The sequence below is a fragment of the Myzus persicae genome, unplaced genomic scaffold, assembly GCF_001856785.1.
Source record: "Myzus persicae strain clone G006 unplaced genomic scaffold, MPER_G0061.0, whole genome shotgun sequence".
NCBI classification, from domain to species: Eukaryota; Metazoa; Arthropoda; class Insecta; order Hemiptera; family Aphididae; genus Myzus; species Myzus persicae.
This window is the reverse complement of record NW_019102182.1, coordinates 249,195-393,373: the sequence shown is the minus strand read 5'-3', so window position 1 is coordinate 393,373 and position 144,179 is coordinate 249,195. Positions and strand designations below refer to the sequence as shown.

The window sequence follows — 144,179 nt, the reverse complement described above, 5'->3', positions numbered from 1 at the left end:
ACGATCGGGATAGGTTATGTAAAGAAGGGTTCGGGACTTTTTGCACTAAAAATGATTGAAAAATGAATATGAATACGAGTTAAAAATTATCGAAAAAAGATCTGAAATAATTATTACAAGAAAAGAAAACCGGTCGAACGGTATAACATATAAAAATATGAACTCATATCATAATATTTTAGGCTACTGTAACAAATGCCTACACATTATTTTGAATACGGCCTCTTTTCTGTAAAATATGCAAAAAAATTATTCAGAAAAAAATTGTATTTTATTTCACTGTTCCGTTACAACTAATTTTGTATCTTGCCTAGAATTATATTCTACGAACATGTCCTAGAGGAAATAAATATATAAACCCCCGTGACAAATGATACCAAAATACATGGAACCACCGTCGTAGGGCGAGTGCTAACAGTACCTGTGTACGATAAATATGCTATTATGGTTATGTGAGATTCTCGAAGAACACGCAGCAGCCGAAAATTGATTTCCCGGGCAGTAGCCCGTGGTCGGGGCGGTGAAACGCAATTAACATTTCCACCACGTAATTATTGTTATCACGCATAGGCACGTAAATGCACGTTACGAAGCATCTATAAATAGCATACACTATACATAATACTATCAACACGAGGGTGCGTCGTGCAAATTTATCTATATCACGCACTGTCATTATTGCTCATTAGACCGCCTGCGCAACTCCAAATTCATCATTTTTCAGTTACACTTGAATTCAGTTAAAACGAGATGAAAAGGTTCAGTGAAAACGTGCCGTAAACGCGTAACACACCACTTTTATAAAATAGTTTTTAATTTGTATGTCGTGTAATTTTCCCAGAAGTAGGACGCTGTTTTGTGAATTAGTGCCTTCGGTGGAATTACCTATGCACATTATTAATTTATTCATTTCATAATATAACAGCAAAAGCCTAAATTCAAGACCACCACATTTCGGTTGATGGCATTGTTCAATTTTATGCAAAATAATGTTAACATATCTAATAATTTGGAGCCATATTTAAAGTCGTGGCGTTTTCGTATTTTAAGTCTAAGTATATTAAAGTAAAATACATTTACGTAAAAGTTCCACATATATATATTATATATATATGGGAGAGAGTATTGCTGCAATCACATATTTCACTTTGACTATATTAATAAGCCTTTTATGAATTTACTAATAAACGGTAAACGTGTTTTTGGAATAATAATTATTATGGAGAGAGGGAGGGCGTATAGTCCCAAAGTGTAAACCTTCTTGAATTCCAGAACAAAGCAGTATACAAAACAATAAACGGCGAATTCTTCCGAAAAACAGCGAACAAAAGTAATATATGGATCTTCTAAGGTATTCGTATCACGATTGGCACGTTGGGACCAAAACTAAATAATTCGTGGTTTGTTTTTTTGTTTTTTTACAAGAATCATAATTGTAATATTGGTACGACTGGACTATGTTACTGCAGTAAACCAGTTGGATATTTGCAATCTGATCTTGGCCACAACCACTGCAGTGGCTGTCAAATTTTAAAGAACAACGTCTCTCCACTTGGTGATAGCAATGAGTAATATGTTATATAATTGGCTAATGTCAACGATCACAAATACCACTCGCCTCGAATGTCATTACTCGACATGACGTACCTACTATACTTTCGCCATTTCCGAAACACAAAAACACACTTTAAATATATACCAACACAATATATCATACATAAACGCATAGTTCAGAATACCGTGTGGAAGGAGCGGCGGCGCGCTGCAAATGCTTGCAGGGTAGACACTAAGTTTTTCTTTCTCGGAAGTCGTTTGTTTTAACTTGAGAAAAAAAAAGTCTAGTTCCATAACTTTATACTTCTCGTCCGGGTCGTGTACGTCAAATTCACTTTCGCGTATTTGTGCACCACACGCCGTTCACATGGTACGTATTAGCTGAGAATTAACTGTCCAGGGAAAACGAATGACGTCTCCGCACTCCAAAGGTTCGTTTTTCCCGTCATTTAGAAAATACCAAAAGGCGGTCGGAGTGGAATTTTTTCTCCTCTTTTTTCGACATTTATTGTCCCGTTAAATACTACAGTAACATAATGTTACTTTTTAGCCACGCTGATAAATTGATAAAGAAGACGTTTCCTGACGTTCGGAACACTATTTTTCACATTCTGCGGTGCCTATCGATAGAATATAAAACTCCGCCATTTTACTATAATACTTCAAGGTTTGAGAGAAAGAGAGAGAAAAGGGCAGCTGTCAGGTCAAACTTGGTAGAATTTATGAACTTATCGAACATATAAAACGTTTAGAATAGGTACCTATATAATAATAACAAACCCTTTTGAAGACATTCTCATTAAAAGTTTCGAAACAAAATATTTTATTTATTAAAATAAATAATTTGTTTTAAATATTATTATTTTTACTGTTGTATTAGCTTTGCCGCTTGGGATTGTTTAAATAGGATCATAAAAGTTTGAATGAATTGTAAAAGTACTTACCTATACAGCGACAATCAAATTAATTGTGAGCATGTATAAATATATCATCAGGCAATCCCGGAATAATATTAAAAATATTGTGATGTCACGGCCTGCTTGTTTAAATAAATATTATAAATATAATACCTATTAAAAAAATTTGTCTAACGATGTAAATATAATATTATGTAGGTAACATTATTACGCATAACTATTTCACTACGAAGTTCCCATCTTGTGATTCTTGTGGTCATTGTATATCTAGTATTATCATCTATTCATCTATAAATTAACCTAATATTACAATGTATAATCCAACGCTTGTAACATATACCTGCCCAAATTAAAAATTATTTTAAAACACATAATATGTATATGTACCTATATGTGGATACAATAACTCAAATCTTTTGTTATGCGCATCATGTATAATTTATGCTTATTCGTTAAAATTTAAATTTAAATCCATACAAATTAATACAAGTCGTGTTTTCTTCATTCCGAATAAATTAAAAGTAAAATATTATACACGACTTGTATTGATTGTTATTTTGGCCAGTAAGTATTATATATGGTAAGTTGAAAGATTAACACTCTTATACAGTGCATGGTATTATTATAATGAGCTTAGTAAATCTAATAAATGTACAGTAAGAGGATTATTTAATGCATATTGATTTTAAACTTTCAATAGCCAGCTATTATACACAATTAATTTTTAATTAACGCCGTCTAATTAAATGTGTAATCAACAATGTATGACTAGACCAAACCTGTATTGGCTAGACAACAACTGACTGACCTTTCAGGCACAGTACTGGCCACAATGGTAGCAAGTGCTACAGTAGTTCTGGAAAGCTAGTAATGGCAGCCAAGTGTTTGCTCAGTCCAGCATAATACAGGCGCCGAATGAATTGTGAGCAAAGGCCTGTCAGTGTGTGTGTCGTAGTCGTGCCAAGCTTTGGTGGGGTACTGACATATTATTATCATGGATATTTTATAAATTGTGAGCCAAAGCTAGTTCTTATCCAAGGACGAGTCGACAAATAACCAGGGCAAACTATTAAAACCAACCGCCCATCCCGAAAACTATTTTAACGTTATGTTTAAACTTTGAACTCTCATGATTCACCAATATCGTTCTTATTATATTCGTGTGCTCCTATACCAAATATCGCAAAAGTTTGACGCAAATAGTATGAATACATTATTTATTTATTTATTATTTTACTGGCGCACACTGCCCTGGTAGAATGTAAAAGGGGTCATGGGTTCGAAAATCATAAGTTCGAAAGCGGTAAGTTGGAACATCGAGTATATTTTTGAAAGATCAACTGTTCGAAAGGTTATACTTTCGAAAGGTCGTAAATGTTCGAAAATTCACCGTTTGCTCTGATATGAAATAATAATACCTATATAGACATTACATTTTATTGTCATTTACCTATTGATGTGTGCAAGTGTACACGTATATGCACGTACGGAGTACATCCCATAAATTCAGATATGAAGTATATATTATTATTATTTTACATTATTGGTTTACCTTCTTATAAGAAACATATAATCATTGTTTATTTTACCTGCTAATATAATTTACACCCGAAGTATTATATTTCCCCTTCTCTTCCTGACATGTAGTACACGCCGTTAAATCCGAGATTAAATCAATCCGAGAGTACACGATTCTGTTTTTATTTGTGTTTTTTTTAATTATTATTTATTTTTATTAATATTTTATCAATGAATCTATTCTTTAATAGTACTAAGAAAATATATGAGGAATCTTATACAATTTAAGTGTTTAGACTTTTTATTAGTACCTATTCATTACATTTTACATATTTTTTCGATTTATTTTTACACACGCAAAATTGATTATAAAAGTTAATAACACATTACATGATTCAATCTTTTGTAATTTAAAATTTTCTTTTACTGCCAAACAAAATAATAAACTCAATCATACTCTTTTCCCCGATTAATTTATTTCGGTTTGAAATATATAAACATTACTTAAACACTTTTAAGAAAAAAATAACCACCTAAATAGAGGCTGGAGTTATTATTCAATGGGTAAGGTAAAAATAATAGCCAAAGACCCAATATTCACTATTTTCATTTCATACAATAATAATGTAGACATAAGATACCATATAGTATCGTAATATATAACTGCATTATACGATTTTATGGTACCGAAAAAAAAACAGTAAAGTCAAACCCAATTAAGAGTGTTGACGATCGCATTTGGCCACGATAAAACGGCATGTCAACTTTGGTAGGAAATCTGAGGAAATCTTCAAGACCGAGGATAATATCGGGAAATCCAACTTTATGAACAATAAAACTATAATTATTTACGACCATGACCGATGGTTGAACGCAAGACTAAAGTAACTACATAATAATAATAACCTACATAACTCACTGATTTCGATCAATGTATCAGATAGCTGTTATTATTTTTCCACAACAAATACGTAGTAACATCTATATAATATAAGCGCGATTTGTGTGAAAATAAGTAAATATTACTATGGTCATACATTTGACTTGTTGAAATTGACTATCAGTTACAGGTTACATGGCGGCTGTCACTTAAAATCTACAATCCACACCATAGACAACTAATATTAATTTAATTTGTAAAATATTATAATAGGTATATAATAATAGGTACATAATAAGTACATAACCGATCGCAATAATATTGTTTTATTATAAATAATAATAATTGAGATATATTGAGGTACACGTTTTGTATTTGGAGGTAGAGGTTAAAATAATATGACTAAAAAAAATTGAAACTGGAGTCATAAGCTTCAGCTAACCAGGTCATTAGTATGTAGTAAGACTGTCGAAACGCACAAGGCAAGTTTATCCTTAACCCGTAGGTAGCTAAAGAACCTATGGTACTTTTGGACAGGGATAGAGGGATGCTTGAACACCCTCTCCCCAGAAACTTTTTAAGCGTCCCACATCGAAAAATTTAACAGTCCAAAAGCATATATCATAGACAGATAAAAAATTCATACCTCACGAGAATACAATATTTCATAATATTAACCCTTAGATATACCTACCTGCGTGTAATAGAGATTTGTTGGTGTCCGATGAATAACTTTGTACGAAGTTTTATTTTATCACCCTAACTACGGTATTCAAGTACGATGAAACATTATCATCGTATAATATGCTAACCGGTGGTTAGGTGCCGTACACAATGATATGATCCACATTCGTGTATCGATTTCCTCAGACGAACGTGTTCGGCATTATGATGATAATCGAATGGTCGGGATGGGGGCATGGTGGCATGAAATAAAGGTTTCCACGCAAACCTTCCACTGAACTCAGCGACCGAACGAATTTCGTGGAAAGCCAATTGTCAGTTACACCGGTCATATGCATAATAGAAACGTAAAATATTATTTGGAAAAAGGTTTTGAAAAAAATTCGGTGCGATGGTAGAAAAAATATGGTTAGGCTAGGACGGCGGGGGAAAGGCTAACCTGTTGATTTTTCTCCAAAAATCGTGTTTGACCGTGAGCACACATATGCACACTTACATGTGAGTCTGTACCCTATGGTCTATATTATAGTATGAAGGTACTATATTATCATATTATAGTGTATGGTCGAAAAATATAAATAACTTTCAATCACTCACCTTTACATGGCGCCTGCGTACGTTTAAGTATTAAATAGCCGGCCGGGTGCCTATAGTTTTCGCTGCCCACCCTGGCGATGAGGGTGTAATTATGTGCTTGCGGCGTGTGGGCTGACAAAGCTGACGATGGCGTGTGCGTGCGACAGACGATAGTGGCGTGTGCGGACTGTTTGTGTCGGAGAGCGACCGACGTGAGTTGTAGCTGTACTCGTCTTCACTGCCGCCGCCGCCGCCGCCTTGATCGACGCGTGCGCGCCGACACTCAAACAGGTGAGACTGCGCCCCCGCGGCCCTTCCACAAACTACGATCGCCCTCTCCAACTGGCGAAGCGGTTATACGAATTTCTGCTAAAATTTATCGCGTTAATTGTGTTGTTATCAATTGCGATTGTTCGTTAAAAAAAAAAAAAATAAAAAAATAGTAAAACTTTATAATATGTTACAATAATAACTGTACAACGGTGGTCTAACTGCTAACCTATCCCGTGTCATAGATAAATATAATAATATAGCGTGCGTGATTAAATTTGTATAATATTATACAACGTGGATCTATTCATAGCTATACAAATTTAACAAAATAAAATAATAATAATAGCTGAGTTGCACTATTGAAGCACACTTGTTTACCCTTAATTGCAATTAAATAATATTATACAATTGGTGTTTGTGGGTAGGTGCCTCGGCTCAGCCTTCAATCACCATTCTACCAGTGAACGCTGATTAAGTATAGTAATATTATTGGTAATATAAACAATTTCGAAAATTGTATATGAGTTACAACAATAGTTTGTTGTACTTATATGTAGATACTTACTTTATATTCTATTTCTCATGCTGGATGTATACGCTCAATGCCAGTATACCTTAATCGGTCATGGACTCATTATACATATTATCTTTTATGGTATATACGTATAATATAAGTCGTAGTCATGGAAAGTTTTGAACCAGTTGTAAGTAAATTCAAACAGTTTTTTTTTTTTAAGAAAATCTATAAGTTTTTGATAAATTAATATTATTGCTATTATTACTATTATTACTTTGTACTGCTCGGTGGTGGTTGGTTTGCTGTAGAGAACACTTACTAAAAGTCACCTGATGTTCGCCCCGACGCTTTTCCGGCTTGAAGGCAAGGTAAACTGTGCCATTGCACAAAGCCCCGCACATTTGTTTATTAAATGCACCTTGGTCTGACGCACAAAATTAGCTAGTAATTTATTAACTATGGTTATCACGTACTTTTGAAGTTAATTATTGATCAGTTAGTTATTAAATATAATAGGTATAACATAATCAGTTTTATTTTATGAATGTATGATATGAATCAGTTAATAATTGGCTCGAACCAATTGCTGTCATGGTTTATCTAGAAATTAAGTACAATTGACCATATATATATATATAGAGAGAGAGAGGGAGAGAGCAAAACATTTTATATAATGTAATATACTACTAATTACTATATACCTGGTGTATCAGAGGTAACTAACAAATGTAATTAACCTAACAATGTAATAATTACTTACATTTTTAATACATTTTTTTTTATATAACTATTTAATTATTTAAAAACTGTAAAATATTGACTACAATAAAATGCTTCAACAAGTAAATGCAATTTTCTGGTCTAATCAATTGCACTCTGTATCCAATGTACATAATACATACGTACAATATATCATGTATGTATTTATAGGTATGTATATAGAGTAGGTGCATACGATGAATTTTGGATTACTTGAATTTTTAAGTAGTCCATGATTTTTAAATACTTGAAAATTATTATAACATTTAATGATTGTCTTTTTCTTAACTTCTGTTTTTCGAATGAACCCGACTTAGCCACCCTTTTTTACTAGGAATTATTGAGTTGATGCTTTTTTTTGTGAATCTATTAATCTATTAACATTTTATATGTATTTTGTGCTCTATGTAGAACCATAGCAGGACGGTCGGACTGGCTGGCTACTATTTCCATAGTGTAGTCCGTTAGTTCAATATATTGGAAACTACTTGTTCAAATTGTAATTAGACATACTTCAGCGTTATCTTCTGAATAACTTTCATTAAAAAAGGGTGGTTCTCATTTGGATAGCTGAAATGTATATCGCCTCGCACTTTAAATGGTACAAAAAAATCAATAGCATTTAAAAAACAAGTAGGTACAGCTAAGAATTCCAAAATTTCAGATTTTAAATATCTGCATTATAATTAAAGAAAATATTGAGGAACATGATTGGTGAATCTCCATGTATAATATGTAATGTATACAGTACCTATAATGAATTATGATTTATAGTTTTATCCTTGCCATTAATGTAGGTACTATTTTACTGAGTCAAAACATTATTTATAACCAGAAATAACCCTACGTAAAGTATAAACATTAATTATATGGGACTTTTAATCAAACGAAAGTTCGATGCAAAGGTTTGGTAAGGTTATTTTACTGGGTTAATGGTAATCAAATCAAATTTAAAACTTCCAAGCTCTTGAGTCGTGGTGTTTGTTAACCTACCCACGTTGACCGTAAAAGTAAAGTAAGTTTTTGAGTGTTTGTCAATAATATAAGGTTCCGCGAACGTGAAAATTATGTAGAACACAATAATATATCAAATCGGTAAGCTATACTTAACTACTCGTGTTTAAAGTATTACGGTCGTTGATGGTATTAGTTTTACCTATACAGGTTATACTATTTGGTCGGAACCAAGTCTTAGACATTGTACACCCCAAGTCTTCAACTCATTAAAGCGCTCAACTCAGCTCAGCGCTTTCGTGTGCTATTAATTATTATTTATTATTATAAGCTGCTAAGAACAATATTTTAGAATAAGGCGATATGATATAAGACTAGTCTTTGTGTAGGATTATTGTTATCTGAATAACAAGAAACGTAACCTGAATTTGTTAATATACCGGGGTGAAATATCCACCGATTTCACGAGTTTTCCTCCGTAGATAAGGAATATATTATATGTATATATATTATGTAATATTATACTATATTCTGCTGCAGCGAACATTGAAAAATTACCTCCATAAAGTAGTAATATTATTGTACTTCACTTTGTAATGTCTTATTTTAAGAAGCAGACAGATATGCACACAGATAATAAAAATAAACTAGTTATAAATCTAATGCATCACACGATCTGCTTAGAAACGTCCAAGACACTTGTAAGTTTTATTACGTGGAATAACATTGGAGAAATATTATAAAGCATCGCTTTGACATTATCTATCATTAACACTTATCGGGAAAGTATAATATTGACTGCGTTAAAGCAAAATAAATTGTAACTCATCCTATAATCGGTTAGGTACCCAACTCTATTTCTATAATAATAGTAGTTTTGCAATTCATAGATATGTTGTAGATCTGGACATCTTCGCACTGTCATATTTTGTAATCCGAAGTAGGTACGGTCCATGTATATATATCTTGGTAAGATATACATTAAAATTGTTAGATATATATTAAAATTGCAAGCCCAGTTGTTAAGACAAATCAGTCATTGAGAGATGATTGCTTACAACGAAATAATATTATATTATAATATGTAAGCATACATTGTTCATGGTTGATAAAAACTGTTTTCATAGACTAAAACCAAATAGTAATATTGAACTATCGAAAATAGATTAATAATCATAAAATATAAAATTTTCAATGTCTAATGACGACAATTGAAACAGTTAAATAAAAATTAATTGAAAAAATTGTTTAGTAAAATGTAACCCTAGCTTATGTAGTAATTAGTAGTTATCATATTGTTATTATTATTTGTTTCTATCCCTAAATTATACTATATATTATATTAAGGAACAGTAGTGTGTGTATCTGCATGTGTGTGTGTGTGTGGTGTTTGTTTTATGGAGGAACTTACCTATTTTATATGTATTTTTAAGTGCAAGTTTTAACTTATTATTGTTCAACCTTATTCTTTTTTGTTAAATGGAAAGACACGAACATACGTATTGATTTATATTTTATTATTGAATAGGTTATAACAATAGTATTATATTGATTTCTAATGAACATCTGAAAGTACCTATTGAATATTTTCACTTTTTTCAGTTTCCCTATATACAGTTATAGTATTCGTGTTTCATATTAAGTACTGCAATTGAATGCGTTCGACTTCAAGCCATTTATAAAAATCTAAAATTATGCCAATTTGGTTGGTGCTATACTTATTTAATTCTCCACTTCTTCTTTGCCTAACAAATGTTTCCTGGATTTTAAGTTCCTGTGTAATAATGCCCTGATTGTTTTCCCCGTGAAATACAACCAATACTTTCAGGATATCTGTGTAATTTGATTCACTACAATACTTTCCTGGAATGAATATATTCATGGTAAATATTTATTATTGAGCAACATTTCTCCAAGTTGTGTGCGACTCTATTAGGGTTTATGTGCTGACTGCTAAAATGTATCGATACAATTGGAACATTCAACAAACAACAGTGGTATATATTATTGTGTTGTATTATGTTATTAATGTATTGTACATAGAACAATTTATTTAAGAATTTATAACAAAAAAGCAAACTAAAGTGCTTGGGTTCTTTTCAATTTATAATATTATTAAGAAAAAAGAAAGTAGGAGAATGTGAGGGATAGTTAGTAGCAAATAAATTATTGGACTTACATACATTATTACGATATTATAGTATGGAATCGGGTCTTTAGTTTTAAATAAAACAAAACATTCTCCTAGCCCATTCCCAAAAATATGATGAATCAGATATTATAATATAAGTATATAACACACTTTTGAAAAAAAAATTTACACAATTTTCTATAATGTGAATATAATAATATAATAAAATTCAATTTATGGTATATTAGGTTTTTATGTATTAACAACATCAATGACGTCTATACATAACATTTTTTTTTTCAAATTTAAAACTGGAGAAGACTTTTTGATGTATAATAGGTATTAGTTTTTGACTTTTAAGTGTATCTCTTCATTGAGAAGATGTTAGATATGTTAAATACCTAAATACCTACTTAACTACGAAGGCATTGTCCATGGATAGTCGTTACACGTTGCATAAAAAAACAATTCTGATGGAGTGTATAATATGTAAGCCACTATTTCTTTTGATATTTTATAATTCATTGATATTTGCCTATATTGGTAATTTCTATTTTTAATAGGAATATAGTATGCAGTAAGTTGAAATTATTTTATTAAAAATCAATGTTTTACTTATTATATTATATTATTAAATAGGTACATGGTGTTATTATAGTGTTATAAGCCAACGATGTGTACCGTAGAACCCAATGACGTGAATAGGATAGTTGGTGGCATAAATAGCTTAAAATAAGTCTAAATAATTTAAAAGTTTAATTGTGTAGGTATCAATATAGATAGAAAATAATAAAAAAAAACGTAATATAACAATAATTTTCAAGTATCTACGATTCACGATTCTTAATTGCAATAAAATAACTTAAATTTTGAGAGGAAAATAGTAATTGTATTTAAATATTCAAATTCATCAAAATTAGAGTTTTGAAAAAATTTTAAATCAAGCATATTATATTTTTTTTATATTTTTAGTATGACATAAAATCAACTTATGAAGTATCGTATACTTAAATTGTTAAGCTTCGCCTATAAAATTGAGAAGTATATAAATGTAATATAGAAAATGATTGAAATATAGGTAGTACCGACATTTTTTTAATTTCTACGATTTATTGACATAATATAATAATAACTGAAATTGTTTTAGGATAAATCGATATTATACGTTGATATATCCAACATTGTCCCAATTTTGACTAAAAATGCTCGTAAATAATTGGTATATATATTTGTGTTTACACTATTTTTTTTTTTAATTCCAATAAAAAAACTAATGAGGTCAACTGAGCACTTATAATAATAGGTATTTAAAAATCCCAATATATGTACCGTACCTATATGCACTTAAAAAAACGAGAAATATAAAATACGTATTCTCTAATATACAAATGTATTAGATTTTCATTTTTGAAATAAAATATTTAAAAATAAGACGAACTAGATAGTATTTATATTTAAAAACAAAATTTTAAAGAAAATTTGTATTTTTAAAAAGTTAATCAAATAAAACCTTGAAAAATTACTTTATTTGTTCGTTATCTACATTATAACGAAAGTATTAACATTTTTCCATAAATTTTGAATCTGAGCATAATACTGAATGTATTGACAAAATGATGTGGATGATTTTTTTTGTGAGTCATCACTTTTTGGAACAATAAATGCTTCAATTCTCATCGTTTAAAATGGTCTCTGATGGCAAATTCAATATAGTTGGTGCTTTTGGAAAGTAAGAAATGCCCAGTAATTTTAAAAATAAACGGAAAAAACAAAATAAAACAATGTCAAACGGGAAAATATGTTTTTATAAATGATATAATATTTTGTTGTGACAAAAAATCTTTTAAGTCCAAACTTACAAAATTAATCAAAATAATAATTAAGTGTAAATTATTTTTTAGTTATTAATAAAGCCTTTTTTTAAACCTAAGGTTTAAAAATATAATAAAAGATTCCTCATATGTTTTTATGTTTTTTGTTGTTAGGATTAAAAAAAATCGAGCTTAAAACCACATACATTTTATATGAGCGTTTGAAGTTGTAGTTTTAACAAAATGGGTATAAAAATGAAAAAGAACATATTGAGTAATTGGATATGTTGTAATTCGAAAAATATTAATCGGAAGGAATTACTTTTTATGGTATTATTGCTACAAAAGCAATTTTTTACTATTATTATATAGTAATAAAGTAGGTTGAATTAATTTTTTCTAAAACGTTGTATTTCCAAATGCTACTGTGTAAGTATATAAAACATAAAAATATTCTTTAAAAGTTTCGGGTATCCATGAATAATATTTTGAAACTACAATAAAATAACTGAAATTATTATTCTAACTTTAAATATCTATTTTTGAACTTAAAATGTACATTTTAAAAAAAAACTGAGTTTTAAATGTTTTGATTACAGTATGAACTACTTATAAAAAAACTTGTACTTATTACGTTTTCAAATCTTAGAAGAAATGAATATATTATAATATATTTAAGTGATATTTTAATAAGTTTCTAACAACAAAAATATTTGAACCAATAGGTCAACATTTAAACTTCAAATTATCATACATTTTTTTTTTTAATTGCTTTTATAACAACTAATAAGGAACTTGACATAATTTTTTAATCTCTTTGCCTAGTGGAAAATATGTTATTAACATTTATAAAAAAAAAAAGCTAAAAAAAATTTTAAAACTGTATCTTGAAGAGAAAATCCAAATATAGACTTGGTAAAAACTCAAATATAAGAGATTTTTCGTTTTCGAATTACAGCAATATACTCATTAGTCCCTATCAAAAATTTATTGAGGAAAAATAGTTCATCAAAAAATGAAACAACTTGAAACGGTCGTACAAAGTTAATTTGACTTTCCGGTTAACTTTTTTTTTAAGTATTTAATTTATTATTTTTAATTTTAAGTATCCTACAGATACTTAAAATCAACAAATAACTACATTATTAGTTTATGATTTACGCACACAAAAAAAAAAACAATAGGTATCGACTTTGCCAAAACTTGTTTTTGCAATTTTTTTTTTTGTTTTTCTGATAATTTTTTTATCTACTGAGAGTTTTATATTTTTGAACCCCCAAAGTAACAACTAGATCCATTTTTTTACGAGAAATAACGTATGAATGAAAACATTTTTACTGCCCCAAAGGCGATGGCAGACTAAAAAATGTTCACGATTCTAAAATGTACCCTAGAAATATAATCTGACAAATCATTTGAACTCAAAATAATTGTTGTATACATTGGTCTACTATAAAGTTCAAGTTTAATACATACGTCATCCACTATAGCCATGTACGAGTGCACATGTAAATTAAATGACGAGGTACACTCAAATACTATACAGCAAAGCAACTTTTATCGTTGTTTTTTTTTTTAATACTAGAAATTTATCTTTTAACCACAAAAAGTACTGACCTAATACCAGAAACAATCTTAAAACTTGAAGTTCGAAGCATTTTTACTGCTCCGAAAGATGACGACAGTCAACAAGAATATACAAACATAATTGTAAAACATATACATTCTTTGCTATTGGCAGAATCTAAATACAAAAATAGAAACAGATAGGAATGTGATTACAATTATTCAACTATCGCCATCATAAAAAGTTGTAAGCAATAACTTACTATTTATTAGTTCTTCGAAAATACAGTATTACCTACGATATTTTAAGAGTACCTATTACACTAAATATGCTAACTGAAATATTTAGCTTCATTAATTTTATATTTTAATTACATACTAAACCAATGAAAAACTTGATGAACACAAATATCTGTCAATTTAATAAGTGTCTGTTGCTAAAATAAGCAATATATTCATAAATATCATATTAAGTATACCTATGTGTATCTATGTAGGTAGAATCACTAGAATATCAGCCAAAAAATTTTTTATTGGGCTCAGGATATTCTGTAAGGTAGTTATGTGAAAAATAGCCAATAGATATTGGATAACAACTAATTGGTTAAATATGTAATAAATAATATATCTATGTAAACACTGCTAACAAAAATGGTTTTAATGAACATATTATTATATACATATATATTATATACATTCACAAATAATAACAATATTGTATTTGAATATTGCATACGTACATTCCCATCATGCTGGTTTTCAAGTGAAATGTTCACTTTGTTCAAATATATGTGATAAACGCGTAATACTGATGTAAACTAATAAACACACACACTTAAGTTTAAATACACGTGTTTATCATCGTTTCACAAACTATTGACTATTCAAAGATAATAGCATACCATCGCTCACTGATATAATATTATTTTGGACGTGAATGTAAGAGTGTACAATTGACGCAAGTACAATGATAATTGTCGTCGACATTTAGAACATTCAAAGGTAATTTATCATCTATTTTCAAATAATTGGCTTAACATTTCATGGACAAATAAAGAATATCGTTATGCTTTCCACGATTGAGGTAAGTTATAAATATATAACAGCCTGCTTGCCTCCCTATCTCTCAATTTCACACCCGCAACCTTAAGCAGTCACCAGGTTATGTGGAGACGCAAAGTCCATATATCTCTGTCTAATTTGTTGGTATCTACGGTACATGTAATATGCATGGTTCAAATTTTAAAAATTAATAAGAAGACAAAAACCATGACAAAAAATCTTAGAAAAAATTAATATTAAATTAACTCACGGCATTTCCCCATTTTTTAATAATATTATTAAAATACATTGAATTTATAATTCTGAGCGAAACTATGAATATACTATAATATAGTGTGGTTTTACAATGATGTGTCTGTCGCCACGTTTCCGAGAAGTAAAAATACTTCAATCTTCAACTTACTTAGAGATTGGTTTCTAGTAACAAATTAGACCTAGTTAGTACTTTTACTAACTTTCATAGGTGACGCTTAAACTACAAACGAATCGTAACATTTGTGCAACGTAATAACATAGGGTCTAAAATAAATTGTAAACCCATAGGCATTAATATCCATTGTAAGGTGGTTACTATTTTACTAACATAACAATAAAATATTATTTATATCTATTATTCTCAAAAATATCAAAAACTTAACCTACTCTAACTTTGTTCGTTCTTAAACAAATTTAATTTTTTTTTTAATTGTAAGAAAAAAAAATTCAAAAATTTCTAATTCAAACATTCAAAAACTGATCAAATAATTAAATAATTTTCATTAAATCGAAAATTATCTGTTCAAAAATCAGTAGGTATTCAAATATATTGATTTCAAGAAGATACTCGTTAATATGAAGCTGGATTTCTATTGAGATATGTTATATATAAATACTATAGGTAATATAGTATGTATAATAATAATTGACTGCCCTCCAGAGTCCTGACTTCTATATTTTCTCCGCTCCCTTGGATAACCTTCACCTAATCATATCCTATTTTTTAAACCTTGCTTTTCTCCCTTCCTCATAACTTTTTTTTTACCTAATATATTTACCATGAAAGATAGCTCCTTAATTTAAATTGTTAATTATTTTTCTGGTTATTATAATTTATATTGTTCTCCACTTCTCTGTTCTCATATTTGTAATTTTTTAATAAAAGCACCGACAAAATCTTTTTTAGTCTATTGTGCTTATTCGACTGTATTCTGGTTCAAGTATTTTGCCATGGTTATTCCTTATGAAAGTTTCCACAACAAGTCGCTCGTTCTTACCAATTTAAAAAAAAAACATTTTTATTTGAACAAATTTGTATTCTTTTTATTATTCTTATAAAATTAAAACGATGCATATCATAGTTCGGAAAACTTATTTTCTTTTCAAATTTCATAGAAGAATACATTTTTTATTTTTGTTTTGTGATAGAAATTAATATATATTACACGTAAAACAAATTAGGCATTGAAGATTAAAAAACATCAGCAGTTGGGTGTTTTGTGTAAGTGCAAAAGTCCTTCATTTCAATGAGTAGTACATTCTTTAATCTTTATTAATTATTTCCAAGAGCTAAATCATAAACTCCGCTTGATGGTAGAGGAATAGTACTCAGGCATAGTCTATTATCATTTACTGCCCTTGTTAATCTTATATTCTGCTTTCTCACTTCGGGCATAATATATAATTCTCTCTAGTTGCACTTAAGCAACAGACAATCATATACCTTGATTAGCACTGTTTGGCGCTGGGTTACTCTCTAAATTAGTCAATTAAGTGACTAAATAGTTTGTAAAAAGTGGGAATTCCAGAATTAAATTCGGAAATTTGATTTCAGAGTGCTGACATATTCGACTGTTGAAATATTAAACAAAACGTCAGGTACAATATAGTTTATAAGTAAAATTGACTATAGATACTGTAGATTAAGTATAGTAACACAATTACACTAGTAAAACTCAATATTATAATGATAACATCATATTGAGACACATCACAATCACAGGCAGGACATAGGTACTACCTTCATCGTATACATATTATAATATCATTTAGTTAGTTCATCAACATACATGCTATTCGCTTAGTTTTTATTATTCTTTATTTTTATTCACTAACCGATTATTATGTTATCACAAATAGTCTTTGGATTACTTTTAACCTCATTTCATTCAATAGGATATAGGGCCGGTACCCAGGCGTTGAGATTTAAGATTGTTTGTGGTAAATAATTTAGAATAAACGGAATGTGTTCGAGTAATAAGTGGGTTTATCGTGAAAATTGAATAAAGAAAATTCTTTGTTTACATGTTATTTTTATGGTGTATACTGTAAATTTATAATGGATATCAAATCTGTAAAAATAAATAAATAGACAGTACACTTTAACAAAAAAACATAAACAAAGAATATTTTTATTACTTTATACGATCAACACACTTATTATACGAACACACTTCATCTATAATATATTAAATTACTTACCACAAACAATCTATAACCTCAATGTCTGTGATTATTTTCCGAATAAAATAATAATTGCAGCGGAAATGTTTGATTGCGCAACAAAAAAATAAAAAAAACCTTCTCTTGTAAATGAAAAACTGAAGATGATGCTAAATAGAGTTATGGAGTTGATTTTTCAATATAGAAAAGAGCAAAGAATAAAGCTACAAAATACGTAGTTAGTTCAATATATAATGAATTGTAACACATAGCTAGAAAAATATGTGATAAGTTGATTAGCGTGTATGAGTAGAATTCTAAGATACAACACAAATGTCATAGTTATGAAATGGACAAAAATTAAAAACGATAGGCATATTTCGAAATTTCAAAAATTTAAGCAAATATAGGCAAAAATATTGATGAATTCACCAGAAAACTACAAACACATCTGGTGTACATAGGATCCGATACCAAATAAAAACAAAAAGTCCTATTTGCCAACTCGGTAGAATAAACAAGGTTATTAAGGACAGAATAATTGGAAAGATTTTGCTAGAAGTATTGCGTTTTTGGGTGAAGAAATCGTTTGGAACAGACGACAAAAATATTCAAAAACTAGCGATTCTGAAAATCAAAGGAATAAAGATAAAAAAAAACCAGGCAAATGTAAACATTTTAAAAACAAGATCACTGGAAAAATGACTGCTATGTTTACAAGAAAGTTTAAGAAAATAAAAATAGAGAATCGTCATACTCAACAAGAGCAAAAGTACTTTTTAGGTTGATTCGGACGCTAGTGACCGTCGGGAGTTGAACTGGATATCTATTTTTACCAAAAACCTATAATTTCCTGAAATTTTAAAAATCTTTAAGTGATAACCGCTTACCATTATTTCGAATGAATTATTATTCCCGTGTGATCGGTTACCGGTTACCATGACGTGTTGTTTGGAATAAATTCAACTTATAAGTAACAAGTTATCAATATTTTGTTACCAACGAAATACGAATCAAATATATGGAACGAGACACTCGTGGCGTTGCAGAAACCCAGATTAAAACTTTATAAGACTAATAAATATATATACTAGTTAACAACCACTTATTACCAATATTTGTATAAATTGTAAATACGGGCTCGACTACCATTACCTATGAATTATCGATTAAATTTATTTTGGCAACGTGAATAATAATAATAATAATAATAATAATAAGCTACAATAGGTACTTAGCATAATAGCTTCTTAAAGCTTCTCTTCGATCTAAATTGTTTTTACTCGGTGCATGTAACAATAATTGATATAGGTATGTACTTCTATAAATATATAAGCGTAATAATATTATCATTGTCACCGCTCGTGTATTATATATAATATAGGTGTATTTCATAATACCTAATTTTGTTTAGAAACCCCTGTTTTTAAGCGGATATCTACCGTCAACTGACAATTTTTGTGAACGGTTATCGCTCAATCGGTTAACTGACTAGTTTTCTCACTTGTATCACATCAAAATATTTTGTAATAATCAAGGCAGCCTCATTCATTATATATAAAATATTATTTTACCAATTTATTATGTACCTGTCTGTAAAAACTATAAAATCGTGTGAAAAGGAATATAAAAATCAAATAATAACCTCGTCGACGATAGCTACTCAGCAACATAGTAGATAGATGATGAGAACTTCCACATATCTGCTAATATTATAAAACCTGAAATACACTACACAATATAAATACATATTTTATCGAGACTAATAAATATGGCGAGAAGAAACCTTGTGTCCGCCATAGTTAGAATCGTTCTGTACTACTGTGTAGACTTCAATCACATTTGACACAGATTTGATTAAATTAATCAGTAACTAGTGGATAACAAAAGTAAACACGTGCAGACTTATACGGATGTAGGAACTTTATACTTAGGTAACCAATCTATTAGTATAATCATATTAATGATCGGCTGCTTCGATTGCTATTAAGAGGTATTGACCAAACCCGCTACCATGGTTCTGTCCCGCCAGATCATTATTATAATTATATATTGTACACAGGTAATTTGTGCTCAAAAGTACAGAAAGAAAAACATGTCTCTAGAGTCTAAATAACAACCCTGGATCGATGACGCAACAAAATCTTGTCCCGGACAACATTCGGTAACCCGTTTTTTTTTGTCCTCGTCTATAAGCATTATGCCTATCCCCTATTATACTAAATTCGACGACAAAAACATGTTGGCTGAGAAACTCATTTTTTTTTTTGTTCATCTCGAGTTAAGGCGACGAGAAGAACGTATAATTATGATACGATCCAAAACGCTATGATGTTCGCTGCCATGAATGGCTCGCATAGGACGGATATTCGTCGAAGGGTAGACGGTGAAGCTGTTCATAATTAATATTATTATTATTATTATTATTATTATTATTATTATTATTATTATTAGGTAAAGTCACCGGGTGGAGTAAAAAGATTTTGGAGGGTAACACCTAAATTGTACCTAAATAATTCGTATTTTAAATTCGAGGTTATGTTTTAAATTAATTTTTTGCACATAGTTATAAAGTCTAGACTATTCATTGGAATTGGAAACCCAGACGAGAAACATTTGAACCTTTGGTTTCTTCTGTACAAAATATTATACTCGATCGACTTATGGTTGTATTTATTTTATATATAAATGTAATATCTAACCTAATAATCATAATACTAAATATAAACGCATACGTAAACTCCAAATACGATAATTGTCTTAACATTAAGCATTTAAAAGATTAACGTTTGTCAACACTCAACATACCAGAATCTATAACACAAGGCCTAATCTTAAGTCTATTATTACACCATCATGTTAAAGAAAAAAATTCTGAATAATATATTTAATATGTTTCACTTAAATCAGAATAATAATTTTTTTTTAACCAACTCACGACCAATATTATACTCGACTACCTACACCAATTAATTTGTATAATCTACATGATTACTATATTATAATATGGTCTGCAGATTTACGGTTTTTTGTTTTTCGTGCATCAACCGATTTTCAATTACCAATTTTAAAATAACACTTTAATAAAATTAAAAATAGGAAATCAAGAACCAATAAATTCGATGACATTTTTACATATTAATATAGTTTTAACCGTATGCTTGGTATAAAAAAAAAATAGATACATTTACTGTGGAATAATAAAAATTTATAACGAATCTTCATCTATAATATTTTATTTATATATTCATCGTGTTTGGGTACTTATTTTTTCATTGTTGCAAAAGTTAAAATCTTTAACATTTAGAGGTCAATATTTTGATGGGGATTTATAACCACAATCATATTTTATGTGGTTCTTATCAAATATGCAGTGTACTCAAATGTACCTGCTAATTTATTAAACGATGAATATATTATTATAATACAAGTTTTAAATTATGTGTGTATTTTCTTATCGTGTCTGAAAATATTTTTTCTAGTTAAAAAGTGCTCCGACTGAAAATATCAAATGTTTACCACCCATTTACCACCCCCGGTACTATTCAAAATAATCATAAACTACAAAGTAATACGATTATTTATTAAAATGTTAATACAGTTATTCAAAAAGTCTGTCAAATACCACTTACTCTTGGTTAGGCCGCTGTAATGGATGTGTTAAATTGGATTCGATGATAAATCAATGTGTACAATTAAAAACAACTGAAGCTGAATCAAGCTTTTCGGTGACCAATAATAATATTAAAATTTTAACAAATAAGTACTTTTATTTTTTTGTACATAATTATTTTGAAAAGCTCTATACATTTTTTTTTACTTTTGACCTCCTCAAAGTACAAACTAGATAAAATTTGCAACCAGAAGCCTTGAAGTTGAAAGTTGAAACATTTACCTACATTTACCTTGAAGCGTTTACCTACCTAACGGCTTTGTTTATAATGTATGTAACTTTATTCAATCATACTGTTGATATTTCTTATTTTACGGGGGAGGAGGGATATCTATAGTTCATATATTGTGTTTATCATTTGTATTTGTTATACTTTTTGTCCATTTTATCTCAAACCGTCGTAAGAACTTCCCCAGGTAATGGAAGGCAAACTATTACTTTTTAGTTCCACGAAATTGCGTCGTCAAATGAGTTTAAAATCGTCGTAATATGCGATAGCTCCAAACACCACGTCACCCTGCAGCTGTCACGTATACACTTTCTTCTTATTAAAAAAAAAAAACTATTTCAAATTAAATAATATTTTATGTTTTTAACTTCGTTCCTACAGTTGTATTAAGTAAGTAGGTATTCACGACAACGCCAAACACCGCTTAACACCGCTTAACACCTCCTACTGACACGTATGCGTGTACATACGTTTTATTCGTATTTACAGCATAATACGAGTATATAGAATGAAAAAATCTAATCAAAAAAAAGCATTACCAAATAAATGAACTGTATATTTTAATGAATGCAATACAGTCAGGTATATAGTCATATTTTAATACAGTATAGACGAAGGGTTAAGCAAGTTATGATTAAACGCACTTTAACCAAAAAAATAAAAAATAACAATACTTTTTTCTCGTGTAAATATAAATATTTATATAGTTTAACGATCTGTATTCACAAATGTATTATATTAAACGGAATTAAATACTTGCAATGCCCTAAATGCTTAATTTATTAACCACCGCCTAGAAAACTCGGAAGCACATAAACAATCTTTTCGCCCATAAAATATTAAAATTTGAAGAAAAAACATAACTCGTTAGTTTTCATGGTAAGTACCTCTACTTGTAAATAAATAAACATAAATAACCTGATATTTTTGGGTAAATAAAAATAGACGATTTCGCCGGGAAACTTTTCGCTTGAAAACTAAGTGCATATAATAATATGTTTAATATGCGCATATATAAGCAAATATTTGATATTTTAGTCATCAGTTTTCTCCGTGTTTTTCCTGCCAAGGTACGTATAGTGGCGTGTATTTTGCAGTGTTAGTGCAGTATATAATACATTGCACATAACTATTAGCTATTATGTATAAAATACAATTTTCTACAGGTGCGCTTGTTCTTATATAAACGCACTGAAAGAAAATCCTGCTAACGACTAACCTAACCTGCAATAATTTGTGTTACAATTATTATAATGGTCATAAGTGAAAAAATGTACAGAAAAAAAAAATTGATGACGTCACCTATTCAATTCACTGCAATTCCAGGTGGTAGCACACGATACAGTAGCTATATATTATGTTATAAATAGGGACATTTTTTTATCAAACGATATTCCAATGCATAAACGTCTATACATCAATCCGCATTGATCGATCCGATAGGTTTGGAGAAATGAAAAAAAAACAGTAAATACGAAAAACACGTTGCGTCTGAATTTGTTAAAGTTTTCAAATTAAGATCTTCTCATTCGATATCGTTTTGATACCTAACTAAACAAAGATGGTATTATACTTTAATATATTTATACGTTATACCTAGACATTATTTCTGTACAAAGAAACAACTCTTTTCAAGTGTTCGATAACCTCAAAAACTACAAAACTGATTTTGATAATATAGTTTTCAACACGATTTAAAGAATCTTAGTTTGTACTGGTATAGTCTATATATTTATGACCGATCCGACTCTGGTCCACCGTCCGCGGAAAACTGAGCGGTAGTACAAATATATATCTCTATTTGTTTGAATAAATGAAATTACATTTATTTTATTTCGTATTAGAACTTTTTCATCGAATGGGGGCTAAACTAAAAAGTAAAAACTACTATAAATAAACCACAATAGCTTAAAATGATTTAAAAACCACCGTTTATAGCTTCAAAAACATAATATAGTTAGTCAATATAATATAGGTTTAATTATATTATGTTGTATACTTGTATGGGCGTATAATAGCTTCACGTCCTTGAAGTTGGCACCCAATTATAGTTATCGTTATCATTTCATAATTCATGTACCTACATTTATACGTTTATGCCTTTGTTGTCTGTACTGTACAATATCTTTCTATCACATTTCGTCTTATACATGAACATTAATTGTGTGTATCATGTAGGTGTATTTAAAGATCATTCCGTTTTTAATATATGGTAACTATATGAGTCGCACTCATAATAGAAGCCACGGATCTGTGAAAGTATCTCGGCTCCGAATATCTTATATTATAATAAAACGTTTACTATAATAATATATTAATGTAAAGCCCACTCGATGATGAGGACGACCGCGACGCCCCCACCTCTGCTATATCTCATGAGGAGCAAAATTGCAAAATGTTATAAGATTGTATACGTATATTTAGAGGGTTGCGTAAACAATTACCTGTACAACAATTGCGTTTATGTACGACAGTACACCTACAAAACAAGAGGAAATCGCACATGCTTTTAATTAAGAAAGAGAACTCAGGGTGATGCATATTATGGAAGTCTCGGTGGCAGCTGTGTATACCTATTTAACCGTCCCCATAGAAACGTTATTCGTATTAAAATAATTACTATATTATAATATTATTCGCTGAAGCCCGTCTCGATGGTAACTTTCAGCAACCACCGACGACCGCTGCGCTATAGTGTTTCCTCCGGGATTGGTCGTTGGATGGCAACTCTTCAACCACCGTGGAAATAATTAGCAATCTCCGTAGGTAATCTCGTTATATTAAACTTGTTCTACAATACGTAAAATGTATAAACACTCGAAAAGAAAGATGTGACAAAACGGTTTTAAAAGACATTCTATTAACCCGTTCATTACCCTTTTCAGGGGGTCTTTATAAGAATATTGAATTTTAATATCAAGACATTCGCTAAACAATAATTTTTGTCGACATTTTATTACAATTACTTTATTTTTGCCTGTATAGTATTATATACAGAGTGTAACAGAAAGCAATGACTAATGCAATAACTTTTGTGAACATTTTTTTTTATATATATATATAGACACTTTTGCTACATGTATAATATAAAAAAAATTTTTTTTTAATACTGAATATAACAAATTTAAATTGAACTAAATTTTTTTTGAATAAGTTCAAAACAGCCAATTTGTGAATCTGATTATAAGAATAATTTTGATGGTAAATCTAAGTAAAGTAGATTATTTTTTAGAATATTTTAAAATATCAATATTTTTTTGATTAAATTAATTTGGAACGTAATAACATTTTTCAAAATATAATTTTAGGAAATTGTCTGACATAAGTATATTTCTAAAATTATTTACTACTCGTATAATGTTCAAAAATTTTATTCTACCTTAAGGTAGTATATTTTTTTTTTTTTTTTGTCAGGTCTATCTGTTACACCTTGTAGATATAAATATGACTACATAATACATATTATATATTATATATATTTTATAATAAACGACGGTTGTAGACGGCTAAAACGCTGAGTTTTTACACCATCGTAAAGGTCGAGCGTCATATTATATTTTATACCAAAATATTTATCAGTAGTAGCAAATAACAGATCACTCAAATTTAATCGGTTACATTCATTTACCCACAAAATAATAGCTCAACACATCTCGCGGGTATATTATAATGAAATGGTCCGATCGACTTCTAGTGCGTGATCCAAGTATTTATACATATTATATACAAAACACACACATAATGTCACATATATACGATATGTACGTTACCAATATACGATACAAAATGATGATTGTTTGGCTAACCAAGCACGTATGTATGCAACACTATACGTAACCTACGTGTATAAGTGTCGTGATGCAGTCGACGTTTCATCGTGCACGAAATTTTATCTTTTTTATCGTGCCTATACGTAGGGTAGTTTTCATGTGTCATTTTCCAAGGGAACGGAAATACGAGGCGAACCACATCGTACAGGAATATTACATTTTTTTTTTTTTTTTAATAGAAATATCGCAGTGCATCGGTGGTACTGGATATTGCATTATGTACGTTGCTGCTGCTCGAAGTTCAACAATCGATCGATTATATAATATTATATAGTTTATATAGGTACCAATATATATATATATATATATGCCATGTATGCTAAAATATGTCAGAAAACAAATCGTATTTCAGTCACGTCGAGTTACTCGTCGTACACGAGGGCACCCGTAGAAACCTGCGAATCAACAGATACTTATTACGAAATATTAATAATATTATATTATGTGGAACGATGCGCGGCGAGTCCGTGAGCTGTAGCCTCGTCGTGTGTGCATAATATAACAATACCACGTTTAGTGCAAGTACCTATACGGTTATTGGTTATATATTGTTTGTCCCTTGCAAAATTTGAAAAAAAAAGAATATATAGGTACGTAAAAAAAAAAACACTCCAGAAAAGGATAGGAAATTATTTGTTCGCTCTCCGAGTGAATTTCCGTTTATACTCGTATTATATACAAATACGTATGATATTTCCGAGCATTTTGTACTTGTGAAACGACACTCCAATTCCATTAGTGCAGTGAACAAAAACAAGTCGCCGGTATTATTATGAAACTATGGTTTTGTTCGTGAAGGAAGAGAGGGTTATTATTTTTTCTTCCGATTTTTATACGAAAAATACACAATAATTGCATTACATTCTTCGTCTCTGTACGAGTGTATCATTTAATTGAGTATTTTCGATAATAAGTCTTTCATATTTGCGCTGACGCATACGGCATTGCGAATTTCGAGAAAGTTAACTTTGTACACTTACTTATACTTACCTATACAAATGTGTTACCGATAAAGCTGTATATACAATACACAAAGGTTTCCACTATGTGAATGATATAATATATATTCTTTGGAATTGACGCCATTGAACTCTTATCAGCTATCACTATGTCTACATTTTATAAAAAAATCAAACTTAAATAAAGTCAAAAATGTATTACAACATTAGTAAATTATTCGTGTTTAATTTTAATTTTATTATTAGTTTAAAATTATTAATGTTACAATTTTAGTCAGCTATGTATGTTAACTAATATTTATATGCTCTAATAAAAAAGTCTTAAGATCCAGGAGTGCTCCCATTTTATATATGAAAAAGAAACATTATTAGGTATTCCATCGAGGTTTTCCAACACAAATATTGTACCAAAATGTTTGCCACCGATTAATTATATTTAAGTGGTAAGTCTTATTTCACCTGTATACCGTTATATAAGAGTTCTTTACAAATAACGGTGTCAGTATGCAAAAAAAATATTGTAGTTCGTTTATATATTATGAGCAGCATGCTACTACATATTTTATCCTCTGCAACGAAAATTCAGGAACCATAAATGAATTTTTGGTGCCTACACACAGAGTGTAACAAGAAAACTTGACAAATTAAATAACTATTTTGTTTTAACCAATATTTTTTATTTTTTTTATACATCATTTATTGACACTTGCGTTATGTATAACATAACACTTTTAATTTTATTTTTAAATGTTGAGAACAAAAAATTTAAAATCTGATGTAAATTTATTTTTACAATAAATTTTAGGTTAGAGACCTCCTCCATTAATTAATAAAATACCCAAGTAGGTAGCTCCATTGGGAGCCCTCCTACATCGTGCCATTTCATGTTATGTAATCCTCTTCATCACTATTACTTGTTGTGCTTAATTGTATAGTTGTATATTTTCATATTAAATAAAAAAAAAAAAAAATTATTTTTGAAACATTCAAAATAGTAAATTTGTAAATCTACTTTTTAGAAAAATGTTGATTGAAAAAAACATTTATTTAAGTCAAGTAGTTGGAAGATTTTGTTGAAATCTCATTATTTTTGTTAAATTAGGTTAATCTAGTTGTAAAAAACATTTTTTATCCAAAAAGTATAAACTGGTTTTAACATTTTATACGAATTTTTAAGCAAATTTAATTTTTTAAAGTATTCTTTTAAAGTTATTATTTTTCAAATTAATGAGTTACCTCAAAAGATGTTGACATTATGAAAAATCATAAAAATAAACCACTTGACTTGTATAAATGTTTTTACAATAAAAAGTTTTCTAAAAACTAGATTTATAAATTACAAATTAGCTATTTTGAGTTTTTCAAAAATAATTGAAACACATTTTTAATTTTATATTTTCATTATTAAAATGTTTATACATATACATGTAGCGCAATCGTAAATAAATTATACAAAAAAAAATTGTTTTTCAAAGATAAGAATTAACGTATTTAACTTACTAGGTATTCCTGTTATATCCTACTATAGTGCAATGAAAAATATTTAGTAGCATGAAGTACATTTTGTTAGGAATTTATTTTTTTCAAATTTATTTTTTAATTGAGATATGTAGTGAAAGTTAAAATTAAACACTAATAACTTATATACACAATACACTATACTGTCCTATAAATACATCAAAATTAATAAATTACATAAAAATAACATCTTAATTTTCGTTATACATGTGTATAACTGGTCATGGATTTATGGTTATGAAATTAAATGTTTATGAATCAATAAATTAATAAATGTCTATTGAATGTTATTTGTATGAATAAAATCTTGGTTGCCTTTTAGATAAATTAGTTTTTCAAACATTTTACCAGATAGATTAGACCTACTGAGTGAGAAATTTAAGAGATCCAGAAAGTATTTTTTGTTCCTTTTTAACATCTTGGCATACACAATACTTGTACAACATAATCAGAACCATTTTGTTCGTGCGGCAAAATATTAAATATTTTCCACTTAATGATGGTGGAATTTTAATATTTTGTTCTGTAAAATAATCCATAAAAAAATTAAAACAAATCAATTATGAAGGAATAAAATACGAAAAATAGTGAATGGTATAATTATTTTACTGACAGTTGAATGTTGACACAGTGACACTGACACACAGAAGAAAGAACAAATAAAATGGTATAACAATGCGAATAGTACACTGAAATTGCTTATCTGTACTTTTGATTTTATTTTCTATTTTATGTGGGAAAACCTACACTTATTTATTGATATATCTAGGTAGCAGATTCATATTTACGAGAACGAAAAATTCAGTTTAGTGCTTATCTGTATAACTATGTACAGTCGTACGGATAAGGACACCTTAATTTAATTTTATGTTTTTAAAATTATCTTACTAATTGTAACTTTGTGTGGTAAATTTGTTTGCTATCGTTCATTTCCACAGTAATTGTTACATTATTTTCAGTTTTGATTGACCTGCAAATCGAATTCATATTTCTTGGGACTTTTCAGTAAAATAATTACAATAATAGTATCTTGTATCTTTTGGCAAAATAAGATACAAGATACTAGTATAATATGTATCATGATACACGATACCTGATACTTTAAAATGATGTATACAAGATACAAGATACAGTTGTATCTTTGATACTGCCCAGCACTGTATGTACATGGAAAAACACGACAGAGATTTAGAAAAATTAATGAGGCATACAGATGTCAAGCCGTCCTGGCCATTCGTACAAGGTAGCCACTCCCACTCGGTTCCTCATCAGTCATCAATAAGGATTTACAGTTTCGAAAAATTACTGACAATTTAAAGTTATTTCACATAATAGATACGTGTGATGCCATAAATATATTGAACATTTCGAGGTTATTTTTTTTAACTTAATCTGTTATGGTTTTTCTCGACGCTTTTTTTAAAAACCCTCGGAATTTTCCCTTTTAACCTCTTAAAAGTACCAACTAGATTCACTTTCCTGCCAGAAAAGGTACTGAAAATTGAAGCATTATTTCAACTACTTAACGTGTATACAATGTATACTATACATGCACCATAAAAAACCACATCATTGTAAAATCAATACATTAATCACTCCGCTCAGAATCTAAACTGCGGGTGTCAGGGTCAAGCGACGTTGCCACCCTTGGTATTTAATTTTGATTTAACATACGACGAGGGGAGGGGTACACATTTTGAAAATTTTCAAATTTGTACAAATTGTACAACAATAATATAACCCCAATATGTACAGCCTGTGGTGTCCAAGTCACCATCAACCACATTCTCACTGAATGCCGAATACACCGCAACATCAAAATTAATCACAACCTGCCCGAATCAATAGCCGAAAATATACTCCACAATCACCTTCGATCCATAGCCAACATCATTCAATTCATCACAGCCGCAAATCTTCAACCAAAATTTAAAATTAATATTTAGAATAAATACACATAATAATATCATAATATAATTTGTTATCGTTGTAAGTTATTTGTAAACCCAATAGCCCGTGTAGCATCGAGTATTGTATTAATAAAAAATAAAAAATATATATTACTGGTCTGATTTTTGAGGTGAATTTCAAACATACGGGTGTCGGCGTCACTCAGCAAAAAAAAAACACATTTTTTTTTATTATCGAGTTCCGTGTGCTCGCGTTCTTCGTATATTAATATATCCCCCTGTACATAAAGTACAGGCTTCAGGTGACGACTAGACTACCAGCGTACAAATGTGTATTTATTATTATACACACAAAACCCCTATTACCTCTGTCGTCAGTACGGCGATATAGCTCGTATTAACGTTGGCTACACTAGCATGGTGCTATAGTAACTGCAAGTACGTGTGTATGAGTTGCAGAGAGTTTCATCGCTTTCATCATTTGGTAAGAGATTGACTACAACTTGCCCTAGTTGTGAAAAAAAAATCCATAAAAACAGTTGATTTCTCCGTGGTCGATTAGTCAGACAAAATATTATTTACATGTTATTATGTAAGCTGTACATATTAATTTGACTATATGCTATACATTTTACATGCAATATACGTATAGTATTTACTATAACTGACAGGCCAAAAACAGGTTTAGGTTTATTTCAGATTATTTCGGATTATTATTTGTGAACAATAAAATAATATAAAATAACAATAATGTTATCAATTAAAAAAAAAAAGAACTCCCAGGAAGAATATTTTTTTTTTATGATGCTGGCAACTAAATTGGATTCTGCTGTATATCAAAAGTGGGTTGATGAATATACTATATTTAATTAAACATAATTCACCTGTTATATGTATCCATTTAAATTGACTTGAATCAACAACCAGACGTCCAGACTTCAATCAATTATAATGTAAGCGTTTCGGTAAATATTGAACATTTTTAAGGGAACAAATATTATAATATAGGTATACTTGAAGTTTTTACATTTTTAGCAACTCCATATAATACTACACATATTTTAAGAAGCTCCTATATTTATTTATAAGCTTTATGTACTTTACGTGAACTTATACTAAGTATATTATTATTGATTTTTCTCTTATGAATACTATATTTAATTAAACTATTACACAGTTAAATCACTACAGCAAAATGACTTGCGTGCTTCAACTTATATGTTTCGAAGTTAATAATTTATTAATTTAATCACTGATTATAAATAATAACTTCCCCCCCCCCAAAAAAAAAAAAAATTTGATTTGATAATTTATTTATCAGAATTGTTAATTCATGTATACACCAATTTTAAATTGGATACAGTTAAATATTACGTACAACACCATATTAGTTTTACAAAATTCCTAATCATATTTTTTAATATATTTTAAAAACAAGTGATTATTTAATACATTAGATAAAAAAATAATTAAAACGAATTATAGAATATTACTAAGGAAGTATAATAATATTAAAATAATTAATCATTTCAACCTTATTTGTGATTACTGATTAGTAAATGGGCTAAATTGCATTAGATTGTAATTCAATCTAAACTACATCAATGAAAATGTTTGTACTTCCAAGTTTAATAAAATACCTTCAATTGTTAAGATACAAACATTATAAACACTGATCTTACAATAAGTCAATAACACTCTTCAAATTATAAATAATGTTTATTAAAATTCCAACGTCCTTTTCTTGAAGAGTTTTTTTTAATTAGATACTTTAAACCCACCCCTTCTAAAATTGTTATTTTAAAATGTCAAAAACTTCAAACCCAATTAACGTAATAAGAAGAACGTATTTGATATTAAAAGTAAAACTAATAATTGTTTCAATAAATCCTAATTTTTAAGATTTAATTAAAAAATGTTAGAAGAATTATGTATTCTAGTGACTAAAGAATATATTGACATTATCTTTTGATATTTTTCAATTTAAATAAAGGTTAATAATTATACAACTGAAAATGTGTACTTAATTAATTTAATTTTAATATTGTAATATCAATGTACCTAATATCAAAAACAAAATATACCAGATTTAATATTCATTTGGATTGTATACATTGTTTTTTAAATTGATAGTCAAAATTTAATTTTTGTCGAATTATTTTAAACCTACATTTTTATATCTACTTTGCATTGCGTTATATTATATTATATTATTATAAAGTTCCTTGAGTTCAGTCGGTAAAAATAAAAATAAACGACTTTTAAGACTTTTTGTACATTCATCACAAAGGCTGAACACTCCTCTAGTCGAATTTGTATGGTTTTCATCTTCTGTTATTTTTTCTTTGTGCAATTAAGACGATAAAAACTTTTTATAAGATATGCGCGCTTGAAATTTAAATTCTATCGATTTTGTTTTTTCTTGAACACTGTAGAAAGAAGATTCTCATTTTCAAAAATGATTTGTCATCATTAAATTACAATTTATGTTCAATCGCATAATATACTCCAAATATTTAAATAATTTGAGTTCTCTTATACCATTACCTTAAAAATTAAAATACACTTAAATGTCTATACTGTACACAATTTTTTTTATTTATTCAGAAATTCAAAGTTTCAAAACTTTTAATATGTCATAGTAATATTATACTGATTACGTCTGATCCGGAATGGTTCGTATTCAAAACCAATGTCTTAATCACTCGGTTCCTGTGTATTCCACAATAAAATATCTTTAAAAAATATCTAAAATCTGTACTTTATATCGATTGATTCATACAATGAATATATTATTATGCACTAGTTTATGGTTGGTTGCTATTCCGAACCAAGTACGATTAAAACATCGTATTATTTATAATATTGGATTAAATTATAAAACTATAAAGACGATTTAATATTATAATTGCTAAACATATTGTTTGATTTAAATACAATATTGTTAGGTGCTTGATTTAAATGTCAAATACTTTAATAAACCAAACATAATTTCCAATTTCAAATAAGCGTCTCTATTTACCGTTGTAAATATATTATACTGCGGGAAATCAACAAAATGTCAGTAATCAAGTGTCTGCTGTCACAATACAAGTCTAATCTGCAAACATTAATATATCTCAGCAATATTCACTCTAGCTAAAGTCACTGGATATTAATACAATTATTCTTGACATTTACATTGCTTGGAATTAGTTTGGTTCACTTCAATATCTAGAATTTCGAACACATTTCAACCACAGTATAGAACGTATTATTATAATATTCCCTCCATTCGACATTTGCAAAAAAAAAAAAACAAGTATCTTGATATTAGTTTATCCTTTTTTCATATCATTGATTGGGTATATCATACAAATTAATTTTATAACATATAATTATTTTAATATAAAATCAAAAATAATAAGAACAGAGAATTGAATAATAAATAATAAATATAATAATAATAATAATTGTACTTCCGTTTTTTCGGAAAATATATCAGAATATGTGTAGAGCTGAATGAATTAGCATTGTCAGAAAATCAGCAGAAATCAAACAAAAATTAACGCACAGTAACTAAAAATGAGCACAAAATGACCAGGCATCAGAAAATGAGTTTTCCTAATTTATTAAAATATTTGACTATATGTAAATTGTAATCTATGGCAACTGTTAACATTGACGAATTATAGCTCTGTGTGGATTCTGTGAACATAATTATATCATATATGACAACACTCATTAGGTGAAAAGTATACGTCGTATTTTTATAGTACATTTTTCGGTACAGACAAAAAATGTTATACAACTTTCGAGTTATTAAACTGTTTGTACCAAAGTCCGAGGATAATATAGTGGATGGTCAATGATTTATGGTTTCGTAATATTTAGTTTAACAAATAAGAAAAATAATTTTCTATCGGTTTTTATTCTTAATAATAAGTTTATAATAATAAAAACGTTATGTTTTGAAACAAAATATAGATGTTTTACTGTAACTATAATGTCTTAAGAAAAGGTACAAGTGTAATGTGTATGATAAAATAAGTTTAGGTGGGACGCTCAAGACATTCAAATTCAAAGTCCTAGTTACATCAATGAAAAACGAATAATTTTTTAAAAAGCATTACTTGATTTTTTAAAGTTTGAACAATTTTATTAATCAATTACATATGTCATTTTAGTTTTTAAATATTGTCTATTAAACTATGATGCCAGCGTCTGTGGTAATTGCTAGTGGGCCAGAAACTTTTAAACGGGGTGCTAAGAGGCCCAAAGCTCATCGTATATAGACGGATGCCCTGCATAAAAAACAATTTGGAATTACAATTGCTTATTTTCCGAACACACCTTACGAGTACTATAATAGTTTTAATTATATGAAGCATTGCTTCAGAAGCAATACATCTCACTCAAGAACTATAACAAATCACCAGGCTCTGGTAGAGAACCGCCAGAGATTATCAAAATCAGTATTGCAAAAACACTCAAAAATGATCACAAATATGTCATGCCCATAATAAATGCGTTGAACAACCAAAGTTCGCATCAAAACGAAAAACTTCCAAGCTAGTTCTTATCCGAAAAGACGAAACTCCATTTGAAAATACTTCATAATAAATATCACTTTATATGATAATATAAAAGGAAAATTACCAAAGTCGGTATTAAACCTACTGGCTACAGGTAATATACATAATATAGTTACCAATCGTCCAACTACGCAGTAATTATCCATTCTATGCCCAGTGCCCATATTTTATATTATAACTGAAAAATGTTTTTTTTAATTTTATTTAAAGATACCGCAAAATATATTTTAGTTTTTTTTTTATTCTCTGGATATAAGTAGACAAAATTATTAGACTGATTGGTCTTAAATACAATTTATTGTTTTCTTTCTAATTATTGTTTGATTTTAAAAGCCAAGAAATTAAGTTAACTTTATAGTTAAATTAATTAACTCATAACATGAATTTATTAAGAAGACTAAAGTGCGGGAATATCGTTTAATTTTTACTGACTAATAATGGGCAAACAATAAAATAACTAATAACCTAAATCATTAGTTTATGCCTTGCAGCCTTGATGATAATATAAAATGTTTTCTATACGGAACGTTTATTGCTAAACGAACTTAAAATGTTTTTCATTAAGCTATTAAATTCGAATAAAAAATTATTGTTGCAATAAAATTATGAATGGGCGATTATTTTTGTTTTATTGCTGTTTAAATTATTTTTTATAATTTTAAGAATATTTAGCTGCTTATAAATAAAAAAAAATATGTGAATGTGTAGCAGTTTACAATTTTACATACTTAAAATTTATAACATTCAACATCTAGGCCGGCCGCACACCAAAAGAGCAAAACTGTTTTAGTCATCGTTAGTCATTTTTGTCTTAAGTCAAATAAAACAATTTGTTTTGGTCGGTCGTACACCAAAAGAGCAAAACTGTTTTAGTCATCGTTAGTCATTTTTGTCTTAAGTCAAATAAAACAATTTGTTTTGGTCGGTCGTACACCAAAAGAGCAAAACTGTTTTAGTCATCGTTAGTCATTTTTGTCTTAAGTCAAATAAAACAATTTGTTTTGGTCGGTCGTACACCAAAAGAGCAAAACTGTTTTAGTCATCGTTAGTCATTTTTGTCTTAAGTCAAATAAAACAATTTGTTTTGGTCGGTCGTACACCAAAAGAGCAAAACTGTTTTAGTCATCGTTAGTCATTTTTGTCTTAAGTCAAATAAAACAATTTGTTTTGGTCGGTCGTACACCAAAAGAGCAAAACTGTTTTAGTCATCGTTAGTCATTTTTGTCTTAAGTCAAATAAAACAATTTGTTTTGGTCGGTCGTACACCAAAAGAGCAAAACTGTTTTAGTCATCGTTAGTCATTTTTGTCTTAAGTCAAATAAAACAATTTGTTTTGGTCGGTCGTACACCAAAAGAGCAAAACTGTTTTAGTCATCGTTAGTCATTTTTGTCTTAAGTCAAATAAAACAATTTGTTTTGGTCGGTCGTACACCAAAAGAGCAAAACTGTTTTAGTCATCGTTAGTCATTTTTGTCTTAAGTCAAATAAAACAATTTGTTTTGGTCGGTCGTACACCAAAAGAGCAAAACTGTTTTAGTCATCGTTAGTCATTTTTGTCTTAAGTCAAATAAAACAATTTGTTTTGGTCGGTCGTACACCAAAAGAGCAAAACTGTTTTAGTCATCGTTAGTCATTTTTGTCTTAAGTCAAATAAAACAATTTGTTTTGGTCGGTCGTACACCAAAAGAGCAAAACTGTTTTAGTCATCGTTAGTCATTTTTGTCTTAAGTCAAATAAAACAATTTGTTTTGGTCGGTCGTACACCAAAAGAGCAAAACTGTTTTAGTCATCGTTAGTCATTTTTGTCTTAAGTCAAATAAAACAATTTGTTTTGGTCGGTCGTACACCAAAAGAGCAAAACTGTTTTAGTCATCGTTAGTCATTTTTGTCTTAAGTCAAATAAAACAATTTGTTTTGGTCGGTCGTACACCAAAAGAGCAAAACTGTTTTAGTCATCGTTAGTCATTTTTGTCTTAAGTCAAATAAAACAATTTGTTTTGGTCGGTCGTACACCAAAAGAGCAAAACTGTTTTAGTCATCGTTAGTCATTTTTGTCTTAAGTCAAATAAAACAATTTGTTTTGGTCGGTCGTACACCAAAAGAGCAAAACTGTTTTAGTCATCGTTAGTCATTTTTGTCTTAAGTCAAATAAAACAATTTGTTTTGGTCGGTCGTACACCAAAAGAGCAAAACTGTTTTAGTCATCGTTAGTCATTTTTGTCTTAAGTCAAATAAAACAATTTGTTTTGGTCGGTCGTACACCAAAAGAGCAAAACTGTTTTAGTCATCGTTAGTCATTTTTGTCTTAAGTCAAATAAAACAATTTGTTTTGGTCGGTCGTACACCAAAAGAGCAAAACTGTTTTAGTCATCGTTAGTCATTTTTGTCTTAAGTCAAATAAAACAATTTGTTTTGGTCGGTCGTACACCAAAAGAGCAAAACTGTTTTAGTCATCGTTAGTCATTTTTGTCTTAAGTCAAATAAAACAATTTGTTTTGGTCGGTCGTACACCAAAAGAGCAAAACTGTTTTAGTCATCGTTAGTCATTTTTGTCTTAAGTCAAATAAAACAATTTGTTTTGGTCGGTCGTACACCAAAAGAGCAAAACTGTTTTAGTCATCGTTAGTCATTTTTGTCTTAAGTCAAATAAAACAATTTGTTTTGGTCGGTCGTACACCAAAAGAGCAAAACTGTTTTAGTCATCGTTAGTCATTTTTGTCTTAAGTCAAATAAAACAATTTGTTTTGGTCGGTCGTACACCAAAAGAGCAAAACTGTTTTAGTCATCGTTAGTCATTTTTGTCTTAAGTCAAATAAAACAATTTGTTTTGGTCGGTCGTACACCAAAAGAGCAAAACTGTTTTAGTCATCGTTAGTCATTTTTGTCTTAAGTCAAATAAAACAATTTGTTTTGGTCGGTCGTACACCAAAAGAGCAAAACTGTTTTAGTCATCGTTAGTCATTTTTGTCTTAAGTCAAATAAAACAATTTGTTTTGGTCGGTCGTACACCAAAAGAGCAAAACTGTTTTAGTCATCGTTAGTCATTTTTGTCTTAAGTCAAATAAAACAATTTGTTTTGGTCGGTCGTACACCAAAAGAGCAAAACTGTTTTAGTCATCGTTAGTCATTTTTGTCTTAAGTCAAATAAAACAATTTGTTTTGGTCGGTCGTACACCAAAAGAGCAAAACTGTTTTAGTCATCGTTAGTCATTTTTGTCTTAAGTCAAATAAAACAATTTGTTTTGGTCGGTCGTACACCAAAAGAGCAAAACTGTTTTAGTCATCGTTAGTCATTTTTGTCTTAAGTCAAATAAAACAATTTGTTTTGGTCGGTCGTACACCAAAAGAGCAAAACTGTTTTAGTCATCGTTAGTCATTTTTGTCTTAAGTCAAATAAAACAATTTGTTTTGGTCGGTCGTACACCAAAAGAGCAAAACTGTTTTAGTCATCGTTAGTCATTTTTGTCTTAAGTCAAATAAAACAATTTGTTTTGGTCGGTCGTACACCAAAAGAGCAAAACTGTTTTAGTCATCGTTAGTCATTTTTGTCTTAAGTCAAATAAAACAATTTGTTTTGGTCGGTCGTACACCAAAAGAGCAAAACTGTTTTAGTCATCGTTAGTCATTTTTGTCTTAAGTCAAATAAAACAATTTGTTTTGGTCGGTCGTACACCAAAAGAGCAAAACTGTTTTAGTCATCGTTAGTCATTTTTGTCTTAAGTCAAATAAAACAATTTGTTTTGGTCGGTCGTACACCAAAAGAGCAAAACTGTTTTAGTCATCGTTAGTCATTTTTGTCTTAAGTCAAATAAAACAATTTGTTTTGGTCGGTCGTACACCAAAAGAGCAAAACTGTTTTAGTCATCGTTAGTCATTTTTGTCTTAAGTCAAATAAAACAATTTGTTTTGGTCGGTCGTACACCAAAAGAGCAAAACTGTTTTAGTCATCGTTAGTCATTTTTGTCTTAAGTCAAATAAAACAATTTGTTTTGGTCGGTCGTACACCAAAAGAGCAAAACTGTTTTAGTCATCGTTAGTCATTTTTGTCTTAAGTCAAATAAAACAATTTGTTTTGGTCGGTCGTACACCAAAAGAGCAAAACTGTTTTAGTCATCGTTAGTCATTTTTGTCTTAAGTCAAATAAAACAATTTGTTTTGGTCGGTCGTACACCAAAAGAGCAAAACTGTTTTAGTCATCGTTAGTCATTTTTGTCTTAAGTCAAATAAAACAATTTGTTTTGGTCGGTCGTACACCAAAAGAGCAAAACTGTTTTAGTCATCGTTAGTCATTTTTGTCTTAAGTCAAATAAAACAATTTGTTTTGGTCGGTCGTACACCAAAAGAGCAAAACTGTTTTAGTCATCGTTAGTCATTTTTGTCTTAAGTCAAATAAAACAATTTGTTTTGGTCGGTCGTACACCAAAAGAGCAAAACTGTTTTAGTCATCGTTAGTCATTTTTGTCTTAAGTCAAATAAAACAATTTGTTTTGGTCGGTCGTACACCAAAAGAGCAAAACTGTTTTAGTCATCGTTAGTCATTTTTGTCTTAAGTCAAATAAAACAATTTGTTTTGGTCGGTCGTACACCAAAAGAGCAAAACTGTTTTAGTCATCGTTAGTCATTTTTGTCTTAAGTCAAATAAAACAATTTGTTTTGGTCGGTCGTACACCAAAAGAGCAAAACTGTTTTAGTCATCGTTAGTCATTTTTGTCTTAAGTCAAATAAAACAATTTGTTTTGGTCGGTCGTACACCAAAAGAGCAAAACTGTTTTAGTCATCGTTAGTCATTTTTGTCTTAAGTCAAATAAAACAATTTGTTTTGGTCGGTCGTACACCAAAAGAGCAAAACTGTTTTAGTCATCGTTAGTCATTTTTGTCTTAAGTCAAATAAAACAATTTGTTTTGGTCGGTCGTACACCAAAAGAGCAAAACTGTTTTAGTCATCGTTAGTCATTTTTGTCTTAAGTCAAATAAAACAATTTGTTTTGGTCGGTCGTACACCAAAAGAGCAAAACTGTTTTAGTCATCGTTAGTCATTTTTGTCTTAAGTCAAATAAAACAATTTGTTTTGGTCGGTCGTACACCAAAAGAGCAAAACTGTTTTAGTCATCGTTAGTCATTTTTGTCTTAAGTCAAATAAAACAATTTGTTTTGGTCGGTCGTACACCAAAAGAGCAAAACTGTTTTAGTCATCGTTAGTCATTTTTGTCTTAAGTCAAATAAAACAATTTGTTTTGGTCGGTCGTACACCAAAAGAGCAAAACTGTTTTAGTCATCGTTAGTCATTTTTGTCTTAAGTCAAATAAAACAATTTGTTTTGGTCGGTCGTACACCAAAAGAGCAAAACTGTTTTAGTCATCGTTAGTCATTTTTGTCTTAAGTCAAATAAAACAATTTGTTTTGGTCGGTCGTACACCAAAAGAGCAAAACTGTTTTAGTCATCGTTAGTCATTTTTGTCTTAAGTCAAATAAAACAATTTGTTTTGGTCGGTCGTACACCAAAAGAGCAAAACTGTTTTAGTCATCGTTAGTCATTTTTGTCTTAAGTCAAATAAAACAATTTGTTTTGGTCGGTCGTACACCAAAAGAGCAAAACTGTTTTAGTCATCGTTAGTCATTTTTGTCTTAAGTCAAATAAAACAATTTGTTTTGGTCGGTCGTACACCAAAAGAGCAAAACTGTTTTAGTCATCGTTAGTCATTTTTGTCTTAAGTCAAATAAAACAATTTGTTTTGGTCGGTCGTACACCAAAAGAGCAAAACTGTTTTAGTCATCGTTAGTCATTTTTGTCTTAAGTCAAATAAAACAATTTGTTTTGGTCGGTCGTACACCAAAAGAGCAAAACTGTTTTAGTCATCGTTAGTCATTTTTGTCTTAAGTCAAATAAAACAATTTGTTTTGGTCGGTCGTACACCAAAAGAGCAAAACTGTTTTAGTCATCGTTAGTCATTTTTGTCTTAAGTCAAATAAAACAATTTGTTTTGGTCGGTCGTACACCAAAAGAGCAAAACTGTTTTAGTCATCGTTAGTCATTTTTGTCTTAAGTCAAATAAAACAATTTGTTTTGGTCGGTCGTACACCAAAAGAGCAAAACTGTTTTAGTCATCGTTAGTCATTTTTGTCTTAAGTCAAATAAAACAATTTGTTTTGGTCGGTCGTACACCAAAAGAGCAAAACTGTTTTAGTCATCGTTAGTCATTTTTGTCTTAAGTCAAATAAAACAATTTGTTTTGGTCGGTCGTACACCAAAAGAGCAAAACTGTTTTAGTCATCGTTAGTCATTTTTGTCTTAAGTCAAATAAAACAATTTGTTTTGGTCGGTCGTACACCAAAAGAGCAAAACTGTTTTAGTCATCGTTAGTCATTTTTGTCTTAAGTCAAATAAAACAATTTGTTTTGGTCGGTCGTACACCAAAAGAGCAAAACTGTTTTAGTCATCGTTAGTCATTTTTGTCTTAAGTCAAATAAAACAATTTGTTTTGGTCGGTCGTACACCAAAAGAGCAAAACTGTTTTAGTCATCGTTAGTCATTTTTGTCTTAAGTCAAATAAAACAATTTGTTTTGGTCGGTCGTACACCAAAAGAGCAAAACTGTTTTAGTCATCGTTAGTCATTTTTGTCTTAAGTCAAATAAAACAATTTGTTTTGGTCGGTCGTACACCAAAAGAGCAAAACTGTTTTAGTCATCGTTAGTCATTTTTGTCTTAAGTCAAATAAAACAATTTGTTTTGGTCGGTCGTACACCAAAAGAGCAAAACTGTTTTAGTCATCGTTAGTCATTTTTGTCTTAAGTCAAATAAAACAATTTGTTTTGGTCGGTCGTACACCAAAAGAGCAAAACTGTTTTAGTCATCGTTAGTCATTTTTGTCTTAAGTCAAATAAAACAATTTGTTTTGGTCGGTCGTACACCAAAAGAGCAAAACTGTTTTAGTCATCGTTAGTCATTTTTGTCTTAAGTCAAATAAAACAATTTGTTTTGGTCGGTCGTACACCAAAAGAGCAAAACTGTTTTAGTCATCGTTAGTCATTTTTGTCTTAAGTCAAATAAAACAATTTGTTTTGGTCGGTCGTACACCAAAAGAGCAAAACTGTTTTAGTCATCGTTAGTCATTTTTGTCTTAAGTCAAATAAAACAATTTGTTTTGGTCGGTCGTACACCAAAAGAGCAAAACTGTTTTAGTCATCGTTAGTCATTTTTGTCTTAAGTCAAATAAAACAATTTGTTTTGGTCGGTCGTACACCAAAAGAGCAAAACTGTTTTAGTCATCGTTAGTCATTTTTGTCTTAAGTCAAATAAAACAATTTGTTTTGGTCGGTCGTACACCAAAAGAGCAAAACTGTTTTAGTCATCGTTAGTCATTTTTGTCTTAAGTCAAATAAAACAATTTGTTTTGGTCGGTCGTACACCAAAAGAGCAAAACTGTTTTAGTCATCGTTAGTCATTTTTGTCTTAAGTCAAATAAAACAATTTGTTTTGGTCGGTCGTACACCAAAAGAGCAAAACTGTTTTAGTCATCGTTAGTCATTTTTGTCTTAAGTCAAATAAAACAATTTGTTTTGGTCGGTCGTACACCAAAAGAGCAAAACTGTTTTAGTCATCGTTAGTCATTTTTGTCTTAAGTCAAATAAAACAATTTGTTTTGGTCGGTCGTACACCAAAAGAGCAAAACTGTTTTAGTCATCGTTAGTCATTTTTGTCTTAAGTCAAATAAAACAATTTGTTTTGGTCGGTCGTACACCAAAAGAGCAAAACTGTTTTAGTCATCGTTAGTCATTTTTGTCTTAAGTCAAATAAAACAATTTGTTTTGGTCGGTCGTACACCAAAAGAGCAAAACTGTTTTAGTCATCGTTAGTCATTTTTGTCTTAAGTCAAATAAAACAATTTGTTTTGGTCGGTCGTACACCAAAAGAGCAAAACTGTTTTAGTCATCGTTAGTCATTTTTGTCTTAAGTCAAATAAAACAATTTGTTTTGGTCGGTCGTACACCAAAAGAGCAAAACTGTTTTAGTCATCGTTAGTCATTTTTGTCTTAAGTCAAATAAAACAATTTGTTTTGGTCGGTCGTACACCAAAAGAGCAAAACTGTTTTAGTCATCGTTAGTCATTTTTGTCTTAAGTCAAATAAAACAATTTGTTTTGGTCGGTCGTACACCAAAAGAGCAAAACTGTTTTAGTCATCGTTAGTCATTTTTGTCTTAAGTCAAATAAAACAATTTGTTTTGGTCGGTCGTACACCAAAAGAGCAAAACTGTTTTAGTCATCGTTAGTCATTTTTGTCTTAAGTCAAATAAAACAATTTGTTTTGGTCGGTCGTACACCAAAAGAGCAAAACTGTTTTAGTCATCGTTAGTCATTTTTGTCTTAAGTCAAATAAAACAATTTGTTTTGGTCGGTCGTACACCAAAAGAGCAAAACTGTTTTAGTCATCGTTAGTCATTTTTGTCTTAAGTCAAATAAAACAATTTGTTTTGGTCGGTCGTACACCAAAAGAGCAAAACTGTTTTAGTCATCGTTAGTCATTTTTGTCTTAAGTCAAATAAAACAATTTGTTTTGGTCGGTCGTACACCAAAAGAGCAAAACTGTTTTAGTCATCGTTAGTCATTTTTGTCTTAAGTCAAATAAAACAATTTGTTTTGGTCGGTCGTACACCAAAAGAGCAAAACTGTTTTAGTCATCGTTAGTCATTTTTGTCTTAAGTCAAATAAAACAATTTGTTTTGGTCGGTCGTACACCAAAAGAGCAAAACTGTTTTAGTCATCGTTAGTCATTTTTGTCTTAAGTCAAATAAAACAATTTGTTTTGGTCGGTCGTACACCAAAAGAGCAAAACTGTTTTAGTCATCGTTAGTCATTTTTGTCTTAAGTCAAATAAAACAATTTGTTTTGGTCGGTCGTACACCAAAAGAGCAAAACTGTTTTAGTCATCGTTAGTCATTTTTGTCTTAAGTCAAATAAAACAATTTGTTTTGGTCGGTCGTACACCAAAAGAGCAAAACTGTTTTAGTCATCGTTAGTCATTTTTGTCTTAAGTCAAATAAAACAATTTGTTTTGGTCGGTCGTACACCAAAAGAGCAAAACTGTTTTAGTCATCGTTAGTCATTTTTGTCTTAAGTCAAATAAAACAATTTGTTTTGGTCGGTCGTACACCAAAAGAGCAAAACTGTTTTAGTCATCGTTAGTCATTTTTGTCTTAAGTCAAATAAAACAATTTGTTTTGGTCGGTCGTACACCAAAAGAGCAAAACTGTTTTAGTCATCGTTAGTCATTTTTGTCTTAAGTCAAATAAAACAATTTGTTTTGGTCGGTCGTACACCAAAAGAGCAAAACTGTTTTAGTCATCGTTAGTCATTTTTGTCTTAAGTCAAATAAAACAATTTGTTTTGGTCGGTCGTACACCAAAAGAGCAAAACTGTTTTAGTCATCGTTAGTCATTTTTGTCTTAAGTCAAATAAAACAATTTGTTTTGGTCGGTCGTACACCAAAAGAGCAAAACTGTTTTAGTCATCGTTAGTCATTTTTGTCTTAAGTCAAATAAAACAATTTGTTTTGGTCGGTCGTACACCAAAAGAGCAAAACTGTTTTAGTCATCGTTAGTCATTTTTGTCTTAAGTCAAATAAAACAATTTGTTTTGGTCGGTCGTACACCAAAAGAGCAAAACTGTTTTAGTCATCGTTAGTCATTTTTGTCTTAAGTCAAATAAAACAATTTGTTTTGGTCGGTCGTACACCAAAAGAGCAAAACTGTTTTAGTCATCGTTAGTCATTTTTGTCTTAAGTCAAATAAAACAATTTGTTTTGGTCGGTCGTACACCAAAAGAGCAAAACTGTTTTAGTCATCGTTAGTCATTTTTGTCTTAAGTCAAATAAAACAATTTGTTTTGGTCGGTCGTACACCAAAAGAGCAAAACTGTTTTAGTCATCGTTAGTCATTTTTGTCTTAAGTCAAATAAAACAATTTGTTTTGGTCGGTCGTACACCAAAAGAGCAAAACTGTTTTAGTCATCGTTAGTCATTTTTGTCTTAAGTCAAATAAAACAATTTGTTTTGGTCGGTCGTACACCAAAAGAGCAAAACTGTTTTAGTCATCGTTAGTCATTTTTGTCTTAAGTCAAATAAAACAATTTGTTTTGGTCGGTCGTACACCAAAAGAGCAAAACTGTTTTAGTCATCGTTAGTCATTTTTGTCTTAAGTCAAATAAAACAATTTGTTTTGGTCGGTCGTACACCAAAAGAGCAAAACTGTTTTAGTCATCGTTAGTCATTTTTGTCTTAAGTCAAATAAAACAATTTGTTTTGGTCGGTCGTACACCAAAAGAGCAAAACTGTTTTAGTCATCGTTAGTCATTTTTGTCTTAAGTCAAATAAAACAATTTGTTTTGGTCGGTCGTACACCAAAAGAGCAAAACTGTTTTAGTCATCGTTAGTCATTTTTGTCTTAAGTCAAATAAAACAATTTGTTTTGGTCGGTCGTACACCAAAAGAGCAAAACTGTTTTAGTCATCGTTAGTCATTTTTGTCTTAAGTCAAATAAAACAATTTGTTTTGGTCGGTCGTACACCAAAAGAGCAAAACTGTGTAAGTCATCGTTAGTCGTAAAATTGCAGTATAGTATTTCAGTCACCAACATGTCTTCTGACGAAGAAGAAGTTATTGTTCCTATTTTGTGGTCTTTGTTGTTAAATATCGAAGAGGATGAAAAACAAAATAGAATGTGGGTTCATCCTTTGAATAAAAAACGTACAACAAATAATTTAATCAAATGTTTTTTACGTGAATTACGTAATGATGATTTAAAATTTAAAAATTTTACGAGAGTAAGTCCTGAAACATTTGATTACATTTTGAATATAATTTCTGAAGAAATTCAAAAAGCTGATACTAACTTCAGAAAGAGTATCAAACCGGATGAACAATTATTAGTCACTTTGTGGTAAGTAGAATTTAATTTAATTAGTATCAAATTCAAGCTTTAGAGGAAAAATAATTTTTTTGTAGACTAGTATTATAGGTACATATTACACCTTTATTTTAATGTAATAATCTAAATTATAATTTTATATAATTACTTATGAAATACATTCAACTTATTTATTTTTAAATTATTATATACATCACTTAAAAATTATTTATATGGGAGTTCTTGATATGAGTTTGAACTTTTTGAAGAAGTCAATAATTCTGGACTTTGAGAAAAGAGAAACTGTGTAGTTTGAGGCGTGTTTTGATTTAACTGTTGAGGCTGAATAGTATGCTGTTGATTTGGCTGTACATTGTTTGAATATAATATCGGAAAGTTACTTGGATATATCGGTGTAGCAGCAGATGAAGTTTCTTGTTCATCAAGCAGTTGATCCAATGTACTTAAAACAGCTTTTTTAAATCTACGCTGGTTTTTGTCATTGAGTTTTTTAAAATCTGGTACTAAACTTTTATTTTATTATGGTAAAACGGTTTAATGTATTGGAAAATAAGATGTTAGTTGGCCCCGAGAAAGCTACTAAAATAACTCGGGCGATATGTGTACTTCATAATTTAATTATGACAAGGGAAGTAAACCTTACAGAAATTCATAATGAAATTGAAAATCATCATAATCAAATAGAAATAAGAAACGAAGCGAATATTGTTCACCATAACAGATCGTCTGTAGCAGCTATCGAACAACGTAATAAGTTTATGGATTTTTTCAATTCAGAAAATGGTTCAGTTCCTTGGCAAGACATATATTTAGTTTAAAAAAATAATTTTAGTTCTAACTTTTAAAATATAATGTAATTATGATAATAATATATAATATTGATAGATTTGACAAATTTTTTTTTTTTTAATATAAGGTTAAAAAGTAAGTTGAGATCCATTTTTATTTAGTGCATTTGAAGTGCTTTATTTTATTTTTTCTATACTTTTATTTTATAACTATTCAATATAATTTACTATAATAAAGTAAGATAATTAGTATACTTATTTCTATAAAAATATATTGACTAATGATCAATTTTATTTTGTCCTATTTACTTTACTAAATTATTTGTTTAATTATGTAGTGTGTATCAGACATATTTCATACCATTAAAGTGGAAAATGAAAAAGTGAATTATTAAATGTAAAAAAAAAAAATCTAAAAATACTTGATAATATATTCGGCTCAGCGGCGTATACCTACTATAAAATATAGTACCTATTTGCATAAACATATAGGTACTATATTTTATGTTATAAACAATAAACATATAACATAAAATAGTTCAAAATAACATAAGGTCTTGAGCAGGAAGGTGCTCATCTGCGAAACCTAGAATTATATTATTATAAAATATTATAGGTACCTGGAGCTTTTAGTATTCTGGAGATTTCTGTCCATAATTTTTCCTGAACATCTCGGTTGCTATGTTGTTTGTCTTTATAATTATAGATGGTAGATCTTTGTTGAACAAGTGTTATGAGTGTTTCCAGGTCTATTTTTTCAGTCATAGTTAAGACTGAGTAGAAAATTTAAAATAATACGTCACATGTTTATTATTTGTTAATATATTTTGTAATATGTGGAATATGTTTATAATTACCTTTATATAGGTATACAAAATGTATTACGTATAAACAATTTTTAAAATATATATATTAATATATAAAAACAGTACTCATATATTATTATTAATTATGAATTGTAATCAATTATATTAGTGAACGATCGTTCTGCAACGTCTGTGGACTTTCCAACTAGTTAACCATCTGATACCGGTCAAACTGGCGGTTTGACTAATAAAAATTGTTTTGTTTTGACTGACGGAATAGAGCATGTTCTATTTCGGTAAAACACGATTAGTCATGACTAGAATTGACTGAAGAGCAAAAATGTTTTGTTTTGACTATGACTTATCAGTGTGCGGGTTTCACTGAATTACATGTGTTCTATTTTTAATTAGTCATAATAAAGCTGCCTTAGTCTGCTTTAAGCAGTTTTGCTCTTTTGGTGTGCGGCCGGCCTTTGCATACATCATTATGTCATGTACTCATGTAGGTACTTTAATCGAAACCAAAATAAAGTTTATTCATTCCAATTGGTTAAGGTTTAGTAAGTGTCAAAACTTAAATAGTAAAGAAAAAACACAGAATAAAATAATATAATTTCAATGACTATAAATTATGGTTTTGTATCTTTTATTTGTATTTCAACTACGTTGAGCAAAGGGATTGACATAATAAGACGTGAACAGCAATGTTCAAATTTACTTAAAGTAAAAATCATTGCACTAATTTTATACACAAATGCGGAAAATTATGTTCTCCTGCAGATATAAGTATATTTTGTGCCAAACAGATGGCCAAAAACTTAAAAATGCTCTATTGGTGTCTAATGCAATAATGTAAGCAAGTAAAAAATAGTATTTTTATTTACGTTCTTTCCATGCGAATTTCAGATTTTTAAATACAAGTTTTAATATATTTTAAGCAGTGAGTTACTGCCAATGATGCAATCAATGTAATATGTATTTAATGCAATAACTTCACAGCCCTAGTTTCAAGGATTTTTTTTAAGTTATATGATAAATATAATTCCATGGATAACCCAAATTAAATTACCTATAACATTGTTTACGATTAAAATGTGAGATTTTATCAACACTTTACGTTCATACCGATACTTGGATTTCTGATAATTTCATAAAAATCGAATTGAATTTTATTCAGAGTTTACAAATCAAGATTTTTTTTTAATTCTGAGGAAAATAGATTCATCAAATACCTATTAATTTTAAAGCTTAAATTGCGCTCTTTTGATGAATTGTCCACATATTATGATCGCAGTCAATACTTTAATCGATTGACGGGACTAAAATCCGCTACATTATAATTGTACTGAAACGGTAACACTTCGATGACTGATATAAATAATAATAATAATAATAGTTATAACATAATATATTTCTAAAAAAACACCTTAAATTATACAATTGACATAATATGGTCGTCATAAATTCTAAAATACAATTTTCCATAATATCTTTTAATGTCATAATTGCGATAACATTTAAACAAAAATTTTATTTTATAGTTATTTTTTTTATAAAATACCCAACAATAACATTCTGGTAACGATGGCACAAACTGTATAAGCATATATTTATATTAAAACTAAAAAGTTTAATTTAAATGTTTATCACATATTATGGTAAAAATTTAATCATATCAAATTATTCTTAATTTTTGGTATACAATTCAATGGTTGACTAGTTTGAGAGAGTTTATATACCAATATATTTTTGATACAATAATCATATACAATTCGTAAAAATTTTATACGATGATAATAATAGAACAATAAAATAAACACTTTTCTAAATTTAAGATTAATTTTAAGTTTAAAAAAAAATTGTTTTAATGTAACGTTATACAGTAACATCAGATATATTTGAATTTTTTCGAGCAATAAACGTTTCGCTATTCCTTGGCGTTCTCATTATTTTCCCACTTGTAATCAGTCGCCCAAAGCCTTCTTGATGAGCGAAAGCATACCCTGACCTAATAGAACGTCTTTTGTGCCTCACTGACATCGATCTCGTTCCAGTTCCCGACACTGGCCTCCTATAAAAATATCACATTTATCAATATTTTCACGTCTGATAAAATGTCTTTTCGGTAATATTCATTAATAGTTTGGTATACGTTTGCTTCAGTTGCTTCAAACGGAGTTTATCAGTAAGAACAGGCCTCGTTTCCAGGAAATACAGACGCCAAGCAACCACAGGGCTGACAATTACGACCACAACGAGTAATGTCACCAACCAAAATGTTGGTTGTTTCATCGCCTAATACAGCACATGCATGTAAGCAATTAAACTCTTACGCGATACATTAGAAATATATAATAATGAACGGCAAATCAAATGCAGTCACTAAATGTATATACACTTACCATCGCCAAAGACCCTACGTAGATCCCTCCTATGAGGTAGTTATAAATCCATTCAGCAACGAAGAATAATGCCAAAGATCCCCAGATAACGATATGGTTGATTACAGTCCAGTATGACGTATCAAAAGCTACCTACATAATATTAACTATCGTATGTAATTATACACTACCGACCGTTTTTATTCAAATATTGGTAAAACGATTTACCTGTACGGTCATGACAGTGACCAGAATCATCGCAACGACTTCTGCCATGTACATATGATCTAAGACATTCAATCCGCTCGAGGTCATACCATAAAAATACGCGCCTAAGAATAAAAATATTTTGTTGAAATGAAATCGCAGATAAGATAAGATAAGATAAAGCAAATACCATAAGGCACAAAAAATATCACTAGCGAAGCGTACGTCCCCAGAGCCGCGCACTTAAAGAACTCCTTAGTGTTGAAAAACATATTTCGAATTCCCGGCGTGTAGAGTTTTGGGTACATGATACTTTTTGAATCGTTGACATCCTGGTCCAGAGCCCCGATCGCTAATACTGGCAGTGCGGTGTAGAACATATTATAAACGGATATGTAAAATGGATCGAAGATCGTCTGCGATAAAAACGAAAACCGTGAGCAAACATACGACGGCCATCGTTTATTTGTTGTGGATAAAAAAATACCTGAGCGCTGAAACCGCAAAAGAAACCGAACCAAATATGACAAAGGGTAAACGCCACGTTTTTGTAGAAGAAATAGCGCAAGAATTTGCACATTCTATAGTACGACCACCTGCCGTGGACCAGAAGCAACCTTTCCAAGAACCGAAACTGTCCCAGGGAATAGTCGGATGCCAGTGTCGCCTGATTTCCTTCCTGGCCGGTGATACCCACACCTATGTGAGCTTCTTTTATCATTGACACGTCGTTGGCGCCATCGCCGATCGCCAACGTCACAGCTTTTTTGTATTTTTTAATGAGCTGCACCACCATTGCTTTTTGGAGAGGTGTTACTCGACAACAAATTACCGCTTTACCTATGAAATGCGCGTTATTAAAATTGCATAATATTACATTTTCGGTCATCGCCTGGTGGTAATGAAAAATCGTTGTGCCCTTTGGGTACTTACACTTTGTGCACAATTCCACAAATTTATATTCGAGCTCAGTGTGCAGAGCGTGAACCAATGAATGGCCGTTGATGACCAAAGCGTACAAACGGTCTTCGTTATCTTGCATTTGAACGTCGTCGGGTTCGCTACAATGGATAGTTAATGTTGTATTTTAAAATCGCAAGAAAATGATCTGTTTCGCGAAATAATATTACTACAAATAATTGTACAAACCTAAACCGTACGACACTCGTAGCCATACTATTTCTTTCCGATCGATGTTGTTCCGAAACGCCCAAAAGCGAATTGTTACACTGGTCGAGCTGATATTCTACTTGGTCCTGAGTGTTGCCGTCAACTATCCATAGTTCCATTTCGTCGTTTAGTAGTTGACAAGAGTACCCGATATTTATAGCAGTTTCTGAAACCGACGACACGTAATTTTCAAACCGATAATTTCAATTAACATTTGTATTTATATTTATGTATTATATGTCACATAAGCGTGTTTAATAATATATAAACCAATAGAGCAAACTGCTGACCGCGATTTGAAATTATATTTATGTATATTTTTTAATCGTGTGTTGATCTACATACCTTGTTTGTCTCCAGTGAGCATCCAAATATACATTCCCGCCATTAGCAGATTAGATATGGTCTTAGGAACGGCATCCTGTAACTTGTCTTCGATTGCGGTGATACCTGCAGCAGTTGACGATAAAATATGAATTGTGGATACATTTCAAAACCGTGCTCGGCCGACGTATACGTTTTAGGTTGGGTTTTTTCGTTTTTTTTACCGATTAATCTCAGCTGGGTCTCTATTTCGTCGTAGACGTTGTCCAGTTTCTCCTCTCTGTCGGTCCTGGCAGCGGCAGCATCCATGTACTTGTGTTTCCACGAATCGAAAAACTCGTCGTCGATATCCCTGACTGCGCAGCAAAGAGTACGTAGTCCGTCACCTGCAAACTCCTACCAACACGCTGTCGTTGCCGTGACGACGTTTACAAAAGCCATGGTATCACAATTAAACTACTCACATTCAAATGTTGCAAGGCCGTGGCTTTGTACTCGTCGTTTCCCGGCTCCAGGCGGTTGAATATCACACTGTCGGCCCCTTTGCAGTAAAGCCGTATTTTACTGTTCTCCCTGAACACCACGGACATGCGGCGCCTGGTGTTGTTGAAATCTAAAATACACAGAAGCTCAAACACTTTGATTTCGCCCATGATCTCGATCGTCACGCTGTTCGGAGTTCGCTCTATGAAGACGACACCGAAATTTCTAGCCGCCGAAACGAGTGCAGACTCGTCGGGCGATTGAGCTTGGTATTTCAAAATCCCTGTAAAACCATTAACCAAACATATAGATAAGCTACCTTTGCGCTATGGTAAACGTTTGACCGATTTCCCTAAAGTCTATAGAAGATAGACACAACATTGATCACTGTGGCCGTTTGAAATAAAAATTAGGTGTTCGGTGAAAATAGAGAAATGAAACAGCTATTTATTATACAGTTATTATTTGAATAATTTTTATATGTTTAATATATATATATATGTGATAGAAATTACTTTCAATACATTTTTTTATGCATTATTTGAAAAATATTCTAACTATAGATTTACCTTTGATTTTACTAAACATGCGAATACCTATTATATATATTTAAAATATGCTTAGTTTATATCATAATTATTTTTTTTTTTTTTAATATTTTACTTGAATACATTAATTTTAGTTAAGACTTACACTAATATATATATAAAATAAAATAATGTATCTACCATCCATATATACATTTCATTTCATTTCATTACACATTATATAAGTGTAATGATTTAATAATAATTGTATTTTTTTTATTTTCACAATTTTGTCATGGATTCAAAAAACTCACCATTTTTCCAGCTGGGCATAACCGTATGGCATAAAGCCAATATTTCAAAAAACGTAACTACTGTATTTTCGGTTTCGTTATTGAGTTGCCGTGCTGCGTCCACGAGACTTTGATCGTACCACAAGAAGTCGGGTTCGTATTGAGGATTCCATGAAAAATCTACCGGAGGTGGTCCAACCTGTTTGAAAAATCAGCTCGCTTAATAAAAATGAACCCTTCAATGTGTTACCACGCTCTAAGTAGTGACATCAATACCAAGTGCAACGTAGAATTTATAGTTACTCTTCTGACACCTTGGTCTACTTTGTTGTAGTGCGTATTATTGTAACTCCTGATGACAGCGGAAGGCGTCTGTTTGTCCATGTACGTCTAACGGACGAACACAAATAATATACAAACACAGAAAGCTCGGACAATAACAGTAGACAATACTTAATGTGAACAGTTATTGTCATAATTAAAAACAAATTATAATACCTTAATAACGTCGTCAGATTTCCCATAGTGGATTTCGTTCTGATTACCGTAAACAATTCCATTTATTGAACACTTGTTAAACGTCATGATGTTCTAAAAGAATGTTTAAACGAATATGAGACACGGAATTATTGTAGATTTTATGATTATATTGTTATATTTTATAATCTGGCTAATGATTATATCGAAGAATTTTGTCAACAAACGATAATTCATACTTAAAAATATTTATAAAACCATACCTAACACTATGAAGTAAGTAAAAAATTTATATTTACAATTATTTTTTTGAATTCCTCATCATACAACGAAAAAATATTTTAAAAAATAGAAAAATTTGAATAAAGTACTAAAAACATGAAAACAAAAACTTGTCATAAATAGTATCTTTGGCCTGTAAATTAGGTCTTATTGTTACAAATTTCACTTATAATATACCCACTGCCACGAGCTCAGTGTTATCATTAGTATGAAAAAATCAAATTTACAGCCTCTAACATCTTTAACTAAGTACTGATTTTTACTCTTTTCATCAAAACTGATAAAATATTTCGATTCAGCATCATTGTTAACATCTTATTGATAAATAGTCATGGACAATGTGCTGGTTTTGTAAATTTTTTAAAATACCCCCTGTACCCACCTCTAAAGTGCCCCAATTTTGAGAAAACTGCAATTTTCAGGTGTTTCCCTTTATTTGCACTATACGACCTACCTTTGTGCCAAATTTCACGTTACCCCATACAGAAAGTATCTTATGATTTTGATGATCTGTCAGTCAATATATCAGTAACAGAAATGTACAATTTTAAGTGCTCCCCTATTGAAAAGACTTAATACTAAAGGCTCCAATGTGTACAAATGTCCCAAGCTCTTTAAACTTAATTTATGTTTCAAATGTTAAAAGTCCATCTTAAGAAGTAATAAGACTAGAAAAATCGGCTGAAATCGTTTGTGTAAATAAGGTGCACTGGTTTACTAGATCTTTACTAGCACACTACCCTGCGTTCAGATCTAAAATAACGTCGAACCATCTATAATTTATATCACGTTTTGAACAAAATTCACCTTGGTCATGGTACCAGTCTTGTCTGAAAATATATACTGAATCTGCCCGAGCTCTTCGTTCAGTGACGTAGTCCTAGCTTTAGCTGCTGTACCAGACTGTTTATCATACATTTTCTCATCCCAGTTAATAAAAAAGCTCTGCACGAAACGCACTACTTCGACGCTGTCAAATAAAACAGAACAGCATTACAGCCATATTATACTGCGTGTACGAAACTCATCAAAAGTAAAAAATGAACGTTCACTGTAAATTATACACACCTTACGTATAAAGAAATTGGCACTAATGTGTTGAGAACGATGGCGTACGAAAAAAACACCAAAGTCCCTATAGTAATCGATCCAGCTATCCTATCGGACGGTACCAGCGAGTCCCAAGGTAAATATGTCTGGAAATACCAACCTGTTTTGAATTCCCAGATGACAGATCCGATCATACAAGACAGGCAGAGTAAAAAAAGGAACAATACGATCTACGGGAAAACGACGAAAATAAACAATATTTAATTATACAACGAAACAATTAACAAAGTAATTATATACATATAGTGTAAAGTGTACACGTAATATTATTATGTATGCACGAGTTTATTGTTTTTTACCCCGATGATGAGAAAGTTGAGCAGCCGATCGATATTGGTCCGTTTGAATTTCGACTTTCCTGAATTTTGCATGAGTTTCGTGTCCCTCCCGGCGAAAATAACCATCCCGTAACACCATTCCGTGTTTCTGAGTACACAGCCTCTTAGGATAATATGATCATTGTTTAAAATCAATCTGAAACACAGAAATATGACAGTAAGATTATCATCTTTCCATTGAATATCGACGGGAATATTAGGAGAAAATATCGAACTCGGTGAGTTTATAAATACGTGTGCAATGTGCATTCTATAGACTATAAGCAAAAAAAAAATCATAATCTTTGTTTGAAAACCATAAAAACTTTTCTGAAAATGTACTATTTATGTAAATTCCACTGAGGGTCATGTTTCGATTGCGTTTCCAAATTTTACTGTACATAAATACTCACTCTTTATTATTCCACTGTAAAACGCCGTGAAATTTATTGAGCAAATTGTTTGGGGTTTCACACCGAATGAAGCCGTCAAAGTCCGTCACTTCGTGTGCGAGATCCGCAACTTCGGCCAAACACTGGCGACACTTGAGATTGGTCTCACTGGACAACAAAGAAAACATGAATACAAAATATTATGACGACCACGTTTTTGTTCAAGTCATTGATAATAATTAATAACTAAGTAGATCATGTGAATTTAAAACCACAATCTCTATATAATTGTAAATTGTGAGGTTGTAAAAGTTATAACTTATAAGGGTGTCTAACTAGGCGGAAATCTATTAGGGCTCCCTGCAGGGGGAGCTAATATTTGAACACACAATATATAGGACGTCCTCCTTCCAAACTGCTCTTATCATCTACGAAAACTTATATGATTTAGTATTAAATTCATTTTTTTTATTACACCAGTTATATCGTAATACTATTTCATTAAATAGTTACAAACAAATATTTGTATACTTAAATATAAACGTAATTATACGTTACATTTTAAATTTTTTGTCGTAAAATTAAAAATATCACAAAACAATAAGGTATTGTAAGGTACTTTATTTTCTGACCAAATATTTCAACAATACCTTAATAATCAACAATCATTGATAAATGTTTTGAACATTAAAAATAAACAAAAAATTGATACAATTTTAAACCTCGAAAGTTCCCAGGGATGTTTGATACGTCACATTAGGTAGTTATGTTAAATTAAAAGTTAAATAACTATTGTCTATTAATAATCAATAATCAATAATCATAAGAAAAAACTATTGCATAAGACATGAAATACATTTAGGAGGTTACCACCACAATTCTCACTAAATTTCCGTCTATGGGTGTAGTTGAGCTGTCTAGAGCTCTGATTCTGACATATTATAATACCCACTTTCCAACTTCCATCATAATATTTTTTTGAATTATTCGTTTTTATACATTTTTAGGTTGAGTCAGCAAATATTTATACAAAAAAACGTGTAATTATTTATTTGTATATAAGTATAATAGGTACGCGTTTACGTTTTTAACAATAAATGCTCATAATTTCAAAAGTTATTAACTTTTTCGAATATTTACCTATGTTAGACGCGTGCAATTCTAATATTGTCTATTTTCATTCTCATATTTTTCGATTAACCCATATCTATTGACTTTTGATTTTTAAATCGAAACCACAATTATAAATAATATAAAATTAATTTTCTAAAAAGACAAAATTTTCCATCGAATGTTGAATAACTAATGTAAGCATTTTAAGTTTAGATAAGCCCGGTGTAATACACTACACATTTTGATCGGTGCTAAAGCACCCTTAATATTTACGGATGATATTTTGTGAATATGACTATAATATACCGTACCCGTCCAATTCTGCGGTTTCTATGAAACACAGACCACTTGGCTCGCTTGTAGACAGCAGCAACACGTCGGCTGCCACAAACTGTCCGTCCTCCATTAAAATCACGTCTCCCACGTGCACGTCCTTCCATTTCACGTTCACAACATGGCCGTTTCTGACAGTCTTCGATATGCGGTTGTTCACCTGATCGTCGCTGGCATGCCTTTGCTACATACAACACAATCGGTTTTAAATGTTCTAACTACGTTTGTTTATTTGATTTTATCGTCACATTTTCTCCCACACCCCCTTTATCGGTTGGACACGACTTCATAACATTTACAAGAGGCATATCATATACCGTATCGTTATAGTGCGTGGTGTCTAACATAAAGATTAAAGATTCAATTTATTCGTTGGTCCTCAGTTTGAGGTCCACCTGCATATTATTGTGTGGCCATAAGAAATTTATTAAAATAAATTGTATTGTTATATTTTTGTAAAGGTTTTATTTTTATTATTTATATATTGAAATAAAGGTAGATTTAAAATATTTTTTTATAATTGTATTATTAGTTGATATTTCAAAACTGTATTTAAAATAAATTAAGAGCTTATTTAGATGCATATTTTGCCAACATTTGATGTATAAAGATCATTTGATGATAAACATAATTTTGAAATGTTTATTATTTGGTTATAAGGTGAAGTGGTTCCTGCAAGTTATTGTATTGATGAACAGAATGGTAAGTGGTGACTGTTTCAACATATAACTTGACTAGGGTTGTTGTGGTATACCAAATATACTTCCTATAACCTTCCTATATACTATCTAACCTACAATTCAACCAATCACAGGGGCATATTTTTTTATGGAATTCATGGTAGAGTTATTAGTTACATTAAGTGCACGCTCTTATTTAATAGTTTGTCAGAGACCATAGGCATTGCATTGACAGCCTCGTTAATATGGTATTTACATAACGAAGACTACATACTAATCACACATACATCACTAACTTTTATGGCATCCTGGGATTTACAACACCTGATGGTGTTACAAGTTCATACGTACATAATCGTCGTAGGCGTCTTTGATGGCAGAGATCGTTAGCACGCCGACCAGTGGTATCGAAGTGGTAATGGGTGTCAATGACGATATAATCGAAATCATTTGCAGCATCATTAGGCACAGGAAGTAGAAATTGGCTAGCCGCTGAAATTGTTCGAATAAATTCAGAGGCATGAACGTCAACAAACTGTACTTCGAAGTTTTTATATAATTTGTCTAGGGAAATGTCCAAAAAAAAAAAAAACAATCATTACTCTATGACGCATACATATTGTGTATCTTATAAATTATAACATTGTGTGATTACAGTAATGATATATGTATATTATAAAGACTTACCGCATAATTGAACTGAGCGTTGTAAGTCGAATCGTTTGCTTTGATAAAGCGTTCTTTTTCTAAAATAAAATACATCAATAATTAAAATAAAAACGAACACAAGTGATATAGATAATAAGTTACTAAGAACCATTAACCATTGTTAGTTAAGGAGGCAAAGCCGTAATGATCTAATAAATGTACTAAATATTTTACTAATCCTCACTGAGAATAACTTATAGATATGCTTTGGTTTCAAATTCATTACAGGCAAGAAACAAAATATGAAATGTCTAAAAACAGCCCTTACAAAATTGCACATAACAACTTTATTACAACATCAAACATATTAATATATTGAAGACACTCAACGACGTCAACCGGATCGTGTCTAACAGCACAAAATATCCGTCCCAATAGTAAGCTACGATATAGGAATTGTACTCGTATAAAAACAACTCGGTCTTGCGATCTACTCGATCGAACACTTAAAATAAACGATTTAATATTTATTGACCTATAAATATAGTGTAAATAATTAAAATGCGGCTTGTAGCAGATCATTTTTTGAACGTTCCAAAGAGAAGGTGTAACATAGAAATTGTTTCTATTGGGATAATAATTATGAGCTCACTGAAAACTGGATAAATCTTACAAAGTCTAAATTAAGGTACATCATTGTGTTTGCCTTAATTTATTGTTATTTGTCAAAATGCAATGATAAGGAAGTATGGAACCTAATTTGTTTTATTTATTTCGCAAAAATATAAATATTTGATAATCAATATTTGTGAATCGTTTTATTTAAAAACCAGATTAGGTACCTAATATTGTTTTAGTGCAATGTGTATATTTAAGTATTATATTTTTATTCCTTTTTGTAATATTTCTAGAACTAGATTAAAAGTGACCTAAAAAAATTTTAAATGCCCTTTAAAAGTTTAAAAGTTTAGAAATGTCCTTGAACATCAAAAACTTCAAAAAAATACAAAAAAGTTCGGTGTTGGTATAGCGTGTACTAAAAATACATTAGTATCTTGGAAAAAATCGTGTATCAAAAAAGACGCAATCGAAATAAGAGCTCTAATGATAAAACAAATTTAAAGATATTTTTCGTTTTTATTTATAGATAGATGTACACAAAAAACTATTTAGATGTAAATTATGCAAAAATTTTTCCTTCATCAGTGCATGTCTCGATTCAGTTATAACGTTTTTCTAAAAAAAAAGCTGAAAAAAATAGATAGGCTCTATAGAGAAGCTATATTATGAAACATTTTGAGCGCTCATTATTTTACCTCTCTGAAAAAGTGTGATACAGTCATATTAATAAAAAAAAATTCACTGTTTTTAAACGAGTGTACGACAAAATATGTAAAACACATAATTATTGCGCCATAAGCTGTAATTTTGTCATTTCGCTCAGAACCTAAAACATAGGTTCATGAAACTGTTTTTGAGTTTTTGTATCTTATACGTTTTACCATTTTACAATATCAATATATTGCAATGATTTGCAAGCGTTTTGCAAATAGTATCACAGAGGACATAATATTTGTTCTTCTGTATATTTTGAGATTAGGTTGGCATAGGTAAACGATATGTGTCGAATATATGTAGGTGGGTGAGCGTTGAAAAATTAAGACATCGATAACCCGTTCGGATTTTAAAAATCTATCAAAATCCGATTATTTGTAGGCCTATATTATAGTACATAGGTACCTAACAGTCCGATATCCCTTATAGAATTTATTATGAAAATGCTTGCTTTGGAATACACACACGCAAGGGTTAAAGAAAAAAACCTGCCACACGCTGGCCGGTTTATTACGATATAAATTCCGAGTAGGAAAAATGACGGCAATACTTTGATATTATCTCGAGTGCTCGTAATAACGTACAAGTTAAAACCTCTTAAAATTTAAACACACACGCACGTCAGTATAGATAAACAAATCTACTCAGAATAATATGAATAATAGTATTATAGGCATAATTCGTCATAGTTTTGTCACTGCAAACAATATAGGATTCCAGAGACCATCATGTACATACTAACTATAATATTTTGTGTATATTAAAAGTGGGTATTCGCACTGTGTGCCTGCCTATAAATAATGTATATTATTAAAAGCTCCATAATTCAATTGAAAGTGTCAAGTGACGGGACAATAAATACGTACTAATTTTACTAACACGGGTGACTTTGCCGAACGATTATTATATCAAAGTTTAATAATATACAGGTAGGTAATATACACTCCTATTGTGTACACTTACAGTTATTGTAAATATTTTATAAGTAAACAGAATAGTGTCAATTATATAAGTCTTGTACATAAAATTGTATGACATATTATTTAAACACATAGCATAATTAAAGTCTACAAATGTACATAATTACATTGTTATTAAAAATAACAACTAGGGATACGGAAGTCACCTAATTAGAACAATTGTAAATAATTTTTAGGTACGATTTACTTTTTTATTTTTAATTACGATTACAACAACTGATCGATAACTGAATGATAATTATACATCAATTTTTCAATATTTTACAGCACCCTATCGACTAATCTACAGGTACGGCAGCATATATGTATCACTTTTAGTGAATACGATCTTAATTTATTGTCACGTCGTGAGCATTTTAGGATATCTTATTATATTTTATCAACCGGTATTACGGTGCACTCAGATTAGATTTAAATTTCTGTTCAACACTTAAAAATATATACTTAAACGGTAAGGCACTATGCCACCATATAATTGCGGAATATTATATTAGCTCTTGTGTATTCAAACATACGATGAATGTCGATTCGAAAAACATCGACGCGGTGTTCACTATTTTATATCACTCCATTAAATCGGTGTTCATTCGAATAGTTCATTTTCGCTATAAAACTTAGCTCGCAAATAAGTACACGAGAAGTATTTTTTTTTTAATATTTCGTATTTATGGCAAATCGATTTTCCATCTAATAATGACAGGCTGCTTACCGATACATATATTATTTACAGATATCGTGTTCAGGAATTCGAACCGTATATAATAGCACATGGTCACAATATACGTAGACGTACACGAATAATATACTTAATCAAATCGTATATAATTATCAAGCTTCTAATATTATAATCCTGGCAACGAAATTGGTGAACATATTATAACAGGTATGTATAGGTGTTAATAATAATAATGAAAATTACCCACCAAAGCGATTTGCGAGAATATCTTCTAAAAGCATTTTTGTTCCAAAAAAAAAAACAGTTTTTACAATAATTGAGGTTTTTTGGGTCCAACATTCTTAATATTCTTAAAATGACTAAAGCGCGATGGCTGCAGCTTAGCAGCTATAGTAGTAGGTATATAGATAATATTTTATAATGTATATTTATATTTAACCAATCGCGTTGAGAAAAAAAAATTATAAGTAGGTAATATAATTTGTAGTTAAATCACACTTATCACACTTCAACTCAATATCAATAGGTATAAAATAATATCAACTTGTAATCATAATAATATAATTTTAGTCCACGTGATATTCGTTAATAATACTGCTAAATGTCTGTTGGAATTAAAAACTTTGAAAAATAATTTTGAAACTATATTTTTTAACAAATTGTTATTGTCACTGACCTGAAGCATTCGAGATCATTCCGTAGTCTCATTGAGGTGTTTTACGTCCACGGTACGCGTACTCACTGGAGGCCCACTGACGAGGAACTGTCACGCTCCCAAACGTTGTGCACGCAAAGGGGGGGCGTTTGACAAAAAAAATACCCCTTTCCGTTCCCACACCTCGCCCCCCACCATCCACCACACGGCCACCCGTCGTAACCACACATTACTGTTTTAATATCTGCGGTGGAAATATTAAATATGGAAAAATAACACACAGTGCCGTAGGTATGTTGTGAATATTATTTTCGCCAACCACCACCATATAAATGTATTTTATCACTCACTTTCAAATATAACACGCGTGTTTTATCATATATGGTAGGAAAATCAATCGATGAGTAACTAAAGAAACAATTTCACACGCGACGTCAAATAATTAAACGCAGTCATTCTTTTTGTAAAATGTTTACGATTTTTGGATGGTTTACACTGAATTGTATATTATATATAGGTAGGTGCGTGGTTTTTAATTTTGATTTTCGGCGGAGCGATACGTGGAAAAAAGTACGGCGTTTATATGCGTGGTCTTAATTCATGTTTCACGCATATAATATTATTATGCAAACATATTATAATATATTGTTTTGGGTAAAACGGGGTCAACGACGTAAAGGGATAAAAAAAAGGAGGGTTGAAAATTAAAAATAAATGAATATATGAGTACATATAAATTTGAATTAAAACTAATTAGTAATTACCTACTACGCAGGTGTACGGGGTATATTTTATGGATTTGAAGTATTTCAATTGTTGTGGGACGAAAAAAGTAAATTTCGATGAACAAAAAAATAAGGTTCTCTTGTTTCTATATGAATTTATTTAAACCTTATTTTAGTTTTTTGAATAAAATATTTTATAATCAAATTGCTAAACTCTCCAGTTGGTGCATTTTCAAGTCAGCTTTATTTTCAACTGTCATTCAAATATTCAATGATAATATCATGCCGATGATTTTATCCGAGTTTTTCCAAATTTTTAATTTTAATTTGTATTCTTTTTTTTTTAACTTTAGAATACTGAACAAAAATCTATAATTTGACCATCAACATCCATTTAGGATACGTTCTCGAAAATGTCGATTTACGTTTGAAAATAAGATGTATTAGAATATATTATATAAATTTGAAATCCACACAACAAATTAAATGATCCAAGATAATAAGGAACATGTTTGAAATGTATCGGTTCTATTGAAGTTATTTCCTTTGTCACAAGCACTACCTATATTACTAATACAAAAAACATCGTGTACAAACATAGAAGGATAAGATACAATATAGTCATGTAGATGACACATAATTTAGGTATGCATCGTCTACATGTAGACACATATAATAGTGCAGGAAGTACCCATTCGTAGAGTTATACCTGGAGTTTGTATGACGTATTTCAGCGGAAGACAAAATATTATTACTATTTTTTTTATTATTATTATTATTAGGCGGGACCGCGGCAACTAAGGCTATTGGGTGTGGGGTGGTAGGGTAGGATGTTTTTTTTTTATACGTTTTTTGTAGATTTTTATATCGGTAGGATTGTAACACGTGTTTGTGTATATATATAATATGGCAAATATGTATCGCTAAAACCCGGGTGGTCACCCATCCGGAAGCTAGCAACGTCAGCGGGTACGTACACTCAAAGCGTTTCCGCAGATGGAGCTTACGGCCGCGCCTCTCCAAGCCACATTATTATTTTTATTATTTTTTTTGGTCAATAAATACATCGACATCTAGGCCATTAGTATAGGGTTAAGTTAGTGTTATTTACATTTTTTTTTTTTTTTATTTAAATTTAATTATACAATTCAATTTTTTTATGAATAAAATTAAATTCTTTGTGTCCTGTGGGTTTGGTCCAAGTGCTTGGCAGATTTGTTCGGAGATGTGGAATTGATTGCGATACTGGTTGTACTTGTGACATTCGGTGATGATATATGGTTGACAGTTAGAAGGACGCTGCATGTGTCGCATAATAGAGGTTCGTCTTTACTCATCAAATAGCTGTGCGTTAGGTGCGTGTGTCCTAATATGTTGATATTATTATTAATATCGGAACAGATGACATCAACGACTGCGGCTGAAAGACCTAATGACATTATTACTGTTATCGGTGGTGCGATATGCACCTGACTGCAAATTATACTATCTGTCTATGAGATACATTCGTATTGATTTGTAATTTTAACGGTTATTAAAATTGCCTACTTTTGACCGGCTAGAACGAAGTCTTGTACCCTCGTTTCTCCTACACTACCTAACTGTGCGGCGGAGATCGTGAATGTGTGCCGACACAAACATAAATTATGAACCGTAGGTCCGTAGATTCTACGAACACACCAATACACACTCCGGCAACACCTCACACCTGCGTAAATATAATAATACAATGTCGTGTGTGGACGCGTCGCGTTCGTGTGGACACATGGCATATGATATTATAATATGTACACTAATAAAATATAATAACGTCTCCACGCGACGCTTGTGGTGAGAAAAGATGTCTCGGAGGACATGTACCTACCTACTTACAAGCGCCGAACATGAGACGTCGTTCCTGTGTCAAAACAAAGTAAGTCCGTTTCATGATCGAGAGCGTCGAAAGTGCGATGCGATTATCCATTGGCTGCGTACGAAATGCAAGCGATTTATCTCCCGGACCATCCGGCGGCGACAAAACAAACACACACACGAACACACGTATTATCTATACTTACATGCTTACATAGCCTCGCATAATGTGAACGCCGTCGTACGTTTAGTGCCTAGTTAGGTACCTACCTGCCTAATGATCGTATTATGTAATATAGGTGTGTGTAAATTGTGAGCACGGGTGACGGGTGAGTAAAACGTTATCGTCGAGAACGTTTAAGCCTAATATTATATATACGTACGCTTAACACACAGTATTGGTCGACCTTCGTTTGCGACTAGATTTTCATTCGAATTTCAAAAAAATAAAATAAATACTCGCAAACCGTGTAATCTCCGGATTTTTCGTTAGATTTTTAGAAAAACATTGAAGTGTCCAAATTTAAGGTTGAAATCTATAGAAGTAAGAAGCCGTATGACATTATAGTACTTTTTTTGTTCGGACTTACTTCATTTATCTAATAGTTCATTTTGTCGTTCCATCGGCAGTAGATAAAAAGACTATGGAAAGACCCCCCATGGGTACAAAAGTCCATGTGAGTGACATAGAATTGTACCATCATAATATGATCACACTATTATTATGTCATAATGTTTTATAAATTCGAGATGTAAGTATTCACTATCTTATAATTTAAAAAAATAACTATTATAACATAATTTGTAACTACTTTTTCTTGAAGTAGTAATTTACATATTTATGATTAATAAATAAATAATATTAATAATATTAATTATATTATTAATTCAATAATAACAAGTATAAAATGTAAATAGAATAAAATATACAAAATGAAAACTCAGATTTTTAGTACTTCAGATGTAAAATAATTGTTTTACCAGGTGAAACACGCTAAATGACTAAGCCCAATATACTGAAATATCTGTCTTAGTAAATATACCTTTCAATAAATTGGATTTAATTATCCAACTATATTTATACATTTATTAGTATTGATTTAATAATTTAATACGCTGTGCCTTCATTCATAGTATATGATCTATGTTGTGGTTGTACCTACCTATATAATAAGTAGGGCAGATATTTATATTGTTTTGCATATTTTTTATTGTTTGGTGAAAAAAAATAAGTAGTTATGTACCAAAAGTGCTTCATGGCTTGATTTTTTAGGAACCTACCTAGTTAAAATTTTGGTTTTTTTTCTGTATACAAAAATTGATACTAAAATTATATTTTTTAACTCGACAATCATAAAATACAAAATTAATCATAACTATTCAAGATTTTATTGATATGATTAGACGAATTTTGATTACTTGTGTAATCCTAAGAGCTGTATGGGTAGCTGAAACAATTCAAGGACAATATTTTTAAAAATGTATGAAGTTGTTTTATACAAAAAAAAGAAATTTTTAAAAGCATTGAGTTGTATTGAATACAAATCTACTACCTCATAAGTTCCTCCTGGAGGTGGGTCATTGCCTACCCTATAGCTTCCACATAATATATAAATACAAGCTTGATTGCAGCTTCGTGAAATATATAGAAATTCAACGAATACAGATAAAAAAATGTATTGAAATGTATAGGTACTTTTATTCATTAATTAGGTAATTAAACATGGCCACATGGGAGTATAAATAGAATTGTGAATTTAAACAATTCACTACGCAACATCGCATTATACAACTGTGGTACTGCATTGTTATGTTTACATAATACAACGAATAACCCGGGAAAGTCATTAAATTGTATAGCGTGCGCGTGGGGTAGTCAGGGTAGGCTATTGACTACTCTGCGAATTTTCCCCCTCAATATTATCATAATATCTAATCAATGACCTTATTATGATCGAAATAAATGAGACAAATAATTAATTCGTTTTTATAATTTATGGCAGTGGCGTATTCTGGGGGGAGGGGGGTACGAGTGACAGCAAATTTCACACACAAGTGTTGAAGTTTTTTTAAGGATAAGGAAAATTGCCACTATAAAAACTGGTGGGGGGAGGCATTAAAAAAAATATATGCCCAGGACAGCAAAGTCCTAAATACACCACCGATTTAGGTGTGAATAAGAATATATTATTTACTCGGGTGTGTGTTAATATATTTTGTGTTTGACTACCCTGCCAGTGATGTCTGCACACGCTTACTACTGTATAAATGTATAATTAAGTGCTGATTAAGTACAACTTCATTGAGTAGATCGCTGTAATAATGGATGTATTAAATTTGAAATCAATGATAAATCTTTGCATATAATTACTTACGAAAAACGATTCTGAGTGAAGACTTTCCATTAAACTATATTTCTAAGGGTTAATAATTATATATTTAAGTAAATTTCTCATTTAAAATGTTATGGTTTATTAAAAATATCATCAACTAATCAATTGTGTGAGAAAACTTGCATTTCATTTTTCACATCTTAAGTGTGAAGATCAAAAATATGATGTGCTCCAACTACAAAATAAATAGAAAATTTTCGGGGTTTTGCCGAGTTTCATAAAAATTTGAACTTTAAAGTCTTGGGAACATGCCAAAAATAGTAGTACTCCTCATCAAAAGTGCAACCTGGAGCGATTCACCCCTCCTACTAGATATTGCTATCAGAACTCAGAAGAGTATAGTACCGTGGTTCTCGCACGATATATGCAAGTATAAATAATTACGTTACGTATCAATAATCTATATTTTTATATTCATAAATCATTATATACCATAGCATGTTCGCATAGAGAACTGACAGAGCGTGTGTGTCTATAATACGCAAAGGTCGCGTCCGGCATGTAGACGGAACCCTGCACAGAATACCCGACCGACCGACTTATACGAATAATAATAATTTATAAAATAGCAGACGGGGATGGTCCGTCCTTGGCCCAGCGAATAAGGGACGACCGGCAGAGGTCTTGTGCAGCGCTTATTAAATAATTCAAAAATTTATTTTTTTATTTCGTCAATGACCGTTTTTTACATTAATTGCCACACGCCTAATTGATTTTTCCCCCTTTTTTTATATTGACATTATGTCTCACACTCCCGGTGTACGCATATAAGACATATTATGTATAATGTGTGTACATTGTAGATATTGTGTGTAAGGAAAGTATATATATATATATAGGGCACAGTTACTCATTGGGGCGGCACGCCTGTGTATCATAATTATTATTGTCATTGAATTAACCAAATTGCTTTTGGACATAAATCAAAAATAACTTTTTACGACGGGTGTGGTTTTAGATTCAGAGCGGAGCGATGTATTAAAAATAATCAAGAGAAACAAAGAAGTTGATAAAAAAAAGGAATAATTACGCAAAACCAGTTATCAAAATATAGGTCTTCATATTTCGTAGTTATTCAAAAATGCATAATCGCAGATAGGTACTTTGAAATGTCATCGTTTATTTATATAGATAAGCTATTTAAAGGCACTTAAAATTTTCAAAAAGTTTGCACATACTCTTATTATATAGGATTTAGAGTGTCCATAAAAAAAAGTATACAGAACGAAATGTAGGGGGGAAAAAGCATAAATTGAGGGCAAGATCAACATTCTTTAGCGTAACTTAAGCATTATAAGATAATCTTAAAAAATGTATTCTACATTTATTTTTCTATACTATACAATTATTATGTGTATATTATGTCATGACATGGAAAGTATGTAATACGATCTTATAAATTACATTCTGTAGTTTAAAAACATCACGTGTTCGGAAATAGCCCCTCTGGGGCAACCCTCTACAGGTGCCGTCGGCTCTGTGTGTAAGTTACGTATACAAACGACGACGACAGATTTATTAATATTTGGCTGCAACGTGCGAAAATATATGTTTATTATATCCAAGCACATTATTACTTGCACCGAAAAACTAAATCAACATACAACCAGTCGGTCGTACACTCTATATTATATAGGTATTACATTATTAATTATTATGCGGCCACGTGTGACTCGGCAGATTACTTATGTACCTTCATTGTATACTAATCAGGGCGATGTTTAACTTCCTCGTACATGAATTTTTAATATATGATCTGCAATTTCATTATTTTGATGATAACTCATTTTTTTTTTATAATCGGCATCTATAGATCCTTTAAGACAAAATGTATACAACAATTATTATAAAAACTTTGGCCAATAATGAAAACCCAAAGAGTATATATTATACAGAATTAATATTAAATTTGTTTATGAACCTACCACCTACGTATAATTAAGTTATTATTAATACTTGTAAGTATGTTTAACATTTTTATCAATTAATGAAAGAAAAATAGTATTCAAAGGATCTATATATCACAAATATAGGTACCTATAATGTATTCAACACTCACCTGCAATTCACCATGTTGATTTATCGGTGCCTATAGTATACTTGCTGGCTATCTTAACCTATATATTTAATATTTATATTAATTACAATACCGACCTATAAATATATTTGTTGCAAATTAGCCAGAGACGTTAAGTTTTCAATAATGTATTGATTAATAAATTTCTTTGCACTAGATTACGATTTTTTCGATATTAATATACGACGTATAGTTAACAAAGAAAAATTAATTAGGAATACAAACCATTTTTTCCATGATAACTACAGAATAATAAGTTGGTAATTGTATGCTTATTAACCCCCACCCATTCCCCTATTTTTGTCTTTACAGCAGCCCTGAAATCGACATATATTTATACATAAATAAGTATATAATAAAATAAAATTTATTTTATATATTATGTGTACCTATTGTGTAGTGGTCGATTCATGAGGACTAACCCTATTATTTGAGACATCGTGTGCGTGTGTACGTTGGAATGAGTAACTGCGTTGATGTATTATTATAACGAATATGTATATAATATAATAAAGACCGTCGGCCTTTGGGGGACAAATGTGGAAAAACGATTATTTTCAGTTTTTTTTTTTTGTCGCGTGATCGAAGGCCGATAAATGATAATGTACAAAATATAGTACAACCGTCAACCACCGAAATTATGTCATAGTGTTATGTTGTGCTCCGAATTGGCTATACATTCTTGTAACTAAATAAGTGTTATTATCGTTTGCCGTTGACAATTAATGTGATTTTCAACAGCTCCCCTACCAAAATCGTCCGAGGGTAATACTACGTGTTCGACTGCAGTTCGAGTCTACAAAAAAACAAATTCATAGTTCATATTATGACGCCACTGTGCCAGAGGAGGTTAGGTCTATAGATAAAGAAACGGAATATTAATATATTATATTGCAGGTGTGGCTAGTGTAACCCGGTATTGCTCTGTGATCAAAGAGTATACTAGGAATGCATGGCTAATGGGGGAGGGGGGTAACTCCCATGTTCTCCATTTTTTTTTCAAATAAATTTAATAAATAATGCTTTTTAGTAAAAGTTTAAAAATATATTGATATTGTTTTTCATGTTCATAAAAAAATGTGAAAAATATCATATCATTATAATACATAATATTAACATGGATATTTCAAATATTACCTATAATATGACATTAATACATACCAACATAATGACATTTTACGAATTGTATGTACCTACCTTGTCTACTTGTTAAGTAACTAATGTTATTATTCTATACCTATACTCTATAAAATATGCCTAGGTAAGTAGTATATTTTTCCAAGAGACACTGCATAAAAATCTAAACATCGAAACAGTTGGACAATTAGCTTCTAACTACTTTTATAGATTCTATTCTAAATTATCTGCACACCCAAACAACAATTTCACACAACAATTTAATCTGCACTCTAATGCAAAACTCTTCCTGGAAACCCAATGCGCCGTTTGAAACGAAAATGGTGAAGTGATTTACTCAAATAAATCCGAAATAAAATAATATCGCGTTGGTTCTATCAACGGATGGCCACACTCATCATAAAATTATGTCTCGCCTGTATACTTTGTCATCATATTTACTTATTGTTTATTATTATTTCACCTATATATCAGACACAAATATGATAATGAATAATATAATTTTTTACCAAAAAATAAAGGTTAACGCAGGCCAAGGGGTGGCTATAGCACCCCCCCCCCCCACACACACACTTCCGCACTAGGTCCGCCCCTCACTGCAAGTTATAGACGATCGTCGATCTCATCATTACCTATTAGTCTACACAATGATAATAGAACAAGATAGTTGCAATCACGAAAGCCAATATGAAATTAGGCCATTGAATTTGTAAGGGGGTCTAGACTTAAACCTAAAACTATTTTTTCACATCTAAGGTTTTTTTTAGCTTTAATTAATAGGTATAGGTACCTTATAAATCCTATATTTAGTATTTTCTAGAGAAGTAGTATTTATTTAAGAATATTTTCATGGTACTAACTGCACGCTATAGTTAGACGACCTTACGAGCAAAGGTAAAAGAAAATCACTAAATGGTTTTGTTATAAAAATCGTCCAATGCACAACTTTAACGCATTAGATTATTTATACACGATAAAAATTTACCTACCTATAAGACCTGTGCCTATTTAATCGACATCAATTAATAATATCGACTTTCTTTATAATTTAAATAAATATATAAAAGTATTATTACTAATCATACAGTCATACAAGTATTGTGTATTATACTCGTACATTATTTTATAAAATGTTGATTATGACATGATTTTTAGATAAATAATTGGTAAATAATGTTGATGGCGTGCATTTTTAAGAAAATTATAAATAGACCAAGACAATAAACTCGTTTGTGAATTCCAAACTCTGCACTTACCCAATAAATATTGCGATTGCATTGCATTATTATATACGTCATTTTAGAGTATACACATTTTCAGAAGTTCTACATTTTAATATTTGAAGTTTAAACAAACAGGTACACAGGTATATTGCATTACTACATTGGTGGTTGAAGTAAGATAAGTTTTTTAAGATTATAAACAGTAGGTACCTATTTTATAAAATGGCCCAAATGATAGACTTTATAGGGCGTATATCGGTTCCACTGATTTAGTATCAACTCAGGCGGCTATTGTTCGTAGGGCTACGACACGATTGAGCATAGAACACCTTTTTTGCGACACGATTGAGCATAAATTGTCGGGGCATCAAAGGAAATTGAAATACAAAAGAAAACCAACACGATTGAGCATAAAAAGCTCTGCAACGTTGCCATTTTCAATTTTGAAATGTATTATACAAAAAAATGTATTTAAATAATTATAATAATTCAAAATATAACATAGTATATAAATCTGTTTGATAATAATAAAATAATAATAATAATAGTTATGACTTATGAAAATAATAAAATCAAAATATTTATAAATCAAATTGATATACCTTGGTATCTGTTTCCAAGTTGGCTTAAATATATTAATAAAGATTCCGTATTCTTACGATTTAAATACTGGTTGCAGGCTTGAATATTAAATTCAATTTTTTTTATTTTTTTAGCGGATTTTAATTTTCTGGGCTCACGGCTGGCGCAGATTTAATAATAATTGGTGTAACAATACGTGAAAATAATAAATTACAAAATGTGAATTTGGCAACATCGCATAAAATATTCTATGCTCAATCGTTTTATGCTCAATCGTGCTTTACCGGTTCGTAGATAGATTCGTAATACTGCTATTCATATTAAAGGTATCTATTAATTCGACATAGTTTTATTTTTATTTGACTAGTCAAAACAAATTTATAAAACTTTATATTTTTATTATCTACATTGTGTAAAAATAATATTTTCCAAAACGTTAATGGTTCTGGAAATAATGAGTGATTATCACCTGTGCATTAATATTTAATATCCGTTACTGTTTTTTTTAATTTTAAAGACTTGTAGGAATCAATATGAACCGTATCCGGTGGAATCGATACAAACTATTTTCCAAAACGGATAGTTTCGGCGGAATCAATAAATTCCCAATTAATTAGCCATACCTATAATAAGTGGTCTAGGGGATGAATGTCGTTTAACTAGGTAGTAACATATTACGTCACACCATGCAGCCATTATGGACATGCAACTAACGCGTGTTTCATAAAGAACGATGCATTTTTTTTTAATTTTGCCCTTTAATTTTGCAATTGATACTGTATCTTCAAATTTACTGACCAGCCTCGTTATTGTAGTTGAGGTCAGTGTTTCATGGTGTCGCGAGGATCGTACGAAGTTGCTCAACAGTTACCGCAACACACTCGCCGTGTTTATAATGATGGGTTCAATAAACAAAGCATGTTGATCGATTGTATACCGCTAAATTATGAAAAATAAACAGAATGGGCACACAATATAATGGTCGATCACTAAAAATCTCAACAACCATAGGTAACAGAAAAATGATTAGAAGAGCTACCTACCAAACAACAAATAATTACACAGAATTTTAAAAACTGCGTTCTTTATGAAACACCCTAATACATTAACTCAACAAAACAATAATTTAATAACCATCAAGAATTTTATTTCAACACAAGATTTCAAGAAATTTTACGGGATTTAAACGAAAATTGGTTTTATGGGTATCCTAAGTTCTTTCTAGAATCGTTTTTGGGTACAATTGAGTGATAATTTATTTATTTTGTCCCTTCAACTTTCTGCACCAATTTATTTTGTTTCCTAAAGAGATTTCAAACGAATTTGCTACCAGATCGACAAACATTTGGCATATAGGAGGTTCAACAGTTCAAACAATTTTAAATCTTCTCGAAAAAGCGAGAGAAAAAATTAACTTAGCTTGGAGATCAGATTTTATTTTTTTTATACATAGGAACCTATTCAAATTTTAATAATTTTTTTTAAAACATTGTCTCAATCATGACTCGATAATTGAAGTTTTCGAATAAAACATCTTTTTAGACATTTAACATAAATAATATAAAATCTTTAATTATTGTAATTTACTACATTTATTAGTACTATAATAATATGGTAAAAAGGTGAACCACCAATCATACATTTAAAAAATGTCCCTATACCTATGCGTATAGTTTATAACCATCAGAAACAAACAGTAATTTCAAATAAATATATTATCCAATATCCAGCATTCACCAAAGAATATAATATTTAAAATAAAATAAAAATATGTTAAGTATATAAATGTATTTTATTTTTATTTTTTATACCATATATAATAAAATAATTGATAAAAATAATCATAATAATATTAAAATTTTATTTTAAATCAATAAAAAAAATATTGTATAGTACATTTATATAAGTGCCTTAATATAAAAATGAATACATTGAAAGGAATGAAACAACATAGGTATAACAAACAATAATGAATTTAAAATGAGAAATTTGAATTTAAACAAAATTCATCACATAACAAAGCGTAATAATAAGTACTTAAAAACTCAATAAAATAAAAAACTAATGGCAAATAATACAACATTTATTTTTTGAAGTACCATTAACATTATAGCATTTTCAGCACTTGAAATATTAATTATACATTATATTCTGTGAATGATACTACTATTATATTGTCGTAGTTTTAAGGGATTTATAACTTTAAAAAAATATATTTTTTGTACCTACAAATTAAAATTAAAAGTAGGATTTTTTGATGTTGGGGTAAATTATATATTTATCAATATGGTAAACACAAATTGGAATAAATGAGTTTTACTCGACAGTCACGGATTTGGCCAAATTTCTCGGGCAATCAACATTGCAGCCACGCATAACCGCAATGTGATAAGACAGCAGTTGCATCGGTATTACAGTCAGCAATCCCTAAAATCATAATTACATCATTGAATTTTTACAAAAAATATTTAACTTGTGTATAGGAAGTATGAGCAGCCATGAGTTAATATCATAACATTATTGGGTTATATATTTTAGATTATTTTTAAACAACTGTGTGATATATTAATTAAATAAATATATATTATGAAAAAAAATGAATACCACCAAAGTACAGTACAATCTCATTAGTCCAATACATATGGGACCAGAGCAGCATCGGATTATCGAAAACTCCGGACTACTGGAAATACTTATTTATCTATGTTTATAGATTATAGAATTATATACATAAATATATATTATTTATATATATTATTATATTAATTTTCTTTTTTTTTCTTTTTTATCTATTATGTATTATTTTTAATTAAACTATGTAGGTACCATATTATGCATTAAGTATTACATCATTATTAGTTACTTTTATTAATTACGAATTATTTCAGCATTACGTAATTATGACAGATATCATTCGTCACCGTATTCATTACCAATTTAATACAATTCTCAAATTCATTATAAAAGAAAAATAATAACACTAACGAGTGGTTTTCCCGTCGTAAGAGGGCCGACGGATCACTGGACGTATCGGAAAATTGCATAGCCGGATCATGACAAATAAATAGGTATCATTATAGTTTTTTTGATAGACACCCCCAGATACGCATCACTCAAATATTTGTTTACTTCACCTATATAGTAGTTCTCCACTTCTTATTGGGCATCAATACATATACAATATACATACATTTATATTATATAACAAAGAAAAAAATCAACTAATCAGAAATAGAGAACTACGACATAAGCAAGATATGAAGGCGCATCGCATCAGAAAAACCTACCTATACAACTCTGATATCAATCTATTTTGTCATGCGGATTATAGAGATTGTACTGTATTATACATTTTAATTATACCTAACAGTGGTATCTGTTCAAATATAAACCATAAGCATATAAACGGATATAATATGGAGATGTTAACACTTAGTACTTCAATAATTTATGATTAAATATCTACTTGATGAAAATGAGTTGCTAGATCAAAATGGATTTCTGATGATCGAACGTTTGTCGTGCAGTACATACATTATAATAATACGATGCAAATAAAATATGATATAGCCAGCTACTTTAAAATAAACTATCGATAACTTGCAAGGCTACAAAGTGTTATCAAAAATAATAAAAAAAAATTAGAAATTATCACACGTTGGTATTATTACCACATTATACACAATGAAAGTATAACACTTGTTGACAAAAAGTCACATAGATAATACAATTTTTATAATTCAACTAATACCTGTAAACAATCAACAGTGTGTGGTACGTCAATAGTTTGCCAAGCCAAGCTTTTAGTTTCCACATCGTCTTTTTCACATATAACGATCGGACGGCCTTCGCGAGCAGTGACTTGTTGCAAAGCATTGATACATTTCTAGAATAAAATTGATAAAAATTAAACAATCAATACCACACACGTGAATAAAATCATACTTTATAAACTGGATCTCTAGTCAGTATCATGATTATTGGCATTTGTTTGTCGATTAAAGCTAATGGTCCATGTTTTAATTCGCCGGCTAAAATACCTTCACTATGAAGATATGTAAGCTCTTTGATTTTCTGAAGACAAAAAATGTATTAGGTATTAATTTAAACGTTACATCATGATATACTTGAAAACTAACCAGCGCTCCTTCCAAACATGTTGCGTAGTTATAACCCCTTCCCATGACTAACAATGACTTCTTTTGATATAAAGTTTCGGCCAACTTCATAACTTTTTTATCGGCGGCCAATACTTCACGAATTTGTTCTGTTATATTCTCCAAACCCCTGATGATCTGTTATAAAAGATAAATATAAAGGTTTAGTCGTTAAGACGCATAGATATAAGCAGGGCTGCGTATTTCATAATATTGTACACCTCAATTGAGAATTAATGATTTTCATTTTGAATTCTATTCAAGTGAGAAGTACAAATTTTATTCAAGACCCCACCACTCTAATAACGAAATATATTGCATGATTTTCATATTTCTAAAGGTTAGAGCTTATTAATGCACATTGTCGTTTTTTTATACCAAGTTACATACAGATTAAAAAATAACACAATATTACTAATATTTAATTTTAAATTGGAATTTGAATTTTAAAACCATGGTTATTAAGAAAACAATTTAATTTAAATAAGTACTTGATGGTAAAACTATTCCATATAACAATACAATTATTTTAAAAAATTTCTTAACATTACCTCAGCTCTTCTGGGTTGCATTGATATTCTGTCTTCGGACATGATCAAACCAAACATTACGAGTGAAATAAATTGCGATGTGTAAGCTTTAGTGGAAGCAACCCCGATTTCCGGTCCTGCGTTTATGTGAATACCGCAATGCGATTCACGACTGATAGAGCTACCAACGGTGTTTGTGACACCGACAATTAGGGCTCCTCGCTGTTTACAATATCTCAAAGCCAAAAGAGAATCGGCAGTCTCCCCTGGAATAAATATGAACATTAAATGCTAGTACCTATATGATACTAAATATTGAACATGCAAAAGTCTACAAAACAAAAACATTTTAAGAACTTACCAGATTGTGACAAAAAAAAACAGACGTCGTCTCTAAACACTGGAGTATTTCGGTCCAAAAAATCTGAAGCCAATTCAACCATAACTGGTAATTCGGTGAGCTCTTCCATGAGTTGACGTGTCGCCAAAGCACTATGAAAACTTGTTCCACAACCTATCATCATTAGTCGACGACATCGTTTTATTTCTGGAATGTAATCCTAAAAATAGAACATCGCGGTTAATAAAAATCGATCTTAAAATTGTTTTTTAGGTGTCGCAATCAAAACAGCTAGACGGGTGATTAACTCTCATGAGTCATGACGAAATGAAATCAATTACTCGTACCTACACGTGTATTATAGTCTGTATCAGAAGTGTCCAACTACTTTATGTATAATTTAAGTATATTAATTGGGCCGCAAAAGTATTAAAAACAAAATTTAAAAAAAAGTTTTAGTATGTAAAATAAAATAAAATAAAATAAATATTTCTTATTTTCCTATATTTTCCTTATACATCTTTTTTATTTTACTATTATTACGAAAACCCATGGCACCCTTGTAAATTACATATGTTGTAAACAGACATATTATTATCGTTATTCATTCATTTAGAAATAGCATTATTATATTTATCATTCCAAGTAACATAATCCATCATCAATATCAATTTAGTTAAATTAACTTGTCTTAAAGGAAAAATTTAAAATCCTTGGCCCGCCAAGAAAATTATTTTTTCTTGGGCTTCGGTAAAAAAAAGGTTGGTCACCCACTCACTACTGATCTATAATAGTATTAAAATATTATTTAAATGTATTACAATGATATGTCCTTAATTACTTTAATGCCACCGAGTATGACTGTCTGGTTTTCAAAATTTACTCTGCCTCTCATCGTTGTTACCACAGATTCCGGCTGTTCGAATATTTCTTTCTGCATGAATGAACTAAAATTGCCCTTCATGATCTGCTGGATTTCCATCTTGAGAGTAGTGATTTCTCTAGCGTGCGGATCAGCCGTAGACATGCGCATTCTATGAATGGTCAACCGTCCCTCTCTTACTGCAGCAACGTCATCGTCCTAATACAATGAGTAAAATTAATAACCTACCAACCGATAAATGCGTTAACGGTTATATGCTCATAAAAATAAACACAAACCTCCAAATATATAACTTGATTTGTATGTTCAATTATAGCACTAGCATCAGACGCAAAAAAGTATTCGACTTCTTCTTTATCTCCTAGTGCATGGAATTCGGATGTGCTTTCTTGACGTGGCAATGGAATGGGAATGGACATTTTATCACCACGGATATAACGGTGTTCTAAATTATTTCACAAATTCGTATGTTATTAATACATTTTCGAAACAAACATAGACTATACATGCACCCTATTCCTCTCAGCATATTAGGTTGACAAGAAAGGCGTTTAAGCCTTTCATAGTCTATTATGTATATAAATATATTTACATATTAAATTGTCATTAAAAAATGTCTGAATTACTATCAGAACAAATATTAAGAGAACGCCATATCATATTGTACTTAAATGTGTAAGATTAGTAGACAAAAGACCAGTGGCGGGCTGAGGGGGTGAAGGGTGGATGTCCCCTTGGATTTTTTTATCGGTGATGATTTAATCACAGTTATAGTCTATATAGGTAATAAAATAATATAGTATTTAAAAAGGCCCCCATTGATTGAGCTCTAGTACACTTCTGCATAAGGCCAATAAATCGAGAACATTATTAGTACATAAAAAGTTTCAGATTGAAACTTAAATTCGTTGAGACGTATTTATAAAATTATATAAATAAGATTATAAGAAATAAGTTAAGCAATGTTTATTCATTGTTATAATATTTATTATGCAATAAATATTGCAAAAAGTCGATGGATTTTATAACTTTAAATTGCATCTTTAAAACTCGAAACAGAAATAAATATACATAGCCAAATAGGTAGTATTCTAATCGTATATAATATTCACAAATACATACTCAATGCCATCAGTAAAAATGTGACGTTCTCTTAAGACAATATTTTAATAATATCATTATTTATTACACTATTAAAAACTGATTGGGTTAAAATAATTTAAACCGATAATCCGAGATTTTTGTTAAAATTATAATAGTTAGATAAATTACAAAAATTTTCAATGAAACAAATTAAAATTAATCTGTGATGTAAAAAGTCCCATAAACCAATTTATTATATTTTATTGCATTGAGAAATTAATTAAGAAATTCGTTAAGTAGTTATTTGCCAAATAAATCCTTTTACTTTAATAATTATTAATTTAGATTTATAATAATACAAAAATAATAAGAGCAACACGTCTTATTTGTTTAAATGATAAAACAATATGCATTTATTGATTCATTTTTATTATGCATAGTTTTTTCTTTATAAACAAGCCTATAATTATTAATTATGCTATTTCCAATGAATTATAATATGTGATTGACAAATGTGTTCATTTTATCACACCTTTATACAACTTGACATCAGTATGACAGTATGTCATTTGCAGTAATTGATTAGAGTCAATTAGAGATTACGTCATCTATGCACATTAACCAATATTTTTTGGTATCCAGTTTTTATGATAAAAAATTATGAATGTATAAGTTAACCACTGCGATCAATTAATCATTCAAAATTAAATAAAAATTACAAACGTACTAAGTGTTGGAATGTTGACTTGTGTTTACTCTAATTTTAATCAGTTCAAACTTCACTTTAAATAAAACTAGTAACTACTAAGGAATTACCTTTATATAGTATAATATATTATGATACGTAATAATATAATATATACATATATATTTAAAATATTGCATGCAAGGTATAATACCTGTAGATCTCAATAATTGACTTTTTTTCTTTATAGTTGACCTACACTATCTAACGATACAGTAACATCAATGTCATATAAGTATTATAAGAATTTATTATAAAAAATTACATAAAACTACTTTCTCGTATTGACAATAATAATAAAAATGAAAAATACAAGTATTGTCCAATCATTGTTTTCAAACAAATTTTATTCCCCAAACTAGTGTTTTATCTTGTTTGTATAAAACTGTTAATACAATTCTTTAGGAAAAGTGAATAAAATATACCTATAATGTATTGTCAGCGTCAGCGTATTGCTACAATTATAATATATGACTCGCGATCATAAACACAAGAGTAAATGTGTTTGTGTAGTGTAGGAAGTAGTTACTTATATATAAGATCAATAAATCACATAGTAATATAAACTAAAATTAAGGTTTTACTTTGAGAGCATGATACTTGATAAATTATATTTATTTATAACAAACATAAATGCTAAGAATTCATCCATACTTATTTCTAAGGTGGATATTTTACTTGCTGTGGCAAATATATTCAACACTTATGCATTACACTTAGGGATTATATGATAACATGATTAGTACCACCACCAAAATAAGCCAACGCCAGTAATTTCTATGTTGTTTTGACCGCTAAAGCCCATTAATTAACTTCCGATCGTAATAGATATACGGATTTGTTTAATGGTTTGTACCTGTTAATGAAAGAGACTCTCCGTCTATCATCGAATCTTCGCGGGTCACACACAAACGGAACAAAAACAAAAATACAACCAATGTGCCAATATGACTAAAAAAACTTATCCTAATCAATTAATAAAAAATATTGCAACGTTTGTTAATACCTTTGCTGTAAAGAATTGGAATGTGATCGGTAGCTAGCCTTGTGTCCGACTTAATCCCGACAAGAAGTGGACTTCCCCTTCGAGTTGATACGCATTCATCGGGAAACAATTTGCTTTTGAAACACAGAGCAAAGGCGCCTTCCTGCAGAAAGCAATCAATACTATTAACATGACGCATATAGTCCAATACCATTGGTATATTATCAACATACTAATTGTTGTACAGCTTGTTCAACAAGTTCTCGGAATAATAAATTCGGATGTTGTGTGTAAATATGATGCACTAGCTTCACAATTGCTTCAGTATCAGTTTCAGATTCAAACAAATATCCCTTGCGTTCCAAAAATGCTTTAACTTCCTTATAGTTTGTTACTATACCATTATGCACTACACAAAATATTTGATCTTTGTCTGAACGTTGTGGATGTGAATTTACACAACTGGGAACACCATGAGTAGCCCATCGTGTATGCGCTATACCAACGTGACTGTTTTGAATTTCTTCAAAATCAAGCTGATCTTTCACTAAAAACATTATTAATTTAACAAAAATTGGTAATTCAATACATTTAACAAGTAAATACTTACAAGAAAGTAATTCATCTTCAAGGGCAACTACTTTTCCCTCTTTCTTCACAATGGTTATATCTTTACCGGTAGGACCATCGAAAGCAATACCTTTTTAAAACACAATATATATCTTATAAAGGAGTTTATCATTTGTTAGTTAGGTATGTTTCTTATTTCTTATTTAGAATACAAAATATGTAAAATCAGAATTATTTTCTTTAAAGACATTTATATGTACCTAAAATTATCGTCAGAATCCCTTAATGTTATAGGAAGACGTTTTATTAATTTTACATTCCAAAGATAATAAACTACCAACATTATGTTTACGAAAAATAGCGATTATAATACTAAAACTATATTATTATACCTACACATTATAATATTTTCTAAGTATAAAGAGAAGCCTATAATTTAATTTTATAACCAATGAATATAAATATTCAAAATATTTTTTTAATATCTGTAATTTTCTTCTAATTCTGTTGTAGTTTAAGATAGATGTTTCAATATTGAATATTTTTTCCCTCCGGGCTGATAATTATCTAAGTTCGAACTTAAAAATTATGTATTATACAACATATACAGTAGAAAAATGAATAACTAAAAGAGGATATAATACGAATATAATTAAACTACAATCATAAACTTATAATTTAAATATTTGTGTGTACTCTGTTGGCAATTTTAAGCCTAACAACACTATAATATTGTATAGATAATATAAAACACAAAAACTACTGTTCGCAATAGTGGTGAATAATTTTGCAAAAACATTTTTACTTACCAGCTGAATCATAACCTCTATATTCCAATCGCTTCAGACCATTTACTAGAAGGGTTATAATCTCTTCCCTAGATTTCGGAGTCAAGTGATTGAGATAAGCAAAAATTCCTAAAATAAAACAAAATACATGCTTATCAAAACATAGTTGAAACAATATAAAATTATTACAATTACCAAGTTTCTATGAAAAATTATTGTTAAAAAATTACTACTTTAACAATAATAGCGAGGTATTCAATGTATTATTAATTTCAATATTCAAAATATTCAATATATTAAAAATAATTAATATAACATTAGGCACTGATTATATAGAGTAGATAAAAATAAATAAATACATCGACTGCAGTTATAATATTATATTTTAACAATACAAATAGGTATTCAGTGAAGTAAATAATATTTTCGAGGGTGGATATATAGGTACCTAGTCAAATAAATCACCTATGGATTGTAATAATAAGTATACATATTTAATTCACTTTATTTCGAAAATGCATACTAAAATAGTTGGCTAATTTAAAACAATACATTTTTTTCCAATTTGCAGTCTATTGCTTCTCATTTTAGTAGAATATCAAATTCTACTATCATCGTATAGACCCACCTTAACACATGATAGTGAGATTAACGATACAATCTACTGACTATATTGTCTATATGTTATGTATATAAATATGTAAAATACCAAATTATATTAAGTGAAGTAAGTTGTACTTGTTCTACTATATCAAATTCATAAACATATTGCTGCTATGTATTATAACCAGAGATGGGCAAGATACTCAGAAATCAGTATTGCGATACTAGATACTAGATACTTGGATTTGGAGTATCGAGATACTAGATACTCGATACTTACATTCTAAATATTTAGATACTCGATACTAGATAAGATACTCGATGCATTTGAAAAAATTAGTCATAGCCTAAGACGCATAGGATTTTTTTAAATTTTATTTATGCACAATTAGGTAGGTTGTGAATGCATTTAACTTTAAATTTCCAAATATTAGTTAAGTATAAATATTTTATAATAAGTCAATTATTGTTAAATTACATGAATAAATAATAATAAAAATAAAATATAGATAGGTATCATATCATATTCTTATTTCCTTTTAAAAAATACTAATTTTTCAAAAGTATTTTCGGATAATTTATTTTATTTATTCCTGGTAGGATTATGATAAAATTAATTTTTTAATGTATCGAGTATTTTTTGACAAAATTATTATGTGAAATACTCGATACTTCATATAATTGTATTGAGATACAAGATACAATTGTATCGAAGATACTGCCCAACCCTGATTCTAACATAATCTAACGCCCCTGCATTACATTACATTCAATACTAAAATATAAAAGTGTTGACATAATTACGGAAATTATTTAATTTGAATTTCTGTATGGAAAATTAAAAGGGCGTTTCTAGTACGTCTTTCATATGTTAGTTTATTATGCATGATGCATATATTAATATTAATATTCCCGTTTATAATAAACAACTTTCAAATGTATTAAATCTAAAAATACATATATATCAAATGTAAGCCTTCTCCGAATCTAATTCCAGCATGTTAATAATTTGAAATTAATAATTATAGTAGATTAATCTATTATATATTTATAATTATATTCATCTATAAATACTATAAAATATTAATTCCTGATTGTATGACTATAATAATTATCGTTAAAAAAATTATTACCTAGACCCCACGACTTGCAGTGTTATTATTTTGTATAATTATTAATATTATACATTTAATTTCATTAAACAAATACTATTTTATACAATTCAATTATATATTATAATAAGACCAAGATATTTGAAAGTCTAAAAAACAATATAACTTTAATTTTAAATTGCAAATCAGAAAAATAAATTAATCTGGCGTAATAATTCGTTTTACATATTTTATTTACATTTTGTACGTTTTTCACTCTTATGTTAATATTTACTTGATGATATTATAGCTTAACTGCTTTTTACAAAAAATAACTATTGATATTTGTTAGGAGTATTGCAGTGATAAATTAATAATTTAGTAGCTTTATAGGTACCGACAGTACGGTTTCCAACCGTCATATAGGTACGTATTAACCTAAAATGTTGAATAATAATAATAGAAGTCGTTGAATCAAAATGTAAAGCATTAAACTGCTATGACAACAAATTGTATGTTTTTATTTAATGACATTTTGTTTAAAAATGATAAGTGGTCATGTAATTACGTTCAATTGTATAAGTTCGTCAATTCGTCATTCGATATAGGTATAGATAAACATATACAATACTCATACATTCAAACGAAATTTCTGTGAAATTAATTTTAAAATGTATTTAATGATTACGTTCAAAAGCAAAAAGTTGTCCATAAACAAATTACCATTTTGGATATGATCCAAGTATGAAGTATATTATAACCTCTTATGTTGTAATAACCAACGAAAGTGAATGGTAAAACAACCGGTTCATACACCACTTCTGCATGATCCATCTACCTAGCATTAATCTTAATATTTTTTTTATTTAGACGAATATAATATCTCATACGGTAAAATGCACCACATTGCACCCGGGGAACAATTTATTTTTAGTTTAACAGAGAAAGGAACGTACATACATAACACAATTGCATAATATATTGGAGACGCCCATCATTTAAGAACAAATCATTTCTTTAACCCTCATTAAAAACTAGACGGTACATAGAAAATTAAAATTATTCCTTAAACATTAAAACAATTCCTTATAATTAGTTGGATATATATATTATGTACCTACAAATATACTACATGTAAGATAGTTTAAACACTATTATTATCTCAAACATTTAGAAAAAAAACGAAATAATTGAATTCGTCGAAACAATTTTAAATATCAAGCAACTAAAAAAATTTAACTTTAGATTATCAAAATCTATTAAAAAACAATAAAAAAGAAATGCTTAATAGTTAATTCTAAATTACATGTCTGCAGAACTCAGGGTTATTAAGATACTTTTAGTTTTTCAATTATCATCACAGTAAATTTGGAAATGTTTGGTTAAAAATAATAATTAGTGATACATTTGAGATTCATTAACACATCACCGTTAATTTTAGTCCAATTGTATGTTAAAATAAAAATAAAAGTTTTGAGAGTTTCTAATCGAAAACGTAAATTATGTGTTAATAAAAACCATTGTGATATTAGTGATATTTTCATTTAAGGATTATTATATTGAATAAACGCGGGTTTAATATATTTTATATTATAAAATATGGGTTTGATTTTGGTAGGTACAAAGTAATATACAAAAAAATACTCCAATACATTATGTAAATTCAAAATAATATAGCGTACTAGTGCACGACGATAATATTATAAATAAGTATGTATAAGTACTCACCGCACATGTTGAGAGCGTAGTTCCAGCGTACTGATATGGATTGACGTGCACCGGGGATGGCCTGAATGTATTTAAACTGTGTGTTGGCGGGACGGCGGCAGAACCCCTACCACAACCAGGGCCTGTGTTGCTATACGCACCATGTACGTGACGACTATACAACGCGGACAGTACAACGTGGCTGGGCGTAGTGCCCCCGGGCGATACGCTCTGCCAGTCAAATCGCGAACTAACACGTGAAACTGTATAGGCACAATGATAAAATATATCAGACATATTATTACTATTATTCTTGTTGTTACCTGTTGTACATCATTATAATGTATACAGGTAGGTACGCTGTGTGTACTCGCACACGAACGAGCGTTGGAGAAATTAATTTTCAGGGAAAACGAGTGAAATTGTGATCGTTGGAAATCGAGAAAATTATTGTTATGATTATTATACAGGATTACAGGCATTTATAATATTATATTGAACGAATTTTATCTCCGCAACAACTGCTGCGGCAATATATACGCTGTATGCGTTGTATCATACTCGCATAACAGATACCGGAGAATTTGTAAGGAAAGTTTATAGAGAGGATATTGTGAAATAATATCAGGATGTACAGTGAAAACTCACAACACAATGTTATTTGTAAAAATATGAATTTATTGTGTTAAATATAGTTTAGCAATGTCCAAAATGTACTTGTAATTAATTAGATTAGTATAATGCTGTATTTATAATGTTTATTATTATTATTATTATTATTTTTGTTTGATTCTATAATACCTATATTAAAATATAGAAAAGTTAAATAGTATAAAATGAATTTAGTTCAAAACTTATAAATTAATTATTATGCAAGGTCCTCAAAAAAAAATATAAAACATTTAAGTTAGCTTCAATAATTTGCATTATAATTGCATAAATATTATAATTTTAAAACACATTATACACCAATACAATATGATCAAGATATTGCATTACTCTATGTTACGTTTACAACGTAAAACGAATATTAGATCGATAATATTACTATTGAAATATTAAATTAAATAGCTTAATTTAAAAACATGACCATGAATAACAGTAGAGATTTTCTCGTTGAACCCCTTTTGTAGGTATGCTACTATATTTTATTTCTTAATTTCTTATAATATGTTATATTGTCAGCATATTTCAAATGAGTGGTTTTTGATAGGACCCATTTGCAACCAACACTAAAATAGTATCCAGTAAAATTAAATAATACATGCGCAGTGACCTTGTACAATAATGTGTTTACACTACTAGTCTATAACATTAACCTAATGTTACAAATTTGAAATTCTACAGATTAGTAAAATATCAGCACATTAAATTAAAGCAATTGTATTAAAAACTAAAGTTTAAGTATGCGTTTGTACGCTAATATACACTTTTGATATTCATAAAATGCATATATTATGATTTTTTTTATTCTAAACACATTCTTTTCCATCATTAACATTACAATAATCACTAATTTTAGAATATTATTTATCATCATAATCTATTAAACATATGTACATAAAATATGTAAATTATTTAACGAATAAATCACCCAAACAAATTATATACATTAATAACTAACATAAATATTTGAAGTAAGCTAAATGTTCAAATAATTAAAAATTGGGGCCCCTTTCTATAGAAATAAATAGTAAGTAGGCACATATTATGTAATAAACTAAGAAATAATATCGATACATAAAATAATTTTTTAATGGTATAGGTTTAAAATACAAGATTTTGAGAATTTTTCAGTCTGTAAATAAGATAATTTTAATTAAAAAACAAAGCGATTAATAATATTTACCTATGCATTCTATATTTAAACTATATTAATTTTTTCATAATAGAACGTCTGAACCATACTTTTTACTATAGTATCTACAACGTTAAATAATGAATGTACATAATTAAAAGTACTAGGTAATTTATTTTAATTTTAATGAATATTAAGTTTTTAAATTAATACAACTCAGATGTCAATACTAAATACTGTAGGTATACCGTATGGAAATAGTAGATACCTAACTATCTATAATGTACTTTCTCTTTCACGTTAGCCTCCAATAAGACTACATAATACACGACAAATAATACTTTTGCGTAATCCTCCTCATCCCCTTAATTAAGTTCCTACAATTACAACCCGAACTATTCGAAAAATTATTCTACCACAATACAATTTACAATAACAATAACAATTAACAAAAGGTATATTATTCTATATTCATTATATTTTAGACTAGGCAGACCAACATAATCTAATCTATCGGAAGTCATATCTGCGAAGAAAAAAAATAACGTTATACTGGTAATGGGAAAACAATAAATAATCATATATAGTTTCCCACCCTAATACCACGCAGAATCTAAAATAAACAGACAGTCAAGAGATTAATCTCTTTCCTCTTATCGTTCAATATTTTCTATACATACAATGCTATGTCGTTTTATGGATGTGTTTATTAGAGCTAACCAGCATGTATATTATTTTCTGTGCTAGTGTTTTGCATAGGCATATTTTCCGTTCTTCATATTAAGTTACACCTAGTTAAGTACATAACTATTCATTATAGTTAATCTATAACAAATTCTAATCGTCAACTATAGAATAGATATCGTAAGTAGATAAAATCCATAAAGATAAAATAACTAAATAATCAATATATTTTTGTAAATAAATAGTGCATTAGATAACCGGACAATCGCTGAAATTTTATTACCTATACAGTATACTCTATAGAAAGCTAAAGATGTATCAGAAACAATATATTTGGCACTAAATATGAAGTCAAAATAAAAAGTCAAATACACATTCAACATATTTCAAATAAAATAATCGTTAAGAAATATTTTATAACTCAAGAAATACATAATACATTTCTTTAAGTCTAAATATTTCTTACAGGTAATTAAATTATGCTTTAAATTATTGAAATAAAATTCTATAGAAATTTTAAAAATATTAAATCAAATTTCAACAACAGCGAATAGGCATATCAATACAGCTATATAAACTTAATTAAACTTACAAGAATAATATACATTTACTATTCATTAACTAGAAATGTAAGCTGAGCATTTTATATAAAAATAATTGGGTTCATATGCATACAAGCCATATAACTGCATTCGATTGAAATATTCAAATGTATTTTCTATAACATTTTTTGTTCGTAAGAAAAAACTTGAAAATAGGTAAGTACCTAATATAAGTATTACATTACGATTATAAAATGTATTTTTGGATGGAAAATCATCTTGATACAATCAGATCATTGCAATATCATAATTATAAAGTGGTATACCATAACTTCCAAATTGAAACTTACTAATATAATATGTAGTATGTAGTATGTACCACAATATATATAAATATGGATACAGCCAGTGGCGAACTTAAGGTGGTTGTACCCCTCGACATGTTTAGGAAGAATTGATTTCTTATAAAATGTACTTATTAATCACAACTTATGAATAACGAACAGCTAAAATATTTAACTCCCCCCCCCACAAAAAAAAACCAAAAAAATCCGGTTTGAGTATGCCACTGGACACAGCACAAGTACCGATGAGTGAGTTTTTTTTTAAATGTATGAAACATATTTATTCATTTTTTTAAACAAGATAGGCATTTATATTTTATACGTAGCCTATTGCATTATTTAATTTATATAATATAGCAATAGGTACTCTATAAATATACCTAAAAAAAAAATTGATATAAAGGATATAAATATATTATGTTCCTGAAATTACGTAATACTATACTATATAAACATATAATATTGCATATTATTATTATTATTATTAATCGACAGAATAAGTACATTTAATAAAGGCGTATAACCAGCCTCTCGTCTACCTTCTCCAGTCTCCAACAACAGTATCCAATGCATATGAATATATAATACTTAATAGTTATGAGATACAATAAGAAACTTTCATTTTATTTTGTTGGGCATATATTTTAGCAACAATATGTTAAATGTTTAAACTTAAAATGTGATCACTTATAATCGATTAATATTTTCATCGCAATTAAGCTAGAAAGAATTAGAAAATATCAAAATAAAAAAGCAGTCAAAAGAAATTTAAAAAGTGACCGTAAGAATATTGGTAGAACCATATTGTTGTAGGTATGTTTTCGATTTATTACAATATGCAATTATAGGTACATCCTACGCTTTCAAGGGATACAACTTTTTTTAAGCCACACTACTGTCTAGTAGTATGAGTCTATAATAGGCGCTCCAAACCATCAAATTACGGTATGATTAATATTGAAAAATTCGAAAAACGTCCATACAGCTGCAGTACACAAGTACCTAAAATATACATATATACTATATTAATTGATTTTAGATTTATTGTTATGAGATGCGGAGATATGACATGAAACTTTTTGATTTCATCACTACCCCCAAAGATGTAAACTGAAAAAAAGAAATCGCAAATAGACCACCCGACCAAAAAATAATGAAAAAACGACGAACAGATATTTTCTGAATGGTCGGTATCAGTAATTAAATTGTACGGGACGACAGCCAATTAATAACCATGTAAGTCAAACTTTGGGGGAGGGGGCTTAGATCGCCCGTAATATTACTTAAACTCTATAGGTCATAGGGACTACAAAGACGAAAAACCCTCAAAGTCCTGTCCATTGTTCAACCTTTGACACCTATACACACACTAGAACAAAATTTAAATTCAACGCGATAAGGTTTAAAGTTGAATTTATAAAATAGTTAGGAATGAAAAAGTGTAAATAAAGACCATCAACAAAAAAGAAAATAATAATAATAACAATAAGAGCACGAATAAAAATGCTATAATATATTAATGTGTTGTTATAATAAGGATACGATGCGAGCCGCCGGCGAATCATGGCGATTGCCGATCGGGGCCGATTTACGGTTGTGCCTTGTGAGATACCAAAGAAACTGAAAACAACTTACTACTGCAATCGCAGCAATAGACCAATAGAGCAACAGCTGATAACAGTGATAACGCTACAACGATGCACTCTGCAGCGGACGGTCCGGCTTCACATCTTTGTACAACTCTCCGGGACCCCCTCACGTCATGATAAAAACGAAAATAATAATCTCGTTGTTATCAACAGCGAACAGCTCTGATAACGCAGTATGTCATAATATTATTTTTAAAAACAACAATAACAAGCGTGAAGCGACAACACAACCGAACCGCCGGCTTCCACGACCCCATAATCCGTATTCGGTGCGTGTATACGTGCGTGCGTGTGCGTACGCAACTTTCACTATTCACAAATGTTTGACCGTCGACAGTTGCAGTAAGTTGTGTACTCGACGCGTTCGTGCCACAGCGTAATATTATCGTTATCATTAAAATCGTATTTTACAAAGTACAAACCACCGTCACAGCCGTTGTACTATCGTAATCGACGTTGACGTTACCTATTAGGTATTTATTAAGTGCGGTGTTCGACTGAAAAACACGACCACGGCGTAACACCTGCCGACAGCCGCGGCCGGTCGGCAACTTTCGAAATAGAATATAAAATCGTCGTCGTCGTCCAGACGCAAGAGCCCACGTTCAAAGTAAGAATGTAAAAAACAAACATCGCCGACTGCTATAGGTACTCGATTGTTATTCATCGGCGTACCTGCCGTTTTTCCCCTCCCACCTCAGAATTCAGACCAACTCAAAGTACCGGAGCCAAGACCCAGCGGACTTTACTTGCGACACGATCAATAATAAATAATTGTTATTATCGAAATCACTTTTTCACATATTTTCTACGTGGTGTTTTGCGCTCAGAATGACATTATTACTACCTATTATATCGGGTTTAAGGGTTAGCCGGTACTTACGAGTTACGGCTGCTTATCGCTTACGATGACGTGCTTAAGAGTTTATCGGTTTCGACTCTCGTCCCCTGTAGACTTCGGACCTCCCGTTTCCTCCTCTCCTCCTCACTACTTCTACAACACGTCGATAGACAAACGCCGTCCGTGTACGATTGTCACAGCCATCGTTTCCGGTTATTTGAATCCGCCGGACGACACATGAACGTGATCAAGTATTAACCTTTAACCATAACCGTTAACCTCTCTCAGTGTCTCTCGCGAGTCTATCGCTGGCTGACGTGCGTCTCCGTCCCCGCGGGCCGCAGAGTCGCAGAGAGTTCGGCGTGAAAAACAGTGTCACCCGAACAGGCGGACGAGATTTTCCCTCTGTTTGCCGTCCCGAGGTTGACGTTCTTTTCGTCTGCCCGGCAGTCGGCATCGCCGTCGCCGTCGCTACGCAAACACGTGTTCAACCTTAAGAATTAAAAAAAATATGTTTAACTTCAAAGTTCAATTTCCCCCCCCCCCCCAAATCACGTCCAGCTCGGCAGATACTCACTACTCGGTAATCAATACTCAAAACCCCTTTGTCAGTAGATAATACGCATTAGCTCAAATGCTTATCTGCAAACACGTGGATACGCACATTTCGGACAATTACTTTTTGGTGTTTTCCCTACCATAGTCGTTCCTACATTTTAACACTTGAGAGGACGCCGTACCCGCATACGCTTTCTCCGTCTTACAAACGCTTGACAAGGGAAATTGAACCTTCTGAATAATTAATTTAACTCTGTTATGTTTAATTTTGGAGTAAATACTAAATTCACTTATTACCAAGTTTAGAAGTAAGATTATTACATAACTGATGACACAAGTTTTTTTTTATTTCAATTTTATAGCGAGTTATGAGCATTTTTAAATAATAGCACTACTATCAGTCGTTACTCGTTATTAGTTAATTACACACAAATTTAGTTTGCTTATTAGTGATAAAACCGCCGACGCCGAAAAAATGTGTCGTGTGTGGGGCACTGTGGACTCTGTACTGTGTTATCATCTGACAAACCCATATAGATATATAAAACTAGTTTTAAAAATCTATGGACAAACCTAATTTATCATTAGACGGACTCGATGAAATACTATAGCCAGTATAGCCCACAACCTTTATGTTGAAAAAGTGGCTTCACCCAGCCTGCTTGTCAATCATGTATACCTAGTAGTTTATTATCTGTAGGTACCTGTGTTATTACATTTCAACACTTAAAAGTACCATACCCGCGTGCATTGTCTCCGTCTACAAGTGCGCAACAAAGCAAAATTGTACGCTCAGCAAATCACGTTTACCTCCGTTAGTTTAAAATTTAGAGTGAATTGACATCTTATAAAATTTAAAGATTAGATCTAGGGCATCTTATACGCTTTTCAATTTAATTTTTCCAGCGAGTTATGAGTAGTTTAAAATTGTAATTTGTTTGTGCATCTTAAAATACTCATAACTTGCCTTAAAATTAAAATATAATAAAAAGCCTATGAGATGCTCTAGATAATAATTTTACTTTTATATTTTTTAAGAGGTCAATTCGCACTAATATTAACGTAACAAAGGTAAATAGATTACGTATTCAGTACGTGCAACTTGCTATCATGTGTTTTTAAGACAGATGACGCATGGGAGTGTGGCGTCGTTTTAATAATTTATATTGCTATGTATAGACAAATATACAATATTCAAGTTACCTAATGTTGATATTTAACGATTCGTTATGCCACTGAAATTCACTATTGATTTAGTACCTATGCTTAGTTGTTTGATCTCACAGATGTAAATAATATTAAACTTAAACCGACCAAAAACGACATTTCAGGCTTACATTTTAAAAAAGGGCACCTGATTAATAATTATTTATGAACATGATAGTACCATGGTACATATATTTTTTTTAATTCTCTAGTAATACTTATTATTTAGGCGAGTACCTTCAGAGTTAGTTTTCTAAGTACAATTTTATCATATTTATTTTATTTATTGTGAGTAACCTACATGCCATCTTGTTTTGTTATTTGTTAATGTATCTTTAGTTGTAATTGTTAAGCTGTAATAATTTTATTTTGGTAGCTTAAATCAAAAAAAAAAAAACCTACATGCTACTTAAAATTAAATTTTTTATCCTTAGTATGTATCATTTGTATATGCAATTTGTGTATAATATAGTACAACTTGTACATGTAGCCATATAGGTACAGTTATAATTATTTCAATGTTCCATGTTTTTATTTTATTATTCATGTACAAATTAATTAAAAGTTATTCAATTGGGAGTAAAAGGATCTGCAACGTAATTTACAAAACTCCGACGATTGGCTTCAGAGATAGAAACCTATGTAATATGTATCCTCCTGCAGTTCGATAAGAATAGTTTTTGAAAGTTTATAAGTACCTACTTCTAAAATGTAATTTTCTGAACACTGATCTTCACTTGCAACAATTTTAATTTCTAATTGCTTCATAATTATTTTATATTACTTTTATTTAAGCATTGTGTATGTTTTGAAAATTAAGAACCTTGTCACCTCACAAAGTCTCACGCATTTAGAAGCCAGTTTAAAAAAAAAATGTCTGGATCTTTTTTCAATAATATTGATGACACTACTAGGACTGCTTGTGCATTACTTCTAGAGTTCAAGCATTGACTGCTAATTAATAGTTAGCACTTAGCTATAGTTTTATATTTTAAAGTTAATTAATATTATTTATTGTTGAATGTTAGTTATTAAAACTTAAAACCTAATTATTATTAATTACAACCCAATATCAGTTGTATTATAATATGATATAAATAGATAAATAATTAGCTATAAGTCAAACAAATGCATGGATCGGCATAAAATCACACTTCTTTAAAGGCCCCTAAACACACCACTGAATATCTGACCAAAGAGGCACCACTAAAACAGTTCACACATATCCTTAATATTCATCATGGCAAGCACTAGATAAACAGCAATAGTTTTGCTAAATGTTGTAAATTATTAATGCTTTAATATTTTGTACCTAATAGTACTTTTAATATTAAGTAGGTAATCACCCTTCTTAAGCTGTAGGTAACTTATAAATATAAACAACATATTCAGGATAGAACTTATAAAAAAGTTTTTAATTATTCAACTAAATTATACTCCTACAAATGGGAATGCTTAATTATTATATTTAAAACTCCGTAAACAGATACAATATAAATTATTGCCATTTGTAATACATATATATGATTCTATTGCATAATGTGCATGATATTATAGATAGTACAAAAGAATATAATTCACAATTAAAATTTATAATATGTTTCAAAATGATTAGTAAACCAAAATATTTTTAGATAAATGTTTGTATTAATTTAGTTCTTGGCGTAAGTCATCACACTCGTCCTCTAGTGTTTCCTGCAATAACAATTAAAATTCCATTAGAAATTTTACAAATCTACTGTAATTTAATATTACTCACTTTAGGTATTTCCAAACAATTTCCCCATTCTTCAAGTGTGACCATGTGATCTGAATTAGCATCACATTTGTTTAAAAATGGAGCAATACAATGTTCTAAATACATAAGTGGTGCTCTAATTGGAAACAATTCGTGTCTTGATACCGCTCTAAAACATTTGATATAAATACATACTATTAACAAAATATTCATTCAATGTAATATGTATTAAAATAATTGAATTATTAGTTCTACTTCTCAAAATAATTGAATTTTCAAGATAAAAATAATATTTAATAAAAAAAAAAAAATGCAATATTAAATTAAAACAAAATATTCTCACTGTTAGATGGAAAATATCAAATTTATTTCATGGTGTTTTTGTTTAAAATGTATCAAGATTTATACATTTCATGAGTAGTGATAATTAAAAATTTACTATAGAACAATACAAATAATCAAAATAATTATATCTAAATATTAGACTTATACCTCCCAATTTTCATTTTAATAAATCAATAACAATATAAACTCTTTTTCTTTTTTTTGTTTGTATTTATTTAATTATAAGTAAATAATACTTTTTGTCATCTAACCTATCATGTGGATAACCATCCAAATCGCACCACTTCCAAACAGCAGCATTACTCCAAAGTTTTGTCATATTAGTTTCTGCATCATTCATCTTATTTTTGAAATGGGGGCTTAATTCTTCTCTATCTGCCAAATCTTGCATTATGTGAAAAAGCCATTCCCTCATTCTCCTTGGGAAATCTGCCATTTCTGAGTCAGAACATGCCTAAAAATTCAGAGCAAATTAATCATGAATAGTTAAACTATCCTACTATTACAGTTTGACGACATTATTACAACTTACTGACAATTGTTTACAAGCCCCATAATATTCCACGTGTAAGTGACTAAATTCTGGATTAGTACATTTTTCTGATTTTTCTTCACAGTTGCAACGCATTCTGTGAATTTCACAATCAGAACCCCATGTTTGATTATAGTTTGAACAAACCTAAAAATACTTACAAGATTGAAAAAAAATCACTATAATATTATGTTGTTATGTTAATCTCACCTTTCTTCTATCTTCTGTTTCAACAGGACAATCAGAAATACAAACACATTCCGCTCCACCATCTTCAGTCAACTTGCATACACGTCCAGCACCACAGTGCTTTTTTTGACAAGGACCTAATGATTATCAAAAAAACATTTAAACAAATGTGTATCGGACGCAGGTATATGCAACTATGGAGAGGCAAAAAAGTGTTGTTAGTAGCAAAGTATACTAGAGTTGAACGTGAAAGACTCGAGCACCCTAATGTATCAGAAAAGCAACTGTTGAACCAATTAAGTAACCAAGGTGCTAACTTGAAAACTATTTTGGAATCCCATAATGAACACTACAATATTGTTAAAGAAGTGACAGCTGCCATAAACCGTTTGGATGTCGAATCAAAAATAATTAATCTGAAGGTAAGTTTTAAATCAATAAAATATCATATTTTTAATAATTACCATTCAAAAAGTATATTTTAGATGACATACAAAATCGTTTTATTTTTAAGGATATTAATACTGCAGCAGTATCTTGGGCTGATGTTCTGATTGCTATCGGTGGTGATGGAACGTTTTTGGTCATGTCCAGTTATGTTCAAAATAATCAAACACCAGTCGTTGGTATAAATTCTAATCCAAGTTCATCACTTGGTTATTTATGTTTACCAGATATCTGTTCCCGAAATATACAGAACACTTTTGATACATTAGAAAAACAAAATTTTTTCTTTATTGACAGAAGAAGAATTAGAGTTTCAATGAAAAGTACCAAAAGTAAGAATCTATACTATTTTTTCAAAAAATAAAAATTAATTGTTTAATAATATTTAGAGCAGTTTTGCAACTACATTAAAAATGCATTCAATTTATTGCTTTGAAGTATATCAAAAATTTGAAATTTGTGTTGGAAAAATGGAAATAAAAACATTATTTTTAACTTGCTTAAATTATTACATTGGACAAAATCATGAAGTTTTCGACCATCTGGTACTGTACTACATATTCTTATATCTGAAAACTTCTTTCCACATTGGTGGACAAAAATAAATTAGAACATTGCTGCTCCTGTCTTCTGGCAACCAGGGCAAACTGGGAAAAGAATTGGCTCTGGGGAAACCGAAAATTTAACCCAAATATTTGAACCAAAAAATAGTTTTTTTGGATTAACCCTCTGTTAGGTATTTTTACACTTTTTCTTTTTATTCCTTAGTTACAGAATATAATTATTATTTAAAACATTAATTTACATACAATTAAAATAACATACATGTTTTCATTAAATCTGCCTACATTTATTCAAGCAGCCTAAATGTTCACTTACCCACCAACCTAGCGATCTTCTTCTGTCTCGCAATGCCTCATTCATTATTTTAAAATACCAATAGTAGTTACAAACCCATAATTTATTTTTACAATACTTCATGACATATTGTAATTTTAGTTTCATATTAAAATATTAAAATATATTTTATATTATATTTTAATTTTCTCTTTTGATATTGAATTTTTGACATTTTTAACCATACATAATGCTTAAATGAATGTTTCTGTTGGTATGAAACCATAATTGAAAAAACAAACATTAAGTTTGTTTTCATTGAATTTTGAGTTAGATTAAGCTTTATAAATATGTACAGTGCTACAATTTGTATTATGTATAAAGCTAAATATTATTGAAAGCGAACACATTGCAATACAAAAAATCATATTTAAATTTATCAGTTTAATTAAAATATTTTAAGCTAATTTAGCAATAAGTATTAGTATGTTAAAAGATAAATACAAATATAATAACTTCACTTCCTAATAATTGTATTTATTTATTTTTAGAAAAAATGGAACCACCGTTAAATATGTACCAAGATTTTGTAAAAACTAGACCAGATTCTCATTCATCACATGACATGTTGGCACTTAATGAAGTATTTATTGGTGATAAAATGCCAGGACGTACTTCTGAAATGGAGTGTAAATTTGATGGTAATATGCCCATAAAAATAAAATCATCAGGACTATGTATAAGTACTGGAACTGGATCAAGTGCATGGAGTTATGCATTGAATAAAATTAGTGTTAATGAAGTTCAAAGGATTTTAAGCCACAAATATTGTCAAATATCAGAACAAGAATGCATAAAAATAGCTAATGAGTACAACAAAAATCTAGTTTATAGTCCAGATTTGGAATATTTACAGTACACTATAAGAGAACCAACAGGAAGATCTCTTTGGCAGTCAAATGATGAATTAATAAAGTCTGATAAAATAAAACAGGCCGAAGTAGAGACCCACTGTGAAGAAGGATGTATAATATTAGATGGGTTTCTGATATATGTTTTTCCTAAGGGTGCCCAAGCTATTTTAACTTCAAGACCTGAAGATTCAATTAAGTCAGTGATGATTAATGTTGACTAAAAGAATAATTAAATTTTTATAATTTTTTTAATTCTCTCGAAATTGTGATATTTTGATACAATTTTAATTATAAAAATAAAAAAGTGACTAATATTTAGTTGTGACAAAAAAAATATATTTTTAAAATAATATTGTACCAAACTTTTTATAGTATTTAAATATTTTATACAAGTAGAATATCAGAGCCAAGAAAGTTATTGTAATTAAATTATTTATAATGTTCTATACTTATTGTAATATTATAATTATTATTTCAGATTTTGTGGAATTAAGATGCTATACATAATATATAAATATTTAGATGATTAATATGGTTTAATTAAATTTTTATACTAAATAAGGTATTGGTAGTTGATACTAAAAATTATTATTCTAAGTATAAAAAAGATTATGAAATTGTAATTTAAAAGTAAATTTTGCATGTCATCTGCATTTAAACAAAATGCTTTAGAATTGTCCTTGTTTTATTTAAATAAATAAAAGCGTGTTTGAAACTTCAAATATTTGAAATATTTTTGAAATGTGCTTACTAATAAATTTTTTAATACAACTTTGGCAATAATTTATTATTACCAATTGGATATTAATAAAAATTTAGAATTTATTTCCAAATTTAATATTCATTAATATTCAAAACTATCTATAAAAAGCAAATTATGGTATTTGAATGATCCAAAATATCGCAACAATTTACGGGGAAACATTATTACATCTGTGAACTTTCTAAGTATTTCTATTGTTGATTAGGTATGTCAGATTATGATATTATTCATATGTCAGTTCCAATAATAAATAAGTTAACCTAACCTTCAAGCAGTTGTCTACTTTAATGTGATTAGTTCACTATTAAGTATTAGCTATGATTTAAATGATCATGACAAAATACAAGTAATGTGTTTATAAACAGTTATTGCATATGCAACACTCCCATTATATTAGGAAATAGCTTATGTCAGGAGATAAAGGGTGTAAATTCAAAAATTCACTTGATCATAGGTTTATTGTTTTTGAAAACATGATGAATAAAAATAATTACTTTGTTGATCGGTCATTTCCAAAAGTTGAAGTACATTCACTTGAGATGGTTCTTCATCAACTTTTTTTTGCCCTTCCAAAGTTTTAACCAAAACATCCTCCATGACATTTTTTGGCAAATTGTCAATTTTATTTCTCATCCACTTTTTAGTTTTCCTCTATTAAAAAAAAGTAAATAAAATAATATATTTAGCCTATTTAATTTGAAATTGGTCAAATTTAGTAAAAGTGGACCATTATTATTTTTGAGAATTTTTTTATTCAATTTGAACTCATTAAAAAAAATATCTTTTATTTAACGTCATCTTTCAAGTTTTTGATAAATACACATAGGCGTAACATAATTAATTTATACAGGAGGGAGGAGGGCTATAGCCTATTTTGTTCTGGTAAACAACATAATAAAATGTATGTATACTAACAATATAACTAAAAAAATGTTAAGGGGACTAGAGCCCCCCTTAGATCCCCTCCCATTCTACCCTTATTTAGATACATATATTTTTTTTTTAAAACAGGCTTGACATTTTCACCAATAAGCTATTTGATGAAGAAATATTTACTGATGTATCATATACAGAATCATTTTCTAAAAAATATTGATCTTTTTAGGCTATACCTATAAACAACTAAACAACTTTGTTATGTTTGAAAAACTTGATTTTTATAACAATATAATTTGGTATTTTTAGAATTTATTTATTTACCTGAAAATCATATAACATATACAACTTTAATAATACACAAGGTTACCTTATTATATAGTTGATTGCTAATGTTATGTTATTATTAAAATCAATTTATTTTCATTAATTATATAATTCAAAAATACCAAAGTTTATCAATCAATATCTGTATAGTAGATACCTAGTTAAAAGTTTGAATAGGTATTATAGAAAACTTAATGAAAATGTAAACTTTTATATCTTCTCTGTGTCGAGGTGATCTAATAAGATAATATTTACCTAACTACCATAATTTGTAATAAAAACAAATTAATAGACACATCATTACATCAATGTACAAAAAATAATAAAAGTAAAAATATACTAAGTACGTATTTCTCAAATAAGAAAAAAACAATAATCTTACTGGTTTTTCTTCTAATGTCAAAGAACACTCAAAAAGAATAAATAACACCAATGTCCGAATAACAAAACCCTTGAACTGAACCATATTGACAGTTTAGTCCTAAAAAAAAAATAAGCATTTATTTTATTATTGTAACCAATACCATTTTTACTTTAGATTTGTAATCAAGTAAGGATCAATTATTTAGATTTTCAAACAATTAAAAAAATGTCCTGTAGCAATACAAAAATATTGTTGCAAATGAGAATAAACCTTTTTTAGGTTAATATACCTACTGTAAATAGAAATAACCTACAGTTGTTAAGCATAGGACTGTTTAAATAAAACCAAATTTGAAGGAGTAGGTAGTCGAGTTACTAAAATGTATAATGTATGGAGTGCAGGCCACAATGCTTTGGATAATTGGTAATATTCACGAAAAATTCAATGAAATATCCACCTATATATATTTTAATCTTTAAATAATCATTAATAGATTAATATTGTATTGCTATTTGCTAATAAATACAATTTTAAATTCTCATAATAATTCAGTACACCATAACTTATGTTAATGAGTACAATTATTGCCTCAATTAAAACCTAAGAGCAATAACAGTTCAGTAATTTGCGTTTATTATCATTGACATTAAATAGATGTATAATCAAATTTAATTAGGTTAATGCATTTTGCAATATTTTTTTTCTTTATGAAAAAATACACTGACGGCGCGATTTAATTAGAATTCAAGTCATCAAAACTACTAATAATACTTATAAGTTATAACTCATAATGTAGCAAACATATGATTATGATTCATGAATCACCATCATTTTCCATACAATACCTAATGATTTTGAATATTGTTAAATTCAGTAATAATTTATGGATACCTTTATAACAATTATTGTGGTTAATATTTTATTTGAATATAGATGAGGTAGGTAGTAGGTACCTACCTAATATTATGTAATTAATAATTTATCCAATATTCCGTAGAAATATATCAGTACTTTTCCATGCATACTTTCTTATATAGGTATCTCTTTTACATACTGATTATTTGTATATAAACAAAACCAACTGAAAACTTAGTTAATATTTTCGTATTTTGTGACATATTACACGCACATACATTATACATATGCATATATTATTTTTTTTTATTCGGATTAATGCTACTAAGGTCATTAGCCTGGTACTGTTGGGGGGACTGTTGATTGGAACACGTAGTTTGTTTGTGTTGCTAAAAACCCGGGTGGTCACCCATCCGAGAACTAGCAACGACGGCCGGTACTTCCTACTTATGCTCAGAGCGTTTCCACAGATTGAGAGTACGACGGTACGACCACGTCTCACCAAGCCACATATATATTATTATTATTATTATTATTATATATATACTATATACATTGATTAAATATTCAATATTTAATCAATGCTATATAGTATAATAGTTGTCATGTAGGTTAACAATTTATTTGTAGGTAATATATAAGTACTAGGTTTCCTATATAATTGGTACCTACTACTTACTAAGGTATCTTGGACGGACCAATTTAATTTATTTTATACAGACTTACAAGAACTAATTATTCGTAATGTCGAACTCAATTGAAATCTCTTCAACGTAATTACCAATATACCTATACCATTACAATAAAACTCGATATATCGAACTTTTATCTGTGTTAATTTAGAACCTACAGCCTTACTATGACCATAATATAGTTCAGTAGTCTATAAGGACCAAATAAATCTATTATATGGTATTATGTATCCAAGTATGTATGTATTTATATTGTTATAATATATCTATATGATATAGGTAAACGCGACAACTATTAATAGGTACCTACATTCAGTATCTATTAAAAAACAATACTACAGTTAATTTAACTTTAATTTAACTTTAAATTAACTTTTAACTTTAATTTAAGTTTTAATTTAATTTAATAAAAACCAGAAGTTATTTTTTTTAAATAATTAATACCTTGGTACGTCCAGGACTGAGAAAAATACCTCAAACAAAGTATCTAAGTACAAGATACAAGATACTAGATACGTGTATCTGAGATACATATAAGATACAGGATACGTCTTTATACATCGTCTTTATACATTTATTTACATTTATTTATTTATTCATTTACCTTAGTCACGATAAAATATATATATTTATAAATTAGCAATTTTTTTTATTTATTCTAACTATTAAATATTTAAATTTTTTTATATCCCATATTTAGAAATAAAATCTTGGTTACCTTTTAATGAAACTAATTTTTTTAAAGTTTCATTTGACATGCTGGGTTTGCATGGGGAATGAATAAACTCAGCAAACTAAAATAGCCTTTCAACAGCAGCTGAAGTGGTTAGGCTTGTGTTATACTTTATAAATGATTTTTTTAATTTTGAATAGTTATTTAAGCAACTAAGTGATTTATTTTTATCATTTAAAAAGCTTATAAATTCAAGTTCGTTACCTACTTGTTCAGTTACTTTAATCCAACTTAGATTATGATTATCTAACATTACAAACTAGTCATTTGAAATTACTAACTACAAATTCCAAAACTTGTTATTGGGCAATCATGAAAAAAGTTATATAAATAAAACATAATTTTTGAATATATCTAGTATCTTAATCATAAAAAGATACCATATACAAATGTATTTAAATACACTATACAAGATAAAATTATTGCATTACAGATATACTGCCCAGCCCTGGGTACTTCATAAGTATAAAAATAATTTTATAAATATTATATTTATTTAAGTAGGTTGTAGGTACCTACTATAGCCCATAATAACTAATATGGCTACAGCTGCCGATGTTTTGCTAGTAAAAAAAATATTAAAAAAATTATGTATAAAATAAAGCAGTGGTGGTTTTTAGGGGGGCGAAGGGGGCGCTTAACCCCCCCCCCCTTGGATATTTTTTGCATGTCCTTTTTTAAACTAAAATTACACTAAATGCTTGAATTGCTTTAATTATGGTGAGGAGAGGCCCAAAAATTGAAAATAGCTCCCCCCCTTGATGTTTTATCAAAACCACCACTGGAATAAAGGTATTTTAACTATAGTAGGTATCTAGGGTTATAGGCACGTTATTTTACTATAGAAAAAGTATTATTGGCTATATTAAAAACCAAACAACGCATAATATTTAAAGTACATTTTAGACAGTTATTATTACATATTTATATTTAATATTATTATTATTATAATTTATAATCGTTATTATGTAAATGCATGCACCTAATAAAACCAGTTACTTATTTATCATTGTATTAGTTTGTTTACGTAACACACCTATACCTGATAGCCAACTATCGATAAACTATATATATGTAATATATATTATATAGGTCTTAAACATGTTTTTATATTCATAATTTACTTTGCTAAAATGTTGTTATTTAAATATTATTATAATAACTTGCCATTATTTAATAATGTCGTAGGTACCTAGTTTTCCATTTATATTACGAAATTATTGAAATTAAAACAACAGTTCTAGAACTGATGATTTCCTTTCGCCCCACATTATATGTATATACCAACCTATTATTATTATCTGTGCCGGACATAAAATGTTTTTTTCTGCTCATTATTTTAACTGATTACTGTCTTAACCGGAACATAAAAATATATTTTTTTATCTTACAAGTATTAGATAATAAGGCTTATCTGTGTGACCCCGTACCGGAAAAATTTATCCGTAGCATTTTTTTATCGGAACTTAGACTTATTATATAGCCCGAAATTGGATATATAAAATAATTGATACGCAAATGAATAATAATATTCTTAATATAATAATTTAGGTAGGTTTCATGTATTAACTAGGTAGGTATAAAAAGGTAAAATATACCAATAAAATTAACCCACAATATAATGAAGTACTTATCGAATGTAGCTCAGATACCTATGTGTCTGGTTGTCTGTCTGGGAAAGATTCGAAACAGATTAACCAATTTTTACGAGGTTAACACAAATTGACTATGACATTATATTTTAACTGAAGCAAAACGGAAACGATAGATGGATAGATTAATTATAATCCAGATGGAGTCGAGAAATGTAGCTATTATATGGTATAATACCTATGATAAAATCATAATTAAAACATTAATAGCCATTACAGGTAAATATCCATTTATCATAATATTAATATACTCAATTGCTTATTTATTATATTATTATAAATAACCACTAAAACAGTGTACCTATATTAATTCTGTATATATCTAATATACTTATATAAACTTATATTTCATTTATGTATATTGATTATTTATGTAAAATATTTCAATATTGATATTCGCCTGTATGTAGATACGATGTATAATATATAAAACATATAATAATTGTAATTTATAATTTTTAAGTAGGCATTCAAGCCACAAGGTTAAAAGCATAGTTACCTTTAATATCATAATATTATTGATTATATTATAGGAACAATATTACATAATTATGTAATTTAATGCTAATGGTAAGTATAAACATATAGGTAGTTATGGTTTACGAACATCACAAAAATGAAATAAACCCATAATTTTTTTAATCTTATTAGTTATTACCAATATTATAAAAAGAAATATCTATTAAAATTATAATAACTCACTATTTTGTTTCAGACTTCTATTAGTTGTTACTGCAATCCAACTAAACAACTTATTTCACAAGAGCGCATAAATACATATCATACTCACTAAACACAATGAACTATAGCCAGAAACGGAAATGTGTTTCATCCGCTTATAATTTGTATATTATATACATTGATAAATGGTACATATACATTATTGAACTTCAGCTCTCTCTGTTGATTACTAATTGCAAACAATGATTTAATAGACATAAACATGAAAATCAACGAATAACAATGATTATGTCTATTCAAATCATTTTCAAATGTGTATAATAATCATTAATAAGAAACATTTTAAAAGTATAGTACCTAATACCTATAGGTAATAACTAATAATATATTATTATAGAAACCACAAGTAAACACATTTTATTCGTAACAATATTGTAAAGACTACTTTCAAGAAATTTTGTACTCGATTTATACGACCATATTTTTATGTAGGTATTCATAGCATTGTTTTAATTTAATTATTTAAATAATAAATTATTTACCTAGATACTAATTTATGATAACCGAACGTGTAATAAGTACCACTAGTGGAGTATATATAATATATAAGGGCCCAAGGAGGTGCTTTTTAGCAAGTTTTAAGTATAAATTAATGTGCTATTATTTATTAAGTATAAAAAAAGTGGATAAGTGGCTAATGCTGTAGCCCTGTAAATTAATTGTCAAGAGAGTCATAATCGATACCATCTTGTAATGGATGGATTAAATTTGAACTCAATGATATAAAACCATTGTATACGAAAAACGATTCTGATCGAAGACGATCTGTCAGCCTATAATATTACAAGAATATTTGATTCTTGATTTATTATTGTGATAAAAGTAATTTATTTTACTAATTACTGGACATAACTACATAAGTATTACAGTGAAGGTTAAGATCATTTTTGAAAAAATATTACATATGAAAATGTCATTGTGTGTATAAAATATGTCGTATGATAATATATTTTAAAAGTTTCATACATCCTTAAGGCCACACAAACAATATTATACATTACAAAAAATAACTGAAACCGTTATTGTTGGTTTTCATATGTATGTATTTTAATATAGTATAATATTATTCTGTAAGTAGATGGATAACTACGTTAAGCTAACTCGATTTTAGGGAATATTCTTCATTGAATAAGTACTAAGAAAACTAATAAGTAATAGTTATAAGTTTATAATTAATAGTATGTCAGTGCTTCGGTAAATACCTCAATAAGCCACAAGTGTTAATTTAGTTGCCTATCTACCATCTCATTGGAGTTAATCTATCGAACAAAGTTTTTGGTTTTTGAACTTCAATGAACGCATACAATAAATGTAATATATGTATAAAAATTGTTCTCATTACTCATCGGGTAACTGAGTTTTGTTCTATTGGGTTTAGTTTTTCAAAAATTGTATATTATTGTTTAAATAAGCAATTTGTATATTCTTTTTAAATTTTTATTTTTATTTTTCATATAACAAAATATAAGTAAGAATGATCTGTTTACCCATTCAATAAATATTTTACTTTATTATAGTATAATTTTAATTATTTACTACGTCTACGAGTACAATATTTTTAAATTATTTGTTTTACTTATTTACATAGGTACAAGGTGTTTAGGTGTAACTAAGTGTAATGCGTAACATAATCACCTAACACATTATATTATAACTTATGTTCTCATTAATATTAACAATTTTTTACATAATTTAATTTGTAGATGTTTGTGCTTCAAGTACAGTATAACATTTCATTTTCATTTTTATTTATGCTAAAAATAAAAAAATTTTATTTTATTAATTTTGTTTTCGAAAAATTCGAAATATCCAACTTTTAAATCGAATATTGTTGGTATAAAAACGTTTATTTAAGTCATGTAGTTTAGTTCTTACAATTTTTGAAATATCAATATTATTTTGGAGTAAATTAATTCCAAACCTAATAACTTGTTTCAAACTATTCTTTTTGGGAATTTCTATATGTAAGTGTACCATAAATTATTTTTTTCATACTTTTAACTAGTTTCAATTTTTCATTTTTCAGATCTTAGTCTCTTACTGTTACACTCTGTCTTATGAATGTCACATAGCTATCATTATTTTTAAAATCTACTTTTTTGTATAACTTTATAGAAATACGTCATGTTCCAAATATTTTGTGTTCTTGCTTCTTTGGAATCCTCAAATAATATTACCAATTCAGATTTTTGTAATTGTTTTAAAATTTTGAGTATAACTCAAAAACACAAATTTTCCAGCAGATAATTTGGCATTTTTGTCAATAAATTACTTTTATTCAAAATACCATAGTTAAACAATTCAGACTAAATCCATGTTGCCGATTTTGTGAAAAAATGTACAGACACGTCAGATCCACGCAATTATTGCTCTGTTATTAGTATATTACTTTATTATATAGATAGTAGATACAAGAGTGTATTAAAAGTGGCCAAGAGTAGGATAAAAAGAGGGTTCTGGCACACGCCGTCCTTTTTATCCTACTGTCAAGTCAAAATTTTTATTAGGATGTTTCTGTCCAGTGCCACAAAACATTGCAAGTAGACCTTTGTTTTTAATTGGTAGCTAACTAGTATAGTTATCTATTTATATGGGTATTTAGTTATTATGAAATAATTAATAAGTATTGAAAATATATCATTAGAAAAATGAAAACGTGGTAAAACATGATTTTAAGACAGAAAGTTGCATAATGGAGGTTTGTTATTTTTATTTAATGTATTAAATATAGGTAGATAATAGGTATCCATGAACAATTTGTAAAATGCACCTAGGTAGTAGTTAGATATTTTATTATTGCAAGTATCTTAAATCTTTTTCTATTTTCTTAATTGCAAATTTATTCATAGATGGTTTTTGTTTTTATTCAGAATTTTCAGATTTATTTATATTATAGTATTATATTCTTTATAATAAATCACAAAAATTATTATTTCCTTTACCCGGTCTGAGCAAAACTTACTTCTATTTACCCACTTATTTTGTAAGTTTATGACTTTATGAGAAATGAAAAATTTTATTATTTTTGTTTAGTAAATGTATACTTTAATAAATATTCAATTACCTATTATATGTAGGTACCCACGATTTTGTTTTGCCTACATCACTAACTGTAAGCTATTTTTAGAATAATAGTTCGATGACACATTAATGCTGATCCCGGAAAATATAGATAATGTACAAATTATAATAATCCATACCTACTCTTAAAAATCTCAGACCTGCAGAGCATAAACGAGTTAAAAAGTTAAGTTGATTTTAACTGTTTTTAATTTAATTTTAACTTAATTGATTATTGTTTATATACATTTAACAAATAACGAGTTACTTTCAATCAAATCCAAGTCAAGTAAATTTATAAATAATTCAAAATAATACGTACAAAACAATTATTATTGATGATGCATATTGCATACACATTTACTTTTTATTTCTTTAAACCAGATCACTAGCTATTTATGTATTAAATGAAAAAAAATAACTTAGCTTAAATTAGTAATTGAATTTCTACATAACTTTCAACTTAACTTGAGTTCTTTCAACTTGAGTTAAAAAAAAAATAGGATAACTATTAACTAAATTTTTTTTTCTTATGTTTTAAATCAATTGAACTTAACTCAGTTGAAAATTATTATTAACCCATAATCATTTTCCCAGGTACGGTTTAAATCCAAATTCGATAATTTAATTGTTTTATTGTACTAAACACATTGAACAGTCTTTTGGGAAATTATTTTCATACATCAAAATAATATTATGATTTTGATATTTGTTGTGAACATTTTGTAATCAAATACACGGAAATAGGCTATTGATGATTTGCATGCAGGAGCCTCTTCAGTCGGTAAATATCCGGATATCCGATTAACCACATACCATGCAAACAATAGAATGACTGAGATTGCGGCGGTTAAACTAACAACCCACATGGGTATAAAACCCATACCTATTTTGTTGGAAATGATTTGTTAGGATATTTAGTATTATTAAATCGGTAAGTGAACTTTTTGTCCCACCCCCAACGTTGATTCTCCGTCACGATTAAAGATGTACATTGGCGCCATTTCGATGTCTTCTCGAACTCACCGTAGATATCCGCCCTAGACTTCCGGTGCTGGACCACTTCGCGAATCGGCCCAATCCGAATCCATCTTCTACGCGAACTCGCCTAGATTGCACTAGTTAGTCTCAAACTGAAATATTATGACTCCGTAGTCTGTAAATATTATATAATATTGTAATACTGCACATCAACACCTGTCACCCATTATCTACACTTTATTTTACGAATTTAAATACCGCGTCGTCCGCCGCCGACGATGTCCGATGAGTTGGTACCGGCGGTCCAGTGTGTTGGACGCACTGCGCTTTGTGTCGGGCGACGGCCGGGTGGCGGTACCGGCGACCCGGGCCGACGGCTGACGACAGCGACGTCGCGAAGGGATTTCTATTCTCTTATTATTATTATTTTTCTTTTTGTGTTGATTTCTTCACGGGAAAGCCACCAATCCAACCTCAGCAGTTCGTAACGCCGCCGCTATCTTTTCACCTACTCATTATTTTTTTTTTTCGTTTTTCGCGCCCGTCGCACGAGCAAGCACGACGAACCGTGTCCGCTCACGGCTCACCGGTTGTCTGTCGAGTCCGACTATCATCCACGCTTGTTCTGCGATTGCGACAAAACGCCGCACCAAAAATTAATCACACTCGGCAGTTCTCACCGATACTCGCTTCACACGTAAGACGACGTTTCAGTTTGTTCAGTTTGTTGTAGTCCGCGTCGCCGTCAACGTCTCAAGAATTTTCCCCGTTTTTTGATTTGTTTGGCTCACGTTTGCGATCGCACGCCGCCGTCGGATCCGTTTTAAAAAAAACCCGTAAGTATGCAGTTTCCATCGTCGGCGTCGTTGTTATTTTTATTATTATTATTGTTATTGTTGCATTTTTTGGCATCGTCGTCCGGTGGGCACATGTGCGCCGCGGACTTTCCGTACGCGGCCGCCGTCCGTCGACGACCGCATGTTGGCCCGTCGCTTACAGTTCCTACTTGCCGACAGGTGAAACCGCTTTTTCAATTTTTTGTTTGTTCTATGACCGCCGCCGCCTCCCTGCACCGCCCCACGCCTATGAACGTCTTTTTGAGTTCGCCGGGTCCAAACAGAACCGGCCGAATGACGTCGCAGCGCGCACATTATTATTTCCCAAAACGGTTTCTCACTGTTTTGTACATGAATATATCATTGTTGACTTAGCGTTACTCGGACCTTACCAAACGTATTCGTCAATTTGTCCGTCTCTTTCGATATTAGTCGTAGGCATGCTCAAAATCTGGCACTGACACCTGATTTTGTTCTCCCAATCAGCGTTATTCGTCATACTTTTGTTACCTTACCGATTTGAGTTTTGGGTTATACTAAATCACTGTAGGTACTCATGGTATCTCGGAAGTAATGCGCAAGCAGTCCCCGCGGCGTCGTCGGTTCATAGCTGGAAAAAAAAGGTATTCATGGTACCTATACCTACTTGAATTTCTGGATTTCATTTTAAATTTTAATATTCAATTTGAAAATATTTTTTTAAAAAAATGACTGATAGTTATAATACTATTAGATGTATTTAATGATATGTATATGCTTAATCCTATAATTTAATTTCAAAACCATTAACAATGAAATCAAAATCCCAGTGTCCAAATAGATATTTAGTCATTTTCATGAATAACGTTACTCATTTATAAATTTTTTTAATACTCAATTTGAATTAGCCTTTAGAAAGGCAAATATGCAATGGATATTTCAGTGACCACAAACTATTTGTTATACCATGGCTGTGGCTATTAATAAATATCCATAGATAATACATAAATAATAAATATAAAATTGTTTTGTTTAGTAGTGCATGTTGTTCAAATAATCCTTGAATTTTTCATTGGAATTAATATAATACCTATCTATATATCTACGATAGTTTTACATTAAGAGGATGTCGGCACAATATTTGTTTTCTCTCTCAGACTCACATAAATAAAACGCTTTCTGGTTATCGATAATGATTTTCGGCTGACCTTAGAGTAAAATCACTTATTTACAAAAATTATAGGTGATAATATTTTTGAGGGTATGACATATTGGTTTTATATTTTATTATTATTGATTGAGTATTCAAAATTCAAAATAAAATATAAAAATTGTAAATTTAAATCATATTTTAACCATTTTGAGATAATATTTAGACAAATCTATATGTCATTCTCTCAAAAATATTATTTGATATTGATTTTTTCGTTTGTGATTTTACTCTAAGATACTCGAAACCACAAAAATATGATTCTGCAAGTTGTCTATGTTGCGTGTGGGCCAGAGATAGGAAAAAACATCCTCTTCAGAAATTTGATCAGCCAAAGAATTGTTAAAGTACAATTATTGTAAATCAAGTTTATTTTTAGTTTATTAAAGTCTCTGTTACAAATTCATATGGTTATTTCATGTTATATTTCACTTATTTATGTGGTTAACTACCAAAGACAATATCTATATTCTTTGTAAGACAAGTCCACAAAGCAGCTTGGCTAGTTAAAAAACTAATAAATTATAACATAATAACTAAGAAGTATCTTTGTTACCTATGATCAGTGTTTGGAAAGAACGTCTTTCATGTATGCACGTTTATGTTCAAATTTAGAGAACAATACCCAAACATCACTCATTTTAGTGAGACGTTTATATATTAATGAACTTGAATGATTTTTAAGACGTCCAATTTATTTACAATTTAATTAATATGTGTTTATAATAATTTAATTAATTATATTATACAGGGTGATTTACCAAGTATGTGTTCACCCCCCATTTTTTCCATTAATAATGGATTTACTCAAATTTTGATTTTTAGAACTTTTAAATATACTCAAAGAAAATATTTTCAAATTTAATGTTCTACTTACAGCACGTTATATCTGCGTGTGTTGTCTCCGTCTTACAAGTGGCTTACAAAGTAAATTTTATACTCAGCAGATCACTATTAGTTCCATTGTATAACGTTTTTATGTTAAAAATTTCAAAATCTAAATCGTCAATGACCAGCGTGTAAACTAAATATGTCCGTGAGTATGGGGAAAATGTATTTTTTTTGATTGATGGGCCAGTTCTTTATTGCAAGTTGTGTAAATTATCATCAAGCATCAGCTGATTTTTGGATATTTTAATTTCAAGCAAGGGGTATGAGCATTTTTGATTTGTGTTATTTCATATACTTTCATCTAGCTTAAAAATGAAAATATCAAAAATCCGCCGACTCTTAAGCAGTTCTTACCTAAAAGTTTAATTATTCTTAAATTCACCTTAATATCAAAAATAACTGCACACTATTCAAACTAGTGAACGAAAATGTTTTATGTAGTACGTGTAGACGGAGACAACAAACGCTTGAGTAACATCCTCTTAATAAGATTTAAAACTAAAAGCTTTTTTTTTTCATTACTTAATTTATATTTCCACAATCTGTCACATACATTTTGAACAATAAGTGAAATTGATGAATTAGATAACTATGGTGTGAAGGACGGATTAAAAAACTAAAAGCTTAAGATAAAAAATTATATTTTCAAGACCCTGACGTATTATAGCTTTCTATTTTTTATTTTGTGTTTTTTAATTAGTACAACTTTATTAACAGACCATCATATTTTTAGTTTATGAATAGGTTTTACTCATCTTTTTTGTTATTATTGTTTAAAACATACATAAATGTTAATCTATTTTATTCTATACCAGGAATGGCGAACCTTTTTGTACCACCGTGTCAAATAAAATTTTTTATTGGATTTTGTTTTCCCTGCGTGTCAACTAGTTTGATAACCCTTCAATTTTTTTTCAAAAACTTTAATATTAACAAACTTTTACACATTTGTGTGTGCCACTAAAATAGTGTGCGTGTCATAGGTTCGCCACTGTTACAATAGTGCTCAAGAATAGTGAATATCTTATGCTTTTTTAGCATAATTTTATTTTATTCATAATTAATTGTATATATACACCACAAAGTATTGAGATTAAAGAATTAAAAAGTTCAGGAATCTGTATGTATTGTATTTAGGATTTATACAAAACAATAATTAGGGGGTGGATTTAAATGCTCTAAAGAAAAGGTCTTAAAAAAGTGCGCCTGAAATTATTTTTAACGTTGAAAAAATTGGTATAAATAGCTTATCTTATCTTTATATAATTATTTGCATGTATATATATAACGAAGTGTCTATGTGTGTCAACAATAATTTAATTTTATCGATAAAAACATACTAAATAATAAAAATAGAAGTATGACGAGGCAAAATATATAATATTTCACTTAATTCTTTAAGAATAAGTTTTAACTAAATTTTTATCACATTTTTATTCATTCTTATACAAAAATGACTTAAAACATAAAATAAAGTTACATTACTTAATTTCTTGATGTATGAAATGATTTTTGTGCTTGAAAAGCAATGTTTCGGGCATTCGGACAAAAAATTCAAATCCGTTCTCTAGCAACAATGTATGGAATTTAAATTTTTAGTGATTGTTCATTATTAGCTCTTAAGAATTGTATACCTCTTTTATTTTATTTATTCCTATGTAACAAAATGTAAAGTTATATAAAAATGAGTGTCTTACATTATATTTCTTAATTATTTTCAAATAAATTAACCTAACACTTTTGAAATAGAAACGCGTTATTGTATGCCATTGGCCAGTTTGATTATAATCCAGGAGGGAATAGTCTCTGACTCCTAAACAAAGAAACTTATAACTTTCAAAGAAAATAACCTATAGAGGGGATATAATTTTTTGTAAGCTTATTATGGACAAGTACCTATCAATATTTTGCCATTTATCAATCTGAAGTAAAAAAATTTACTATAAAATAATAATAATTAATTGAAATGTCTTAATTTATATTAATTTGAATTGACTAAACATTTAGTGAGTTTAATGTTTTAATATTTTTTGTATTTAGGTTTCTTTGTCAATTTTTGATGCTCAACTACCTTTGAGTACCTAAATATTACTCGATAAAAATGGTTGCTGACAGTTGCCCAAACCCACAGAGTGTGGGACGTGAATTTGTCCGTCAATATTACACTATGTTGAATCAATCGCCTCATCACATGCATAGGTAATTATTCAAAAAAATACAAGATATATGGTTATTCTATAACAGTGCTCAATTATGTGTACTTAAAAACACAATATATTATCATAGTTTAATTATTTTATTACGGAAAAATATTACTAATTAACTGAACCTACGCAGATGCATTTGATGTCCTTGAACATGTCTATAAGAATTTTCAAATTCCCAATACTCTAATCATTTTTTCAAATTATTCTCATAACATATTAATGTTATGCCTACATTACATTGTTTTTGTGATTTTGTTCCATATTCTTCATGGTACTTATGAACTAGATATTCATTAATTATCTTAACTTTGTTCACCTCTTCATAATTCCCCATATACCACTTAATTTTAATGAATAGTCAATTATATTTTACTATAATAATAATAGGATAATGTGATATTTGTTTAGATTCTATAGTAGCGACTCATATTTTGTGCACGGAGGTTTGGAACCATATAGCAGGGACATGACTCCCAGTATTGGCCAAAAAGAAATTCATAAACGAGTTCAAGAACTGAATTTTCGCGACTGCCATGCTAAGATCTTGCAAGTTGATTCACAGAACACTCTTGGAAATGGTGTGGTTGTCCATGTCACTGGTGAATTATCTAACTGCGGGCAACCAATGCGTCGTTTTGCACAGACATTTGTATTGGCAGCTCAGTCTCCTAAGAAGTATTATGTTCATAATGACATTTTTCGTTACCAGGTATTTAATAATAATTAAGTAAGCAATACATATTGTGTTACTTAATCAAATATTGTGGTATTTCTAGGATGTGATGTTGAATGAAGATGATGTGAATGATGAAGCAGATTCTGGACAATCGGATGGTGAAGAAAACGGGGAAATTGAACAATCTCCTGTTACTCAACAACCTCAGCATCAAGTTAATTATTACAATACTACAACTCAAGGACAGACTTTAAATGGGGTTGCTTTGAATGTGATACCAACTTCGGTACCAGTACAGCAGTTGCTGCCTGAGCAAATTCCTGTTCAAGTTCAACAACATATTGTAAATATTAAATTATATATTCATATAAAACAGTATACGCTGATATTAAAATTATGTATTATAATAACTGGGAATATTACATTTTTTTCTTTTATTTAAGTATACACAATCTATTCTTAATGACACAATTATGTGAATATACTTCACTATACTATCATTGAAAAGTCTTTATGTATTGTGTATTTGAATATCAAAATGAATGCCCCCCCCACCCATTTGTTATCTTCCTAAGTGAACTTGAGGATTTTGTTAGTATTAGGAACGTTCGCAGTACCTCATAATTGGAGACATAATAGGTCCATAGCGGTTTAAGTAATGTTTTATACATAACAACTTAACTTTTAGTTTAAGGTATTTATTAATTTTTAAAGTTAATATTTAACCAGTATTTTCAGTTCAAATACAATTTTTAGTATTTATAAGTTAATAAAATTAAATTTTACCAAAAATGATGAATTAATTGAGAAAATAAAACTTAAATTTAAAATTACAGAGTATTTGAATTCATACATTATTATTTAGTTTGTATTTTGTTTAATAGATATTTAAAAATATTAAAATTATCTCTATGTATATAATATTTTTTAGCCGACTGTTACTGCTCCGGTACAAAATTTGGCTCCTACAATAATACCTCCCAGTAATAATGTGCCTAGAACTCAGCCTACATACAACCAAAACCAAATATTGACAGAACAACCTAAAATTCAACATCAAGAAGAACCTACAAATCATAATGTGGATATAAAAGAAAATCAAGAACCTATTAAGAAGGATATTCCGATTACTGAAGGTATAATATTTTATTTTAAATTTAAGTTAAAATTTATGGATGAAATAAAAAATTCTAGTTATTATTTATATAAGTAAAAATATTCTGATATGAAGGTATTAATTTTATATGCCAGTAGTTATAATGTAAAGTCAATATGTTTATTTGTCTTAATTTTTTTTTTTTATTCATAATTTGCTGACACAAAAATTAGAGAGTTATACAAGACTTAAAGAAATTGTCTATAGGTATACATTTTAGAATATTGTGTAAATTTAACTAAATTGAGAGTATTGCTCTAGTCAAGATTTTAAATTAATAATAAATCAAACAAATTATAATGATTTGAAGTCAGTAAATCATGAATATATGTAATGAAAAAAAAAAATCTTAACAATTTACAGTTGACTATAATAATATTTGCACTAAATAATAGGAGTAGAATAAATCTGTCCATAATTCATTTATTTGATGTATTGGTTGATGATGACTTTAACCTTATGATAATTTTAATCCTAAAATAAAACATATTTTCTGACATATCTTATATATGTAAAATAAATTGCCCTGACTGATTATCATCACTAAGCCAGAATCGCTGAAGTTACGATAAGAGCAGATGAAGTAAAAACATGTTCTAAATTGTGGCATTTACACTACATCTCGATTGAAGAAACTATATCTTTAAACCAGATGTATGTTTGTACTTAATTTATTCAAGAACTATACAATTGATTTTGACAAATATCTGAGAGATTGTTTTTAGAGATATCGGAACAATTAAAAGAATAATTTAAACTACCTTCAAAAATATACCAAATTGCAATTTACAGTATTATTTCACAAAGCTATAGGTTATACTGACATTCATTTGTCCTTGAACTGTGTGTGTTATACAAAAACTGAGGAACACTTACTGCTGTATTTTATATTTGCTCGTTTTTCTCGAGCGAGATCGGGTTTTAGTATTAAAATATAATTTTATAGAAATATAAAATGTCTTTTAAATTTTTAGCTGTTTCGCCTGGAGATCAGCCAAAACCGTTGTATGCACAGCTCTTCAAGTCAGGTGGACGATCATCAGAAACTCATACTGAAGCTCCTCCACCAGTTTCTGTACAGACACAAAATTACTCATCACCTTTACCTAAAGCAACTTCACCGGTATATTTTTGTTTTGATTTTGTACTCATATTTAATTCTCCACAATTAAATACATTCTGTTTCTATTTAGGTTCGAAATAATGATTATTCAAGCAACGCTTTTCCTAATAACCAGTATGAGCAGAGAGGCAATGTTAATAGAAATGTGAGGAACAACTACAATGGTAGAGGTGGGGGAGTTGGTGGAAGAAATTTGAATGATAGACCCAGTAGAAATTCTTTTAACAATCGTGAAAATGGTTAGTATTTTAATTTGTTAATTTCATTATGTTAGTTACATTTCATTACATTAGTTTGATAAAAGGTCAATCCACTCTAATATGAATACATACAATACAAAATTGATTCTGCTAAATCCAAATGTTGCTTTGTTGTTACGTGTTATGTTTACTTTTTTAAGATGAAGACAACATGTCACACTCACTGATTTGCTGTCTTTTAATATTTATATTTTAACTGTTAATTTTGTATAGGATACAACAGTGGTCCTGGCAACGACCCTAGGATTAACAGAGGTAACCAATCAGGGTCTTACAATGGTATGTTCCAGTCTGATGAACAACAATTATTTATTGGGAAAATCCCACCCGAAGTTCAAGAAAGCGACTTACGTGTATGTGTACATCTACTTAATAATAATTCTTTAATATCATGTTTTAATAATAATAATGATTTTAGAACTTATTCGAAAAGTTTGGTAATTTATTGGATGTGCGGATAATGAAAGGAGGCAGCAAAACTGGTGATCCATCTATGAATGGCAACTTTGGTTTTGTCATTTTTGAAAGCATAGATACGGCGCATAAAGTATTAAAGAGTCGAGTAAGTTTGAAATTAAGTAAAATTGTACTATCTCGCTACTCATTCAATTCAAACCCCTTTTGTGAAAATACAGTTTTAAAAGTATCACAAGCCGCAGTTCACCTAAATATTGTACACTTAATGCATTTTTGGCAATTCTACATTCCTTCATGCATAATTTGTTTGTGTAACATGTTTTTATTGTACTTAAAATTCTTTTAACCTTGCTACACTAATGTATGCTCTACAACAGCGGTTCTCAAACTGTGTTCCGCGGAGCCCTGGGGCTCCGCGAGAGTAATCTAGGAGCTCCGTGGCTCCCATGTATCATCCGTATTAATACAATTCAAATTATTAAATTATTATTTTATTTTTTAGTTACATTTTTAATTTTTATACTTGTATTCAATATTATTTGGACCTTACCAATATGTATTATTTTAAAGTTTAAATAACGCCTGTTATCGGCGTATACGACAAACTGTAAACTATTTATAAATCCACATATTTGTTTGTAACCAACAACATTTTCTATGAATTATTGTTGTCTCAAATAGACATTTCTGAATTTTGGGGGCTCCGTAATTTTTTTTTAGGAACATGAGGGCTCCGCGAACAAAAAAGTATGAGAACCGCTGCTCTACAACCTGTTGTATGCTACGTAAAATAAAACAATTTTACTTTTGAGATCCATATTTTTAAATCACCTAATCTTAAAATATTGTGAGCTGGTTTCCTAGAATTGTATAGTTACTGGCAGTGAACATTTATAATCCATGATGCACATCATATGCCCACTTTTTATCCCCTTAATATAATATTTGATTATTATGTGACTACATATTTAAATTTTTGTTTCATATTATTGGTTACCATAATATATCCGACAACCGTGCGTAATCTTGATATATATATATTATATTTAAGGGGTGAAATAATGACCTCTTAGATACGTTTGAATTGCTTGTAGCTGTGACACTATTTTAAACATTTTTTAATACTTTCGTTATTTAATTAATCTATTATAACATACTTTCTGAAGTTACATGGATATATTTATTAATTTTAAAAAATATGTGTAAATGATTAAAATATTTTTAATTTGTTTTTGTTTAGCCTATTATGCTTCCTGGTGAAAATGGCATCAAGTTGAATGTTGAAGAAAAGAAAAATAAGTCCAGAAGTTCTATGGTGAATTCAGATGGTGGCGGCGGCGGAGGTGGTGGTGGTGGTGGTGGTTTAGGTCGTGGTGGTATGCGTACAGGCAACCGTGGAGGAGGTTTCAACAGAAACCAGAATGAAGGACCTAGAAACAACAACTTTAGGCGTCAAAATTAATAATAATAATAATAATAAAAATTAAGTATATTTAAAAAAAAGAACTTCAATAAATACTAAAGATGACCAGAAAAATCCCTAATAAAGACGCTGTTCAGAATTTAAGAAAGACTACAATTTTATACTGTTTTTTTTTCTAGATAGCTTCAAATTTTATTTCCTCTGCGTTTATGAATCTACATCCTGTTACTATGTATCCATTTTTATAGTGTTAAACTCCAAAGTATTGACTTTGTCCATAATATATAAATCATTCATGTATTGAATCGTAAACCTAGTCAAGCAAACTTTTTCAACATTGTTTTAAATATTTTTTTTCAGTTCACAAATACTTAAAGTATTGTTTTAATTTAAAATAAGTCATTTATTCTTCACCTAAATTAAAATCATCATTATTTGTTGTGTAAAAATATATATTTTAAACAGGATGATTTTAAAAAAAAAAACAAAAAAACAAAAAAAACATTTTTTATACAAATTCAAAAACTTTTTTTAATCATTCTGTTTTATAAATACATAGATTAGGTTATTTTCTACCTAATCTAAACTATTTTCAACCATCTCCTTAATTTATTATTATTATTATTATTATTTTTTTTTTTTGAATAATGCTAAACCTTGTAATTTAGTTGTATTTATATGATGTACATAAGTGCTGAATTCAAGCAACAACGCTTAAGTACAATGCCCATTTATGTAATTTTTATAAGACTAAAAATAGGCTATCAGTTTTTTAGTAGGGCTTCCTTGACAATAGGAATTACAATGAAGATTTTATGATGTTCTATATAATATATATTATGATTTATACCACCGCCCTCCATTTTTTTAAAAAATATTCCTATTCTTTTCTTATTATTTATTTTTTTGTGAAAAAAATGTTCATTTTAACGTAAAACAAATTTAATAAAAAAACAAGTATTTTTTACTTCCAAATCTTTATTTTTTTTTCCTTCTGCTATAAACCAGACATTATTTGCTGTTGCACAATATATTTATGGTTTTTTTGTGTTTTTGAAAGAAAAACAACTATTTTTATACCATAAGCTTATACAAAATTAGAACTACATTTGTGATACAATTTTATCATTAAAGACAAAGATTAACCTTTTTTTAATATCTAAAATATATTTATTAAGTGAAGTATGAAATATTGAACACTTATTAAAGTAGTAACGTTTTTATAAGAAGTTGGGTACACTCAACGTTAGACACGTGAATCAAATGAGCATAATGCTTACATGGGTTAAAATATCTTGTGGTTAATATGCAGCCACATCTTGGAAGTCGTAAATAGATATTATATTTTAAATTGTTAGAAATTGTTCTATTTTTCAGTATTTTTTTTTCTTTGGTCTTTTTTACCTGTTACCCGGGGATCTAAGTGATAGTGGTGATACCTCACCATCCCTTACGGGGGCATAAATCGATTATTTTTTTTATGTTGGCAACGGTGAATTCGAAAATAAAATAATTTTTTATTTAATTCAAATTTTTTGATGAAGTGTTCTTATCTGCTGCTGAGAAGCTCTCGTGATAATATTATCATAATATTCGAAATTTATATATTAAGATAAGAATGAACACTGTCAAACGTCGTTGGGTATATTTTAAATGGGTCTCACGCCTCTTTCACGGGTGGCTCGTTAATAATTACGACCCAGGACCCGTACAACTGTTTCCGTGCCAAGTCAGCGTTCGAGCGTTTTTGTGATCACCATGAATATCTGTAAAAACGTGGCCGTCTGCGGGCGGTGGTTCGTCAACGGGACAACACCTCGGAGGCTGTCAAAATCTCTGTGGACGAAATTCCAGACCAACTTCGGTGTCTACGACGTAGTAGACCACCTGGGAACCGTCAGCGACCTCAGGACGGTACCGGAGTACGTCACGTTACCCTCGTACGCCAAGACCGGCATGGTCGTCGATGAGCCGGACCAGGATTGTCCACCTGAAATCCAAAACAAGGGTCAGATCGAGATGCTCCGGCAGAGCTGCAAGTTCGCCAAGTTCGTGCTGGACAGCGCCAAGGCTCAGTTGAAAGTCGGCGCCACCACCGACGACGTCGACCGTTTCGTGCACGATCTGGTCATCGACAACAATGCATATCCGTCTCCGTTGAACTACAACGGGTTCAAGAAGTCCGTCTGCACGTCGATAAACAACGTCGTGTGCCACGGAGTACCTGACGATCGGCCACTGCTCAACGGCGATCTCATATCCTTAGACGTGTCTGTCTATCTGAACGGTTTTCACGGCGACTGCGCCGCCACCTATTGCGTAGGCGATGTCGACGACTGCGGTAGAAAACTGATGAGCGTGGCCGAACAATGCATGTACAAAGGCATAGAAGCCTGTGGCCCGGGCAAAAGCTTTTCAGACATTGGGAGAGCCATAGAGTTATATGTCCGTCAACACGGTCACAGTGTTGTGCCGAGCATTACCGGCCACGGCATCGGTACATATTTCCACGGGCCTCCCGTGATTTTCCATTCTACTTTACACACTTATCCGGGAATAATGAAACCAGGTATGGTATTCACTGTGGAGCCGGTAGTTTGCCAAGGAGGTAGCGATGTAGAGATTTTAGAAGACGGGTGGACCATAGTGACGACCGACGATTCTAGAGGAGCTCAATTTGAACATACAATACTGATCACCGATCACGGATATGATATTTTAACAGTTTAATCCGTTCAAAGGGTCAATGGTAGTTTGTGAATTCCTTTATACTGCTATTATAAACAATGAACTTCTATAGTAGACATCTTCCGCTACAAGTACAATATCATTATTTTAAGGACTGATTGTTGTTAAATTTAAAAATTGTATTATCATTTGTTGTTTAATTTATTTGAGAATTGTTTGTAATATTATTTTTATATGTTGTTCCCATGAGTATAATTAATTAAATAATAATATACCAGTTTTATCAAAATGTAAGCAGTACCTATAACCTGGATTTGATCATCACAAAACTAATGCAACCACAGTTACAATGATTAAGTTTTTACTCGCACCACAGATTTTTTTCTGTAAGTTTGCCAAAACATACAGATGTAATAGTGGCTATTATTTGTTTTAAAAAAGATTAATGCATTACTTGGATGGGTAATAAATAAACAATTCTAAGCTTGTCGTTATTTTATTTTTAATGAACACATCAAAAATATATAATATTAATTGATTACCAATAACGATGAAACAAATCAAATAATTTAACTTTATTTTTTGTTCTTGACTTTAATAAGTGTATACATTGTTTTCAAATTGTATGTAGATAACAATTATTAATTTGATTAACATTTCTAAAATTTGTACTAATTCAAAAAAAAAAAAAATATTTAAGAATAAAAATAAAGTATACAAACAAACAAGTATAAATGAAAACAAAACATAAATTGTAACACAATCTTGTACACAATAATTATAACTGTAAAAATTGTTTAGTAATTGTATAAAAATATGAATTAGTCAATATCCAATAATAGTTAATATATATTTTTTTGTAAATGGTATAATATCGGTATAAAATTAAAGTATCACATTAAAATACAACTATAAAATATTCAGTTAATATAAAATACAAATTTGTAAAAACAATGATAATATAGAAAATGTCTGCAAATATTGTGAATTGAAATAAATAGATTAAATTAAGCCGATACAAAAGTTAAGCAAAGAAAAATATGAGAACAAATCATGGTTTCTCTTCAAGTATAAATCGTATAACCAAAATTGTATACATGCTGATAAATTATAACAAAAAAATTTGTAAAACATGTCATAAAAAATATATTTTAATGGTTACTGCATCATGTAATTCATGACAGCGCGCAATGCAAATAAAAGTTCAGCCTGCATTCGTGCTTCCATAATCATTAAATTTATATGAATCTGAAACAATTGTAACATAACATTGGTAAATAAATAATAATTTATGTGTAAAACTTTTCTTTCTAAAGTCAAGAAAGAGAGTGACTTTAAAGAGGCGCAATAGTCGACTGGAGTAGTATGCAAAAAAAAAATTTATATTATACAGAACAGCGGTTCCCAACCGTGCGTTTTACGAAATTAGAGACTCGACTGTGGCGCGACGGGTGGTCTATAATCAGTAGGGCTACTCAAAATGTGCATTTAAAAGTGGGAGTATATTGAACAGCCGCATACAGCGCTCAGTAATTTCAAATCAACCACGCGTTTGCAAGGTTTGAACGACACTGAAATCAATATTTTTGACCACCGGCCGCGCTACAGTCGAGTCTCTAATTTCGTGAAACACATTTTAATGGTACAAAAACGTTTTTGAGTTGGCATTAAGTTTAAATAGATTTTCTAATCTAACCTATAGTATAGTATAGTGTTAATCTAACCTTTTGGGCCCTCTAGGAAATTTAAAGACATTTCACTAATGCATTCTGTGTACATGCATAAGATTCAAATAAATAAATTATTTAAATTTTTTTTGCTAGACTTAAAATACAAACTATTATCTTTTGTTGTTAGTTATATGTTACCTTTTCACTTAATTCAAAATGTTTTAGGGCATTTTCAGTGGTTGTTTTGTTCAAACGTTCTGGGTAACAAGTAGCAGTCTTGACAAATACTCTCAATTGACATTGAAGCAACTGTGTAACATCTTCATAATCACAATCATCATTTCTCATTCCATAAATACAATAAATATAATTCCAAATTGCTCTGCGGAATCTCGAAGTATCAATGTGAGGGCGACCACCCATTGTATAGTATGTCATGTTATAAGCAGTCTTGAACTTTTTATCCAATAATAATCCAATGTCATTAAATAAACGGTTAGTTAATTCATAACCATGATGATCCCAAGAAAATTCCTAAAGATAGAAACAACAGTAAGAATTATTATCATTAAATTATATTAAGTACTACTTATCTTATACAATTAAACTTAAATTGTCTTGGATTTACCAATAAACTATTCTCTAATCCTTGTACTTTACTAAATTGACCAAACATTAAATGGTCGCTGTCAATAGCCCCTCTCATATACATGGCGGTGGCAGTAAAAAATGAGAAATAATGTCGATTGCCAACTAACAAAAACCAATCAATAAGTCCCTGGTATTGACCCAGAGAGAGCCTAACCATCTCAGCAGTTCAGTATGCATGCGTGAAAGTGGGTAAACTTAAATGGGATAAAGTATAGTTAATAAGTCATTAACTTAAATTGTACATTTTTAATGTATTACACATGTATTTAATAGAAAAATATTTGTTAAAAATTGAATATTAATTAGTATGTTAACTTAAATAAAAAATTATTCTAAATCAGAAATTAAATCATAATGCAAGTTGTACTGATTAAAAAATACTATGGATGGGTTCTTAGACTTTATCAAACAGTCAAACACCCCAAACTTTGTTGGAAAGTTGGAAATTAATACTAAATATCAACTACCTACTTCAAACTCAAATATTTCAAGAAAAATCAAATTTAATACCAATATTATTATACCTAAATATAATTTGTTATATATAATACAAATAGGGATACCCTAAAATACTATTTTAATTTCCTATAAGGCTCAGTTAAGACAGGCCAACAGGGTAAACTTTTATTTAAACAGTTCAACATTTCAAGTTTAAAAATGTTCCATAATATAACACTTTTAATTGTAAATACCTGCAAAATAAATGAAGATTGTTGAGCAAATTGTCGACGTGAGCAATCTAAGTAAGAATATCCAGAATCTTCAACAAAAGGTTTTACATCTGGATCCAAACCATTATCAGCAGAAGTATCACTGTCACACAATTGACTCTGAACCAGTTCATATCGCTGTATACGTTCTTGTTCTGAGGCTGGCTCACTTAGTTTTTTCATTCGTTCCACTATTGGTTCAAGACCATCATCGGCATAGCCTTGAATATATATTAAATAAATAAAATTAACACTGGTTTATTCTGATTTGTAGGTGGTGAACATAAAAGTTTCAGTTAACATAATTTATCATGAACATAAACATTTAAAACACTGTGTGTACTAATTATAATTTTTTGATACATTAACATACCTCTTAAGAATGGTTTGCTACCAGGACTTAAATAAACACTAGTCACTTTTACAGCTCGTGGTATTTCATCATTTAAGTTGGAAGCAAACACAAAGCTACACAAACTATGAAAATGAACAAGCAGTACGAGAGCATGTCCTAAATCTGACATTGACCATGAGTTCGGACCTTTGACGACTTTCTATTAAAAAAATAAAATAAGTGTAAATTATCTTGCATGCTAAAGACAGCAATTACTATACAGTTAATTATTATAAATATAAAAATAATAATTTTGAGTAATGATTTGTCATTGAACTGGTATAACATTTATGTATCAATATGTTTGTATATTTATATGTGATATTGTAACAAACAAAATGAGGATTAAATTGTTTCATCCACATTAAAATGTATGCATACCTTACACGTTCCATTAGAACAAAACCTTCATGATTATGTGGTATTAATAATAATTAAAAAAAATTAAATACCTACATTTATTATTATACTGTATTAATGTTTATAAGTAATAAGTGTTATCATAATAATAGATTAAACTGCACAATAAATTAAATCATTAAGTTACTGACCTAAAGGGACAAATTAAAAAATCATTAATACTCTTTGTATAAATGATAATCACCTTATAGCCATCAACTCCCCAGTTCAGAATTCATACAAATTAATGTTATTAGAACATTTTAAATTAAAATTGTAGAGGTATAGATATTATTAAACAAAGTATTTTTTTTTTATTGGTACAAAATGTTATACAATTGATATGTATAAACTCGAATAAAAACTTATCAACCATTTATTTTTTTATCAGCATTTTTTTTTTGCATGAACAACTCATATGTTTTAAACGTAAGAACAGTCATTACAAAACATCGATAGATCAAAAAATATATTTTAACTTCTAAAATATTATCATTTAAGAATTATTTTTTTTATAATATAATTACTGTTAACAAATAATTACTATTCAAAGATATAATCTACAAAATAAGAACATATTTATGAGACATCAGACTACATTTTGGACGTTGAACACAATTTACTTAAAATCATAGGAATTCATATTTTTATTGTTAGAACTAACCTTAACTTATAAGATAACATCATTGTCACCTGACTGAAGTATACGCCCATAGTACAAAGTATAAACCAATTTTAGAAAAATTAATTATTTCAGAGTACAATAATATTATAATTTATATTTTATTTTTAATATTATTTCATAATTGATTATACTTGTTGGTAGGTACAATAAATTGGTTTTGACTACAAAAGACATTTTTATTGGTCAAATTATAATGGATACATAGCACAATGTGGACACTTGACAGAACTATTGTTGAAATCGTATTAAAATATAATGAAAACAGTATAAATACTTTGAACTAATTTTTGATAACTAAGAAGTGTATGTTAACTCATTACTAATAATTAGACGGAGGTACCCTTCATCCACTTCAATACATCACAGTGTATTGAACAGATTATAATTATTATTGTACACACTTGATAGAGATATTAAACATAAATTAATATTTGTTTTTCATGTTAAAAATATGCTGATACATTTTAAAATGTATGTTTATAACCACCTAAAGATAAGTCATACTTTTGTAGATAAGTTACGTATAGTAGTATCATACATTTAACTGTTATTGATTACATTTACTCTACATAGTATTATAAAAAAACAAATTATACATTTCATCACATCAACATATTTGTCTCAATAGGTTTATAAATTAAAAATCATACGTGGGTAATTTAAAGTAAAATTATTTCATCAATCGAAGCAATAAAAATATATATTAAATTATTCATATAAAGAATAACACATGACATTTAATTAGTATATTTTAACTTGAATACATACTTGGATATCTTCTTTTGTTACTAGCCAAGGTCGATGTGCTAAAATCTTGTTGATTTCATATAAATTACGAAGTTTACGAGGCACATGTGAGAGGCCTTTCAACCAATTAGCGTCACCATTATGTTCCAAAAATTGTTTTTTATGAAAATTTATTAGATAAGTGCACTTGTGCCGACCAGCTGCCTAAAAAAATGTATACTTGTTAAAATACAATAAACATAAATAACTGAAGAAAAATAAAAAACTAAATATTGAATGTCTGAATGTCATGATTGCAAACAATTGCAAAATACTATTTAAAAGTAATTGTAGTATATTTACCATAATTGCGATGTAGTGCCGATACTGAATAGGCAATGGACCTTCTCTATAAATTATAAATTCTTGCAAACTCAGAAAATCCTCGAGGTATGCGCTATGAAATTTCATGATATTGGTCACATGGTCCAAACCATAAACTGTATTGGCGTTTGATATCCCATGATCCATTTCAATGTCTGCCTAAAAATGTAAAAAAAAGTTGAATAGGTTAAAACAATTAGTGCACCTCCGTAGGTGTTAACAACAGATTTCAAAATAGTTAGAATGTTAACGCATCACAATTATTTTGCTGATTGTGTTAGTAGTTTTATACTGTCGAGGAGAAAACAAACATTCTTAAAGACAATATGGTTCAACCCGAAGGAATTAGGTAATATTGATAATGAATGCAATTTAGTGCATCATAAATAAACAAAACATAATTTGGGTGTTGCATAATACAATAGTATGAAATGAAATCCTATACGCAGCAAATTGTTACGGGCACATCATTCAACATCTTGCAATGTCTACGCGTCGACAACAATTTAAAAAAAAACAGAAACTATACGGTCGTTAGGTAGATGGAAATGAAGTGTCGGTGATGTCACGAAACCTAACCTATTCAGTATTAAGCTAGTCCACTTTTTGTAAATCAACGGCATTAAACAATAGAACAGATTTTGTACTCCTATTCACAAACTACATCTGGGTACAATTTGGCCAACGATTTGTTGGGACGAAATTAGTCAAAAGTTCGAAGATTTGGGGGGGGGAAGGGGGAGGAAAAAAACAGGGGACAGAAAAACATCGTTCGATCCCGCGGTTTCATCAGCCCATGTACCGGTATGCTTACCGCCTCCGCCGACGCGTCCCGTTGTGTTTCAGTCGAGTCCGGCGGCCGCACGGGACCGCCGTCGGCGAGCGGTGCCGTTGTTCCGTTGGCAGTTTTTCGCGCCGCCGTCCCGCCGTGGCCCTCATCGTTGTTGTTTGGGACCTCCGTTTTCGCGACGAAAGAACAACCGACACGGTGGGAAAACGGAGAACGCGCGAGCGGTCGGTACTCGCGGTGGGCACGGCAGACACCCCGGAAACCGCTAACCGCTAACAGCTGACGAAATCTTGCTCGTAGATCGCGTAGACGGGCACGGGCTGCGGCGATCGTCGGCGGGAGGGGAGGGCCGTGGTGTGAGCTCAAAGCTGCGCGGGCGACGAACGGTTAGCGATCAACCGTGTAGTTCTCACTATGGTACGACGGTACCGCGGTATGCCTACCGTCCACGGACTACGAGTGCGGAGTGCGGACTGACAGCGTTTACGGGTTTCGGTGTAACGAACAACAATGTCGCGGCGTTGGAGGTTGAACTGCTTGGACAGTAGTTGGACATCGGTACTCGCCGCTCGGTGCGGTCGCGGCACTGTGGCGGTGTTGTTGTCGCGCGCGCGCGCGCATTACGTGATTTCTACCGATGATGATGATCCGTCGGCGGCAGCGTCGACGACGATGATAATGACGATAACAACACGCCGCCGTCGTGATGATTTAAAATAATATAATATTATATTTTTTATTATAATAACTTCATCAAATATAAGTAATAATAATTATTATTATTATTATTATTATTTATAACGTATCATAATATTAAATGTTAGTCTGCGGTGCAACGATGGTGTTTACGACGATAAGTGTTTACTATCACTTGTTTGTAAAAAAAGAAAAAAAAACGAATAACAATAACAACATAATGTAATATTATGTACACGAGTTTAACTCAGCGTAGGTACCCTACCACCGAGCTTCTTTTTTAGTCGTTGTTTACTATGTACATTGTACATAATATGTGTATTGAACATGATATTATGCGTAATAAAATATAAAATCAATAATAAAAAAGGTGGGCAAGTGGGTACCGCTGTGCGATACAGTAGGCGTCGAGTGGGTCACTGTAATGGATGTGTTGGATTTGAATATAAAATCATTGTTGTACGGAAAACGATTCTGAGCAAAGACGGCCTGTCAGTCTGTATTGCTACACAAGTATATTTTATGTATTGTACCTATTTTAATGGCTAATGGCTATTAAAGTACTTATTTTACTAGTAGTAGGTAATACTAAAAGACAGTAGGTCGAAATAATGTTTGCCAAAAAACTTGCGTTTGAAAATGTCATTGAGTGTATAAAATATATACCTATTATACTGAAACCAAAAAAAAATTTTAAAATATTGGACGAAAATGTCAAATTGTACCTACCGGCTACCTTCTTCAAAAGTTCCAAGTCCTCTCAATTAATATTTTTAAATCACAACGAAATCACTAAAATCGTTATTCTTTGTTAAAATATCTAATTTCGTCCAAATTTGAACTTAATATATGAATAAAAAAAATTGTATTTACATGTTTTTAAAAAATTTTGGTTGCAGTGTAATATATAATACTTACGAAAAATTATGATTTGAATGTTCAATCCTTAGCTGTGAAAATTGAACATTTTATTAACTTTGAGCTACGATATAAATTGAAAATTTTCTTGTTTTGTAGAATTTTGTCAATATTTAACTTTAAATGCTTAGGTATGTGTCTTTAATATTTTTGAACATCTATCATAGTATTATACCAACTTATGAGGAACCTTGTATTAAATTTTCAAGCTTTTTGACCCAGTGAAAAATGTTTGACAAAAAATTAGTATATCTTGAAAAGCTAAAAATTTCAAGTATTTACTTGTTCATGGGTTCTATCTTCTATCTATAATTCGTTTTTGAATTACAATAAAACAAGAAAATCGTACAATGATAAATAGTTAATAATTTATGGGTGAACATCTAATGTCTTAAAAATTTTCAAACGCTCAACAAAATTAATATGACTACTAAGTCTGACTATTTCCGGTAAACTTGTTTTGACGAAAACAGAAAATCTTATGAGAAATCTTGTAGTAAATGTTTCAATCTTAGATATAAGTAGAAATTTTTTTTAGATAAAAATTAATAAAACATAAAATTCATCATGAAATATTGAACGGTCGAAATACGATATCAGAAATTAAACTAAGTTAAACATGTTGTCCCCAATATATATATTATACTACTATATATGTATAAATTAAAATATAGTTAAGGTTATAAAAAAGTCTAGACATTCATGCATATACAGTAAAACTGTATTAAGACCCTCTTCAGACTTCAAGGGACTCAACTCTCTAGAGCAGCGGTCGCCAACTTTTTGGACCTTGCAGACCACTAAAACTATACTCTGAATTCTACGGACTACGTATAGCTTTTTACACGAATAAGGTTCCACTACTGATAGATTTTACACCAAATTAATATAAAAAAATACATACGTAAAATAAAAAAAATGTTTTATTTTAATTTATTTTGTGCAATTTTGGGTCCAATGTAGTCACTACATGTCGTAGAGCTCTACTTATTTCTAGCTGATTTTTAGCTATTTTTCTGCGGACCACCGGTTGGCGACTCCTGCTCTAGAGCGTCTTAACCGAATCATATGGAAAAAAACGTAGATGATATTAATATCTGTATACTTAATTACAAAATAATTATTATACTAATTATACATATTTATGTATAATATTTAATCAATGTTTATATTATGCAATTATTAACAAAAGCTATTATGCAATGAAAGAGATGTTCGTGTCGAAGTTAAGTACAAATTTATTTTTAATACATGTGCTAAAGGGACTGGTCTGTCATATCGCTCAAATACTCAGCTTGTGTACACCTTCATTACCTGTGTCTCGTATAGAAAATTAGAATTAAATCAGCCGGAAAAATACAACTGAACAATTTTTTTCATGCTATGAATGGATGCTTCTCATACTATTTTCATAAAAAATTGTTTTTCTTTTTAAAATCTGTTAAATTGGATTGAATATTTAATGCAATATATACAATCGATTTTGAATAAAATGTTAATTTTATGCATACCATGATTATTGATCTAATATAAATTATAAATACCTAGTCATAATGCAAATTATGAGTATATGCAAAACATTACAATTTAAAATTGCTCACATATAGCAGAAAAATAATTGAAATATCATAAAAAGTCAACATGTAAACACAAATAAAGTTCTTATCTTGAAGTTTGATAATAGGTCAATTCACTTTATTAAAGCCAACAGCACAAAATCGGTTCTGCTGAACGTAAATTTGCAATGTTACACGTGGATCAGAGAGAGCAGTAAACAAATAGTGTTCTGACATCATCACAATAAATTTTAATAATACATGTTTACTGTTAAAGGTCGAATCGTCGTCGTCGTGTTGTTCATATGTAATATGTAGGTAGGTTACCTATTAATAATTGAGAAAATGTATTTTTAATGCATTACGTCATTTCATCATTATTAAAAATGTCGTTATGTTTCTAAGATAAGCGCTTTTATGTAACAATAATAATACAAAAAAATGATTTAACTTTAAAGGTTGCTATAATATTTGAAAAGCTTAACTAAAATTCAATATGTTTAAGGTTTTTATTTAAATCTTAATAAATTGCTTTGATTGCAGGTATATACAGGTACACACGAAGTAAAAAATAAATAGGATGTGATGCGTTCACAGCACGAAATAAAAGTCAAAAGACAAGTAAACAAAAACAAAACGAAATCCCAATCCCATTCCCTATCTCAGACGGGAGTAAATGCGGGACTATATGAATTGTTTTTAAATACAAACACTGTTTTGTTTTAATTGTGTTGTCTCTCTGTGAATTCAGCTTTATAGTAAACTGCAATTCGCATCTTTGATCAGATCAACCAAGAACCTTGGTCTGAAAACTGACTCGAACACACGGTAGCGCATTATATTGTTTTCATGTGCAAAGAGCAAATTATATTTAAATAATTAATATTAATGGTAAAGCATGTTTATCGCGTTAAGTAGATATGTAAGTAAGTACTTATGTATATTTATTAACTTGTTTTTCACAAAAATAAAAATAGTTGGTATATTATAAACATTATTATACAATCAGTATATTATAATTTGCAGCAGCATCGTTTTTTTACATAGGTATTGAAAGACTTGAAAAGTTTAAACAAAACAATGTCTGTATAGTGTATAAAAATAACTATTATTTAATTTTACATTCTGAGTAGATCTTATGGGTTTCTAAAATTTTTAATACCTATCTTATTATTGTCAACACTTTACAATTATCTTATTTTTAGGTATGTATAAGTGTCCTACGGCTTAATAATTTTCGTGTATCGGTGTATCACACTATGTCACTATTGAAGGTTATAATAATAAGAAATCGATTATTATTGGTACCTACTGGCTACTTTATACCTACAATCTACATTGAAGAGTTTAATTTGATTTTTGATTTTTTCAGTATTGACTATAACCCATAATTACCTACCTTATAGACAATAGCCATTTAGCTAATAGCTATACAAAATAAGACTTATATAATAGTTTCTCTAAAAGAAAAAACTACCAACAACATACTCTCTGGATATTCCGTGTTGAATCGTATTATATTTTAAGAGTTATCATAGTACTTCCCCTATATTACATCAGTACATCATTACTCATAAAGTCCTATCGGATAAACTTTAAAAAAGATTCCAATAAATTATAATGTGTTTAGTAGGCATTTATTATATATTGGTGATTAGTAATTACACAATACTTAAATCTGGTACTTCTTTTAAGCAATTAGTATCTGATTTTCTTTGACACACTTGTCTAGTGTCACATACTCTGCTAATACACATAAACGGATAATATTATTATTGATAAAAATTGTACTTATTTTTTTTAATACATTTATTCAAGATTTTTTTTTGTTATCTTACGAACACGGCATACACGCCGCAACACACAAACAAAATTAAACATTTTAGACACTATATTCTAGCCATGAACGATTAATGATTGTACTTGTACAGTTATCATGCAGATTCTGCAGAATCATTAAAAGCAATACACTAGATGATATATTTGTTATTTGATTAGTTGTTATAGATATATAATATGTATATTATAATTAATAATTGTAATTAGTCATACAAAACAAACATAATCAAACATTTTATTTTTTGATGGCATCTTTTATTTTATTCATCAAGTACCTATATGTAGTCACCTATAGTATACACTAAATGACTAAATTATATTTTATAATATTAACCTTAGTTAGGTTAGGCAAATAAAATTCTATGAACTATATTGTGATGTATACCTATGTGTCTATATTGGTTTTATAACTTAAGTTGATACCAATAGTATTATTATATTAATAATAATTAATAATAAAAGAATAATAATACAAAGAGAAATATGGAATATCAATAAATAAATAAATAAGTTAAAATAATTATTAAAGATAGTTAATACATGTAGAGTGTGACTGTAGATTATGTATACCGTATACGTACATAAAATTGTTTTTTCTCAAGTATGTATATATATAGGGTACCAATGTACCATAATATTTTCCATGAGAAATAACGGCATTATTGTATAGAGACCTACTTTATTTTAATGTACAAATTAAATAATATATATTAATACTCACATTGTTCTCATCCATCGTGGTGAAGGTAGTGGGTACAGGCTTTTAATGTAACTTTGATGGCTGAAAGACACCTAATTGAATATAATATTATTGTCTAATACATTTCAAGATAATGTTCAACTTTATCAGTTTCAAAGGCTCAACAGTAGATAGTTCAAAGTAAATAGGTATATAATGTCAATGGTTTCAAGTTGCCTCTGTATGTAGGTACCTAATGAATCATTCTAAACAGATTAGGTATACAATGGAGGTATATAGTACATTAATTATAAGGAGATATGGAAATCTAAGGAAACATAGGTAGTGATCGGGTGGTGCTTAACTTCTCCCCTCAGAAAAAAAAAATTATTAGATAATATCCACTCTCTAGACTTCTTGAGTCTAAAGTATCTATAAAATAATTTTCTATCAATAAATTGCCAAGATCTCAAAGCATAACAATACATTTTTTTTTAGATTTTATTCACGGTCATATTAATAAATAGGACCCAGTTTTCAATGCAAAGTGCATCTTTCTTAGTGTGATCCATAAGAAATGCTTCCCAAGTTTTGCCAAATAACTATAACGGTATAACGTTTATTTTGCATTGTTTGGCATATTTGGATGTTTTTAAATTTTTCAAGCATTTTTTTAGCATTGTTCAGTTATTTTATAAGTTTTAATGCATATTTGTATGTATTTTGGTATGTTTAGAAGATTGCATAATAAGCCCTAACAGATATACTTGTCATGTGTTTACAATCAACATCACTGTCACCGCATCAATTGTTCAAATTAATTAATTACATTTTTATAACATTTTGAAAATATACATTTTGCATTAAATATATATATATATAATATATTGTATATATCAATTTTAAGGGCATTATTGAGATAAGATACATTTTTGGCAATTTTTAAAATCATTTTGTGATGATTTTTAAATCATTTAAATCAGAGTCCTACTAATAAACAATTATGTAAATTATTTGATTCAAATTTTGAATACAGAATCTGACAATCATGCGTTTTTCATTAAATTAGTAGGAATATCTTTATTATTTTTCCATGATAGTCTGATAGATTATATTATAATACTTTAATAAGACTTTAGCAAAACTAACCCCTCTTCAAAGACTGCAGGAAATAGGAATCATAATGATTAATATTTTACTACTGAATTAAAATATATTATTTTATTTTTTAAGTAAATATTCAGTTTGAGATGACCGTAGTCAACTGTATTACACTTACACAAATGGTAATTTCTGAAAATAAAATAAACCACGAGGTTGTAAACTTTTGAACAAAACAATAACTAAATATCCCCGAGTTCCAAATCATTTAAACATTACAAGTATCTGCCTAGTAATTTCCAATTAACTCTGCAACTTGCAAATACTGTTTTTGACTGTCTAACATATAAATATACACTTATGCACAATTATTGTTACAAGGAGGGTTAAATAAATTCTTCTATAGTATAAATAGTAAAATATTTGCAAATCTATATCAAAAGAATCGTAGATATATTTTCATATTTTCAGATAAATAATATATTATGGTATATTAAAATCGAATTTGTGTATTATAATATTCACTAAATTTCTATGTGTCTGAAATGGGAGATTTAAAAAAAATAATTATATATAGATTATTAAAATTGTTATTGATGTTTATTCGTTTTTGTTATAAAATTTTCGTACGTAGGGGATAAAGAATGAGGAGAGATTTAAAATTAATTTGACGAGGACTGATGAGATTCATAAAATACTACATGTTTATACATAAAATGTTTTTATCTATATATTACAGAGGAAATTAGAATCAACAGAATATTTTGTTCAAGTTACTAAAACACTTATGGTAAAATAGACGGTAAAACAACAAAAAAAAGTGTACACAATTGTTGAAATGAACATTTTGGAGGGATAAAACTCAAGACATGAAAACAAATAAAATTATATAAAACAAATTGCACATTTTTCATTTCAAATAAAATTAAGTATAAAAACAATTTATAGACATCATAACTTATTATAATGTATATATATATATTTTATGTACCTAGATAGTTATTAAATATTACAAAATAATATTAGCAACAGTAACAGTCCCAATTTGTTTTTTAAATTCACAGTAAATTAAAATAAAAAAAACTTAACGATATTTCTAAATGGTAGACAATTTTGGAATGTGCTTAATATTTTTGCATTATTAAAACATTTACAAATTATATACTTTATGGCGAAAAAATAAAATTATGAAAATTTGGCACATAAATTTAAAAAAAACACATGTATTACAAACATACATTTTAAAATTTAAATCTGAAATCAAATTATCTTAACTGTCTTCAGTCTCATTTGAAATTTGAAACAATAATGTTTATAAGTGGGTTCTGTACGTTAATAAATCTGGCAAAAATGACTAGCGTTTTGCCAAAATAAAAAAAAAATAAAAAAAAATAATAAAATATAATAATAATAATAATATATATAGATATATATATATATATTTATACACATATAATTATATGCACACACATATACATATATATATATTATATATATATATACATTTTTAAATTACACATAACTTTTAAAAAAATCTATAAGTACAATTTTTCCAATAATTCTGAATTACATCTCTACTCGCTAAAATATCAAGAGTATTTCTGAAGGTACGACGAAAATTAATGATTTACTCGTGACTTCATTTTAATTTTAATTTTTACAAATTATTAGTTTTAATAACTGGCACAATCAATAAAGGAGGTAGAAACACAATTATATAGGGCTGTGTATCGGATACAATTAATATATTACATATTTGATTGGTACCTACGGTAATATTCTTGAACGTTAACATAATGCATGTAAGATATAGGAACATATTAAAAAATAACAAGTGATTTCAATGGCATGTGTGATGTTTACACATCGATTGGAGATAATAATTTTGGAAATATGGACCACGAAAATACAACAAAACGCATCTCACTATGTCCAATACTAATACAGCCCTATACTTTTATACAAGTATATAAATACGAACGAACCGTCGTCATACGCGTTGATTAAAATATTATTTCGTTTGTGTCATACGTCGCGTCATTGTTATACAATATTATTAAAAACCATGTGAAATAACAACAATATCGTTCAAACGTCGTTATGTTTTGATTTGATGACGGACATATTGAAACAATGATAATAATAACGAAGCGTTGTGAATTTTTTTGTGGGGGAGGGTTTGTTTTTTAAACATTAATTTTAATTTTTAGTGGCAAACAAACAGCGTTTATTCTTCGTGAATTACACACACGACACGATTAAGAACTAATTATAAAACAATTGCGTTTAGTCTCTGAGGTACACAAAGGGATTCTATGCGAAAATTCTCGAAATGGCAATACAATAATAATACATCGACAGTAGCGATAACATTGTCGTTTTGAACGAATTTTGCGGTCATATTGTGTAAGTAGCAGACGAGTCCCGAATGGCGAGCGTCCCGCCTCGACCGTCTCGTGTATTTTTTAAATTTTTTTTTTGGTTTATTTGCCTACAATCGTCCCCGAATATAACACGTCATAATTTCCGTCCTGCAATACATTCACAATACGCTTACGAATATAATATGAACACGAATATTAAAACTATATTTCGTTAGCATTGCGCATGCGTCGTCGTTGCGCCGAGAATAAAACAAAAAATTACGATAAATTGAGCGGGTGGGTCATTATCAATAACAATAATAAACATCATAGTACGCAACAACAATAATATCGCGACATCTCGCGTGCGACACAATTATGGTCGTCGTCACGATTACAATATTATTATTGTCGCGTACTGTTGATTAGCTTCGCTACGTCACGCTGATGGCGGGCAGCGCCCGGTTACTGTTGTTGGGGCGCTGTTGCTGTTGTTGTTCGGGCTGATTGTTAGGGCCACCGCCGGTTTTCAGATCGTTCTGCTGCTGCTGCTGCTGCTGTTGCTGCTGCTGATGCTGTTGCTGCTGCTGCAGCAGGTCCCTGGGGTTGTTATGGCACTTGTTGTTGACGACGCCGCCCGTCAGCTGGTTGACGCTGAGCGGGTTGTTGATGTCGTGCGGGTTGGTGCCGACCGGCTGGTGGTGCCTGGTGGGCACCACCACGGCCAACGGCATGCGCACGGACATCGGCGGGCACTCGTACTCGGACACGTGCGGCGTCAGCGGCGTGGCCGGGGACAGGCTGGCCTGCGTCAACATCCCCGGGCTGGTCAGGCTGGACAGGGCGCTCAGGCCACCGGGGCTGGACGCCGAGTCGGCCTCTTCGTTGTCCGAGTGACCCAGGCTGCCTGTCGACTGGTTGTCGTCAGACTGGTTGCCCGAGTCGCCGCCGCTCTCGATGTACCGTATGCAACGTTTTTTGCGCCTAGAAAACCGCGTAAGAGCAACCATTAATACGTAGATAGTCGTACCATCTCATCGTCGTCGTAACCATAAAATATCAAGAGAATAATATAATATAATGTTATAGATGAGTGTACGCATAATATACTAATTTAGAGCAGAGGACTTCTAATATTTCAATAATTTTTTTCATAAGCGATCGTTAAAAAGGTCAGTTAGGAACAATTTTGTTTAATATAACGACATATAGGTACGTATTTGTAATTTGATATTGCATATTTATAGATGTTTTTTGGTTTTTGAAGCATATTGTTGTTTTGGGGATATTTTCATAAATTGTCTTTTAAGCGACAATCAGTTCTTTATAATTTGATTATTTAAAAGTTTTCACTCACTGCATCCGCAGTGGCTGCTGGACGATCGTGTATTCGCGTGGTACACTCGTATATCCACCTAGCTATGGTCCGTGTCTTACTTAACATTGTTCTTATTTTAGATGCTATCAATTTCATTTATTTATTCGTAATATTTATTATTTATGCCACTAAGAAAGGCAACTATTTGTGCCACTATTTATTTTAGTGCTTCAGTACTTGCATGTACCATGTTTTTAAGGGCTATATAATATTATGTCCTCTGCCCTAAATATTACGCAGAGGGTGTATCCGTGAAGAATTCGACGAATTGATGATGAGCGATATGGTAATCATCGTCAAATCTTCAAAGAGATACACACCCTGCCCTATGTATACTATTTCATACACGCATGATATAATATTATAATATAGGTAACCGATTGGCAAAAATTAAAATAAAGTATAAAAATCGTACAAATATTAGCGGTAAAATATAACGCACGCACAACCCTCAGAAAATGTGGGTTTTATTCAATCATAATAATAATAATAATAATAATAAATAATTATATACATACAATTTTTAAATAAACTCATATTCAAATTCCCCTCACTTTTATTAGATCATAAATTTGTGTACAGACTAATAAGTCTAATACCTAGAGGTAGTTCATATTTAGCAAACGATAATGATTAGGTGGAAATACATATTCGCGAACCTTACAATTTTCTTAAGCCGTGAAAAAGAATAACGACTGTCAAGTTATGAGAAAAATAAATTGTGGGTACCAAAATGATCAAAATAATAGAATTTTAATACAGTTGCTATAACAGTTAACATAATCGTACAGTGAAAAAATCAAATAGAACACGTAAGCGATCTTTTCTTTTCTTATGAGAGGAGTTTGAAATGTTTTTAAAATTGCTAGCTAAAACAACAAGGGATCACACACAATTCAATGTCTACTCTAAACTATATAGTTGTAATCCAAAAATAAATACAAACAAATCCTACAATAATTAGGTAGCTTACTATAATTAGTATAGGTAATAAAATGTTTAAAAAAAAAAAAACGTTAATGCAAAAGAAATAATAATAAAAGTGACAAAATCAAAAACAACAACAACAAACTAAAAGTTAAAAAACGAGTAAAACTGATATGGACGAAGCGCATACAACAACATAATGCATCGCCATTACTAATAAAAAAATATATAAACACACGCATTAACATATAGGGAAAATGAACTCACGAAATTGATGATTATTTGGGTTATTTATATTTGGATTTGTTTTTTTTTTGTTTTTTGTTTTTTGGTTTTTTTTACAGATTAACATATGTGGGCCCCTGTGGGGAAGCAGCGTTGGAAGGGCCGTGAACGTGTTGTGCTAAGATGCTTCCTCCGCCTGCTCCGTCAGGGCTACAAACCATATCAGTCGTCATACACACAATACATATAGGTATAGTACAAAATTCCACAAAAATATTATAGGTATCCTAATTTTTTACATACATAGGTATAATGGTATAATAACACTACACAAGGACATCCAGAATTGTAGACGAAAAAATCAACTCGTAAGACACAAAGTCGTTTTGATATCGTATATTCTGGATGTCTTACTAAAAATTTTTTTTTTTAAATATACAAATCAAAATTTATATATATTTTACTAAATATATTCAGAAAATGTGTCTACATGCTCTAAAATTACTCAAAAATGTGGGCAATATATATATTTTTTAAACAAAGACGTATTTCCGTGCTTCAGACTGATATGGTTAAAAAGCTTTGTATTAAGGATTAAGCTAATAGGCTTAAAGCTTTATCATTAAGATTACTTTTCTCTGGCAAGACACATTTTCTGAATAGGTTTGCGGCAATAAATACAGATGATCAACGTAAGTCGTTCGTTGTAAATATCAGCATATTGATAAGGAATGAAAATCACTGGGAATGATTTGAAAAAAATATGAACGAGTATCACACGAAAGTCGTAAAAAATATATCATGTAAACATATAGATAATAGATATTATGTAATATACCAATAGGTATATACATAAGAAATATGCAAAAAAATAAAATGTTGTAACCGAATCGTCAAATCTTAAATAAGTAAGGATTTATTTATAAATATAGGTACATAAAATACCTGTAGTTATTTGAACGATGTTGTAGCGGACTACATAACAAAAACAATATTATATTGAAAGTTGGCTCTACAAAGATATATGGACAATTTAGAAAGCCGTAATAGATGTATGTTTCTTGTAAATATGAAAAATACTTAAGTATATTTAAAAATGAGGATATCACAGGAGCCAGAACAAGTATTTTTATTAGATATTTACTCGTGAAATTATTCTACATTAATTATTTGATTATAGCAAAATATTATCGTTGTGAGTATAATTACCTGCAAGGTTTACACCATTGGCTTTGCTGGTCGAGTCCGTATCTCGCACGGCATTTTTTCATGCTGTTATTACCTATTTGATAAAAAAAAAAGGTAATTAGAAATAAAATCGTTTTAGTTTTGTAGAAAACCAATATAATTATTATTTATTTATTTTTTTTAAAGCATAGGCGTTCATAAGCAAAATACGAAAAAAAACAACAACCATTATTTTCAAAAAATAGCCTTATTTTGGGTACCATGCATACATAATTGCGCCAGACAAACACCTCGTTAAACTCCAAAATTAAACAACAACAAATAAACAAATTATGTGTTCGCTTTCTTTTCTGATTTCGGTAAAATATATATATATATATAGGGGGAACGTGCATCAAAAAAGCGTCTAATGTTCAGGAAACGAACGCATTAGCGTAAAATTAATAAAAAAAAGTATGAAGATAGAAAATAAATAAAATATATCAATTTTATTTATTCGACATTATTATTATTATTTTTTTGTTTTATTTGTTTTTTTTTTTTTTTGGGTTCTACCTCCGTCATGGGTTTCTTGTTTGCGCTTCCTCTTCTTGGCCCGTGTCGCATTAGTGCGCGACGACCAGTCTGGATAGAGCTGCATGTGTATCTGTCTCTCACGACGCGCCAGCTCATAGTACTTGGCCTGTTCTTCGCGACCTAACGCGTGCCACTATATTGCCACACACAGATACACAAATGTAAGGTGACAAATCGTAATGAGTTTAAAAAAAAAAAATAAAAAAAAAATAAAAAAAAAGATCAACACTAGGTATACATTTGTTTCGTACAAATTATTACCACCAAGAATTAAAACGGAAGAAAGAGTATCACCTAGTCGGTTACAAAAGAATAAAAAAAAAAAAATGATTTTATTGTGTGATTCTATGTATTATTATCATTATTTTTATTTATCGTTTCTCCTCATAAAAGTATGATTTAAAAAAAAAAAAATAAAAAAAAAAAATAACATTCTGTTCAATTATTTGGAGCTAAACGTGTGTTTGTACGGCAAAGTTCTTGTGAAACAAATCTCTTGGATAAAACAAACGTTAAAAGCAAGCTACCAAAAAAGTTGTTTTTCGAAAAAAACATCCCAAACTATATATATTATATAACATTATATTATATCTTGTTTGGTGCACGACCACCGGCAAGCACGCATTTCGTTTTGACCATTATGCTCGAGCTACGACCAGGCTATAAGATTGTTAATATATAGGTATATATAGTTAGTATATTATGGCGATTGTAGTGTTTATACACATACAATATATCATATATGAGTATATAATATGTATATAAACGAGTATAATATAAATTATAAATATAAATATGAATAAAAACATGTCGTTCGGGTTACATACGGACACAATTTATGTCGACCACAATATTATGTCGTCTAACATGCGGCTAAAATGTATTTTACGTAAATTAAGTTATCGTGAAATGGTTGAAATCTACTGATGTACAAGATAAGTAGGTATGCATATAGTTCTGAGTGGCTGAATGAATAGCGAGTATATTATACATACTTATGCTGAAGGGACGTTCTATCAAATTTTTAGACAAATGGTTATAATCGATATACGAATATGAATATTAGTATAAATGTTATGTGTGATTATATTACATTATAATATATAAATGGATTTTAGTGTGGATGTTAGTATTTTTACTTAGCGTCCTGCACACGCCAAACAATATGACACGATATACTTTAATATATTATTATATAGACCCGGAAAATGTGTTATTTTTATTTAATTATTACACCTCGAATAAAATATGGTAACTATGTATTTTAAGAGTTCTTGTTAGAATACAGAAGTGTGTGTTGTGGGCACACTGGTACAGGTTCGGGAATAACGTTATCTATGTTTAACAACAGCATAATAAAAACCATTATGTCCATAAAAGGTAGTCAGTCAGTCAGCTAGCCAGCCAGCCACCTAGCCGGAAAGTACTTTTGAATTGATTAAGAACCATTTACTAAGCACCGCAGGAGCTACCAGAGGTATATAGAAAAACAAAAGTGATCCTATATATTATATATTATGTTGGGAATATAAAAAATAAATATGACAAAAACGAAGGTATAAAAAAATCTTTAGCCTGGATCGGTACTGCATGCTGCTATTTGCACGTGGACACGAAAAACAAAAAATAAATAAATAAAAAATATAATGCCGATTAATAACGAGGGACTACCTCCTGAGCCAGCATCTATGACCGGTACGCGCTCTTTCTTCCGTTTCTTCTTCTTGGCGCCGTATCCATAGTTATCCCGAGCGCTCCAACCAGGATACAGTTCCATATGGAGTTGTCGTTCCTGGCGCGCTTTCTCGTAGTACTTGGCCTGCTCGTCTCGCGACAGAGAGTGCCACTATATTACACAAAACCACTTTTTCAGTTCGGTTTTTTTCCCACTTATTATTGTTATTATTATCTTTTTAATTATTATTATTGTCCTTTTTTTTTTTTTAAACAAATTCTCCATATTTTTATTATTATTTAAAAACAAACAAATAAGTATACACCAATATATATATATACTGGAAAAACTTTTTAATGGACACTTACCCGTCGCCCTAGTATCTGGTTGATAGCTGCACTCTCTTTGAGCGTACACTCTGCCACCACCTTTGCCCTCATTTCTTTCATGTACAACATGAACGCATTCAGAGGTTTCTTTATGTGAGGCTTCTTTTTATCTATACGATTCGTAAAATGAGAGAAAAATATTTAAGTCAGGTTACATGGGTCACGAAACCATGTGCAGCACTATAAAAAAGACATTACCTTGGTTATTACTGTTTTGGACAGTATCATGGTGCTTGGAGCCGTCTGAGCACGAAGAGTTTTTACTATGGTCGTTTTGCGGCCTGAAAAAATAATTTTCTTTGGTAAATCGAAATATTTCGTACCGTGCATGTGGTATATCGTGCATAATATTGTAAGTAAGTAAGTAGTAACATTAAATGTCGAGGTTCGTATATATACATATATACATAGTAGTCTGCGCTGCATAGTGCATACTAATTCGATTTTAACCGAGAAATCGCAGCACAACAATAATCCGACAATTCGAGTGTGAAGTGGTACATAATTATTCACCATCCTAATCCAATTATAGGAGAAAAAAAATGAAGAAACCTATATACATGCGGCGAGCCCGAACCTATGCCTATATTTTAATAGTAATATTTTTCCAAAACGAGCGTGTATAATTTATTTTAAGTGTCTAATTCACGCGAAGACCGACGTCTGTTATCATGTTTTATATAGTGGCGACCAAAAGACCAACCGAGCTGCGGAGCCGCTACAAGAGTTGGCGGGCGAAACCGATCTCTTCCTATCGTCCTTGTTAGCGGCGGACGACGATGGGACGATTGCCGTCGAGGTGGCGGTGGCGGTGCAGGAAGACGATGTCGACGACGACGAGCAGGAGGAAGAGTATGCGGTGGTCGTGGTGGTGGTGATGGTAGCGGCGGCGGCGGTGGTGGTAGTGGCGGCGGCCGCGACGACAGCGGCAGCGGCTGCGGCGGCGGCCGCGTACTGTTGTGCGGCCGAGTTGTGCTGCTGCATAACCTGCCAGAACCTGTTAGCCGGTGTCCAGAACGACGAGGCGGCGGTGCCGGTAGTACC

General features: G+C 29.9%; 8 protein-coding genes across 20 annotated transcripts in view; 3 read left to right on the top strand and 5 right to left on the bottom strand.

Moving 5' to 3' along the window:
* Positions 1 to 48,301: 48,301 nt before the first annotated feature.
* LOC111031489 (phospholipid-transporting ATPase ID) lies at positions 48,302 to 61,340 on the bottom strand. Of its 4 annotated transcripts, none has more exons than XM_022311453.1 (22): positions 60,805 to 60,926; positions 57,606 to 57,664; positions 57,270 to 57,482; positions 56,217 to 56,422; positions 54,814 to 54,960; positions 54,383 to 54,557; positions 54,042 to 54,253; positions 53,781 to 53,943; positions 52,713 to 52,805; positions 52,491 to 52,604; positions 52,236 to 52,413; positions 51,376 to 51,677; positions 51,136 to 51,307; positions 50,933 to 51,037; positions 50,567 to 50,753; positions 50,351 to 50,478; positions 49,905 to 50,257; positions 49,608 to 49,833; positions 49,439 to 49,542; positions 49,232 to 49,363; positions 48,982 to 49,124; positions 48,302 to 48,900 (listed from the first exon to the last, which is right to left on the bottom strand). In XM_022311453.1, exons 1-22 carry the CDS (start codon positions 60,836 to 60,838, stop codon positions 48,705 to 48,707), a joined length of 3,642 nt encoding a protein of 1,213 aa, XP_022167145.1. In that variant the 5' UTR covers positions 60,839 to 60,926; the 3' UTR covers positions 48,302 to 48,704. The 4 variants fall into 4 exon arrangements, with proteins under 4 accessions (XP_022167145.1, XP_022167146.1, XP_022167147.1 ...); XM_022311454.1 differs by lacking the exon at positions 60,805 to 60,926 and adding an exon at positions 61,234 to 61,340 and having other exon boundaries at positions 48,381 to 48,900; XM_022311455.1 differs by lacking the exon at positions 52,491 to 52,604 and having other exon boundaries at positions 48,381 to 48,900.
* A 12,176-nt stretch (positions 61,341 to 73,516) lies between these two features.
* On the bottom strand, positions 73,517 to 90,849 carry LOC111031495 (glutamine--fructose-6-phosphate aminotransferase [isomerizing] 2-like). 2 transcript variants are annotated; one of them, XM_022311466.1, is made up of 15 exons: positions 90,583 to 90,849; positions 84,704 to 84,945; positions 81,303 to 81,410; positions 80,534 to 80,623; positions 80,157 to 80,470; positions 79,945 to 80,086; positions 79,795 to 79,830; positions 77,389 to 77,555; positions 77,069 to 77,308; positions 76,249 to 76,447; positions 75,909 to 76,153; positions 75,340 to 75,495; positions 75,146 to 75,274; positions 74,952 to 75,086; positions 73,517 to 73,627 (listed from the first exon to the last, which is right to left on the bottom strand). In XM_022311466.1, the coding sequence occupies exons 2-15, from the start codon at positions 84,708 to 84,710 to the stop codon at positions 73,517 to 73,519; spliced, it is 2,079 nt and encodes a 692-aa protein (XP_022167158.1). In that variant the 5' UTR covers positions 84,711 to 84,945; positions 90,583 to 90,849. The 2 variants fall into 2 exon arrangements, with proteins under 2 accessions (XP_022167158.1, XP_022167159.1); XM_022311467.1 differs by lacking the exon at positions 79,795 to 79,830.
* Positions 90,850 to 93,691: 2,842 nt separating this feature from the next.
* On the bottom strand, positions 93,692 to 104,405 carry LOC111031494 (SPARC). Its single transcript, XM_022311465.1, has 8 exons — positions 104,271 to 104,405; positions 99,655 to 99,753; positions 98,564 to 98,720; positions 95,130 to 95,245; positions 94,920 to 95,066; positions 94,639 to 94,841; positions 94,064 to 94,211; positions 93,692 to 93,999 (listed from the first exon to the last, which is right to left on the bottom strand). Exons 2-8 carry the CDS (start codon positions 99,736 to 99,738, stop codon positions 93,952 to 93,954), a joined length of 903 nt encoding a protein of 300 aa, XP_022167157.1. The 5' UTR covers positions 99,739 to 99,753; positions 104,271 to 104,405; the 3' UTR covers positions 93,692 to 93,951.
* On the top strand, positions 95,161 to 97,626 carry LOC111031493 (NAD kinase 2, mitochondrial). The gene is made up of 3 exons (XM_022311464.1): positions 95,161 to 95,530; positions 95,623 to 95,887; positions 96,944 to 97,626. Exons 1-3 carry the CDS (start codon positions 95,249 to 95,251, stop codon positions 97,525 to 97,527), a joined length of 1,131 nt encoding a protein of 376 aa, XP_022167156.1. The 5' UTR covers positions 95,161 to 95,248; the 3' UTR covers positions 97,528 to 97,626.
* Positions 104,406 to 108,780: 4,375 nt separating the features above from the next.
* LOC111031479 (ras GTPase-activating protein-binding protein 1) lies at positions 108,781 to 119,377 on the top strand. Its single transcript, XM_022311439.1, has 10 exons — positions 108,781 to 109,186; positions 113,307 to 113,465; positions 113,882 to 114,182; positions 114,250 to 114,492; positions 115,081 to 115,285; positions 116,280 to 116,428; positions 116,499 to 116,667; positions 116,902 to 117,041; positions 117,107 to 117,250; positions 118,346 to 119,377. Exons 2-10 carry the CDS (start codon positions 113,368 to 113,370, stop codon positions 118,565 to 118,567), a joined length of 1,671 nt encoding a protein of 556 aa, XP_022167131.1. The 5' UTR covers positions 108,781 to 109,186; positions 113,307 to 113,367; the 3' UTR covers positions 118,568 to 119,377.
* Positions 119,378 to 120,109: 732 nt separating this feature from the next.
* LOC111031480 (methionine aminopeptidase 1D, mitochondrial) lies at positions 120,110 to 121,706 on the top strand. The gene has a single exon (XM_022311440.1). The coding sequence runs from the start codon at positions 120,287 to 120,289 to the stop codon at positions 121,256 to 121,258; it is 972 nt and encodes a 323-aa protein (XP_022167132.1). The 5' UTR covers positions 120,110 to 120,286; the 3' UTR covers positions 121,259 to 121,706.
* Positions 121,707 to 122,365: 659 nt separating this feature from the next.
* On the bottom strand, positions 122,366 to 133,385 carry LOC111031487 (sestrin homolog). Of its 3 annotated transcripts, none has more exons than XM_022311448.1 (7): positions 133,356 to 133,385; positions 126,815 to 126,994; positions 126,494 to 126,676; positions 124,621 to 124,801; positions 124,230 to 124,468; positions 123,085 to 123,420; positions 122,366 to 122,464 (listed from the first exon to the last, which is right to left on the bottom strand). In XM_022311448.1, exons 1-7 carry the CDS (start codon positions 133,368 to 133,370, stop codon positions 122,375 to 122,377), a joined length of 1,224 nt encoding a protein of 407 aa, XP_022167140.1. In that variant the 5' UTR covers positions 133,371 to 133,385; the 3' UTR covers positions 122,366 to 122,374. The 3 variants fall into 3 exon arrangements, with proteins under 3 accessions (XP_022167140.1, XP_022167143.1, XP_022167141.1); XM_022311451.1 differs by lacking the exon at positions 133,356 to 133,385 and adding an exon at positions 127,638 to 128,259; XM_022311449.1 differs by lacking the exon at positions 133,356 to 133,385 and adding an exon at positions 127,650 to 128,257.
* Positions 133,386 to 136,368: 2,983 nt separating this feature from the next.
* The window catches only part of LOC111031490 (protein pangolin, isoforms A/H/I/S), a 52,640-nt gene continuing 44,829 nt past the window's right edge, over positions 136,369 to 144,179 (bottom strand). For 2 of the 7 annotated variants that reach the window (XM_022311461.1, XM_022311457.1), the window contains 5 exons: positions 143,334 to 143,416; positions 143,115 to 143,245; positions 142,743 to 142,917; positions 140,517 to 140,589; positions 136,369 to 137,761 (listed from right to left, as the gene is read on the bottom strand). In XM_022311461.1, the coding sequence (XP_022167153.1) occupies positions 137,212 to 137,761; positions 140,517 to 140,589; positions 142,743 to 142,917; positions 143,115 to 143,245; positions 143,334 to 143,416 (1,012 nt within the window). In that variant the 3' untranslated portion in view covers positions 136,369 to 137,211. Of the gene's footprint in view, positions 137,762 to 139,348; positions 139,518 to 140,516; positions 140,590 to 141,050; positions 141,205 to 142,742; positions 142,918 to 143,114; positions 143,246 to 143,333; positions 143,417 to 144,179 lie in introns of those variants that run through there. The other 5 variants (XR_002604211.1, XR_002604212.1, XM_022311458.1 and 2 more) reach the window with 5 other exon arrangements.

What these genes read in the sequence shown, in the direction of transcription:
- LOC111031489 (XM_022311453.1), bottom strand. Translation starts at nt 60,838, where the DNA reads ATGCTTTTAGAAGATATTCTCGCAAATCGCTTTG. An exon ending in TTACAGTGGAATAATAAAGA is followed by an intron (nt 54,558 to 54,813) that starts GTGAGTATTTAT and finishes TCTGTGTTTCAG; the next exon opens with ATTGATTTTAAACAATGATC. An exon ending in AATCTGACGACGTTATTAAG is followed by an intron (nt 52,605 to 52,712) that starts GTATTATAATTT and finishes TTCGTCCGTTAG; the next exon opens with ACGTACATGGACAAACAGAC.
- LOC111031495 (XM_022311466.1), bottom strand. An exon ending in TCATACTCGGTGGCATTAAA is followed by an intron (nt 76,448 to 77,068) that starts GTAATTAAGGAC and finishes TTCTATTTTTAG; the next exon opens with GATTACATTCCAGAAATAAA. An exon ending in TTTTTTTTTGTCACAATCTG is followed by an intron (nt 76,154 to 76,248) that starts GTAAGTTCTTAA and finishes TATTTATTCCAG; the next exon opens with GGGAGACTGCCGATTCTCTT.
- LOC111031493 (XM_022311464.1), top strand. Translation starts at nt 95,249, where the DNA reads ATGATTATCAAAAAAACATTTAAACAAATGTGTATCGGACGCAGGTAT. An exon ending in CAAAAATAATTAATCTGAAG is followed by an intron (nt 95,531 to 95,622) that starts GTAAGTTTTAAA and finishes TTTATTTTTAAG; the next exon opens with GATATTAATACTGCAGCAGT. An exon ending in TTCAATGAAAAGTACCAAAA is followed by an intron (nt 95,888 to 96,943) that starts GTAAGAATCTAT and finishes ATTTATTTTTAG; the next exon opens with AAAAAATGGAACCACCGTTA.
- LOC111031494 (XM_022311465.1), bottom strand. Translation starts at nt 99,738, where the DNA reads ATGGTTCAGTTCAAGGGTTTTGTTATTCGGACATTGGTGTTATTTATT. An exon ending in GGAAATGACCGATCAACAAA is followed by an intron (nt 95,246 to 98,563) that starts GTAATTATTTTT and finishes GATAATCATTAG; the next exon opens with GTCCTTGTCAAAAAAAGCAC. An exon ending in ATTGTTTGGAAATACCTAAA is followed by an intron (nt 94,000 to 94,063) that starts GTGAGTAATATT and finishes TTGTTATTGCAG; the next exon opens with GAAACACTAGAGGACGAGTG.
- LOC111031479 (XM_022311439.1), top strand. Translation starts at nt 113,368, where the DNA reads ATGGTTGCTGACAGTTGCCCAAACCCACAGAGTGTGGGACGTGAATTT. An exon ending in GGATATTCCGATTACTGAAG is followed by an intron (nt 115,286 to 116,279) that starts GTATAATATTTT and finishes TTAAATTTTTAG; the next exon opens with CTGTTTCGCCTGGAGATCAG. An exon ending in ATAAAGTATTAAAGAGTCGA is followed by an intron (nt 117,251 to 118,345) that starts GTAAGTTTGAAA and finishes GTTTTTGTTTAG; the next exon opens with CCTATTATGCTTCCTGGTGA.
- LOC111031480 (XM_022311440.1), top strand. Translation starts at nt 120,287, where the DNA reads ATGAATATCTGTAAAAACGTGGCCGTCTGCGGGCGGTGGTTCGTCAAC.
- LOC111031487 (XM_022311448.1), bottom strand. An exon ending in GGCACTACATCGCAATTATG is followed by an intron (nt 126,677 to 126,814) that starts GTAAATATACTA and finishes ACATTTTTTTAG; the next exon opens with GCAGCTGGTCGGCACAAGTG. An exon ending in AATCTTCATTTATTTTGCAG is followed by an intron (nt 123,421 to 124,229) that starts GTATTTACAATT and finishes TTCTATCTTTAG; the next exon opens with GAATTTTCTTGGGATCATCA.